The following is a 144,179-nucleotide window of genomic DNA, read 5'->3' on the forward strand; positions in this document are numbered from 1 at the left end:
TGGCAAATCATATGTAAATCAAATTGTCAATGTCTTAGCAAAAGACATATTAGAGTTCCATCAAGATTTGAACCCTGTATTTTGTATTCTGCAGTCTCGAGAAGTATCGACAAAATTTTCAACTTATATGAGTTAGGTGTGCTAGAAACTTATTGCAATACATGTATCTTAAAATTGATAATAGAAAGGCCATAGGAGAGAGCACTGTCAGTGAGGTATGGTATCAGAGTCTGAAATGGAGTGATTTAAGATGTTAAACTTAATTTGGATTTAAAGTGAATCCATAGTTTGACTAGTTACCATTGACAGTTGATCTGGATCAATTTCAATTTTCTGCAATTTAGAGATAAGATCTTAACTTGTTTCCTTTCCTGTGTTCAAACCTGTCTCTTTTTCCTGTGTTCAAACTTGTCTCCAGTATGAACACATCCTTAACTTTTTTAATCCAGCATTTATGATGGTATCATATAGCACCATCATTGATTTTACCAAGTTTACTTGCCGGACCCGCTGACCTACTAGAGTTGCATGGCATTTACTTGAGATGAATAAATGTTTTTTTGATGGATTTTCATGCCCATCAATTGTCAGCGGTGGCTGTGAATAAATGGACCAATTTTTCCTTCCGTTTTGATGTTGAAATTCAGTGTTTTCTTAGCACATTAATCTTCAGATTCCGTGTTTTGGTGTGAAGGGAATTCATGAATAACTTATGAAGTGAAAAGATGCACGAGGAATGAAATGGAAGTGTTTTAGTGACCTCTCACATTTAAGCATTATCCAGTCATTCCACTTGTGTATTGTGTCAAAAAGTCTGGATGTTTTTATTGAAGTTCTATTCCCTTTCCCCACTTTGTTAAAGATCTGAAGGAACTTGTCGATTTAAAAGGTAGGGTAATCTTTCAGTGTTTTATTTCAAATAGAAGAAAATGCCACATTACAACAAAAATCGGGTGGAAACATGGATAAAATATTCAAATGCAGTAATATATCTTCTGCTATCAGTACCCCCACTTTCTTGAATAATACTTTTCACTTTAAAATATTTTTCATAGTAGCTAGAGCTTTTAGTGTGAGTATATGCCTATCTCTTTACTCATGAATATAGTATATTATTTCAACAAAAAAATCTAATTAAACTGTCATTTTTTTACAGTAATGTCTTTTTAGATTGTAATAAGCTTATATTTTTCTTAGAGGTATTTCATTTAATGATAGCATGTTTATGTCACACAACAAATTTCTTAAAAGCACTGTAGATATTTTTTCATCATCGAGTTCTCCTTCTTTTCCAATATTTTTTTCCCAATATGTTTGTAAGGCTTTTTTAAAAGGGCAGCTTGGCAGTTGAGAATCGCAAGTGTTATATCCCTAATTATAATTGACAAAGATGAATAAAATATCCAATATTAGTCTGGAATAATAGTTGTGTTATCTTACTCTCATTTTGTTTCATTCATGCATTCAGGTCAATGAATGTACAACGTAAAGTTACCTACTTGAAAATTTCCCTAGCGATTCATCAAATATTGTCGATCTTGATCATTTATGGGATAAATTCATAGAATAAAGAAAATTAAGTTGATGTGGGAAAGTGGGAAGAACAATTGTTTAAGTGGTCATCGTCACCGTAGCCATTGGCAATGGAAATGAGATAGAGATTTATTGTTGGCTGTGTTATCATAGTTCCTTACTTTTTTAGATGTTGCAAATGGAATTTGAAATTATGTGCTTTAAGTGCATGGTATAAACTTTAAAAGCAAATTGTATTTCCGACAGTCAATGTACCATTTGTCTGTCTTCATCACTTTTCCAAACATAGTGTATTAACATGGCTGCTACTCCCAAAATACAATCAAAATAAAGTATTTAAAATTCAAGTTAAACACTGTTGAGTGAACATGACTACATTTCAAATGCAGAATCAATGCATCTACAAACCTTTACTCTTGCTAAATTCAAGGCAGATATTACATGTACTCTATCAATTTGAGTATTCATTGTTCTCATCATCACAAGCCTGAATGTATATTGATTGAATGGTTGAACTGAATGTAAAATGATGAGTAGACTGTTACTCTTATTAATGACAGTATGAATTAAGACAAATATTGTATGCAGAAGGGTTCTGGGGGGTGTTTCACAAAGATTTAAGTATGACTTAAGAGTCGCACTTAAATGCCTAGTTGCGCGCGGTATAAAAGACATGACCACTTTGGTCAGATCATGCCAAGATGACGCGGACTGTTGCGTATTGTTCAATTAGATTGCGTGTTGTATTCCAGATACGTGTCGGCATTTAAGTGTGACTTAAGTCATACTTATATCTTTGTGAAACACCCCCCCCCCATGGGACAGAGAGTAGAAAAATGAATGGTAATTTGAAGAGAAAAAAACCTTCCGATTGAAAGAAGATATTGGCATGTGTACGGTTGCCATATGTAGGACACATTGGTAGCATTTCTGACATTTTGAATAGACTTCCGATGTCAAGATTATCAATAAAGGCTGAGGTAACCTGTTGGTCAAGGCCAGGCAGGACTTGTTTTAAAATCTCTGCCCAAAGTATTGGGGCCTGAGTAATAATACCTTTGGGATTGTCTGTCGTGCCAATAATTTTCTTGTGTCTTGAAATTAACTTGCACTTTTTTAGATTTCAGATCCTTTATTTCAATTTTTCTGGAATAACTATTAACCTTGAACCTGAACTTTGTTCATGATCAAGGATAACTGAGATACCAAAAAATTGGGGTGATTTATTTCTTCTAATGACATTATATTTCATATTAAAATGACATTGGAACTTGATGGAAGCTTGTACATGTGTTTATTAGTAATGCATATTCTTTTTTTTTTCATTAAATAGTTCAAATCATTGCTCAAAATATCTGTAAAAATTAGAAATAAAAACTAATACTGGATTACAGCAATTGCACATTCACAATGGATATAGTATTTGAAGATAGTGTAGAGCTAGTTATTACATCACATTAGTTTCAATAAATTCATACAATATTCTGTCCATTGTAAGTTAAAAGTAAAAATGAATTCAAACAACATCTTGGACCAATGTACAGGCTTCTTAAGAGATAAAATAACCTCCTTTTTCTACAGGGTTAAAGGCTAATATGTAATTTGAATTTTGAATCTTAATCAGTGAAAAAAAATGAAATTAATGGCCCATAGTTGTCATGTTTTAGATTATCCTGTTTTATACATCTCATTACATTAAAATATACCACTTTTAATCATTGTGTAATGTATTTGCTACAACTTACGTCAAAGCACAAGCCTAATGAGAAGTTATATGACAAAAAAACCCATAAAATCTTGAATGATTTTGTTTTTCAAATTATTGATCAATCTCATCTATTTTCTTTCTCTTTTTTTCTTTTTGCCCGACTTGCAACAGGTTCATGAAACGTATGCCCAGGATGTCTATGATAGGCGGAACGATGATATTGATCCTGTCGCGGCGTCGGCTGAATATGAACTTGAGAAGAGAGTGGAGAAAATGGATGTTTTCCCTGTCGACCTTGAGAAAGGTAAGTTGACATGAGAGATAGGAAGGGAAAGGTGGTTAGAGAGAGAGAGAGACAGAGACAGACAGACAGAGAGAGAGAGACAGACAGAGAGGGAGACAGACAGAGAGGGAAGAGGGGGGAAGGGCGGTATATTCTCTACATTGCTGGGATTTAACGTTGATCTAGCTGTGATGTGTGACAGATCAAACTTTTCATTTAATTTGAATCCTACAGATTTTTTTTTACGATTATCGTATTTGAATTAAAATGTTTAATGTGAGGGATTAATTCTAAGGATTATATCTAAATCCAGTGATTGCCTTTTTACTATCCACTGCAAATGGTCATTCATTATGAATTTATAGAATATAGAATGTGATAGAAAATGATACAAAATTATGAAAATGAGTGACAGTAACAAAGATGCGTCAGATAAATAAAAAAATAATTATTTTTTTTTAGAGATCCTATGATATGATAATAACAATAGTATGTGGATTATTTTAGCCAGAGTTTGTAACAAACTTCAACTATCATTACCTATGCTTTGGCTTGTATAGTTAAAATGAATAAAAAATCAAACTGACTGATTGATCTAACTTTCTGATTAAGGCTTTTAAGAGGGCAACATTACAATTTTTAGGCCTAATATGGATAATTAAAATCTTGCTGAAGGAAAATACCCCCATCACTAGGTTTTGAATCCCTGACCCTCTTTTTGAAAGGCAAGAGTGACTGACTCAGAACCGCCAGACCATGACACGCCCACATGGGATATTATGGAAAAGGGAAAATAAGAAAAGGTGAACAGAGATGGAAACAACATTAAATAGTTAGGAGAAGAAAGTTTGAGAAAGTGGCTAGTTTGGAGTCTAGGATGTCGATGATTTAATGGGCTATTACCAAACACGATAGGGGGGGGGGTGAGGGACAGAGAAAAGATACATCTCGAAAGTAAACACGCAACATGATAGGAGCTAATGTAAGAACATCAAAATGCTGAAGTAAACCAATATGATTTAAGGATACCCAGAAGGGTAGAGGGTGGGAAAGAAAGAGGAAAAAAGAGAGAGAGAGAGAGAGAGGGGGGGGGGGGAATAGTCTATGTGAACAATTTTCGATGTAGAAAAATGGGAGCCATGATATCCACCGATAAACAGGAATAAATGTGATTCCCAGTAGGGAATCACATTTGTGTTTTTTTTTAAGAGAGAGAGGGCGAGATAGAAAGGAAAAAACACAGAGAACAGAGAGAGAGACAAAAAGACAGAAAGAGAAGACTGAGGTGTTGTGTGTATTTCAAAATTAATATGTGGAAAATGTTATTAGACAATGTAAAAAGCCAAAGCAACCACTTCACTACATTTTAGAAATGTTAGAACCAAGAACTTTAAAGTCAAACTAAATACATAAAATCATTTTGCAAAGTTATTACTGTGATTTCAGTGGTGTGATTATTTCAGAAATGATTGGGAATAAACTTTAAAAAAAAAAGAAAACAATTTGGTGTATGTTGTTTTAGCTTATACGGTGCATATCATTCAGCAGTGAATGTATGTGCCTATATCTGGTGTGTTCATATCTACTGCTGATGTAACCGTAAAGGGATTATAAACATTGTGTACTTATAATATGTATTAGCCAAAAGATGTGATGCCATCACCCTTTATATGCTATTGAGTGTTAAAGTAGGGATTAGGGTTCCAAATAGGATTGCTTAAGATAGGAAGTGGCTTGCTTGATCGATCTCTTCCCTATAAGATTCTATAAAACTATCTATAATTGGATTAGGTTACTATTTATCCATTCATGTTTCATTTTAAAAACAATTTCAATTTTTGCTGAATTTCCAGATGGGCTTTAAGAAACTTTCTCTTCCTGTTCTGTTTTATTCTCATAAATCCTTTAAAATAGCAGTAGATTTGAGATGTCACTAGGCGGTTTCAAACCGCCTCGATCACAAGAATCCCTGTTAAATTACGAGAACTTTTTAAGGCTAAAAAATACCCGTTAATTATTCCTGCATTCACACCGCCCCGAAACACATCCTTCGGGATAAGTTCCCGAAGTTACGAGCATGCGCAGTGTGGTCTGATAAGCAGGCAAGGCGGGAGATTCAAAATCACTAGCCCAGCAGCCACCCACGCCGCCGCGCCCAACGACACGCTGGGATAAAAGTTCCCGTAATTTGCTTTCACATCGCCAAAATACCTGCGACCTTGGAAAAATCCCCACGAAAGTTCTCGTAATTTCGCCAAGTACCTACTATTTAGCGGGTATTTTTTTTCGGAGAAATTACGCGTAGTTTGCTTTCACATTACCAAAATACCTGGTATTTTCTGATCGGGGTAAATTTCCCGATCAGAGAATACCTGGAACTGGCGAACTTCGAGGCGGTCTGAAACCGCCTACTTTGAATTTGATTAGTGGTGACTGAGGTGATACCATGGGTGGAAATCCGGGGGGGGGGGGAACGCGTCCCCCCTAATCAAAGTAGTAGGGGGGACACAATATCAAATGTCCCCCCTACTATATTTGGTCTTGTATGATGAAAAGAAAAAAAAATACATCACTCAAAATCGAAATAAAACATCTATTTTGGACGAGATGACCTTACTTTTTGGGTGATAACTTTTTTTTTTCTTTTGCTTGTCAAATTTTCCAGCCCCTGGTCCCCCCTACTTTTGGGGAGAGATTTCCCGCTTGGGTGATACTCTTCAAAAGATGAGAGACTGTAGACAGGAAAAATTGTGGTGTTGATTGGTTTACCCCGATGCCCAAGCCTGTTATTTGTACTCCATTGTTAGATTTTTTGTGTGTGTGTTGGTTCAATACCTACATGTTATTAGCTAGGATCTGTGCATGTAGAGAACCAGGGCCCCCGTCTTACAAAGAGTTGTGATTGATCCGATCAACCACAACTATGGACGGCCGGCAACGTCAACATCTAAAATGCGAGATTGTTCAAATTTTTTTCCAGATATGATGTATATTCGCACATTCATCGTTCTCTTGAAGATTCAGTGTGATTCTTTTTGTCTAGTAAGGGGATGCACGTGTACACATTTCCTGTAGAAAAAAATTATGGTATGGATGGATTTCCATACAGTTGAGATTGATTGGATCTTTGTAAGACAGGGCCCTGCTTTGACTGACTAATATACAATTTTTTTGTATGAACAGGGCTGTTTGAATGCTAGAACAACCAGCCAGCTGTAAAGATTAATTAAGTTCACTCAAATCGTAGAGTTTAGGATATAGGCCTTTTCCTTGTTATATCCTCTTTTCTTTTCTTTTCTTGAGGCCTTGTTCTGTTTTCTTTTTCGTGAGATCTGTGAGGGTTATTCTACATTAATTGTTCGCCATGGGCTACCATCTCTAACATCTTTTCTGAAATAAAAAAAAAACATGACTCTAGAAGATAATAGTAACATGGATGTATGTATATCCCGGGGGCCATTTCATAAAGCTGTAAGTTAACAGCGACTTTACGAGGGAGGTTAAGAACGACTTGTGAACCTTTCTTCCATGCTTCACCATCCCCAATGAATTTACCACTCACCACAAAAAAGGATCACCAGTCATTCTTAAAGTCACTCTTAACTTACGAACAGCTTTATTAAACACCCACCTGATGATATTCCTGTTTAATTTTTTCTCCACATTTTATTGCTTTCTAATAACTTGTTGGAATCCAAATTTCTTGAAAAGATAGACCTGACATAACTTTCATATTTGTGGCTCAATTTATTGATTTGATTAATTTTCATTGGAGGTGATGCTTTCTTTCTAAACATTTTCCCCATCATCCCCTTTTCCTTCCGCTATGCCGTTTTCCAGTGGTCCCATGTGCTTTGATTTCTCTATTTTCACATTTATGCCATTCTCCCAGCATTGGCGTCGTTATCGCCCACACTTTCTAAAAGCTACCCTTTTCTTCATGTTTTATAATATTTCAGAGTATTCAAAAATGAAATAAAGGTTATCAATGCTTAACAGATTCCATGTACCAAATGCAATGGGGGAGTAACCTCTTGTATGCCATTAGTATGTCCATTGAAAGTCACATTCTCTTCTGAAATGTGCTCATGCTGTGTTTTGCTGACATCGCCCATTAAAGCTCAATGGGATTTCTATTGCATTCCACTTCTTCTTCTCCTTTTCCCCCTTGGTGACAATGTGCATTAGAGATTTAATAGGGTTCATTCAGACTTCTGCAAGTATTTGTATAACCAAGAATACTCTTGTTAATACCTATATTTTTATTCATATTTTGACAGTTGAGCTATGGAGGCATGATTTCATTGGTTGGACACACAAAATAATATTTTTTATAGCAAGGATTTCATTAAAACAAGGAAACAATGTCATCCCTTGTTTAAAGGCAAAATCTATTTTTATTTTTTTTATCAGAGGAGTATCTTATTGAAATAGATGAACTTATAATTCCTACCAAAAAGGGTTTTCAACTTTTGATTCGGAAGTAATTACTATCGCTATGGGGGTTAGGTCCATTTTCTTTCATTTACTGTCACAATTTTCCAAAGGCTGATGGAAATAGATAAATTTTCTCATGCTTTAATTGCTTGAATAATAGTTGCTTGATTTGTTCACTGTAATTTTCATAATTGCCCCATCTGTGCATTTATGAAAAGACATTCAATTTTCCTTCACACTTTGCCTTTACTTATTTGATATCCCGCAAGGATTCCTTTTAATTAAGTAATTGTCTGGATTTCTGGTTGTTTTATACCATTTAAAATACCAGTAATGTACATTTTTGTTATACTTGATCTTACATCAATGAATTTTCTTTCTCAAATTTTTCTCTTCATTGTTCCTGGTTCTTTCAGTTTATAATCAACATCTTTAGAAATTGCATATGCAAAAAACGTTGTTGAAGGTACTTAATGAAATTTTGTTTCAAAATTAGCTGATTGAAAAAAAAATGTTTTACAACTTAAGCATTTTAATTTAAGTTACTTGTATTTTTATGGCACCTTAACACATCTGAATTAAGTTAGATCAACTTTAAAGATTCAATGTACTAAATTTAAGTAAATATTGACTGTTTGTGTTTTTTTTTTTTCAAGGGGGATGTTTAAGTATGAAAGTCTTCTCATACACATCTACTGATATTATTTCAATAAATGTACTTTTTAAGGTAATGACAGTTAATTAATCAGTGCATCTTAACAAATGAAACAGTTTGAAAATTTACTTTGAGATAAGTGTCTGTTGAATGTTGCTCTTTCCTATTTTCCCAAGGAAAACACAAACTTTTCATGGATCCTTTCCAAAGTTTATTTGGGCATCAGGCTGAATTGGTTAAAACTGAAAAATCATATAGGCTTCTGGATATCTTTTGATTGTTCCTCAATTTGGAGCAAAAATGAAATATCTTTTACTTAAATGTATCTGTATTGTTTTTTTTTATTCTGCATCTTAAAGGACAAGTCCACCCCAACAAAACGCTGATTTGAATAAAAAGAGAAAAATCCATAAAGCATAACACTGAAAATTTCATCAAAATCGGATGTAAAATAAGAAACTTATGACATTTTAAAGTTTTGCTTAATTTTGCAAAACAGTTATATGCACATCCTGGTCAGTATGCAAATAAGGAGACTGATGATGTCATCCACTTCTATTTCTTTTGTATTTTATTATTTGAAATATAAAATACTCTAATTTTTCTCCTCATTGTCAAGTGAAACAGGTATTTCCTCCATGAACATGTGGAATTAGTATTGCTTAATATACTATATGGTTCAGTCAAGTTGGTCATTATTGTCATATCTGTAAAAAAATGAAATATTGTTTAATTCAAACAATAGAAAACAAGAGAAATAGTAAGTGAGGGACATCATCGTCTGTTTCGTTTGCATGTCACTGAGTTGAACATATCTCTGTTTTGTGAAAAATAATTGAAAATTTAAAATGTCATAACTGTCTTGTTTTACATCCGATTTTGATGAAATTTTCAGCGTTATGCTAGTTTGATTTTTCTCTATTTATTCAAATCAACATTTTTCTGGTGTGGACTTTACCTTTATATCAAAGATGGTAACACGACTATTTGGAATGTCTGGCAAGATTTAGATTTGATTATTAGGATATAACCAAGTCGTATAGATCACAAATTATCTCCCTTTTTTACTATTACCATTGTTGTTTAGATCACAGGCAATGTGTCAATCACTAAACAAAAAGATTTAAAAAAAGAATATAGATTTGTCGGAACTTCATAAAGAATTTGCTACCCCCGGGAAGCTAGCTAATGAAGTGAAAGCTTTTTGGGTTGATTTTTCACATCTTCCGAGGTTCACTGACTGACTGATGCTCACATTGTAAAACCGCTGACACGATCATATTACTCTATGGACTAAGGGAATGTTCAATATCACTCATAATTGTCTAGCTATTGTCAGACATTGAACCAAGCAAGGAGTACCAAGTGGAAACATTATTTCATTAGTTTCCACTTCAAATAAATCAGTTTTTACTATACGCGAGAAACATTTACTGCAGTCTTCTGTTTATCCTGAAAATGTAAAAGATGCCTAAACTTATACTTTGTATAAATTCAATCTTGTTCAGATATTTTGTATGGAAATTGATTATGTATGTGTGATAGTTCAAAGATTGGCAAAAGCTTTGGTATTGTAAATCTGACTATCATGTTGGTATATTTTCGTAAGAGCACACAATGAGAGAGATATTGATATAGATTATAGAGATTCAGCCCTAGAGGGCAGTGATAACTTCTAGCCGAGCATGTAATAGAATCTGCTTTCCTCATCCGAATGCAGATCCATAAGTTTTAGTTTCTCCTGAAAGCCAATAGGGATAGACATCTATAAGTATATGATCAATTCAGGAGAGAGGATTAGGTGAAGTATTAGCCAAGAGGATCACCGTCTTATACTCTGGTGGTGCTATCGATTTTCTAAGCGATGTGAAAGATACACTGGAAAACTATGGAGTTTAAACTACACCATTAGTGTCATAGAGAACCACTACACCAGTGTATTTGGAATATGGAAGATACACTTAAAAAAAGAAATGTATACACTGCACCATCATTTTCACAGAAGACCAAACACCAGTGTTTAACACCCATTAGTGTTTTTTTACTATAACAATTTTTTTATTTATATGAATTTGAATTGTCCCTGAAAAAAAATGGTGTTTTAACTACACCACCAGTGTCACCAAGGATCAGTTACACTGGTGATAGTTTAACACCCATTGGTGTTATAACACATTCCGTTTGTTATTTGAATTTGGAGTGTGGAAGATACACTGTATAAACTATTATTAAACTACACCACCAGTGTCACAGCAGACTGTTACACCAGTGATAGTGTAACACCATTTGGTTGATGTGTCAAAAGTCCATCCATGGTGTATTTCAACACCTGGGGCATGGTCCTCTCAATAACACCAACTTATATTATTTAAGCATCAACAACAAACCCCTCTATATTTGGACAAAGCGGCTCTTGTTTGTTGGTTTACATATGATGGATTTTCTGTCCGTCTCCTGAGATGGTGAAGTATAAGAGATGGCAGAATTTGTAAACATCTCCAAAAATTCACAAAAGTGCAGAATATTTTCTATTTCTATTCAGGTTTTTCTTGATTGAAATAACCCTTATATGTGTGTTTTAGAAAGCCAGATTAGTTAGATCAGCAGTGAGAGTGAACGTTGCAGCAAATGCATGTTTAACACATTGGCCTAAATTTAAATTTCCCAAACTGCATTAAAACACACATGTAAAGAAATAATGACATTTTTTGTTTCAAGACATAGACACCGTTCTCTCTACCTTTCTAAAACTAGTTTACTGGAAACTAGTTTATTGGAAACTAGTTTAACCTGTAGTGAGAATGGATGAAGTAATCTTCTAAACTGGTTCAGAAAACCACCTTGCGATGTAGTTTTCAAGATCGCTTTGCCTCGATAAACTGGTTTTAGCCTAAGTGAGGGCACAACTGTTCTTCGGGAAGCAATCTTCGCACATTTCGAGCACGCTACTCCACACGACAGGTGTTGAATGCCTGCGCTGCAGTTTTAAATTTTGCGCGAAACGTTGTACCCCACTGAGAGTGTTATAGCAACAAGATCGCTTTACGTGAAGTGATTTTGAAAATTCTTTCCTGCGATCAAATGGGATCGCTAGCAAAGCAATCTTCCAAACTGGTTTCCTGAATCGGTTTCCAGTAAACTAGCTTTAGAAAGCGTAATGTGAACGGCCTCATAGGAGACATGTAAGAGGAAAGGTGAAGGGAGAGAGGGCGAAAGAGCAGTTTATGTCTCCCTTTATTCCAAACTCTTGATTTCTCAATTGCTCCTGTCTTCAGTTGCACGGTTATTTGCGGAAATGTAAGAGCATTTCAACAACCCCGATTCAAAAATATCAATGTGCTTCCACTTAACACCGTCGTCGATATTTTCTCCTAGCCTCGCTTCGTCTGCCTATTTTGCCACCTATTCCCATTCCTCATTTCGCATGGTGTACTTTTGACTTTACATTTTCCCCTTCTGACTGTATTTTTCCAAAAGATTGTTTATATTCTGTCATATTATGTCAATGCCACAAAAATGGTTAAAATGTGTGTGTGTTTATGATTAAAGATAAATTCCAGTTTTGGTAATGATCTCAAAATGACTTTTTACAGAATCTAATATAATGACCACCCAAGTGTCTGTTTGTATGAATAAAAAATATGTGCCAAAGGATTCTGAAAGAAATTGTGTAATTGCTGAGAAATAAGCAAAATAAGCGCGGATTCGGTCACTTCCGTCGGGTCTTTATTCCAGCAATATTAATACACTGTCCCACGTGTGCCTATCTGTGTTGGTGATCTTCAGTGTGATCATTTTTCAGTGTAGATTTCACAAAGTTCAGTTTATGTAATTGTACCAGATCTAGATCCTCTATGATATACTGACGATTAAGCCTGGTTTTACAGACTTTCTCATGAAATCAGTGTTTACTGCAACTACTGGCATTTCTCTTTAATTATGGGCCTTGATTTGCTGCTGTGTAAGTTTTTCATCTGTATGCATTTAGCACATCCATTTCTTTTTTAACCGAAGCATTCTCATCAATTTATTTCACAGTCTTATCCAGATGGATTTTTTTCCTGAACAAAATGCATCTCAAGCTATTTTATCTGAAGACATTCAAGTTTGAATAATTTGTTCAACCTGATTAAATGTCCTTGCATAAACATATGAACACATATTTTCAATACAGTATAACCCTAATTGAAATAATCATCTATATTTTTGCAAAATGTGTGGGCATTCTTTTTCCAAAATGGATTAAACTTCTTTTTTTGAGGGGGTGGGGGATGGGGGGGGGGGCAGGGAGACCTGCCGATTCTCCGGGGACAATTGCTCTGCTCTATATTCTACACACTAATCAATGGACCAACTTCAACCTGGATTTAACACTATACACTGTTAAAAAAACCCTGATTTTACAGAAAAATAAAAGAAGATTTTGCAGAAAGCAATACCAGAATCATTCTTTAAATTCATGAAACAGGAATTTTTCTGCAATTTAACAGAACAGGTCTGTTAGAAAAAGGGGAAAAGAGTGTTTTATTTTATTAAGGAAATTTGTAAGATTACACACACCAAATACCAATTTCCTGTAAGATTACGCAATCTGGTAAGATTACAGGTGTTCTCGAGACTCTGCTGCAGGAACTTCTTTTAGTTTAAGGATAAATTTTCTAACAGTGTACCCGGCCTACCCTAAGCTTAACACTAAACCTAACATAAAACCCTATTGCAACCCTAACCCCAACCCTACATCTTAGACGAAATTAAGCCCAAGCAATTGTCGTAGGAACAAATGTTGTGTCACCGACTTGCCATTTGTTGCCTTAAAGAAATAGCTAGCCAACCAGTTTATTCAACATTACCGAGTAAATTTCATCAATCGTCTATCTCTTCTGTAATACCGATCATAGGTTAGATACCCAACACTTTAATTTTAAATCAACAATATTCACGTAGAGTGCCCTTTCATAGTTATCTATATAATTTCTTTTTATAGTATGTTGATTCAGCTGAGAAGGCCAGACACCAAGTGTTGTTTAATAGCACCATGCTTGATTGGCTAGGCCTCACTTTGGTGCCATAAGACTTCCAAAGTGCCAAGTGGCTATTATAAAAGTGATTACAGCCAAGATTTTTTTGACCCTTTATTCTCTAACATGTTATTTTTTTTTAAACCAAGCTTATTGAAATTATGAATTGATAGATGAACAGTTTTCATTTATTCTGTATCATCATAATTGTTTGATAAGTGATTAAAAGTAATAAATGATTGATATTCAGTGGGGGGGGGGGAAGAAAGAAGGCTGCAAGTAAAATGTAGTTACAGTCACAATCACTGGTGGATCCAGGGGGGGGGCAAAGAAGTGTGCCCCGCCCATTTTGAAAGTGAAGACCTTTTTTTTTGCTTGTCAAATTTATCCTCAGAAAATGTGCCCCCCCCCCTTTTTTGTAAAATCCTTGATCTGCCCCTGGTCACAATTATTACCCATACTCAAGCTGATCAGCTTTAAGAACTGTTGCAAAAAGCCTGTTAGCACTCTGTGTTTCATCTAGTAGAGACCTTTTGGGACATCATTTGCTTCACCTGGGGTTGAGTGCAGCACATGAATATATTGAAATTAATGCTGTGAAGTTGGATACATACTTTGTAACCATTTGAACAAAAATAAGTCAGAAACATGCCACCATAATACTTCCTAACTATAAATTGAAGTTGGGATAATCCTAGAATGGTGTGATTTGCATACCTGCCTTCTAATTCTTACATTATTTTTTTGTTTTATATTTTCAGGATCTGATGGTCTTGGTTTGAGCATTATTGGTATGGGAGTAGGAGCAGATGCAGGCTTGGAGAAACTGGGTATCTTCATCAAGACTATTACCCCTAATGGAGCTGCACAGAGAGATGGGAGGTGAGAATTAGTTTGTACTATCATAGTAATAGCTCCATCGGAGTCTTTCATTAAACATACCTGTCATATGTTTTATCCCATAAAGTCTTGTTTCTTGTGACAGTTACCATAGAAACAGTCTGACCACTGTGCTTCTATACAAAGTTGTCAGATCTGATGAAATGCTTCAAAGATTTCGAAGCCCCCACTGTGACTGTGTGAGATCATGCTGTCTTGGTGTCCACCAGGGCGAACTGCTAGCACCCTTCTTGTTTCAGTACCAAGAGATAGCTCTATGTGTGCTAGTAATTCATTTTGCTGTGGTCCTTTTTCCAAGTATACTAACGCTAAAACGTATAAATTCAGTCCATGTCCATGTTAAATAAACATGACAGTGGTAAACTTGTGATATGATGAATAGGATATTTGTGGTTGCTTCATACTTTAACTATGCTTGTAATCATTGGGTTCAGACTGTAAGGCTGGTAAATAGACAGTGAGAACACTATCGCTACCAACATGTAGACTCTGTTTTAAGGAGACATGCTCCTTGTATATTTTCATCCCATATTTTGCAATGGCTTTGTTCGTTTGGTACCATAGATGGAGACAAAGTTGCTCCTATTGTTTCCCTGAGTTCACATTTTAATTCATCAACCTATAATTAGTGTGGTAGTTTCTTGAAACAATGTATCGGTCTTCATATTCATCAAGTTATGCGATATTGCAGTCAGGAATGGACTTGGAGATTCATTCTGGACAAAACTCTCAAAGTTTGTCAAGAATCAGATATTACCTGTAGATAATTACGAAGGTGAAACTGTTCTTGAACTATTTTTTTTTCTCCATCTGAAGCAAGGTATATAGTTAAGTGATTTGTAAGTGATTTGTACGTGCTTTTCACTGCCAAATAGCGATAAGATTTTACTTTCCTTGCATCTGATTGGCTTACAGCAAATTTCTTGGTAAAAATAATGCCAAGATTCTTCAGAAAATAATCCTGGGTCCCAGTCTGACCAAGAGTCGTAGTGGATTCGAATCAAACCTCGATTGCAATCAATCTAAAATTCCTATCTCTTGATTTGAATCCATCGCTATTTGCGTTTGATTTGAATCTTTTCAACTCTTTATAAAAAGTGGGGTGGGGTGGGGGGATGGTCTGTGTTGTATCCATGCACCACTGATATTCAAGTATAAAACAAAATATAGATTTATCGAGCTTGTATTTCTGAGTTCTACTTGAGAACTGTGAGCCGTGCTCGTAAACTGACGACCTGCTAATATCAGATGGACCGATCCAAATGAATTCTATGGTGGTAAAAAGCTAAATTGCCCTGGGGTTTTGGACAAATTGCTGCACATAATGATGTCAGTATCCTTCAAAGTAGGGCATGTTTGGTTCCTGATATAATCTTACCTTTGTCTTTGTATCGAAAGCTGCTTTTAGACCCATCTTAAAAATAAAAATACTTTGGCTCATATTCTGAAGTCATGATTAAAGGACAAGTCCACCCCAACAAAAACTTGATTTGAATAAAAAGAGAAAAATTCAACAAGCATAACACTGAAAATTTCATCAAAATCGGATGTAAAATAAGAAAGTTATGGCATTTTAAAGTTTCGCTTATTTTCAACAAAGTAGTTATATGAACGAGCCAGTTACATCCAAATGAGAGAGTTGATGACATCACTCACTCACTATTTCCTTTGTATTATATTACATGAAATATGAAATATTTTTATTTTCTCGACATTGTCATGTTAAATGAAGTTTCATTCCTCCCTGAACACGTGGAATTCCATTATTTTAACATTTTGTGCTTCAGGCAATGAGGTCCTAATCATCAAATTCGTAAAAATTGAAATATTGTATAATTCAAACAATAAAAAACAAAAATAGTGAGCGAGTGACGTCATCGACTCTTTCATTTGGATGTAACTGGGTCGTTCATATAACTATTTTGTTTAAAATAGGCGAAACTTTGAAATGTCATAACTTTCTTATTTTACATCCAATTTTGATGAAATTTTCAGCATTGTGCTTGTCTGATTTTTCTCTATTGATTTAAATCAACATTTTTCTGAGGTGGACTTGACCTTTAACTTAAACTCAGGTTTAAAGTTGTTGTTCAAGTATGGATAGCTAGTTGTTACATAAATCACTAATAGTGGAGATATAATATTTCAGCTTATTTTGCTCTCAAATCATTTATAATTGTGTAGGAAGTATAAATAGATTATTGTCTGCACCATCGATGAATCAGGAAAGAGCAAAGTGAACATAAGAAGCATGCAACTTAATAAAAAATTTTGACACTTTTGGCTTCCCATAATTTTAGCACAGAGTTAGATCATTGTCGAAGTTAAACCTGACTTCAGAATACGGGCCTTTGTATTTTTCCTGTTTGAGGGAGAAATTACTGTATTATCTCGTAAATAAAATAGGCTCTACTTGTTAACACTTGTTAATTAGAACTTTAATAGTGTTTTTTTTTAATATATGAGAAATTTTGTTGGGATTTTTCCTATTAGCGTTAAATCTTGCAGTGTGAAAGCAAATTGCAAGTACTTCTTACTATCCCTGTGGGTACTTCTATCTAATCCCAGTGGGTACATCTCCCCCCCCCCCTCTCCCCGGGCACGATAGGGCCCTTGAATCGCTAGCTATATTAAGAGAAAGAAAGAATTCATCTCATCTTCTACTCGGGACCCCTATTGCGCATACTGTCAATAGGTTTGAGAAATCACCCCCAAAAGGGTCTGGTTCATATGTCCATGAATGCAGAGAATAATTAATCTGGTATTTTAAGGCCTGGTTAAGTATATCTTATATCAATGGGTATTTTGATGATTGAGTTGGTCTGAAAGCATATAACAGTTGTGCAATAATGCCTGTCTGTGCATCAGTTCACCTTAATATTTCAATTGAAACTGAGAAACCCTGAGCAAATCGATCATATGGGGCCATATAGGAAGAGAAAAATGCTGATTTTCTTTAGATTATTGTTTTAGTGTCGTACAAAGGGATGATTTTATGGGTGTCATTCTCCTACCAAACAGAGCGTCTATATTGCTAAGGTAGCATATTTCAAAATGCTATTTTTATTTTGGCAATATTTCTTGTTACCCAGTACATCAAAACTCTGCATGAAGAAGGATCCCGTATGAATTGCTTTCATATTGTCCACGAGCAAAGTACTTGTTTTTTTTTTCACTATTCACTGCCTTGCATCAAATACCAATTGCATCTTTGCCCTACATTTTGTTTGTTCAGTTCAAGTCTAGCAATTGGCTTATAAAACTTTGACCCCTAGTCAATAACCTGGGGACTCCTTCCATATTTTCTCATTATGGTTTGATGAAAGTCTGTTCATAATGTGTTGATGCCTTCCACCTTCATCCACTTGTCCTAGGTATAACTGACCTACATCTCCTGTTGTAGACACATTTGGTCCTGTGACAATTGCTCCGGTCTTGATATCTCAAGAGGACATAGGGTTAGAGTTAAGATTGTAAAGGGAAGTTCCATGAAATATGTACGTCCGACCCCCTATGTTTGGGACCTTAATGAAACTTTCTGTCTCTGACTTCTACTTTTATAACACTCTCTAATGTTCTCAAAGGTCCGTGACCTGGTCATTTTATGAAGTAGAGTAAGACTTGAGAAAAATGGGGTCGAATGTACAAAAAGGTTGATCATTTTTATGGAATTGCCCTTAAATAGCTTTTGGCGCAAAAATTAGTGTAAAGGTAAGAATTATGGTTTATGAAGTTTTGGAGGTTAAGTTTAAGGTTTCGCTTAGTAAGCAGATTTTCTATTGGAGCAATTGTCGCCGGAGCAAATGTCATGGAACACTCATGCCCACTATGTCTAGAGAACCCAAAGCTTTTTGCCTCCAAAAATCTGTGTTTTTGTATTTTTCTTGAAATATACGGCCTAAACTGTATTAACCAAGACTTTACAAAATAATACAGGTATGCAAAACTCTCTGCTCCACGTCTTTCAATCTTCATTCATGCCTCATAAAATCATGTGATGAAATTGGTATAATTACACCAGAAATGAGAATCAAGCTTCTCTACCGAAAGATACCTAATGTACATTCTGATTGCCTCGAAAATAAAGCTCATCCCATCAATGTCGCCATTGTAATTATTTGCTTATTGTATTTCAAATGATACCAGATGAATGTAATTTGAACTTGATCTTCCAAGACACATCTCAGGGGGGCAATATAACCGATGGTACAGTCAAAACTATTGCTCTTGGAATAGTAAATGAGGCATATATATTGGCTTGGAGTATTGGGGATGTAGATATTAAAGGACTGCGTTTATGCGACCTCATATACTAGAACCACAAACCTGAATCGTGATTCAAACACAAACATAAATCACAGTAACTGCAGAATCAAGGTTCAGTCGACCCTCTCTCCAACGCCGTTTTCCCCTCAATTCAGGCCTAGCCAGTGCGCAACGTACTGCGCAATTTGACCCAGGAGTTATTGGTCAATGTTCATGTGAGTTTAATTAAAAAAATACACAACATTAATATACAATTCATGTGTACGCCTACTGTGTGAAGCAAACCACTGACATTGCGCAGTATGGCATGAACACGGAAGTAGGTCGACACAATGATGTCAGAATCATGATTCAAATCACTGCTGCGTTTATTTGACAGTTTTTGAACGTGACTGCAGAAAAGTCTTTCCAAACACTCCTTTTTTTTGTGTTTTACATTTGTGATTTTAAACTTGTTACTTTTACTTTCGAAACACGTTTCAAATCATGATTCTAGGGAAAGAAAGAAGGTAAGAAAGTGGTGCATAAATGCACCCTCAGTAACGTCATAGGGAACATTGCAAGGAAATATCAATGTGAAAGTTTGGGTGAAGGTTTGAGGAATACAGAAAAGAAGGTCAAAGTTGTTTGTCCATTAGACTAAGTCGCCTCTTAGCTCCAAATGTATAAACCGATCGGCATGCGTAAAGAAAATATTCCATTAGCTTGAATCAAGTAATCCCTGCTCACTCAAGAAATTAGATACAGTCTACAAAGAGTTTGACATGCTCTCATCCTTATCAAGTTGCTACTTTTATCAGGTTGATTTATTAGTGAGCACCGGACCCTTCATCAGCTGACCCGTCCATTGTTACCCAACTTCAGTTACCTTAAAATATCACAATTTTTTTTAGCCCAGATGCATGGCTGACAGTATGAAAATGTGTTTTTATTCATGCAATTTTTCACTCCTAAATTCTATAATGCAGAAAAAAAACACTCTGAAATGGTCTTCTACCAGAAGCAGTATTACTTTTAAAAAGCACAGCAAAGATTTAAAAAATGATTGAAAAACAATGTCAATCTATTGGAAAAGATGCAAATGTTGGTCCCATATAAGGCAGTGTCGCAACATGTGCATTTTAAAAATTGTTTATAAAAGCGAAGAGTGTTCATGTGGTCTGCTGCACCTGCTGGACAACAGTTTTATGATACTGTAATGCCCTTTTTACACAGGATTTTCTTAACCCCGGACTATCGCTAACCCCTTACTATCCTTAACCCCGTACTTTTTTTTTTCCTTTTCACACATGCCAAATTGTTATTGCTAACCCGGATAAGGAATGCTTGCTTTTTACACACGAAACTCGCTAACCCCGGACTAGTGGTTTTTGTCGATCATTCGTAGTACAAGTGCTTCACTCGTACACTTTTTACACACGCTACAATTTCCTTATCCCCGTACTATAGGTAGGGCCAAATTGCCATTTAGCCCCACCTATAGTACGGGGTTAAGCTTAGCCCACTTTCGTTTTACACATGCGATCTTAACCCCGTACTATTGCTCTTAGCACCGCAATTGGTGGGATAACCCTGCTTTTTTGCAGGGCCAAATAATCCCGTACTATAGGTGGGGTTAGCCCACTTTGCAAAAACGCTGTGTAAAACGAAAGTGGGCTAAGCTTAACCCCGTACTATAGGTGGGGCTAAATTGCCATTTAGCCCCACCAATAGTACGGGGTTAAGGAAATTTTAGCCTGTCTAAAAAGGGTATAAGTATTTTAAAAAAGGAATGATGTTGTGTACTTTTGTACTCGAAGAAGGAGATGAACAACCCCAGGATTTATAATATCACTGGCGATTGACATGAGAAAAAGAAAGGACAAATGAAGATAAAGACACCTTTCTCATTTTACTTTCTTAAACTAGCTTACAAGAAACCAGTTTGAAAGATCGCTTTGCTGGCCTTCCCATTTGATCAGCAAAAAGTGGTTTTCAAAACCACTTCACGTTAGTGATTTTGTTGCTATGGTAACGCTCGGGGGGGTGACATTTTTCATATAGACATCTATACACAGTGTGTGGAGTAGCGCCCTTGCAATGTGCGAAGATCACTTCCCGAAGAACTGTTGTGTCCTTACTTCCGCTAAAACCAGTTAGCGAGGCAAAGCGATCTTCAAAACTACATCACGAGGCAGTTTTATGAACCCGGTAAGGGTGGTCGCTTCCAAGACCGCTTTAAACGTTCTCATTACACGTAAACTAGTTTTAGGATGGTAGTAAGAACGGTATCATAAGGTGGTTTCAAACCGCCTCGATCACAAGAATCCCCGTTAAATTACGATAACATTTTTAGGCTGAAAAATACCCATTAATTAATCCTGCATTCACACCACCCTAAAACATACCCTTCGGGATAAGTTCCTGAAGTTACGAGCATGCTCAGTATGGTCTGATAAGCAGGCAAGGCACGAGATTCAAATTCACTAGCCCAGCAGCCACCCACAGCGTCGCACCCAACGACACGCTGGGCTAAGAGTCCCCATAATTTGCTTTCACATCGCCAAAATACCTGCAACCTTGGAAAAATCCCCGCGAAAGTTCTTTGAATTTTGCCAAGTACCTACTATTTAGCTGGTATTTTCTTTCGGGGAAATTACGCGTAATTTGCTTTCACATGCATTACCAAAATACCTGGTATTTTCTGATCGGGGTAAATTTCCCGATCAGAGAATACCTGGAACTGACGAACTTCGAGGCGGTCTGAAACCACCTATATTTTAGAGTCCTTTGAGTATGGTGGTCTCATGGTCCTGCCAATCACATGTCATTCAGAGAAACATGGGTTCAAATCCCAGCCCTAGCATTGATTTCCTTCATAGTCAGGTCCAGGGGAGCGTTTCATGAAAGGAATTGTCGGACGTTTTATCCGACAAGTCCCATTTTATCCGACAATTACTATAGTAACAGTGCCTCTCAGCCAATCAGAACCAAGGAAAGATGTCAGATCTGACAACTTGTCAGACAAAAATGTTGATGAAACGGTCCCCTGATTTGAGAAAAGTAGACTGCAATAGGCAAATTGTGTTAATGTTAAATTAAGAAGTGTAATAACATAATGCAAGGGCGCTGAATCCAAATATGTTGTTTACCAACCTTGAATTTAATGTTGAAATCCTCAAAATGGCAAAAAACAATATGGCTGCCATTCTGAACCCTTTTCTGCTCTATTTTGACCAACAAAATTTGCAACAATAATGTTTTTCAATTGTTTTTTGTACTATTTGATGTCTGGAATAACATGCTAAAAGTCTATCAAAATCCGCATCGGGGAAAGTGGTTATTTTCAAAATGGCATTTAAAGTGGCCTTTAAAATGGCCGCCAGAGAGGTTGAATGGGACCTGGAGAATTTGCTCCTTGCAATGCTTGCTGTCGGGCAAAAGCCAGGGTGGTAATATCCAATTCTTTTGGAAGTTTATCAAGACGTTATATCGTATGATGTGATGAAATCTATACGAGAACTTAATATCATTATGAATGCATTTATAGAGGTTGTCATTCATATGAAAACAAGTCATTCATAAAAGGATTTACCATTTGATTTTAGAAATTTTTTGTCAAATAACTTCTCTCAACCAACTTGAAATTGCACTGTTGATCTTTTAGGCCTCCCGATTCCCCCTTGGGAACGAATGCTTTCATTAGCATTCATGAATGATCAATCTCTTTTTTTTTTCATTCTATCATCTTTCGAATCTGTGGAAAAACGTAATGATACGAGGGACTTTATGTACTTTTGAAAGTGAATGAAATTCGGTATAACATTAGAAAGGCAAGGTAGGAGGAGGGGAGCTAGATTTTAGAAGAGCTTTATTCCGGTGTCATAAATCAAATGAACTTCATGCCTGTCATCCCTGTCTCCTTACGCAATGCTGTGAATCCCATGACATTCTTCAACGCTTTTCCTGATTACAGTACAAGCATTAGGAGTGAATGTTATTTCCAACAGCTGTTGTATTTCAAACAACTGGTGAGAAACCCAACAAAGTGTATCTTGGCAGTCAGATATCCATATTTTTAAAGGACAAGTCAACCCCAACAAAAACGTGATTTGAATAAAAAGAGAAAAACTCAACAAGCATAACACTGAAAATTTCATCAAAATCGGATGTAAAATAAGGAAGTTATGGCATTTTAAAGTTTCGCTTCATTTCACAAAACAGTTATATGCACATCTCGGTCGGTATGCAAATGAGGAACTGATGACACCCTTCACTCTCTATTTCTTTTGTATTTTATTATATGAAATATGAAATATTTTTATTTTCTCGTCATTGTCATGTGAAATGAAGTTTCATTCCTCCCTGAACACATGGAATTCCATTATTTTAACATTTTGTGCTTCAGGCAAGGAGGTCCTAATCGTCAAATTCGTAAAAATTGAAATATTGTATAATTCAAACAATAAAAAAACAAAAATAGTCAGTGAATGACATCATCAACTCTCTCATTTGGATGTAACTGGCTCGTTCATATAACTATTTTGTTGAAAATAAGCGAAACTTTGAAATGTCATAACTTTCTTACTTTACATCCGATTTTGATGAAATTTTCAGCATTGTGCTTGTCTGATTTTTCTCTATTGATTCAAATCAACATTTTCCTGAGGTGGACTTGACCTTTAAAGGAATGCTCCAGGCTAATGATAGTTATACTTCAATAAATATGGTAAAATTCACTTTGCAAAATGCTGAAAATTTGATCAAAATCGGATAATGACAAAGTTATGAATTTGGAAGATTTGCATTATTCCGGTGAAACAGTTCTAGTCATGTCTTCATGAATATTCATTAGGTAGGCTGATGATGCCATATGCCCACTTGTTTGTTTGTTTTATGTTAATATATATGAAATTAGGTTTATTAAAAAAAATTCTACCAAGAACTTAAACAATTGAGGATTAAAGATAAATTCCAGTTTTGGTAACGATCTCAAAATGACTTTTGACAGAATCTAATATAATGACCACCCAAGTGTCTGTTTGTATGAATAAAAAATATGTGCCAAAGGATTCTGGAAGAAATTGTGTAATTGCTGAGAAATAAGCAAAATAAGCGCGGATTCTGTCACTTCCGTCGGGTCTTTATTCCAGCAATATTAATACACTGTCCCACGTGTGCCTATCTGTGTTGGTGATCTTCAGTGTGAACGTTTTTCAGCGTAGATTTCAAGATTTCACAATGTTCAGTTTATGTAACTGTACCAGATCTAGATCCTCGATAATATTCTGACAATTAAGCCTGATTTTACAGACTTTCTCATGAAATCAGTGTTTACTGCAACTACTGGCATTTCTCTTTAAGCGCATTAGTTCTTTCTTGCTGCGACTTATTTCATCACAATGGAGATACATCATTTACGCATGTATGAAAAATTAAACAATTATGTATTCATGTAATAACATAAGATAAAAGAATGTAGGGATGTGACATCATCAGCCCACCTAATGAATGTTCATGATAACTTGCATATATTAAACTGTTTTCACAAAATATTGCTAAACTTTAAAATTCAATAACTATGTCAGTTGTTATCTGATTTGATAAAATTTTCAGCAGTTTGCTCTGTAAATTTTACTCTATTTATTCAGGTATAGATATTCTCAGCCTGGAGCATCCCTTTAATAAGAAAGAGCAATACTGGTGTTAGTAAGTTCCCTGGTTGGAATTGAATGCTATGGTGTGACATATACTTCTGAGTTCAACTCAAATGTTTTAATGCAAAAAGGTTGTATGTTCAGTTGATTGCTAGTAATTGGTGTTTCCACCCTCAGTCTGTTGAAAAGGCTCTATCTTCTTGTACATGTGCCCTGATACATGACGGGTGCAATTAAGGTCATTTGAATTCGAAAAAGATACAAATTGTGTTGTATCTATTGAAAACTATTCAACTGGACAGGTAGTGTAATGCAGTATTCCATTGCTTTCATTATGACAGTTTCAGAGAATTTAGGATATGTTTCACATTGTAAAATGAAATAAAAAAAACAACATTTTTTTTTACAAATTTCATGTTTCAGTATTGGTTAATGCGATTGCGAAAAAACATGAAAACCTCTCGTGGCTTGGTATTAAAAGAGTCAGTTACAGTTATGTGTAATTTGCAAATGGCTTTATGAAACATCCTTGGGGAGTTATGGCTATTCGATCCTCGGCATGGTAACAAGTTCATGACCCTCCTATGCCCTCATCTAGATTACATTAGGAACATTTTGCTCCCCTATGCGGGTACCCACAAGCCTCCTGAGGCATGAGAGGGGCGAGGCAGGGGTGCACCCCCAGATAGGGATGTAGAGATGTCTCGTCAAGGTTAATAATTCTACTGACTGACTAAAGAATGATCCGCTGATGTCGTATCAAGTTGTGAACCCCGTGTCTGCGAGGGTGTCATATTAAATGGATCTGTGTGCTTTATATAAGTTGGCCGCAGGGTGTATTGGTCTGCACGCAGTACATAATCGACGATGACGAACTAGAGATGAAATGAAAGAATAACGACCCTTAGTAACCTCAATATTTTGTTGTGAGTGCAATGAGAGAATAAGGAAAATGTACCCGGTTGTTTGATGTCTGGATAGGTTTAACAGCAAATAAGTGGTTGGAGTCTGTAGTTTGAAAACAATAATCACTGCATTAATGAGTCCATTGATTAATTAATAAAAACAGTGGACTCAGTAATTCAAAACATTGGGCTGACAAATGCTCTAACTTTAGTAACAAGTTTTAATTTAGCATGCTGTGAAAAAAGGGTGTATTATTTTTGGATACTTTCTCAACGCATATCCTGAATTAAGCGCAGTTGATGAATGGAAGCTACATAATCCATGGTTTCAAAGCAGGGATTTAAAACCACCTTTTCTAATTTGGTTCATTTGAGTTTTAGATAATATTCAGTCAGTCTTAATCCCCATTCCAAATACAGACATTTTTTTTTCATCTAAATTTCCATATATCAATAACCTGTTGCTACTCTTCAGAAGTGTGGGTATTTTGAGATTGATTGACAGTCAGTATGCCTGATTAAGTGAAAATTTTAATTATCAATCAGATCAAAATGAAATTGCAGATGAATCCTTTTTTTAATGTTAATTTCTGAAAGTGCATGCTTTGCTCTATAGAAATGTAATTATATTGTGATCTGTTATGGAAGACATTAGAATTAAATTAAATTCAATTGGGGATCTGTAAAGCACATGGACCTTGCCACAGAGGATTATCTATTATTGTTAGGGGGTGTAACTATGCTCAGCACCCCCCCCCCCTCCGTAACAATAATAATCCTCCATGGACGGTGCCCTGGTAAAGTTTTTTTTTAATATAATTTGAACACGAAAGTGGTAACATCTTGTTTTCAAGATTTCACTAACCCTGTAGAGAATTTTTTTTTCTGAAGTTGGGACAAAATTGATAAAATTTTCCCAAAATAATGATTTGAAATTATATTCCTGAAATATTTGTAACTGCGGCAACATAGCTATAAATGAAAGATTTCTTGGCTCTGCTTTATTTGTATCGGACACACATAAAACTAATTCAGATCGGCTGGTAGTGTTGACCAACCAAATATTGGATTCATGTTTAATCTCAAGGATTATTTTTGAAATTTCAAAAGATCTAATTCAAACCTTAGATTTATAATTAAATCCTCTATGTTTAAATCTGAATCTAATATTCGGCTGTTTGCTATTCACGGCAGATTTGGATTTAGTTTAAATCCTGGGAATTTAGGGTGTCGACCTACACACACACCCACAAATTTGCCACAATTCCCCCAGTCTGTAAACTAAATGAAATGACTATCGATTACATCATTGTAATCAAATACAATTTTTTCATTTCACATGGTGTTTGATGTTTTCTTGCAATTATTGTCACGTCAAACACTTTTAAACTTGAGTGGAAACTCTGTGAATTTCCTTGAAGCCTTCAGAAGAGATTGGGATATATTTCATTTGATGAAAGTGATGTTGGAGGATCCTCCAAATGGTTTGAGGATGATTTGTCAATTGTCTCTTCTCTCTGGTGCTTAGAGTTTATTGACATTGTTATATTGATTGCTGCTTCACTACTGGCTTAGTATTTCCACTTCCCAATAGCTTCCACAGCAATGAAGGTGGTTGAAAGTCATTGTCCTTTATATTTTTTTCTTTGAAAATTCATTCAATTTTAAGAGTAAGGAATCTCAAGGTTTTTTAAAAAATAATGCAAATATGTAAAAAATGTGTGATGTGACTTTATAGACTAATAAGATATCATTTGTTATCTCTTGAAAATAAATGTGAGAAATATATAAGATACTGTCCCTTTTGTCTTTGCAGGTTGCATTATTGACATCTCCTGCTATATTGCTTTCTATTTTGATGAGCTTTTTTTTATGTTACTTCGTTATTTTATGTTACACGTGTATGATATGTTGAAAAAATTGTAATTTGTATATTTGTTTTATTGACTTATTAAATTGTTGATATTCAATCTAGATTAAATCTCATCACACCTATATGTCCCTTCACACTACAGGTTTTTGAATAGCTATTTTTCAAGGGTCATTATATTTAATGACTTGAGTTTATTTCCAATTTAATGGATGCCCTTTTTTAAAGGAAGCTTAAGGGGCATTGATAGCTGAGGCACTAATAATTTGAAATAGACCATAGAAAGGTATATATCCTGGTTGCAAATTTCAGTGACAGACAAGAAGATACCCTGGGCAGGTATCATCTGGAGTTGATATGTTGTTAAAGAATAGATTAGAATGATTGACAATGTGACAGAATATCAAGGTTAGATAGCCTTAAGGTTCAATCAATATGTGCTTCAAAACAGACACCACGAAATGAAGAGAGGCGTCCAAGAATGATTTTCTATATAGTATGGCTCCCTCTGGTGTTTGGAACTAGACAATGATATTGGAGGCAGAGTCACCCTCCTGGCCCGAGTTGGATCTACTTTGGGAGCGTTTCATCAACATTTTTCATCTGAAAAGTTGTCAGATCTGACAATTTCCTTGATTTTTGATTGGATAAGAAGCACTGTTACCATGGTAACTGTCGGATAAAACGTCAAACAAGTCTTTTCATGAAATGCTCCCCTGGATGAAATATGTTTTTTAACTGAAAAGTTGAATGATAGCCATACAGGCAATGATCAGGGAGCCTGAAAAATATATATATACACAGAGGGTCTGAAGTGTAGGGTATGCAATTAAAAGGTAGTTGCATACTTAAACAGGTCCTAGGATTTTACTAAATTTGATTTCATAATTATTGATAATTTTTTCCCCTCTTTTTCTTCTAGGATTAAGGTGAATGACCAGATCATCGAAGTCGATGGCAAGAGTCTTGTTGGTGTCAGTCAGTCCTATGCAGCCATGGTTCTGAAGAACACCAAGGGTCAAGTCAGGTATGATTACCAATATCTGTAGGATGGGGAGGGGGGGTCAACTTAATTGCTGTTTTAATGCTGAACCAGGAGATAAAAGGTAGTTTAAGATGGTTGAAAACTAAAATTGTAGGGATATGTTAGTGGTATGATAAATAACCTCAAATCTGTAAAATGGGTACCTTTTCTGAGTTTGCCAGCCAGATATCAGACTCTAGGGTATGCCCCCCCCCCCCCGTCCCCATAAATGCACAATTAGTTTATTTCTCAAAATGAAGCGACAGACACTTATCTAGCTAATATTGAATTCAAAGAAGATTCCTGATTTTATTTTGATGATTATTCTGGGGATAACTACAGAATTAGGGTTCCAGGACATTTGCTCTGCTAAAAATTTCCAAACACAAACGGAATGACCAACTTCAACCATGGATTTAACACTATCCTAAACCTAACATGACACCCTATTGCAACCCTAACCCTATTTCGTAGACGAAATAAAGCCCCGAGCCATTGTCGCCAGAGAAAATGTTGTGTCGTCAAAAATATGCCCGTGCTACACCACACATGTCAGCTACAGGCAAGGTATCATTAACTGATTCTTGGAAATAATCAATTTTACTCTGAACTTTTTGCAGTCCATGACAATATATTTGAAAAAGTCGAAATATTCCAACAATGCAGTTCATTCTACAATTCAATTCAATCTTTATTTCGCAAAATAGGATAAAAATACAAAGAAACATCAAATAATGTGATTAGATAATAAAATAAATTGCGTGGCTTTCCATGAAGGTTATAAGAAACCTGTAAGGCTGGATCGCCAAAAACATAGTCAAAAGACAACAATATTGAACAAAAAAACAAACAAAAAACAGAATGTCATATCATTATAGTAAATTCAACGTAGGAAAAAGGAGAAAAAAACAACAAAGAATACAAACAGACACGAATCGAAGGGGGGGGGGGGGGGGTAGATTCGGTACAAGTAATGCATTGATATCAACTGCAAAAAATTAATAATTATTTACTAGAAAATTTTTGTTTTGTTTTCTAAAGGAAGATATAAATTGTGATTTAGTTATTATTTGGGGAATCTCATTCCATTGTTTTGGACCTACATAACTCAATGATAAGTGATTCTTGGAAATAATCAATTTTACTCTGAACTTTTTGCAGTCCATGACAATATATTTGAAAAATATGTTCTTCGCTGTTAAGGAGATAAGTGATCTTGCGCTGCGGATGAAGCATCACCATAGCTACATTGATACATAACAGAGGAAACACAAAATAAAAAATTCCCTCTCATCTTTCCATTTCTGCACTTACTCCTGTCAAACTTCTCGAGTAAAGAGTGTTGTGTTTTTACAATTTTTCGGGGTGAAAAATTTGTAAAAGGAATTAACCGTGACTGGAGCCCGGTGTAAACAGAGATGCCTTTGCGTATTTATAAAGCAGAAGAGACAGTCACGCTTGTTGATTCTGTATTTCGAGGATATGTCATCCTCGAGATACTTATTGATGTTTAGATATTTATATGCCACGGGAAGCTGTCGTAACATTTATGGATCTTGTACAGGAGTCGGAGATACCTTTAACTATTGGATTCCTGGAACTTCGCATGGATAGAGGTTTTCTGCGACACACAACAATTTTCCATTTTCACTTAACATTATCATTCCTCTGTGGTATCCCTTCAGGGGCTTTCACAATTGCTCTTGCGATCATTTGGTCACAATATGTGTTGCACACAATTGCATCGGTTGTAAGCAGTCGCACCACCAATTGTGAAAGGGGCTTTACTTGCATTAATGACTTGGTCTGGGTGCATACTAAAAGTAGGCCCAACGAGTTAAAAATGCCTTTTTAGGTGTTATGTTGAAAATTAATATGTACTCTGCAATATACATGTACTCTACATGCTAGATTTTCTTTTGTTTGAACAGACCGATGCATCAAATTATATTTAGTTTTATAGATATATATATGTGCTCATGTTTAGAATCTGATAGGAAAGCATTACATTGCATTATTTACTGTGCTCATCTTTCCAATTACACTCGAGTCCTTACTCTGTATAGATTAAAGGTAAATGCTAGTTTTGGTAACGATATCAAAATGAGTTCGTACAGAATCCAATGAAATGACCACCAAAGTGTCTGTTTGTATGAATAAAACGCATGTGCCAAAGGATTCTGGAAGAAATTGTGTAATTGCTGAGAAATCAGCAAATAAGCACAGGATTCGGGTAGAGCGTCGGGCCGGGCGCTCTAAGCAATAATTGTACATTGTCCCACGTGCGCTTATCTGTGTTGGGGATCTTCGGTGTGAACATTTTTCAGCGTAGATTTCAAGATTTCACAACGTTCTGTTAATGTAACTGTACCAGATCTAGATCCTCGATGATATACTGACAATCAAGTCTTGTTTTACAGACTTTCTCATGAAATCAGTGTTTACTGCAACTACTGGAATTTCTCTTTAACATTTTCCCCTTCATTTGTAGCCATGGTTAATGTTTTTTCCTGGAATGGCCTGAAATCTATTGAGTAACCCAATCAGTATGTTTAAATTAGTGCCTGTAGAACAAGATTCAAACCTATACACAACCTTTTGACCCTCACCTCATCTTTGGATGGGTGTGTGCCGTCAGCTCAGTTCTTGCAAGTAGCCGTGCCCAGCGGCCGGTCTTAATTGCTTCAATTGGGGAAATTGTTGATTAGCGCAAGACTGCTCGAAATAGCCTATCCGTGATCATCGTCAGCCAACTCATTACTGACGAGTTTGGAGGGCTAGCGATGTTGATTATCACAATCCAGTAAGGTAATTAATACCCAAGATTTTCTTCCTTTCAGAGTCATTATTAAGATGATTCTGAGGGTACAGGTTTGGTGTAGATCTCTGCACTTTTGGGTTTTTTTTTGTTTCTGTTAGTGTTTGGGTTAGAGTTTAGGTAGGGTCCAAATTCTGCAAATAATATTTTTATTTTTTATTGTAATAAGTAAAGGTTGATTTTGTTTTGCACTGTCTTTCCTTATATATTTCGTATCCTACTTCAAGTAGTAGACACTAAAAGGGTGTGATAGGTTTCATTTGATATAGACGGTTCAAAATTGTTTTTTTATATTATTTTTGTTATGGTGAAAAAAATGTTTGATGCTTTATTCTACATACTGTAAGTTACAAAATAAATTTTCAAACATGACATATTTCTTGAAGATTGACAATTGCATTAACTTTAACAAGCCCCCCCCCCCAAAAAAAAAAAAAAATGAAATGAAATTTTAACTTATGACAGATGACCCATTGATTTCAAATTGTAGAACTGAAAGAAACTCTCTATCTTTAAAAGCAAACAAATAGGAGGAGATTGTGAAATCTTGAAATATTGTTTGTCAGGTGGTTTCCCCCAAAGGTCTGGGGGAAAACATTTGAGTGTTTTCCAATCTTTCACTCCCTATTTTGATTCTAGTTTAGGGCACTTCCAGTTCAGTGACGTTAGATTGTTTCCAATAGCATCCAAAGTTTGGATGGGTGGATACTCTTAAGTGTTTTGCTCTTACTATTGAATCCAAACTGAAAAAAGAGAATCTATACTGTATTGTAGCAAAGAAATATCAAATATCTTTTTGACCAGGGTTTTGGTATACTGTTATATTTTTCTTCCTGTAAGGAGTCGATAGGCATGTCAGGATAAGATTTTAGACTTGAGTAGGAAATTCATTGAAAGAAGGTGAAATTACAAAAGCAAAATGTTGTTTTTTGGAGGATAGTTTTTCAAAATGCTAAAATATGTAGGAAAGTTAACTTAAAGTTGCTAGAGTCACACCCATGAAATTAACTCCAAACTGACTGATGGAATGTCATTTGAGTAATGTTTAAAGTTTTTGTTTGTCTCGAGTTAGAATTGCCTCTGTGACTGGACAATCTTTTGGTAACTCATCCAATTAAAACGAGGAATTCATGAAAGACCAATATAGTTACATAATCAAAGGCAAGATGAGACTAGTTATAGAAACTAAAAAGAAAAGTATATTTCGTCTTAGTCCAAAAGGGAAAAACAGTGACTGCAAGCAATCATAAATACATATTCTTTAGTTTAGTTATAAAAATGCATAAAAAGCTTGATAACAATAAAAAAAGAGCAATCTGTGAGTATTCCTAGTTACATTTCCTGGCAAAAAAAAAAATTCTGACATTTACATCCCACTCCTAACTTTAATCTTTGTCATGCATGATCAATCTATGTTGTGCATGATTAATCTTTGGTGCACTTATAAACTTAATGCAGTTCACTAAGGAAATTGGATATGTTGTTTAATTTACATCATGTGCATAGTGAAGGTGAGGCTTTCAGTGTTGTTGATTTTGATGCCATAACTCTTACATCTTTAAAGGGGAAGTTCACCCTGAAGAAAACTTTGTTGTGAAAATAGCAGAAAAAATAGTAAAAAATATTGGTGAAGGTTTGAGGAAAATCCGTTAAAGAGTAAGAAAGTTATTAGAGTTCAAAATTTTGGATTTGTGACGTCATAAACGAGCAGCTGCCCCATGTGTTATGTAATATAAAATGTATGAATTTCAAATTTTGTATGGTTCCTGATGACTTCATTTTGTTTTCTTTTCATGATCGGGTATGAAATGATTTGTCTATTGATATACAAAAGTTACAGTGAAAACCATTTTCAATTTTCTGAGAAAATGACATTTCATTGATTTTTACCATTCGCTATGTAGGAATGCTGCTCGCATATGACGTCACAAATCTTTGGTGCACTTATAAACTTAATGCAGTTCACTAAGGAAATTGGATATGTTGTTTAATTTACATCATGTGCATAGTGAAGGTGAGGCTTTCAGTGTTGTTGATTTTGATGCCATAATTCTTACATCTTTAAAGGGGAAGTTCACCCTGAAGAAAACTTTGTTGTGAAAATAGCAGAAAAAATAGTAAAAAATATTGGTGAAGGTTTGAGGAAAATCCGTTAAAGAGTAAGAAAGTTATTAGAGTTCAAAATTTTGGATTTGTGACGTCATAAACGAGCAGCTGCCCCATGTGTTATGTAATATAAAATGTATGAATTTCAAATTTTGTATGGTTCCTGATGACTTCATTTTGTTTTCTTTTCATGATCGGGTATGAAATGATTTGTCTATTGATATACAAAAGTTACAGTGAAAACCATTTTCAATTTTCTGAGAAAATGACATTTCATTGATTTTTACCATTCGCTATGTAGGAATGCTGCTCGCATATGACGTCACAAATCAAATAATTGAAATTCTAATAACTTTTTAATTATTTGATGAATTTTTCTCAAACCTTCGGCAATATTTTTTATTATTTTTTGTGCTATTTTTACAATAAACTTTTTGTCAGGGTGAACTTCCCCTTTAAGAGAAATTCCAGTAGTTGCAGTAAACACTGATTTCATGAGAAAGTCTGTAAAACAAGGCTTAATTGTCAGTATATCATCGAGGGTCTATATCTGGTACAGTTACATATAAAACTGAACTTTGTGAAATCTTGAAATCTACGCTGAAAAATGTTCAGACTGAAGATCCCCAACACAGATAAGCGCACGTGGGACAGTGTATAATTATTGCTTTGAATGTCGGGCCCGACGCTCTACCCGAATCCTGTGCTTATTTGTTGATTTCTCAGCAATTACACAATTTCTTCCAGAATCCTTTGGCACATAAGTTTTATTTATACAAACAGACACTTTGGTGGTCATTATTGGATTCTGTACGAACTCATTTTGATATCGTTACCAAAACTAGCATTTACCTTTAAACTTGGATCCCAAATATACTAATGTTTGCTCACTCCTGATAAGCTCGTCATATTTCATGCAATCACTCAAGTGAAAGTTTTGCCTTAGGGGATTGGATATATAGGATATATGGCAGCCTGTTAAATACATAATTTTCCAACAGGATTTAGTGGGAAAAAGATGAAATTGAAAACTTTGAAGTTTGAACTCACTGTTCCAATATCATTTAAATTGCATGTGTAATTGTCTTACAAATTGTTCATGTTTTTGTAATAAATCGTGTCCTAATTTCATTACTTACAAACAGTCAAAAATTGCTGGGAGCTGTCCCATAACTTTTAACTGTTTAAATTCAGGAATGACTTTATGCACGACTGGTGATTCTCTATTGTGCTAAATGATATGCAGCTGACCTAGTACATAGTCTGCTGTGCAAACACTTCACTTAAGTTAAGGGTCTGAATGTGCAACCTACAATGCCTTGTGTACTAAAGGCCCTCTCAGTCTCGGCAAGTTTTGTGTGTGCTAGTCTTTGCATGGAGGCCCACTTGTTGATCATTGTTTCAATCAGGGTCTGTCCCTGCAGACTACCTACGACCTAAGAACATGTTCCAATCGTACGTAAAGTTGTGCATAAAACTGTGCATGACTTTACTAACAGTTTTAGGAATCATTTCCCTGATATGAACCTGATCAAACCAATCTTACTTTGAATCATAATAATAATAATATAGGTATATTTACCCAGGAAAGCCACTTCAGTTCGGGAACTGATCTCCCAGCGGGCCCTGCTATTGTTATTACCCCGGCTTTAGCTAGGCTGCCTAGGCGCTCAAGCATTCAAGAAATTTCTTCCTACCAGGTACCCATTCACTTCACCTGGGTTGAGTGCAACACATTGAGGATAGTTTTCTTGCTGAAGGAAATCACGCCATGGCTGGGATTCGAACCCACGACCCCCTGTTTCAAAGTCAGAAGACCAATCCACTGGGCCACAATGCTCCGCATCTCATGGATCATGTTTTGATAAATCTCATTTGATTGATTCTCCATCACCTATCTCATATCGTCTTCTGTGTGTCTGTATGGTATTGGAGAACAACCTTTCTTATTTTGACCCTTGTGAATCAAAATGTTTGTCTGTTTATCTCTCATGATGCCCTTTTACGTCCCTTTTGTTTGTCATCTCCCATTACATCTCGATCCTCATTTCATGTGATATCATCTTTCTTGCAGATATTGAAGAAAAACAAACCTCAATTTGAATTTGAAGTGAGAAGGCCTGTGGTATCGAATGTCAGAAATATTAATGTGTTGTTCTTTTTTCTGGTTGGAGCTGAAATGGCATTAGACTTTGTGTCACTGAGCTTTGAGAACTTTTCTTGCTTAAAATGGACAGCGTCACATTAATTCTTGGTCGTTTGCACTATTTTGTTGCCCTCAAAAACAATTTGATGAAAGATACCAAAAACTCATTTGGCAGGGGTATCTGAATTTCAAAAAGAAAATCACATGCCTAAAAAGTACAATATCTGCTCTTTTATTTGATACCTTAATCACAAAAAATGGTCAAAAAGTAAAAAAGTTATGTTCCCTCGAAACAATGCTTGTATTTTCATAATTTCATTGAATTAACATGTTTTCACCGGTTTTCACAGAAGCTATCGCATGGTAACAAAAGACTTAATGCATGGCTGATCGTCAACAAAATGGAGTGTCAAGTGAGTTTGAACGCTAGCCTGTGAAACCTCTTAATTTTATGAAATTATTGAAATTCAAGCCTTCATTAAAAACAACCAGATCTTTCTTGACCATTTTCTGTAATTGAGGTATCAAATTAAAGTACAGATATGGTACTTTTTAAAAAATGTGGTTTTCTTTTTGAAACCCAGATACAGCCCGCCAATAACTTTCTGATATCCCCTCTTCAAATTGTTTTTGCTCACTCATACATGAATGAGAAATAGTATAAGTAATTTCAGATGAAAGAGGAGATTCTAAGCTTTACAATGGTAGGTCATTTGTCTATTCTATTTGTGATTACGTTATGATAAATCATTGATAAATCTCGGTTTCGTTTTTTGTTGGATGCACCGTATTTTTCCAACAATCGATATAAAATGAAAATACATGCACACATGAATGTAGGAAATGCTCTTGGGAATATAGCCTACTTTCTGGAATGTTGAAATATGGTTTCAGAATCCAAGTACTTCTCATGATGATTTTCTTTTAATTTACAGGGAATTATGATTTATTGAGGTCTTATTTGTTGAATAAACTTCAAGATGTAAAAGCAAAAAAAAAAAAGAAATGAGGCATGCCTGCCCATATTTTGATCAGAATAAAAGGAAATCCATTACTTACAGTCGGCCATTATATTTGTATCTCTCTATAAACCAGAATATATGACCAGCTAATGTTAGCCCCTGCAACTCTAAAAATCATGCACAACTTGATTTTCAACCAATCAACGGCGTGCATTTGGGACTCGCGATTGATTGTTTGACTTGCGTTTAAACGCAACTCTTTCTGCAACGGGCCCCAGGGGCTAACATTAGCTGGCAGTATACTCCTAACATCTTACCAATTTAGCTATTACTGTTTTCCATTTCAAGAGTTCCCTCAAATTCTGTACATATTTCTGCCATCTACATTTCTTTGAAATGATTATATCCTAAATTAAAATTGACATAAATCTGAGATTGTGACTGACATTTTAAGTGTCAGAAGCATCTCCAAACCATGTAATATTCAATTTCAAGTTTATGTCACTTTTTGAATCGAAATATGTTTGGTTATATATTAGGAAGTAAATGGCTAATGTGTACTTGAATTTGATGCAGAGTAGACTCTTCTAATATTTCCCGCTAAAGGCATTTGAATAATTGCAATGTTGTAATATAATGATTGATTTTTGTTTGAATGAAATATGAAATGTAGGGCAGGTCATGTCTTACTTTTCTCAATGTCTTACTTCTCTCACTGTAATCTAACTAATTTTTAGGATATACAGTGGTGAATAAAAGTTAGTGACCCAGAAAGTGAATGTATTTAAAGTGTTCAAATTCTGCCAAGTTTTAGATAGGTGATTGTGAAGTCAGGGGATTAAATAAATAAAGTTTGTTTCTCTGAGCTCGCAGAACATTGTAGTGTTGTTGTCTCTGTTCAACACTCTGTAGGCCGTGCTGCACCATCCCAAGTTTGCTCACCCTCTTCGCGATTAATCTTGTGATTCAAGAAACCCCGTCTCCACCATCGCAAGAAGAGCTATTCCTTCTCAAGCGAGGTATCGATGCATTATGGTCTGACGCCGTGAATAAATAATCCCGAGTGCGTCTGCACCTACGAATTAGCGTGATAATTTGTAAAATAGCTCGCTATTTTGCAAATAATCCCAAGTTGACTTGGGATTGCAATCTCGAGATTAATCCTATGAACTAGCGCGATTATTGTGTCTCCATTTTAAAAAATCTCGAGATTGTTCAGATTGTGATAATTTGCCGGATCAGAAATTAAAAACTCAGGATGGTGCAGACGGCCCTAGTATGATCTAAGGAGTGCATGCATTTTGTGGTGGGATAACTAAATTTTTAGCACAACTGTACATCTATATCCCCCCCCGTTGCAACCAAGTAATGATCTTTTTTAGCCAAGAATCATCATGTTGAAAGATTCAAGTTGAAACAAGTCATGCCATACTTTATTTATTCATGTTTGGGAATGAATATCCCATAGAAATACATTGTAAAATATAATTCTATCTGGGGGAATTACACAAAAAGAAACGATCGATATATACAATCGATTGTAACTTTATGTGCATGGCTTGCCATAGATTTACACTTACGTTGCACTGTACAGTCGATTTTAATATTTTATGTTGCAGGGCCCAGCTCCTACATTATAGTAGTATATCATATTTTGCAACCATGTTTACAATGTCCAATCGATTTCCATTTTATTGGTCCCCATTAAAATATATACTTATGAGATTAAACTGCAGTGTTATTTAAAAACAGAAACTAGAACTTGATGAAAAATCAACATTTATCAAAATTCATACCCTTTTCATAAACCTATCCTCCAATTAGCCGCCTAAGAGTAATGCGGATAATTCAATAAAAATTGCGTTCATAAACTCCGAAAATAAGCCGCATTATTTTTACGAGCGCCCGTCCTGAAAAAGGCGGATAATCGCCATGACAACTGGACACGCCCCCTCCGATGCGGTTGTGTTGGAAAAGGGTGACCTTGTGACCGCACCATGGCAATTATCCGCATTATTTGGAAATGCGTTCATAAACTCAAAATCTTATCCCTATGCCGCTATTATGCGGATAATAGCAGCATCAGAGTAATGCAGATAACTCTTGTCCTCCTCCAATTTTACGACCAAATTATGCTGCTATTAGCCGCCTAATTCATTTTAATTGGGTTTATGAAAGGGGTATCAATTTGATTATTAAAGTTTGATGATCCATGGTTCTGTATCACAAAGGTTAGTTATTGATTGTACACATGATTTTCACGATTGATTGCACATTGTAGTCAGTGTAATCAATCGTAAAAGAATGCTCTGCCATGAATGCAAAGTTTTGTGTTACAGGCCCCTGGTTTCATATCAGAAGACTCTTGAAGAGTTCTGAAACCATTAATACCATAGGTTTATGTATGAGAAGCTTTAAATTCTTGTGAAGTATCTTTCCCACGGAAAAAGTTGGTTTCACAAGTACTTTAAGGCATCACATGACTCCCGGAGCCCTCAGAGTGTTGAAAGCAATCAAAAATATATCCCGGGAGATATCAAACTTATGTATTTTCTGTCTTTCGAGAGGTGGTTTCATATCAAAGGAGGCAATTGGTTTCATCTCTATCAAATGTCCATTTCCTCTGGAGTACAGTTTTCGCACACGCTGGAATCAGCAAGAGACTGATGTGGCTCTTCAAGTTTGGCGGACGTCCCCAAAACATGGAGCAAGAAAAACAGGAGTTAGTTCATCACCTAATTATCTCCTATAACTTGTCAACTCGGTTCTTCCTGCTCTGAAGGGAGTTCATTTACAGGGGCGATCTTAATAAGTACTTGGAAGAGAAATTAACTGATTATTTTGTTGTCCAGTTCCCTCCACCCCTTGTAGAACATGAGTCAGTGATTCATAATTTGGGTTTAGTCACTATTGACGAAACCGCCTCTCTTTTCAGCTAGGAGTCCATTTTAAGGGTGCCATCTGTAAAGCGGGACAGTCTAATGTCGTCGGGAGTGACTAGGCCTAATGGTGACCTTTAGTGCTTGATCCGGCAAGGCTTAGTTTGGATGTCGCCTAATAGGACAGTTTTCATTTCTTCTGGATGGGCTGGGATTTGGAAACGATCGTGATGTAGGCAGAATATAGCTTGTGGACATTGCAATTTTGTGAGCCTACATTGCCTTTTGTCTCGCGACATAGCGGTAGGCATGTATGGAATGAGCACTGTAATTCTTTGAAAGTGGCTGCAGGATATGGATAACAGTTTGCTATTACCTGTTCTTTCAGACGCAGGATCAGACGATTATCAAGGGTATTTGCATTGCCCTCATTCAAAGTGCTGTTAGCTGTATTTCAAATCTTTTTATTAGAATTAATATCAGATGACTGATGAGTGTTATATCACATCTTAAAGCAGGAAGTTACACTCTACTCTATACTTGAGTGAAGTAGATGTATCAGGTATCACCTCGTAAGAAGAAAATATTTTATCGGCTGCTGCATCCATTGGACATGGACTAACCGAATGTTTACTTTGGATGGCTCTGTCATTTCCTCAATTAAACAGTCTTCGAATCAACAAATAGGTTTAACATTCCCATGACAAGCAGGGTATAGATGGTAAACACTGTAGCTTAGTGGAAGATAGCGATTGTCTTTGATGCATTTCCAGACAACAGAGAGTAGCATTGGCTCACCAAGCTCTTCTTTCAACTTGAGACAATCCCTGTTGGTATAGATCATGTGGCAAGCTTCTGGTGAATACCGGGAATTCATTTAACAAGACCGTCAACGTGAGCTTTAAGACTCTATCACAAGACACGTGATCTCCATCAGCATCTTGCGGGACTTCTTTGCTTGCGATTTGTTTTGGGGGGTGTTCAGCGGGGGGGTTATAACGTTATCTGGTTCGAGGAAGCTGAAAACTAAGAATGGCGGAAGTCATCCACAGGTCCACCTTTACCAGTAAACGGTAATCAGAATCTCTCTCTCTCTTCATGATTAATTTATGGGTTGATTGGATATCTTATGACACGGTGGTAGTTGTGGAACACGCATTGTTAACCCAGTGGCTCCAAAGAAACTGTTGGTTACAGACAATTCCGTAACTGTTTACTGGTCTGTAACTGTTAATATGTATATAAATGATGCATTTTAGGCACTGTAGGAATGACATGGAGCCCTTATTACTAAGCTCAGTGATCAATTGTACAATTTTACAATTGATTGCTAATAGTAATCAATGCCTTCATTGGTAACAAAAACCTAGATCATAAGATCAAATGTGCTTTGTCTTCTCGATATCATGTAGAGAGAAGACTTTTTTGGTTGTGTGTTCTGTACTTTTACATGTTTGCATGGAAGTGTTAATTGGGGAAATAAGTAGGAGGGTAGCTAGTTGGAATTCAAACCAGATGGCCTCCTTGATCTGTCAATGTAATTATCAAAATATCAAATCTCTTCTGATTATTTCATGATGTTTTTCATTAATTTCATGGGATTGGAACATTCACTTATGAGTCATTCACTTTCTATATACTTGATATGTTTCTGGATTGTTGCTCTATAGGAAAGTCGGTGGTCGTAAAATCCAGATGAGCTAATAAAGATATAAAAAAAGTAAACTGAAATGAAATGAGAATGAAAATAAAGCAATATGTAGCCCTTTTTCAGATAATAATGGCAAGAATAATTTGTATTTCTTGTAGGATTGGGGTGAAATTGTTATTTCAGTTGATGTTTGTGTATTACACATTTTTAGATGAATTTGTGAAAGAAATGCACTGGAGGTTTTTTGTTGTTGTGAATTATAGTGTTATAGGGAGAAATAACAACATTTAGTCACTTTTCAAATATAGAAAATAAAAAGATGGAGAGCTACAAATTAGAATTTTGGAACATTCAGATGGGGGGGGGGTAGGGTTGAAACAAAATGAAACTGAAGTCATTTTCTAGAACATCATTCTGTATTATGATGACCTATTGATTTTAATTCTTTACTTTTTTCTGGAATGGATTATTAAGGAACCGCTTAAAGACATGAAGAATGTTTTCACGTAAGTCGATAGGAAGTAAGCCTGCATTGCAACAGATCTCAGGATGGGGTTTCAGTTGAATCCTTTAGTCCCAGTAACTGTCACCCGATGGATGTATGTCATGATACCTTGTCATGATACGTCTGGCAATGTTGATGATCTGACACCATTAAGCTCACGTGTCACAAGAATGAACATGTCTGTCCTCGTTTTATCTTTCGTTGTAAAAACATGAGATTTGAGACAATACATACAGGTCATGTGACAGCGGATGTGCAAAGGCATCATCGAAGACTTCCAGCTTGGATCGCTTCTGACCTTTAAATGAGTTTCATTCCACAAAAAGTTATCTTCTGTCCTCGGAGATTGTGTGTCGTTTGAATCTAATGAAGACAAATCCACATCAAAGGAGGTCCCTGGATGTGGTGAAATAAAAATGTGTAAAGTAATGGTGGTAACAAACTTTTCTTCTGTGGGTGTTAAGAAAATATTGATTATTAGTGATTACTAATGTACTAGAAATGACTTTACTTCTCGCAAGTGGATACTGGTAACCTAATTGATATTCATGTCTCCCCCCCCGCCTTCATCCAAACTCCCTAGTGACATCAAGGTATCAGGGCATTTTGAATGGGGTGGGGTGGGGGCATAATTAGATATCATTTTTGTTCTCAATTGAAAGTAGGAGTTACATTACCCATAGATTTTTTTGTATATATTCTTTCTGCCCTTTTCTGCCTCTTTTTTTTGTGGGGGGGGGGCTACTTGGAGGGGTGCCCCTACTGATATAGCACTGCCCATGTTCATATTTACCTGACAGCCCAGTGCACTTGATAAAAATAACAACGAAATACCACGGGTCTGTACTTGATATCAATTTCCCTCTGTCACTTTATAGTTTTGAATCAAACTATTTACCTTTTAAAACAAAAAAGGAATGATTTGAAAAATATGTGAGTGAGTCATATCTTGATCATTGATGCGTTGAGTTGAGTTTTATTACTTCATCTTCTCTTAGCTGCCAAATTAAATGAGATATGGCATGATAATGTGAAAGATTATTTTGTTGCCATTGAATATCCTTAATGGACTGCTGTTTATGATACAGGTGATTAGTATAGTATCAATCTTATGGTAGTGTGAAAGAGTTAATGGAATAGCTCCAGGGAGTATTTCCATAGCTTTGAATTTTTCATTCACTTTTCCGAAGAAGCTTTTTTTTTCCATTCATAAACAGTTTTGGCTTGTTTCTCATACAAATTCATGTATGAGTGTATTGATAATATTTTTTATTGTTTGTAATGAAGCCACTTATTATTCAGAGTCTCAGTCTCAGTCACCCAAGAAAATCAACATTTGCCCCCACCCCCCCCCCCAAAAAAAAAAAAAAAATCAGCAACTAGTATTTTATCATGCTTTTATCCTCATCAAATAATGATGATGATGATGATGATAATAATAATGCTAATAATGACAATGATGGTGATAAAAATAATAATAATATCATTATTATTATCAATAGTAATGGGATTTGAACTCTCTCTGGACCTTGTGGTTCAAAGTCAAGAGATTTCTCCACTCCACTGAGCTACAATACCTCCACAAAATTAATGATAGGTTTTACCATGTCCATGGTTTTACTAAGTGCTTTAATTATTCAATGTTTATTGACCAGATTGATTGTCCAGTGGGTACAGGCCTGATTGACAGGGATGCTTTAATTGCTTCCAGGGCTTATCTCATTTGCATATATGCACCTGTCATTCTCTTGTCCGTATAGAGGATAGGGTGGATGCCACAAACATTGAATGATTCATTCCTATGTCGCGTTGAATATTGATACAACACTTGAATGGCTGCCGGCAGCACTACCTTAAACTTGCTAAGTTGAAAGTTTATGTCGTCAACTCCAGGTTCTCAGTAAGTCCTGTCACTTTTACTTATTGGTGGAGAGTGCGTTGAGACGAGAGATGATGGTGATTGAAGTCTTCTTTGAAAAGTTTATAGATGATTTTCCATGTGTACCATTAGACTAGTATGTAGTATGATGTTGATATAGCATGATATAGCACACAATGTTATTGCATTGTCAAGGGGGGTATTTCATGAAGTTGTTAGCACTGATAATATTAGTGAAATCCTTTTGTTTGATTTCTGAAATCAGATTAAAAATATACAATATACAGAGCTGCCAAGTAGTACGATTTTTCCGTATTTCATACGGAAATCAATTTAAAATACGGCAGTACGCTTTTTCATGATAAAATACGGGAAAAACAAATGAGAGAAGAAAAGGTATTCCGTGTGTTGCTGCCCTCTACGTTCAATGAGTTATGCTTTCATCAAGGCTTTCCGATTAGAATTTTCGATATCGTGGCGAATCAATGCGGGTGACAAGTTCCGAGCGCACGCATGTAGTTTACGTTTACAAGCGCAAAGCAGCGGCTCAAATCGCGATATTTTGCGACTGGTAAATACGTCTGTAAGGATGATGACGTCATCCAAGATGGCAACTTACGTTGACCGACGGAAGGATCGAAGATGACGATGTTTCGATCATAATTTGAAACGAATTAGCCGTAACTGCGGTCTAAGGTACGATATTTCTGAATTTCATACATTTTTCCGTAAATATGGATACAATTTCTTTTTCATAATGTGATATTTTATGGTTTTATGTGCAAAAAAACGATCGAAAAAAAAACAGGTTTCCGTCGAATGTTAGATCTAACGTTACTGCTAATACGTTGTCTGTACGTACGGGCCTCCAATTTCTTCAGTCTATGTATGGGTGAGTCAGCCAACGCAGTTCAGCGGAACAACCAAATCTAGACTGAAGCTTTCGGTCTCGTGTGCGACGATGTGGGGCGCAAAATAATGTAAGAAGTGATCGAACTTTGCCATTATGCATGCATATTTATCTCATGGTAAAAATACGGATTTTTGGGTCAAAATACTGATTTTGGGGGATAAGAATACTGAAAATGCAAAATACAACTTGGCAGCTCTGAATATACAAGAGAGATACATACAATAACAGAGGATCACCCAATTCAGCTGTATTTGCATAATACTGCTGTTCTTCCTTGGGGTCCTACATGTTGAGCGGCTAGGAATCACGAGACCGCAACTGTTACTATGGTAACTACCAGAGATAGGCAACTTGTCAGTGCTGACAACTTTCATGAAACCCTCCCCCGTGTCAGCTGAGAGATTTTACTTTCTGCATTCAGTCTGAAATAGATAGATACTTCCTTTTCGCTCTCATCTGGTTGTGCACTGGTTGTTGTGAGTTGAAATCAACAAAAGTTACTCCCTTTTAGCTCTAAGCAAATGCCATCACTGCCTTTAGCATGAAAGAGATACTTTCTTATGGTTCTCGAGTCTCTACCAGACAGTATGATTGATGTATCGGAGTTGGAGATTTAATGTCCTCCTAGCTCTCAACCATTTGTGTGGAAAGGAATGCGTTGATGTTGACAATGTCGCTTCAATTTGATTGACTTTTTTCAACCTTGCAATGATGTCTTGTCAACTGCAATTAAGAAATGCTTGTTGAAAAATTGAAAGACGAATTTGCATAACCGTCTAGATTGAAATTTGATTGTAATTGAAGGTAGATCAAGATATGAACAGCTTTCTTATTATTAGCACTTTGATTTAAGATATTGTTACATCATTATTTCATCATACTGCATGTATGTAGGCCTGCTTACACAGGTTTTTTTTGTGTGTTTGTACGTATCTGTAAAACAAAGTAATATTAATCGACACGCGGCTGGTGTGTTATTATCATTAGATTATTCTTGACATGCTTGCTGTGTTTTCCTTTGGCCCTGCTTTTACTGTAATTTTCAAATGTGGACTTATATCGATGTATATTCAGGGCCGTAGTCTTTCTCGAGGGGCGTCCTTTTTCAAGCCTTTGTGCTTATGACTGCCCCCTCCCATGCAATGATTGTTTATTGTTATTGTACTGTGAAGTATTGTCAATATATTTTATGTTGTATGATCAGTTTTTTGCATGGAAAAAAAGAATCAATCAATCCTTTTTTTATATGCCCCTCCCATGCTCACATTGCCGGCAACTTCCTGGCTGAAACTGCGCAGTAGGTGGGCTTGAAATGCGAGAGAAACACGAAAAAAAAAATGGAGTTGGGGAAGTTCCACCTCAAGAATTACGTCCTTGTTGCACTCATCGAAATGTTGTAATTGCCAGAGTGAGTTGATTGAGGGTTGTAACCGACTATGGTGTGATGGAATTGACCCATTGAATTGTTTTACAGACAGGTGATACACCTCTCAGGTGTGCAACCCGATGCATCACGATTCAATTAGATTGTTTAATAGGAGATAGTATGGCCATATTTATTTACCAGAGACAGTAGATACTTTCGGACCATCGGATATGGGTAGTTAGCAATTGGCATTCGATGAAAGAGATGAAAGAAAATTTGATTTCTTGGAAACGCTGCAATGATTAATGGACATAGGAGCCTAGTAACTATGCTTTTTTTATGGCTTTATTTTAGCTTGGGAGAGGTGAACATTCTCCTAACCTTATTTTTCTTTTTCTTCTTTTACCGATATGCATTTTTTCAAAGTCACAAACTATTTCATTATCAGAAAATTGCAATATAAATTCCTTTTAGTTGCATCATCTGCTTAACTTGAAAAATAGTTATTTTTGACCTTTAAGTGTATGTTATTTTATTCAGTATAAAATAGAGAAAACCAATAAATAAATGAATAAATAAATAAATAGATAAATAAATGGAATTAATGAATGAATATCAATTAAGTAATTGATTGATAAATAAATATTGTGATTTAACGTACATATTCCTTTTTTCAGAGAAAAATAAAATGAATGAAGAAATAGTAGGCCATCAATTTTAGAAAATACCATTAAAAAAAACATAAATTTTATTTTCATATGTATAGGGAAACAATTATTACAAAATCTGGATCGTATGATAGTCCTTCATGGAAAAATGATACTTCGTTCTGCAAATTTTTATATAGAGACTGAATTTTTACCCCTTTCATAAACCCATCCTCCAATTAGCCGCCTTAGAGTAATGCGGATAATTCAATAAAAATTGCTTTCACAAACTCCGAAAATAATCCGCACTATTTTCACGAGCACCCGTCCTGAAAAAGGCGGATAATCGTCATGACAACTGCACACGCCCCCTCCGATGCGGTTGTGTTGGAAAAGGGTGACCTTGTGACTGCACCATGGCAGTTATCCGCATTATTTGGAAATGCGTTCATAAAGTCAAAATCTGGTCCCGATGCCGCTATTATGCGGATAATTGCAGCATCAAAATAATGCGGATAACTCTGGTCCTCCTCCGATTTTACGTCCAAATGATGCTGCTATTAGCCGCATAATTGCTTTTATGAAAGGGGTATAAATAGTTAAATCCTCATAAACCTTTCGTTGAGCCATTTGTTTCTAAAATAGAATGCGTTTGGCAGAGTCCATTCATTCAGTAGAGTATAACGGATGTTGATTTATCACATGATCATCTAGGGCCGTATTAACCTCAATTCTTAATATAGGAGATTTAAGGCATCAAAAGATATAGAGTTTGATGAGATTATTAGAGTTCAAGTGATAGAATCAGATGCAGGGGGTTTTGAATATTGGTTCTACAATATATATTTTTTAATCAGTTTAAGTTGCATTGTATGATTATATAAAGTATCAATCAATTGTCATCATGACGAGTTTACATCTGTTAGATACATCTGTTTGATATTTTTGCAATTTAGGAATTGCCATCTCATTTATTTGAATAACAATTTGTTTATTTGTTTCTCTAACACATTGGGAGTTCTTACAATTCTGTTGGGTATGTAATTGATTTTGAATGACTTTCTTTATTATTACTTTATTTTCATTAAAAATAGTACATGAATTATTTTAGAGAAAAAAAATTCTGGAGATTATGTACTCCAAATTTAAACATTGTTTGCAACTCTGTTTCATCTTAACTTAAAACCTATGCACATTTTACTTTATGAAACAAGTTTATATCATGTATTTCATGATATGAGTAGTGATTGGTGGTAAAAGATGGGCCACAGACCTTTGCCAAGTAGCTTCAATAACTAGCTCTCTATAACCTTTTTTATTTATTTTTCTTCCTTAAAAGCACATTTGAAATAAAAGTGTGTCCAATAATAGAGGTTGAGACCAAATAAAATGTCTTTACCATCAGTTGTGATTTTCGTCGTTATCACTTTCAGGGACCGAGTACACACTACAGCAATAAACCACCCACGTATACTGAAAGAAAGAAAAACGATGAAATGAAATGAAAGTGGCCTATTACTGTGTTGTTTCCTTGGATGCAGAATACCAGCTCTCCAGCATCTTATTTCATATCAAAATGTAGAGCACGCTCAAAAGAGTTTTATATATACAAAGGCTTTCTCATTGAAAAGACTCTTTCACTTGGTTCTTTTTATCAGCTTTAACTGAAACGTTTTCTCTCTTTAATAAACATGGCTACCCCCTCACATCCTTGGAACGTATAGAGGAAGGGAAATGATTTGTTCAAATGAAGAAGGAGAAGATACACCTACTTTTTTCCTTTTTCATAATTCTTGTAGTTTGGTTGGAGTTTCTGCCCCTGGTGATCAAAATCCTCAGCCCGACTCTTGTTGTGTTTCATCTTGCCTCTCTCTCTCTTGCTCGCTCACTTGAATTTTTGTCCTCTTGTCTTTTCGCTCTTCGTCTCTATCCTCACTCCCTTCTTTCTCTATCTCTCTCTTGCTTGATTTTGTTTCCTCTTATCATTTCTCTCCTGCATCTCTACTGTCACTCCCCTTTCACTCTCTTCTGTTTTTCTCTTTTTTCTTTCTCTCTCACTCGCTTAACTTTTTCCTCCCTTCTTTTCTCTCTTTCTCTCTCACTCGCTTAACTTTTTCCTCTTATCTTTTCTCTCCTTCATCTCTACTCTCACTCCCCTTTCACTCTCTTATTTTTATTTCATTTTTTTTCTTTCTCGTTCTCCCCCCCCCTTCTCTCTTGGTCTGTGATGAAAAGAAACTCCAATCTTTTCATTCCTTCATTGATAACCTGTCCCAATTTTCTCCCGACTCCCTCTCCCTCCTCCATCTCGGAAGGCATTCTTCATCCTATCGCCATGGAAACCATCTTCATCCAAGGCATCATATCTTATTAATCCCTGTTATTGGTCCTCTAAGCAATCGTGAAAAGCGAGCCGACTCCTTAAAGATTATTAGCCTTAAACGTGGGTGTTTTGTGACGACTCCTAATGTCCTTTCCATCTTTTGATGTTGTATTAAATGATGGCGTACGCCTACTGACAGAGTTTTAAAAGCATCACATCAAGATAAGCCTTTGTTTCCTTTATGTATCCAGGGAACATTTTATCATCTAATAAATCTAAGAGCCACTCCCATATTCATCTAAATGTAGGTGAAAGATCTAAACATGTTTGTACATTTTACGATGTAAAATACCAATTATTGGATCTTAATATTGAGGTAATATTCCTTATCTTGTTAGCAAAAACAACTTTTCATAAATCACCCATCTTTAAGTTTATCCTTTGGTTAAGGCTGCACCCACCCCTTATGAAACAGGAAGGGAAGTCAATCACAAAATAAATATATATATATAGTTTCATTTCTGTTAATATTAATAGAAAGATATTACTTTGTATTTTATTTCATTACCTTTATCAATCCATACAGTAGAAAATAATGTACTTAAAGCAGTCAGTACAAAATGAGTATAAGACCATATCACATGAAAAAAAAAATTCTACAGGAGTACAGGCTGAAAACAAATCATCATGTAGTTGAACGTGTCATAATAATAGGCATTGGTTGCTTTTTTTTTCTTCAATTCATTTCCAGATTTGTTTTATTTCATTTTGTGAATTCTACTACTTAAAGCTTTATATCCATGACCCAGTCATTCATAGGGTCAATTTTTTTTCTTTAAATATAACCTTTGGTGAATAGTGTAAATTCAGAAAGACAATATAACTTGGATGACTCATACATTGTAATTCTTTAGGATATGATATACCATTCAGGAACCATTGTGTATTAATTCCTTCAAAAATCAATGTGTTTGCATTCATTGACTTGAAATATTACACTAATGGCCTGTAAATAGTAGCCTATAGATTCATCTGTAATATGTGTTCATATGGGTTCTGCTTCTTGTTTTGACTCCATACCAGTTTTTTTTTTCGTGAGAGCGTCATATCGGGGATGATAATTATGTATGAAGTTGATCTAAGGACAAATAATCCTTTCTTTGTTGTTGTTTTAAGTAAATCTTGATTGAAGTCTGTCCTTAAAGAGAAATGCTAGTAGTGGCACTAAACACTGATCTCATGAGAAAGTCTGTAAAACCAGGCTTAATTGTCAGTATATCATCGAGGATCTAGATCTGGTACAGTTACATAAACTGAACTTTGTGAAATCTTGAAATCTACGCTGAAAAATGTTCACACTGAAGATCACCAACACAGATAGGCACACGTGGGACAGTGTATTATTATTGCTGGAATAAAGACCCGACGGAAGTGACCGAATCCGCGCTTATTTCTCAGCAATTACACAATTTCTTCCAGAATCCTTTGGCACATATTTTTTATTCATACAAACAGACACTTGGGTGGACATTATATTGGATTCTGTAAAAAGTCATTTTGAGATCATTACCAGAACTGGAATTTATCTTTAAGCACTTTCAGAAGTCAGAGAAGCGTCTTTTCATCACCAATCTCCACATTCATCATAGACAAAACAATGCTGTAAAAGATGCTTCCATTTAAAGCAGGATTGGGGGACTTTCCCTGCATTCCACAGTGTTGATGTCTGTGATGAGTGTGTTAATTAAAGGGGAAGTTCACCCTGAAGAAAACTTTGTTGTAAAAATAGCAGAAAAAATAGTAAAAAATATCGGTGAAGGTTTGAGGTAAATCCGTTAAAGAGTAAGAAAGTTATTGGAGTTCAAAGTTTTGGATTTGTGACGTCATAAACGAGCAGCTGCCCCATGTGTTATGTAATATAAAATGCATGAATCTCAAATTTTGTATGGTTCCTGATGTCTTAATTTTGTTTTCTTTTCATGATCGGGTGTGAAATGATTTGTCTATTGATATACAAAAGGTACAGTGAAAACTATTTTCAATTTTCTGAGAAAATGACATTTCATTGATTTTTTACCATTCGCTATGTAGGAATGCTGCTCGCATATGACGTCACAAATCAAATAATTGAAATTCTAATAACTTTTTAATTATTTGATGAATTTTTCTCAAACCTTCGGCAATATTTTTTATTATTTTTTCTGCTATTTTTACAATAAACTTTTTGTCAGGGTGAACTTCCCCTTTAAGGAGTCCTGCAAGCGTCTTTTCATCACTAATTCTCAGATCCATCGTAGACAAAATATTGGGAAATGGGAGAAAGCAGATGTAAAAGATGCTTAGTACCTTCATTACAGGCTCCAGGGACTTCCCCTTCATTCCATATCGTTAATGTCTATGATGAATGTGTGAATTTAGTGGTGAAAAGACGCTTGCCGGAATCCACCATGAACTTCAGACTCGTCTCTTTGACTTTTTTTGTAAAACCTGTACCTTATAATAGTTTTTATGATGTATCTCTGTATGTAGATATCAGTTATTGATAAAAATATGATGTTTATTTTCGAATCTTTCCATGCAGGTTTCTGATTGGTCGAGAGAAGGACAGTGAGAACAGTGAGGTGGCAGCTCTCATCAATCAATCTCTCAACCGGGATCGCATCAGTGCTCCTCCATCTCATCCGGCTCCTCCTCCTCCTCCTCCTCCTGTTAATAAACAACCAGTGGTATGATACTCATTTCAATTCAAATTTAAGATATACATGTATACAGTTGTGCTCAAAAGTTATATGCATTTCACACTGCATTTCCTTAACCCCATCCTATCTTATTTTGGTTTCACACCGTCTTTCTTAACCCCATACTACTTGCTTAGCCGGGGTTAACGCCTTAATCCCCGACTATCGCACAGCTAATGAATATTGATGATTTTGCCACACAGAGCGTGATCAATGGCAATTTCGACCACTGTGATGGGCTAATGCTTAGCCCCACTTTTCTTTAACGCGGTTTCGTTTCACACTGCATCTCTTGCACCGCAATTGTGGTGCTAGCACCGCAATATACCGGCTAACCCTGTTTTTTGCAGGGCCAGATAGTACCGTACTATTTACTGTGCTAGCCCACTTTGCTAAAACGTGCGGAAACAAAGAGGGCTAAGCTTAACCCCAGGAAATTGGTGGGGCTGGGGGGAGGGGGGGTCTTAGCCCCACCAATGTCCAGGGGTTAAGGAAAATATGTGAAGTGTGAAAAGCATATTAGTGAACCCCACCACAAAATTCATTCCTTCATGCTGAGTGTTGAATGTAGACAACAACACTACCCAGAGAAACAAACTTCATTAGAAGTAATATTTCATTACCTGAGTTCAAAATTAAATATCTAAAACATGGCAGACCTTGTACACTTAAAATATGTTCATTTTCTGGTGGGCTCACTAACTAAGCTCAATGACAATTAAAGTACCCTGTAAATTGGAAATGAATGTACATAAGAAATTGTTACTATGACAACATACCCTTTTTACATAGTCGGGTTACAAATTAGCTTTCAACCGATCCAAGGTATTGCAAAAGTGCAATGTCATAAGGTTGTCTGTATAACATTCAATGACATTTTTTTTTCAATTTGAGAATTTCTACACAATATGAACGTTCCTGATACAAGGTAGACAATTATTTTGATGTTGAAGACATTTGTTGTGCTGTGTTTAAACAAGGTTTTAACTAGTTTGGTAATTGAAATGAAGAAAAATCTTATTTATCCATTTAACTAACAAAATTTTACATGCATGCTATGAGTGTAGTTTGAAAGTTCGATGAAAGTTGATTTTTTTTTACCCTCAAAACTATGATGTAGAACTTTGTTCGGATATATTATCAAAAACAAAAAGTGAAAAACAATTCTGCCTGAGACAAATTAATATATTTATAAGTAAGTTGATACTTGTAATATCCTCCGTTTCTCGAGACGGCATTATTTTTCTCTTAATTATTATTTACTCTGCTGGTTTTTTTTCTTCTCTTCCAATTTCCTGTCTTCTCTTACCGTATTTACGTCATTTTCTTTGAATTTGCCCCTATATTTCATACACCTTTGTGCATCTTTCCCATGACTTGTCGTCAACAGCCATTTTCTTTATTGTCTACGGATGGTGAAAAAAGGAGATCATTGCCATCGTCGTTTCTTTTTTTAGGAGATGGCAGAGTTTGTGTAGTTATAACTCGAATTCAGGTCAATAGATTGAATGAAATAAACGAGGCTTGAATTCCTTTTTATTTTTTGTATGTATAAAATGTTACAAAAATTAAACCTACACCCACATCTTATTCTTTTACTTGGTTAATTCAAGCGTCCTGTACTTCTCCTATTTTAATGGCATAGAATTAATGCATCATTCATTTTATTAACTTCTCTATTATTCAACACTGGGAGAGTCTTTACATGCTTGTTTTTACTTTACACTGTAAACGTGCTGGTGGAGTAGAGTTCCGTAATTTTTGCTAGTGACCTTTTTGATGTCATGATCAAGTCGAACGATGCCTCATCACAACTTAAAACATTTCTTTTTAATGAAGCATTCAAATAGGCCTTTCCCAATACTTATGCCATACATGTATGTAACCGATTAATGTTGATGTTGTTAACTGTTATTCTAAGTAATTCCTTATGTTGTATAATTTTTATTTTTGTAAAGTGCATTGAGAGTCCTTCAGGTCTGAAATGCGCTATATAAGAACTGTATTATTATCATTATTAACCTCATCCCTGTAAAATTTACAATTAATTGTAAAATTAATGTACAAAAAGTTAAAAGCAATGGTAAAGTTCAGTGTTCTTGTCACATTTCATAGATTCTTTCTTTTTTGTTCTCTTCACCAGCCTTCACCTGAAGAGGATACACCATCGGTAGAGATGCCTGGGGAATCCCCCGATGACAATCAGCTGATCCAGGGTACCTTTGACCTTGACGACACCCTGAGCAGTGGCGGTGGAAGCTCGGTGGTCTCTCCGTCGGAAGCTACGGCTGAAGACTACTCCAACCTCAGGATCAAACTCAAGGAGACTCAGTACAAACTTGCCATGGCCGAGGCTGAAATACCAAATCTTAAGATCCAGGTAGGTAGCCTTCAAACCCAATGGGTGATTTCAAGTTCAGTGTTGACCTTTTGGTGTTGGTGTAAGGTCAATTTTTACACGATTATAACACCAAACATAAAATGAAGATGGTCCCGAAAAGTCACTCAATAGTCGTTGAGATGTCGATAATGTGATCTGGATCGTTCTGCAAACTCTGAATAAGTTTTGGAGCTAGGGGAAGCAATCTAAATTTCAACGCCAACACCAACACCAAGGCTTTACAACACCGGACTTGAAATCACCTAATGACTTTTCCCACCCAGGTAATATCAAGACATATTCAGTCATGACTCACCCAGCCAAATCTTGCACCAGATTGTGATCCCTGAGGCTAAATCTTCTCAAGCATTTTTAAGTGATGAAATGAAAAAAAAAGAGAACTTGACCCTGATAATGATAGTAGTTATGATGATGATGATGATGATGATGATGATGATGGTGGTGGTGGTGGTGGTGGTGGTGGTGGTGGTGGTGGTGGTGGTGTGGTGGTGGTGGTGATGGTGATGGTGATGGTGATGGTGATGGTGGTCGTGGTGGTGGTGATGATGATAATAATGATATACCGTAGTGTATTTGTATAGCACTTAATACATGGTGTTTCTAAGCGCTTTACAAAGTGATTAAGTAGCATACATTAATATAATTGAACATTTAACAAGAGAAGGAAATGTACTGAGTAAATTATTATCATATCACAAATTACAAATTACAAGAGTTGGAATTACTAAATAATGATAATAAAAAAAGCAATAGAATTTATTAATCCAACAGCTAGAATACTTAACATAATGAATTACTATACATACAATGATATATATATTCAAGTAATAAAGCAATACAATTGCTACACATGCACAAATAAAAAATAAAGGAATATACGTTTGATATTGACAAGATTAAAATTAAAGACCATAAGACAAATAACCCTGGGCCGAAAAGCTACATGTAATTTGCTGTGCACAATTATCTCTTGACACAGCTACAGATATCATGGACCTGATACAAGATTATGTGGTATATACCGAATGTGCATACAAATGTTTGTGCCTGTTACCAATTGAAACTCCTCTTTTTCTGAGAAAAGGTATTTCCTCACTAGTTTTTATTTGATTAGAGATTCCTAGGGCTCCTGTAGTTAGGTTTCAGGATTGACTTCTGAAGAAGAATGCAATGGGAGCCAGTATTAGTGCTTATATCATTGAATACAGTGCATCCCAGAAAAAAAGGAAACCGGAATTTCCATGTCTTTTTTTCTTTAAAGGCAAATAAATTATATTTCATTTACATAGTAATACAATTTATACATTTATTCCTCCGTATTTTGATACCTAACATGGGATGAACACTTCACGCATCAATAGACGAGTTAACTTTCAAATTTTAATGTCAAAACCAGATTGCACAGAAAAATTTCACAAGCTTGATTCAAGATACGATGACTGCTAATTTGACATTTGACTCAATAGTATATCTTTTTGTATTCTTCGTTAAGATTCTCCATGGATTCAGATTCAAACGTGAGTTTCTGCGCAAATTGTTTCTGATATGACTGAATATTTATTGTTTGTAAATCTGCCATGCATGAACGATTTGCCTAGCTGTTGGTTTCAAATTGGAGATGAGATTCCAGTCTTGCCATGAGTATCAAATTTATAGTAGAAACATGTTTAATAATTGTGATATTTATCTCTGTAAACGGGTTTCCTTTTTTTGTGGGATGCAATGTATATTTCAGTTTTCCTGTCAATGGCCTGAATCTAGAAAACTTAAATTTTGTTTTTGTTTGTAGGCTCTGCAGGCACAGGGCTGGGAGGCGGAGGAGAAGCGTTTAAAGAACCACATAGAAGCTCAGGATCGACGGATGGCCGTCCTGGAGTCGGGGTTGGAGAAGATACAGACGGAGATTGACAGCATGAAGAACGCACTCAACGATTCAAGAGAACAACATGCCGGTTTGGAAAAGAAATATCACAAAGCCAAGAAACTCATCAAGGACCTTCAAGCGAGGTAGGTCAAAGGATTTGTGAAGATTTCACCCTCCAGGTATGTGGGCGCATCGTGGTCTTGTGGTTCCAACTCCCGCCTTTCAAGCAGAGGGTCGTAGGTTCGAATCCCAGCCATGACGTGTTTTCCTTCAGCAAGAAATTTATCCACACTGTGCTGCACTCGACCCAGGTGAGGTGAATGGGTACCCGACAGGATTAATTCCTTGAATGCACGAGTGCTGAAAGGCAGCTCGAGCTAAAGCCGGGGTAATGATAATAACAATGCGCCTCGAAATAGATTGTGTTTAGATAGAAAGCGCAATACAAATGCCTATTATTATTATGCTTGAGTTTCACGATTGATTGTACTATAGTCAATGCAATCAAGCTTTAAAAAAATGTTCTATAAATGATATGAGTACGGCTGTAGCTGAGCTGCCATATAGGCCAAATAAACGTTCATGGAATAAATCCTAGCAGATACCCATTCAGCTCACCTAGGTCGAGCGCAGCACAGTGTAGATCGATTTCTTCCTGAAGGAAGGCACGCCATGCTGGGATTTGAACCCATGTCCTTCTTCTGACTGAATGAGAGTGGTAACCACTAGACCACGCCGCCTGCATGACACCGCGGTTTACAGTCACTTGCTAAAGAGTGTTGTTCATTTACCATATTCTGCTCTTAGCCAATTAGATACAATGATTTCAGTAGCTTATAACATTTTTTCAATGAAGTCACTGACAAATCACTTCATGAAACAGTTTCCCCATCTGAAAATATTGCTTAACTGTAGTGAAAAGTACAAAGTGAGTGATTTTTTTTTACAGAACCTTGAGAACTCCATTTTGCACCTCAAGGGGATAACTTTATTCTCTACTTCCTGCTGTAAATTCTGTCAGATGATACAAAATATGGGTTGACTTTTAATGTAAAAATCATTAAACATTAAAGTTGCACAAAGTTTCTTTGTCCCAGGTGGCTTTTTTTGTCTCTTCATTTCCTCTCTTATTGATACTGTCTGATTAATTTATGCATTTATTCCTTTTCCTGTTTGTCCTGTGATTCCCACCATCCTGTCACTGATTGAAATGAAGTAGTATTCCTGTGGGCAGAACAATGACGCTGTCAATGTCAGTGTGTTATTCAAGAGAAAGGAAAGCTTTCAAGAGATGTTGTTCTTAGGAATCCAAGCTGTCCTTGTTTGGGGCAAGGTTGGGCCTTGGTAGTCTTCAAGGAGATGGAGGAGAAGATGAAAAAACACCTTGCAGCATTCTCGTCATGGAGGAGAAAAGGATTAACCCACAAAGGGTCGGCTAACTAGGAACTCCTCAGTCAGGATTGAGGCTAAGCCGCCTTTCTTTCACAGCAATGTTGACATCAACACCACGCTGCGTCATGTTCCCAGAAGAAGGCCTTTGATCCCCTTTGCAATAGATATAGGAACCTTCTTGCGGTCAGCTGTAAACATGCTATCAATGTAACTTTGTTTTCGAGGAATAAATGTTAAGTGATGTAGAATCTTTGGTTGGATATTGATTCTAAAGTCTGGTGGTTTAGGTTACATTATTTATCCCACTGGCCGACAAATTCATAACGGATACAGTGGACAAGCAGAATTTCGGGGTGGCTCCATCCATTTTCAGCCGCTCCAGACAATGGACGAAATGGGCGAAACAATGAAATCACAGTGGACGGACGCTTGATGGATATAGAGCGTATGAAACACGTATGCAAAGAGTACACAACAGATACATAAGAAGAAGAAGAAGAGGAGGAGGAGAAGAAGACGAAGAGAAAGAAGAAGAAATATTTTTAACCATTCTAAAATGACATAAAAAGGGGAAAATTAAAATGTAATTAATCATCCCCTCAACGTCATGTGATAACAAGGGTTTTAAAACGACCTAAAAAGGGTAACCTTACCTAGAATGCCTAGAGTACTTTGCCAACACTTGTACAATCAAGTAGTAGGGTTCATGGTTGATTGCTAATTTGACGCATCGCCGATACGTCAGGGAGGTTACAGGCATAGCTCAAGAGCACTCATGACTTCTATGATGTCACATCCTTACATGCTGATGGAGGAGAAGAGAGAGGGAATCATCAAGAGAGGGCAAGAGAAAAAAAAAGGCTGGTTAGACTGACAGACTGATCAGGATGGGGTAAAGAGTGAGAGAGAGATTGTAAGAAATAGGTAGGAAAAATAGAGGAAAACGGAAAGGAGGGCTGGTCAGAGTCAGACTGATAGACAGATCGGGATGGGGTAAAGAGAGAGAGAGAGATTGTAAGAAATAGATAGGAAAAATAGAGGAAAACAGAAAGAAGGGCTGGTCAGAGTCAGACTGACAGACAGATCGGGATGGGGTAAAGAGAGAGAGAGAGATTGTAAGAAATAGATAGGAAAAATAGAGGAAAACGGAAAGGAGGGCTGGTCAGAGTCAGACTGACAGACAGATCGGGATGGGGTAAAGAGAGAGAGAGAGATTGTAAGTAATAGATAGGAAAAATAGAGGAAAATAGAAAGAATGGCTGGTTAGAGTCAGACTGACAGACAGATCGGGATGGGGTAAAGAGTGAGAGAGAGAGATTGTAAGAAATAGATAGGAAAAATAGAGGAAAACGGAAAGGAGGGCTGGTCAGAGTCAGACTGACAGACAGATCGGGATGGGGTAAAGAGAGAGAGAGAGATTGTAAGAAATAGATAGGAAAAATAGAGGAAAACAGAAAGGAGGAGAGAAATGACAGGAAAGAAAAAAAAGAAGAAAATTTGGGAGGGATAAAGGATTGATACAAGGGAAATAAGAGAAGTAGAAATGAGATGAAAAAGGATTTACAGTTGTCGATCTCATGTCTGAGTGCACAGGCAAATTCATGCTCAAATTTTCATGTGATCAAGTTTGCCGTCTTATGATCAAGTTTACCTGCTTCAGGCATTTTGAAAATTCATCCAAATAACACTAACAAGTGATAATATTCAAGCAGTTATTAGTCAGACTTGTGAAACTTTGAAAGACATTAGTTTACATTACAAAGATCTTGTTGAAAATATCCTTAACATATGTATGTGTATTGTACTTCATACTGTTCATGTAGATAAAAAGCACCCAGGAAGAAAAAAAAACAATTTTCAGACATTGTAAGACATGATTGATGGAAGATCATTTAATTTTGTTGTTGGAGATTCTAATTGTAACGCATGCAGTGTACAGAATAAATTTGAACTATGTTTCTTATATAATTTTTGGCCTTTTAAAAGCACTAAATATTGACTTACAGGTGCAATTTTTTCAGGGCAGCAGTCTTACAGCATATTACAAAAACAAGTAACAAAAAGACCTCACAGTAAAAAGTCAGATCAATTTTAAACAATGCCTTTAACTGGATCGGGAGATTGTTAAGATTCTCTTTCCTTCTGATGTGATAGATTAAGGTCTCATTTCAAATGACATCCACTCTAAACCTCAGGGTACCTGGCCAGTGTACCTACTGCAGCTAATTGTTTGGATTGCCATTTTAGAAACACATTATAAAAAGGAACCTCGGTTAATTCAAAGCTGTCAAGAGACATCAGCTATGGCTTGGGGGATACAATAGGATGGAGATAGAGTTTGGCATGGTTCAATGATAGCAGATATTGAGATGCTGCTAACAAATGATTAAATGTTTGTAAAAAAAAAATTGTGAATTTTTGTTTTATTTCACTTGTGATGGTTAAGATGGTAAAAGCAGCATCACTCACAGGTAATGTTTCTGAATAAGAGGAAATATGAGACTCGTTAAAGTATGAGATTAATTAGACAACTACAAAAATCCCAATTATTTTTCTTTAAAAAAAGATTGGGTGTCCCTTTTTAGGACCAACATATGCCCACAAAAAGATTATGTGGTGTACCATGAAACTCACTACACCTTCTTCTTCTTCTTCGCCATGGAAACCTTCAGAAGTTACAAGTTCAATATGATATTGATTAGAGTGTGTTCTTACTGTATATAGCACACATGTCTGTCAGATATGGCACTCCTGGGCCCTGTCTTACAAAGAGTTATGATCGATCCAATCAATCACAACTATGGATGGCCAAAAACGTCAATCTTTAAAATAAAAATGCAAATTCGTTCAAAATATTTTCTAGATGTGATGTATTTTCATACATTTATCTTTCTCTTGAAGATTCAGTATGATTCTTTTTGTTTTAACCCTATCTAGGCCGGGGTATTTTGGGAATTCATAAGGCGGGGGGGGGGCCTCCCAGGCCCCCCCTTAAGATCTCAGCCGTCGACCGCGCGATCGCGCCGAAAATTGGCACGCAGTTTGCCTGGGACATAACCTACAAGATTGTATAGTAATTTATTTCATGCGAATTGCTATTGAGTGATTATGCTAATTTATGCGTAATTAGTATGCGAAATCATACTTTTACCTCTAACTCCCTGAATAAAGCTCCAAATGTACTAATTTTTGGTATACAAATTCTTTGTGGTGTTTTTAGCAAGTGTAGATGAAAAAAATTGCGATATCAAATCATTTTCTTATGTATTATATTGTTTTTTGCAATTTCTTATGTATTTCTTTGTTTTTTGACCTTTTGTTTTTCATTGTTTTTTCAATGAAATTTGTTGGGGACTCTTCTGTGATCATAAAAAGCATAAAATAAATATATTTAGACCAACAAAACTAAAAATAATCATACATTTATGAATTTTGGTTGAAAACGCAATTTGCATTGACTTTGTACACGAAATCACGTTTTGAGCAATTTTTGGTCCGACATGCACTTACATAATGTTGCGTAATTTCGGAACCACGTACCCGGGTGACGCCAAATTGGTCTCAAAAGTTGCGCAAGACTTGAAAGTAAAAAGTCAGCGAGCGGCGCGGTCAAAAAATTTCGCATGGCGAAATTATCGCGCGATTCGTTGAGGGGGGGGGCCTCTGAGGCCCCCCCCCCCGGCCTAGATAGGGTTAAGGAGATTGTGTGAATTCCCTGTAGAAAAAAATTATGACACTGATGGATTTCCATAGTTATGATCAATTGGATCTATCGTAACTCTTTGTAAGGCGGGGTCCTGTTGCTGCAAAGGTATAAACCCAGCATTAGCATAGTTTCTTAGAAGGTGCTTTAGTATTTCAAGGATCAAACTAATGTCTGGTGGCCATTTACCAAACCTGGGTTGTGTGTGGCAAAATGCAGGTCAAGGCCTTGCCATCGAATGTTGGTGCCGTGGGAGGATTAGAACCCGGGACCTTGTGATCTATAGCCTGGAGACATATCCACTAGACCACAACACATATTAGATTTGATGAATCAATAATGCTACCATATGATGGTAAAACTTCCAGTGGGTTCATTACATTTAATAAGAAAAATCCCCCAAATTGACAAGATACCTGCATATATTGGTGATATCTAGCCCTATAGATATCCACAAGACATTTAGAGAAGATAATGTACATGTATGTCACAAATCATCCACTAAATTGAAATTTGTATTGATTCAGTGACCTTGTGTATCAAATATTGAAAAAGAAAGGGTTATTATCCCATTTCTTAAATTATTTTGTACCTGTTGATTTTCTCCTGGCATACAAAATGAGGTTCCCAAGGCCAAATTGAATTTGAAGGCTGACTGTGGTAATGTGAAGAACATTTTGATGAGATTCATTTCATTAGCCAATAGGTTGTATGGTATGGTCCTTGAGAGGGGGGTGCTTGTGAGATGGGTGGCCAGTGAAGACGTCATCTTATGTTGATCAGTCTACAGTCTAGGATGACAGGATGTGTTTGAGATGGCTAGTCAGTCAAGACGTCATGTTATGTTCATTGGTATAGAGTCTCGGCTGACAAGAAGTGTTTGAGATGTGAGATGGGTAACCAGTCATCCTGTGTTCATTGGTCTACAGTCTCGGGTGACAAGAAGTGTTTGAGGTGGGTCGCCAGGCAAGACGTCATCCTATGTTGATCGGTCTACAGTCTAGGTTGACAGGAAGTGATTGAGATGGGTAGCCAGTCAAGACGTCATCCTGTGTTGACCAGTCTAGAGTCTGGTGTGACAACAAGTGTTTGAGATCGGGATGGGACTAAAGTGAGTCACAGCTGGGTCTTCTTCTATGTTCACTTAAGCATACTTCAGACTCACCAGGGTCATGCATGCTTCATTGGGGGAAATGGTCTCGCAGACATAGGCAAGCCAGTCGCCTGTTACGTCATACACAATCGCTCTCTTCCCAGAAGACGAACTTTGGTAGGAATGTGTGAGTCTTGGAATGTTAAGTGTTTTTTTAATATCCCTCTTGACTGCTGAATTGTTGAACTCTCAGAGGGTTTAATTTAGATAACATCTTAGGAGCATATTTCATGAAGCAGATAGTCACAGATATTTCACTGATAACTTTTATAAGCTACTGAAATCCTTGCATCTGATTGGCTGAGAGCAACCACTGTCAAGATGCCTGAGGAAACAGTATTGTATAATCCGTGCATTTTGTTATTTTATAGAAAAAAAATTGTAGTTCTGATACATTTTATTCAATTATAGCAACTTTTCAAAAGATATAAAGCACAATGATAAAAGAAAGAAGAGAGAGAAAAACAAATACATGTTGGGGGTGTAAAAATAGAAAATAAATAAAAAAAATAATGAATTATGAAGCTTTGATAGGCCATCTAATCAATGGTGCATTACACATTACATGAGGTGTTAACTTGACATCAGATACCCTGGACTGCAATTGATTTAAAGTAAGGTGTTAACCTATTGGTGTTGACTTCTTGATTTTTCACTCCGTTTGTTTAGCATCATTAGCCTAGGAAATCATCAAGAAGGGATGAACTTTGGTTGTTGAAGCAATGATGGGTTTGGAATAGAAAAATTTCTTCACATCAGACGTATGGTCTTTCCATCAAGGGTCATCTCTCCGGGTACATTAAATCACCCCTTTATGTTTCATAGATAGATTTAAGAATTGATTACAAACAATGACATTCATTTTAATAATGAAAACACTGTGTTCTGGTGTCTTGGGGATGTTTTGCAATACCTTTCACAATAGAGGCACTTCTGGCATTGCAGACGTCATCAGCATCAAGCAAGGGGAACTTTCCACTTTGGAAATAACGCTTTATGTCATTTATTGGCAATCTCATTATGCTTCAATCGACTTATAAATAGATATTTTAAACCGTAACACTGCAAGTGATGTTCATTTTGTTTTGATCATCACCAAATGCTTCTCTAAGAGAACAGTTGGGACGATTGGCCCTTGAGGTAGACAGTTCCATATAAAGATGGCGGAAGTGCTTTACTTTGTTTTGACTGGAAGGTTGGCTCATGTGTCAATCTGGAGATGTAGTTTAATTGATGTAAGGCGGCGTGAGTGATTGGTTTAATAAGATGTCTGCTAGCTCTGGGCTTCCTGGCTGGTTTGCTCTTTAGAAACCATTTTGGAGATTGCAGTTTTGATTTGTTCCTGATGTATGCACTGTCCGTTGAGACATTGTTATTTACAGACTGCTGAAGTCATGAATTAGTGGGTCATGACATTAAGTTTTAGCGTTTAATTATTCAAGAAATGCTGCTTGAGAGAAAGGAGATGTGTCGTTCGATTGTTAAGACAGATTGATCTTACTGTACAACAGTAGTGAAAGACACTGTGATGTGTTTTCCCCTCTCTGTGAATCCTCTGGTTATTTTTGTGAAGAAGTTCCAGATGAAAAAGTGTGTAAATGTCTAACAAAGAGTTACAATTGATCCAATCAGTTGTAACTCTATGGAAATCCACCAGTGTCATAATTTTTTGTACTGGAAATTTGCACGTCCTTTGTAATCAAAGAGAAGCACAGTGAATTTTTGAAGAAAACTATGAATGCATGAATATACATCAGAGTTAGAAAATATTTTGAACAAACATGCATAATAGATATTGACGTTGCTGACCTTCCATAGTTGTGATTGATCAGATCACTCACAACTCATGATGTGAATTAGAGATCTAGGCCGAAGTTCTGAACACCTTCTAGATATTTGAGGCATTAGGTATAGAGCTGGCATTAGAATTATCTTTCTTAACCATGTTTCATTACAGTTTATTTTTGTGCATTTTCCATTAATTGTTACAATTCTGAGTTTTGAAGATGAGCTTGAGGACAAGATCACAAGTTTTCCCAGTGGATGTCGTATTTATGATCGTTGCTCCGGTACTTGAAGCTCAGCGATCGACCGTGGTGGTGGTTATGATGCTTTATCATACAGAGTAGTCAATGCAATCGATTGTAGAAAGGAACCACGCGATCAATCGCTAACCGTTGTGAAACAGGGGTCAGGTTTGATTGAGATGAATTCTGATGGGACATATAGCTGCCCACAACAGAACAGAAGTCTTTACTGCACAATTAGTCTAGATATATAGGTCACTAAATCGTGCTCATTATTCGCCTCGCTTGAAACGGAGGATGGATTGTTCGGAGATCGGATGAATTAAAAACTGAGAGGCGAGAGAAGGTGTTTCTGTGAATCAATCTGAATTGGTGAAGAATCGGCTGAAATAGGAGCAATAGTTTGCAGGCAAATGAAATTATAGGTCTTCGGATTGAGGCCCTTGTAATACATCCCCCTTCTTGTTGTCTCCAAGTTGGTGTGATCACCTTCCATCTATTCTTCATCTGTCATTCGTCTCCCTCCCTTCTCCCTGCCTTGTTCTCTTTCTCCCTCCCTATCTCTCTCGTTCTCTCACCCCCTTTTTTCTCGCTCTCTCACCCCTCTCTCTCCCTCTCACACACACACACACACACACCTTGACTCTTTCTCCCTTCTCTTCTTTTCTTAGACCTTGATTCTCTTTGTTTTTCATGGAACAATCAATATCCCATCTTTTTTTCCATCTGAATTTCTCTCCTTGTAACTTTCTGTCATTCCTACTGTGTCATATCAGACTGAAATATAGGCCATTTGCCACTCACTTAAGCTAAGGATTGATATGTCGGTATGTTATTCAAAACAAGAGAAAGTATAACTATATATATAAAGAAAAAAAAACAGATGTTTTTTGTGTTGTTATACAGTGATGTTTTTATTTCTTGTTTCCCCTGGTATTTCTATCAATATATATGCATAATCTGTCAAAGTTCATGTTTCATTATTTTTAATCGATTAAAAATTCCTTATTATACCTAACGAATTCAGGTTTCCATTTCAAAATGATTTGAGTTCCTTGGAATATGTTTCAATATATGTTTCAATACTATGTCAAATCAATGCATTCTGTGCTTGCTTTGTTTGATTTCATTGATAAACTTGAGTTTTCAGGTAATCGTTCATAATGTCTATTCTTGCATGAATTCTTCTATTGTACAATTTCATAATTTCATTGCAAACGCTAAAGTATGTTTCTTAAACTTTCTGAAAGTTTATTTTGGACAATTGCTTGAAAAGGAATGGCATAGATACATTTGAATACAGGGTTGTGCACCCCCTCTTTATTTTATAATTATCATATTTGTGTTATTGTATTATTATCGTATTTCTTCACCATAACACAGGCCAAATAGGATTTTTTTTTAATTCATGCCTCCATAAGTAACTTCATAAATTTGTTGAGAGATTAGATTGTGGAAGTAAATCAAATTAATCCAGCTATATTTTGTTTAACGTCTATTTTGCATTACAGGGAAGAGGAATTAGAGGAAAAAGAACGTCTTCAGAAACAGATTGAGATGGATAAGGATGAGAGGCATGCAAAGGAGGTGGAACACCTCCAAGCAAGGGTAAGTAAGGAATATAGGAGGACATTTCTTGATAAGAAATAATATAAAAAAAGCATGAAGACCAAGAGAGTCCTTGATCATACAGATAATGATCGTATATGAGGGCTCCGTCACATGTTATCCTCTCATGATCTGTTTTATGAGAGCAGGTGTTATTTGTTGATTCTCAATTAAAAAAAACTTAAGGAAATATATAAGATAGGCAGTCAGAAAAAAACTGATGAATTTTTAATTTAAAAGGTGAGCTAATGACTATGGAGAGGAAGGAAATTGATTTTAAAACTCAAGTTTTTCCTGGGAAGCCTTGATAGATAGAGATATTACCTGCCATTTATCAATATTAATAGAAAAACCGTCAAGCAGGAAGTTTTTTTATTTTATTATGATAAGGAATACACCAAAGATCATCAAGTAACTTTGATTCAATGTTATTAAGTTATAGGAAAATTACAACCCATGATAAATAGAAATTTGAAAAAAATATATATATATAATGAACTGTTTGATTTGCATCTCAAAGTAGTTTGCATTTAACTACATGAATTTTGTGAAAATAAGCAAAATGTTCAAATGTAAAGGTGAGTGAATGAATTATTATTGTTATTACTGGTATTTTATTTGGCAGAAAATCAAACAAGTCAAATACAATGATTAAAAAATAATTGTTACAATAATACAAGGTAATACAGTAACACAAAAAATAGTTGAACACTGGATTCACCTGGATGAGCTGCCAGGCGTTAGGCAAAGTTACCAAATAACTATAGTCTATGGACCACCCTAACCCATATGAAATGAATGTAACATAACTTCATAATCTCGAATCCAGTTTTGATGATTTTTTATTTTCTCTTTATTCACATCAAGTCTTTTATGGGGTGGACTTAACCTTTCTTGAGCAATATTTTAATCATTATATTGATTTTTATTCTATTGGAAAGTACTTTTAGATACCAATGACCTTCTGGAGAATTCAAAATATAACATAGGAACATATTTTCTGGAAAGCGTGTTGAATTATTGCAATAAAACTATCAAAATACTATCTCAAGCAGTCCAAAGACCAAAATATGTGACTGTTTACATGTACAAGGTTCTTATTAAGTTACTAGCAATTTCGTCCATTGAAAATTTTTGAGGGGATGAGACAGAAGAAAGGACGGTTTCGGTTGCATAAATGAGATGAGAATGAGACGAAGAGACAAACAAAGACAAGTGGACAATGGGATCGGACCGGAAAGACACTGACAAGAATGGAGATGGGGGTTGTGATGTCAAGCAAGCATCAAGTTTATGTAGGTCAAGGAAAGATGGATGGAGTGACAGATAAGCTTCCAAAATAGATCATTAGGGAGAAAAACATGTCAAACCCTGTTCACAATTTGAAATTAGAGCTTTACTCCCACGTAACATATAACACGGGAGGTTTATCATTGCTGTGGTTCTATTTAATCATTGTCCCCATTGCATAAATAATTACAATGCGTTTGTGGTAAATTTTCCATTTTAGTGTAACTGCCATGGTAAAAGGGCACAGTATCAAAACAAAGTCAAGGTTTCCATGGTAAATACAATATTCAGTATTAAAGTCTTTTATGCAACAGGCGCCCTGTCAAGTCTGTCCAAATTTAACTCATGTTTGGGAAAATTGATTGAAAATACCACCCCTCTAAGAAAAAGATGCATGTTAATTATTATTAATTGATAAGTTAATCAGTCATTAATAAGGCCATTGGAACTCTGGCACAAGGATGCTGGACATTTCCACACCATTTCTAATGATGCCGATTAAAATGTCCTTACCTTTCGAGTGTAAGTAGGGTATCATATTGAGGATGAATTTGATTGAACTAGAATAATTCTGTCAACTGCTTGAGTAGATTGGTTTTATATTACACGGTTGTCGTTTTGACATAATGAATGCAAAACTGGTTCTTATGTCAGTTTTGTGTGCTTACTTCGATATTAGGTCAAACTCTCGAGGCTCTCTCCCTCTTTTTAGATTAGTATAGTTTTTCATACAAACGTCGGGATAACCTTGAATAAAAGTCCACAGAGAGCTAGATATTTGCTGCGCTGCTATCTTACATGTAACCATCTCCCACAGGGAAACTGCCCACTGATGTCAGTGTAAATTCTAATCTTCTAATTTGTTCAGCTTTCCTTATGGCCTCTTCCAGTTTTTCTTTGGGGTGAAATTGAAAATTGTGTCAAATAGTTTCAGAGGGAATGTATATGTTCATATTTTGTCACAGACACCATGTATCCTTGTTTACACCAGGATTTCAAATGAACAAATATTATTTACAGTTTTTCTGTTTTATACTTCACCTCTTTTAATTTAACTTAATTTAAACAAATGTGAATGGGCTTACACTATTATTACCATACTGTATTTTCATATTTTACAATAGTTTGTCTGATAGTTTAAGCGATAACAGGGTGATATTTTTTATTTCATTTGTTTAATTATCATTTTTTTATTTATTTTGTTTTTGTTGTTTTTCATTCTTTCTTTTTTTCTTTTTTTTCTTTATTTATTTATGTATTTATTTATTCATTCATTCATTCAATCATTAATTTTTTAATTTATTTATTTATTCATTTATTTATCTATTTTTTTTTTTTGGGGGGTCATATGTCAGTAAAGTAGTTACAGCCCTATAAAGTCACTATCTTTCATAGCAATAGCTAGCATGGGTGAAGAAGGACTACAGATAGCTCATATCCGAACAGACACATGAAATGACATTAGAAAAAGAAAACAATTCTGCATTTGTGATTGATTGTGAAGGGCATCTTTCACACAATTTGCAGAACGCAAAACAACTATGAACACTTTAGATCCACTCGTCCAGATGAAGAAAAAATGGTGAGGCATATCGTCTTGATGGTTTAATGGGAAAAAAAAGACATTGCTCCCGGCTCTAACATATAATTTGATTGGATGGAGGCTCCTCAGTCCATGGTCAGATATGAGCGAGGGATAGGGACAGATATTAGGTGGTTTCGAACCGCCTCGATCATAAGAATCCCTGTTATATTACAAAGACATTTTTAGGCTAAAAAATACCCATTAATTATTCCTGCATTCACACCGCCCCGAAACATATACTTCGGGATAAGTTCCTGAAGTTACAAGCATGCGCAGTATGGTCTGATAAGCAGGCAAGGCGCTAGATTCAAAATCACTAGCCCAGCAGCCACCCACGGCGCCCCTGCACCCCTGCACCCAACGACACGCTTGGCTAAAAATTCCCGTAAATTGCTTTCACATTGCCAAAATACCTGTGACCTTGGAAAAATCCCAGCAAAAGTTCTTGTAATTTTGACAAGTACCTTCTACATGTATGTAGTGGGTATTTCCTTTCGAGGAGATTACGCATAATTTGCTTTGACATTGCCAATATTACCTAGTTATTTCTGATCGGGGTAAATTTCCTGATTAGAAAATACCTGGAACTGACGAACTTCGAGGCGGTCCGAAACCACCTAGAGAGAGTGAGGATGGGAGAGAGGGAGAGAAATGGGAGCAGTGGATAGATCGATAGAAAAAAAAATGAGTTATTGGTTGAATTGAGAAGTTGATACCAATACCTGGCCATTTATCCTCGGTCAGTGACCAGCGAAGGATTGTGCTTCCAGCCATCTATCATTGATATTGTCTCTTGTCCCTTTGGCATGTCTTTGAAGGTATAACTGCAGCCTCTTTTTTTAATAAACAAGAATTAATGGTTGTTTTTGTTCTCAGTTTCTCAAATCAAGATATTGTCCTTTCCTGTGTCTCTTTTCTCTCTCATCTGTTCTACTCCTTGGCCCCGTCTTACAAAGAATTGTGATTGATCCGTTCAATCGCAACTATGGAAAGCCAGCAAAGTCAACATTTAAAATGCATGTTTGTTACAAAAAAAAGAGATATGAATGTATGTCCATAAATTCATTGATTTTTTGACAATTTGGTGTGATCTCCTTTGTTTACAAAGGACATTTTGCAAATTTCCTGTAGAAAAAAATTATGACACTGATGGATTTCCAGAGTTACGATTGATTGGATCAATCGTAACTCTTTGTAAGACGGGGCCAAGGTCCATGTTATTTTTTTTTTCTCTCATTTTCATTTTTTTAAAATCTTGGTTCCCCAGAAAACTTGTAGTAGAAGTAATTACATTAATAATCATTTTCAGTTATTTGAAGATAATTTTCTCTCTCTATCTTTCTCATATGCCATATCTCTCTTTTTTTAATGGTGTAAACATCTTTTAATGTCATCTCATATGCTCTGCTAATTCCATCTCTACTCCCATTTTCTTTCCGTCGTTCATACTCTCATTGTATCCATGCTGCAGCCAACAGCTATTGTTTGACTCGCTCGGAATCAAAACATCTCTATCCCGTTGTTTACAGTTTAATGACTGTCACATGATAACATTAAACCAGTAATCAATGGCAATTAGTCCCCCATTATTACATTGAAGTCAGAACATGAGTACAATGTCCTTCCTTGATGAGAAGTATATCACATAATTAGAAGAAAGCAAAACAAAACAAAACAAAAAACAGAAACAACTTTTTACATTGTCATGTTCGACTTGTGGAAAAAAACATCTATGAATGTATTTCCTGTCTCTATGCTTCTGGATAAGAGTATTAAAAATACTACATTTCAGATAATGCTTGGAATTCTCTTATTTGTAAACTTGCAATTTGGTATCTGCTTTCTATATACACACACAATCATGCCTTTTTCATAAACACTTAGGTATTTACATACAGCTTTCCTTTCTCTTCTTGCCATACAAACTGTCATTTCATATTTGATTGCCCTGCTTATGTTTTCATCAATTTTTATAGGTGTCTCAGTTGAGTCAAACGTTTGGTTTTTATTTGTGTTTTCTCTTCAGATACAACAGTTAGAATCGTCCGTCAGTGGTCAAAACAAATTAACCAATGGTTGGACAGCATCCGCATCACATGGGGAAATAGTTGGGGATTCCCCATCTAGTTCACCGGACAATGGTGGTAAGTTACAGGTGGTGGAGGTATAACAATGCATCGTTCTCTGGTTTTGGTGTCATGACATTCACTCCAGCGATAATTGCTCAAAGGTCACAGCTAATTATATATGCGAGTTGGTTCAAAGGTCTAAATTTGTTGCATATTGGTGTCTGCACAATATTAAGTTCAATCATATGGAATGAATTTCTGATCACGTTAAGCGAGGGCCTGTGTGTCCTTTGGACACGTTAAATTTATAGTCATTATTCTGAACAAAAAAATCTATTATAATCCAAACTCTAACCCTATGCCCTCTAAGTTACTAAGACCTGAGCAAATGTAGCAGGATCCAGCAGATGTCGTGCCACCCTGGTTTTTTCTATGCTTAATTGTCAATTATGATTTTTGAAGAACAGTTTTGCATATCATTTTTCTCATTAGTGTGTCACGAAACATCGCAGCAATAGCCTTTTGCTTTTTTTTAAATAATGCACGAACATCGAGGGTGGGTGGGGGGGCTCCTAGGCCCCGGAGGGTTGCGGTTAAAGAACGGAGAGTGTTATAGACACCTGGAATATTCACAAGTTATTTTTATAAATAGTATTATTAGTCCATTGCACTCATGTTTGATATGCATATTCAAATATATTTTGTCACAGAAGTTTAGAATAGTGTTTACTTGATTTATTAGATTCAATTTAGATTTTAACCACTTGAAGTAAAAAATTATTGCAAAATGTGTTTTTAGTTGAAACATTGTTGCAAACCATGTAAGCGCGTTCTCAATTATGGAAGATACTTGTTTGAAGAGTTAAAATGATACATGCTTCCATGTGAGTTCTTTCTATTTGTTGATATTTCACCAATGTATTTTATTATCCTGCATTTGTGTTCCATATTCTGTACCCAGTTGTACCACATGATTACTTTGACTATTCCCACGCATGGATCAAGAATGCCTGATGTAAAATACAGTTGTAAATAATTTATTTCTGTTTAAATACTTGTAACTTTCTTTCAGTAATGCTTCAAACAAATTCGTTCACAGAAACCTAGTTATACAATGTGGATTAGAGTGTCGTTAGGTGGATGCACATACTTTGCGTACCAATGAATTTTCTCTTTGTTGTTTGTTGGTTTTGCGCGAATGAAATTGTGCCATGTTTTCTTCTTCATAACTGTAATTATGTGCTATTGATTTCCACAAGGTATCATTTCGTAATTTTTTTATATCATTCCCTCCCTTAGTTATTGTTATCAATTTTTTTTATAGCTGTATCAATTTGTTGTCATTGTCCGGATCACCATCATTATAGTCATCAAATCATCATCGTGATCGTTATCATCACCATTGTCATAATCCTCTCCATTTTCATCGCTGCTACCATCATCATTGCCATCATCACCTCCATCATTATCATCATCACCATCTCCATCATCATCTTCTTCAATTTCATCATCTTCATTATCTTCAGCATTAGCATCGTTTTCATTTTTATCATCATCATTTTCATCGTCTTCATTGTCATCATTATCATCATCGTCATCATTATCATCCTCTTCATCTTCTTCATTTTCCTCATCATCGTCATTATCATCATCATGATCAACAGCACTCGCATCATCATCATTCTCTTCATTTTTATCATCGTCATCATCATCATCATCATTGTCATGGTCACCATCAAGTATTCATTTGTTTAGGTCGTTGGATCCCGCTTTTCCAGACGATGAATAATTCACCAGAGTCACTCATAGTTATGACATCTCCAAATCAGAATCTCTAAATCTTGGGTCTATGTCAGAAGTCTAAGCCAAGCATTCCTTCCTTGAAACCCTCTTGCATCTTTCTCTCTGTCTGTCTGGTGTGGTATTAATCTCCAAACTGCAAATTGCCTCTTTCCCTCCATTCAATCTAGATGAAGATGTAGTACTTCTAAGGCAGGCGCAGGTCCCATCTTTCGAAGCTATTCTGGAAGCCCAGGGGAAAGAATTGGTAGTAGACGAAACATCCGAAGGTATGCCAAACAAAATCTTTCAGCCAAGCCTCTTCATTTCAGATTCTAACCATTCACTAACCCGACTCCGAATCTAACATGGAATATCTGGCTGTATTTTCACATATCTTGTCTGATGTGTTCCGGCTAAGAATTCTAGTAAAAAATCATTGGGCATGGGATTAGATGAGCCAAGAGGATTGAGGAATTGCAGACCAACTATTGCATTCAATCAACTTTCTTTTAGCTAGAATCATACATTTATAAAATGAAAAAAAAAAACAACAAAAAAAAACATGGTAACCGTGGGCTTTGTGCGTCAGTGTCAGAGCCATTGGCTATAATTGAACAAGGCGATCAAAATCTTAAGAAACTACAGACATCATACAGACAACATAAAGATAGTTGGTTTGGCTTAAACGTAAGAAAAAAGTTCTTGTCTTGTAGCCATGAAAAAATTTAAAGAACAGATTTAAAAAGGAATGATCTTTTAATCAAATGTGAATCAGCCAGATTATTCTTACTAACTGCTACTGAGCTCTTTGCCAACTTTTAATCAAAACGCATCTTTCTCTAATCTCGCTTCCTAATTTACTAACCTCTTTCAAAGGGAATTCTTGCTGTCAAAAGTTTCCATTATCTCATAACAAACTTATATATCTGCAAAATGTTTGATAGTTCAGATACACCAGTCAATAAAAACAAGATTTTTTTCTCTAAGATTTGCAAGATATAAATATTGTCCAATTAAAGTGATTTAAAAAGCCCAACCATGCAAAGATGGAGCTTTTTAAGACTATTCTAACAAATATTAATTTGAAACAACAGCAAAAGAAAAATCAAATTGATTTGTTTGTTGCACAATATATAAATGTTTTACTTTTGAAATAGTTGCTCAAATTCTCAATCAGTAGATAAAGGCTTTAGGGAAAATATTGAGATGCTACAGTATATTTATAAACTTGAAAATTTATTACAGATAATGGAGTTTCTTGCAATACGCATCTTAAAAAGAGTCAATCTCCCCCCCCCTGCATCAGCATTTTCACTTATTTAGCCTGATGCAGTAAAGATTTTTTTATTGCACTCTCTCCTTTGCTTGACTAATACTCTTCTTGCTCTTTTGACTCTTAATGACCATTATATCATCCTGAGATTAAGTTCATATTTTTCATGACCTTATGCAAGAATTGCGAACTGCCCTTTTAGAGCAACTAGTCTTGCAGGAACTCATACAAAAATCAAATTGATGTGGCAGAAAATGAATCTAATTGCAGTATCTTAGCATGACTGATTTTGATGATAAAAGTGTGATAAATATACTTATTATTTAGTAGGGATTATGATTGTGATACTGATGATCTTTGCCATCAACCACATCATAATCATAATAATAATTATATAATAATAATAAATAACAATAGTGAGATAGGGATTATAATATTAAATTGAACTATAGATTTAGTAATATTAATACTCAATAATGAAGGAATAATTTAAAAAATAAACTTTGAAAATAAAAATAAATTTTAAAAAATGAATGGGAAATCATTAAAGAAATTTTAAGTTTGCACTTCCTTTCACTGAAAACTATTCCAAACTCTCTTTGTTTTAATGAACATGTGTTTCTTTGAGAGAAAAAATATGGAGGTTGGTTCAAGTCAACTTCACAAAACTTTGAAGGAAAATCCCTTTTCTTCCCCTGTCTTGTCTAATATGACATTGATATCAGATGATATTTGTTCAACGACATTCAGCATAATAGCTAGAGGCTCTTTCCAGAAATAAAAACATTTCTCAGGGTTAGAAAAATGAAACATTCCAGATAAACATTCAAAGGATTTTCAAGAAACAAAACACAAAAGCAATAGAAAGGGACTACAACTCCCCCCTTTCAACTAACATTGTCATGTTATGACACCTTAACAAAAGTCAGAAACACATCTTCTGCTGGGATTTACACTAAGCGTCTTTTCCTTATTTCTGCTCTGGAAAAATTATGGGGAATGTGAGAAAGCCACTGTGAATAACGTTGAGTAGGATTCTTTCAGTATCTTTTTCCCATTCCCCTAAACAAAGCAATGGGGGAAATTAAAGAAAACTACTGTAAAAGACTTTGAGTTGGATTCTTTCACATCTTTTCTCAACACACCCTAAACAAAGCAATGGGGGAAATTAAAGAAAACTACTGTAAAAGACTTTGAGTTGGATTCTTTCACATCTTTTCTCTATTCACCCTAAACAAAGCAATGGGGAAATTAAAGAAAACTACTGTAAAAGACTTTGAGTTGGATTCTTTCACATCTTTTCTCTATTCACCCTAAACAAAGCAATGGGGGAAATTAAAGAAAACTACTGTAAAAGACTTTGAGTTGGATTCTTTCACATCTTTTCTCTATTCACCCTAAACAAAGCAATGGGGGAAATTAAAGAAAACTACTGTAAAAGACTTTGAGTTGGATTCTTTCACATCTTTGCTCTATTCACCCTAAACAAAGCAATGGGGGAAATTAAAGAAAACTACTGTAAAAGACTTTGAGTTGGATTCTTTCACATCTTTTCTCTATTCACCCTAAACAAAGCAATGGGGGAAATTAAAGAATACTACTGTAAAAGACTTTGAGTTGGATTCTTTCACATCTTTTCTCTATTCACCCTAAACAAAGCAATGGGGGAAATTAAAGAAAACTACTGTAAAAGACTTTGAGTTGGATTCTTTCACATCTTTTCTCTATTCACCCTAAACAAAGCAATGGGGGAAATTAAAGAAAACTACTGTAAAAGACTTTGAGTTGGATTCTTTCACATCTTTTGTCTATTCACCCTAAACAAAGCAATGGGGGAAATTAAAGAAAACTACTGTAAAAGACTTTGAGTTGGATTCTTTCACATCTTTTCTCTATTCACCCTAAACAAAGCAATGGGGGAAATTAAAGAAAACTACTGTAAAAGACTTTGAGTTGGATTCTTTCACATCTTTTCTCTATTCACCCTAAACAAAGCAATGGGGGAAATTAAAGAAAACTACTGTAAAAGACTTTGAGTTGGGTTCTGTCAGCATCTTTTCCCCCACACACCCTAAACAAAGCAATGGGGGAAATACAAGAAAACTGCTGTAAAAGACACTGAGTTTGGTTCTTTTGGCATCTTTTTCCCATTCAATCTAAACAAAGCAATGGGGGAAATACAAGAAAACTGCCGTAAAAGACGCTGAGTTGGGTTCTGTCTGCATCTTTTCCCCATTCAACCTAAAGAAAGCAATGGGGAAATTAAAGAAAACTGCTGTAAAAGACACTGAGCTGGATTCCTGCCTAACACGATGGCACAGACTTATGTTAAGACGCCTGCGATCAACTGATTGCATTCTTTTCATTTACATCATTCAACTTTCTGTCAAAATATTCACCCTTCTTCTAGCTTTGCTGTGCTTCTTTTCTAGTTGCTTTGAATTCATTTTATGAAATTATTAATTTTTTTGTAGTATGAGGTTTGTTAGTGCCATGTGCCACTGTTACTAAATAAAAATGTTGAGTCTTTTTTTTCCATGTATCCTGTCAAATGTTGAATGTATCACATTAAATGTCATATTATCCACCTTTCATTCAAACTCATTTTCCTTCACATGGTGTACATGATATTCAATCACTTTTTTTTTTCATGTGAGGAAAAACAAAATGATTAATTTAAGCAAATATCTACATTTCATCAAACCTTACCAAACTTTGAAGGATTGTGTATTCATCTTCCACTTGTACTGTGATATTTCAAAGAATTACAAGAACTATAGCCATGTCCTTATTTAGATGTAATGAATTTTGGAGATTGAATTGTCAACAGCTGAAGTTAAGTAAAGAATACATAATTTATTGTTACATTCATATAATCGTGATTAATTTGTGTTATGAATGTTTAAATTCACATATTCTTCATCTGTTTACAATTCTCTTGTGTCCACTCTATCTTGCTACGACATCATTGCTTATTGCTATTTCCCGTACTTCCCTTTTCATTTTGAATTTGTTTTTAGTCCATTATTCTGTGTAAAATAACTTTTAATAATTCATGATATTACTGCTAGTACTACTACTGCTGTGATACAATTCTGATACATTTGTTCACTATTGTGAACATATAATACTGCATAGTATTTCTTTTACATTTATCAATATCAGACATTTTCACTCCATTATTTTCTACACATAACTTCTTATAAAACATTTTGTTCAACAAAGTTGCAAAATGAGAAAAAAAGTCCTTTATTGACACACTAATTCAACTTGGTACATGCATGATTCTGTATCTTCATAAATTGATTTCATGTCACATTATTCATCTGTTTCTTCATATTATTTTATCCTTTCATTTTCTTTGTTTTTTTCTTTCAGTTCTATGATGATTTATTATTTTCACTGTATTTCATTCTTATTTTTTCTTTGAAAAATACATGTACCTTCATCTTGCTTTGAAATAATTTTTTTTTCTACTCCTGCTCATTGATTTACAGCACATGAATATTCACCCTTTTTTTCTTTCTTTCTTTCTTTCTATTCCATTTCCTCACCTCTGTCATTTCTTTTCATCCTTCCTCCCTTCATTTCTCTTTCCTTATTCTCTCCCCCTTTCTCTCTCTCCATACTCCCTCTCTGCACGTCTCTCCCTCTTCCTGTCTCTTTCCTTCCTTTCTCCTTCTGTCCTCCCTCCTCCTCCACCACTCTATATTCTGAAGTCGGGTTTAATTCAAACTCTGGTTTAAAGGTGTGTTTTAACTATGGACAGCCAATAGTTGCATAAATCTCCAACAATATGATATAAATGTATCAGCTCACGTTTCGCTCAAATCATTCTTAACTGTTTCGAAAAGATAAACAGGATGATTTTTCTTCACCATTCACGAGTTATGAAAGAGCACAGTAAGCATAAGAAATATGCAATGTGAGGAAAATTTTGACATGTTTGGCTTTCCATAATTTTAGCACAGACTTAGACCGGGGTCTAAGTTAAATCTGACTTCAGAAAAACGGGTCTTAGAGTATTCCTCCTCCTCCTTTCTCTTTTCTCCTCCCTTCTCCCTCCCTTTCTACTCCCTCTATCCCCCCCCTCTCTCCATTCTATCTTGATCATGATATAAACACCATCATCATCGTCATTCTCATCTTGATTAACACTTGTTATGTAATTCATAAATGAACAGACTTTGAATGGGACTTCGACATGGGCCATCTTATATGTGGTAAGAAGACAGTGTGATAGAAGAGTCAAAATGACTAACCTATTGACTCCAAACAGATCAAAAGCATGGCATGTGTCTTGGTTTGGACTTGTGACAATGAAATGATGGTGGAATGACTTGACTTTGTTTGATATGATAGCCTGCATGTCTGTATAAACCATTCCATTATTGCTGTACATGATCTCATTTCAATATATCATAACTGTCTTTTTTACCAAATTTCATTAAAACTCCCTTATTCTCCCTAAATATAGGGAAGAAAGTGGAATATAATTTTATTTGTACACAACCTTTGTAAGCCATCAGGGGGGGACTACTTTCATATATCACAAAACTTAAACTTCAGAAATCTGTTATTGTATTTTTTTCCCAGAAATCTATTATTAATTTTTCATCTGTCCTTTTTAAATGTTTTTTTTTCTCCACCTTGTCTGCTTAAATTGAAAATAACTTAACAACATTCCTTTTTTTTAAAGAAGATTTTGTTGTATTATAAGGGAGCCATTGAAGGGTTTAGAAAGATATCTTGAAGTACATCTTATCATTTATGTTTTTTTTGTCAATCAACCATCAATATATTCTGCCAAAAAAGCGGGGAAAGTGATAATCTCATTTTACCACAACATTCTAATTCTTATGATCCCATCTATATACATGTGCCCTGATTGGTTTTATATTTTATCATTTTATTTGTCATGTATTCATGGTATTATCAGTTGTCATCTTGTTACATGTAGCATGTTGTAAATTATTCATACATGTATGTGTTATCTCTTGAGTTGATCAAGTATTTCTTCACATAATTCACAGCTTTTTTTTATTTTGTTCATTGTAAGTCATATACAGGGCTGTTCAAGGATATTTTCCCACTGTGCTTCATTTGTTTTGCTTTTTTACATTTCATTTTTTTCAAAAGCAAAGTAAATATTGGGCTGTCTTGTACATATTTTATCAATTGCTACTGCTAAGCTGTTATGTGGGAGTTCCCCTATTGATATAGACTTCCAATTATAATGATACTACAAAATAAATCACACATTAAAGATATTTAGACTATATGTGCATTACATATACTAGGGATTCGATGGTATATTATACTAATCTATGTGGATTGTGAAATTAACATACACATTGTAAAAGACAAGTATTTTCGTCATGATAATTTTACAATTTAGGTTTGAGTTATATTGTAGTACTTTCTAGGCCTTTGTTGTTTGATGGTGTGTTTCCAACACAAATTGTAGAAAAGATGGAAATACTGTATTTTAGCCACCAAAAGTACTTATTATTTAACAGCCTCAAAATAATCAAGTATTGCATACTAATGGGAATTTGCAAGAAAATTTTGGTTCCCCAAATCAGTCATATATCTTGCAACTGATTGCCGATCTGCCTCTTGCAACAAGAAGTGTAAAGTAATTGCTACAACTGAATTTAATTTGTAATTGATTGCAAAATTTTCTTGCAACATCCCTGTCTGTTCCCTCATTGTCAAGCAGTAATGCAGTTGAATTATAACATATCACGATATTGGACTAGAGTGATATAGTCATCATTACATTGGTTTGATAAAAAAAGATAATTATCATTTATTTTGTGAATCTTACTGACATAGCCATAAGGGGAAATGGGTTTGTTTATTTTATTTATATTATTGTTTATAAATCTTCTAGCTACAGGAGCTGATTAGACCCTGATCAAGCCCTACACCCCACACCCTGATCAAGCCCTATTCCACACCGTGATCAAGCCTTACCCCACACCCTGCTCAAGCCCAACCAACCCCCACACCCTGCTCAAGCCCAACCAACCCCACACCCTGATCAAGCCCAACCAACCCTTACACCCTGATCAAGCCCAACCAACCCTTACACCCTGATCAAGCCCAACTAACCCCACACCCTGATCAAGCCCAACCAACCCCACACCCTGATCAAGCCCAACCCCCCCCCCCCAACACACCCTGATTAAGCCCAACCACCATTCCCTGATTAAGCCCCACCCCATACCCTGATTGATTCTTACCCCCAAACCTGATTAAGCCCAACTTGCACAACCTGATCAAGGCTAACTAACATACCCTAATTAATCCCATCCATCATGCCTTGAACAAGCCCAACCACTATTTTCTTTTCAAGCCCAACTACACACCCTGATCTAGCCCAACCCCACACCTAATGAAGCCCAACCACCGCACCCTGATTAAGCCCAACCCCACACCCTGATCAAGCCCTGCCCCAAACCGTGATCAAACCCGATCCCCTCACCCGATCTAGCCCAACTCCCACACCCTGAACAAGCCCAATCCTTACACCCTAATCTAGCCCAATTACCAATCAAGCCCAGCCAACCACCACACCCTGATCAAGTTTAGTTCTGTTCTTGCCTTTTTCCAGCGCCCCTGCGGTCAGCACCACCATCTCATATAGAGGACCAAGAAGAAGAAGATGACCAATCAGTGAATGATTCGGACAGCGACCTATCAGGGACGGAGGGAACGTACCATATCTCAGGGTTACCAGATGAGGATGAAGATGAGGAAGAGGAGGAGAAAGAGCAGCAAGAAGTTGGCAGTGACTTGGTGAATGATGTTAGTCCCTGTTTCCACATTCTTAAACAAATATAGAATGTTCGATTTTATTTAAGGAAATGAGCAAGGGAAATAGTGAAAGGGTAGATGGTGGACTAGTGGGTGCAACTGCATTAAGATGTGAACACTGGAACAACACCATTTTCATTTTTAAAAGGGATTTGGCATCTTTTTTCATGTGGAATTTTATATCAAGAGCATGCTTATTCATAAATGGGTATTCACAATGCAATAGACAAGAATTTAATTATATGACAAACAGACACACCCAAACCCGTGTTAGTTGTCACCTGTTTCCCTGGGGGATGTTTAAAAAAGATTTAAGTATGACTTAAGTCTTACTTAAATGCCGATGCGTACACGATATGCAACGCGCTATCTTATTGATAGATACGCAGTAGTGCGCGTCCTCATGACACGATCTGACCAATGCTGTCAAGCCTTTCATACTGTACGCAACTCGGTATTTAATTGCGACTCTTAAGTCATTCTTAAATCTTTGTGAAACACCCCCTGATATTATAAGTGATAGGGATGTGCAGGTGGACCACTACATCAGGGTTTTACTCTGATACAAAAAGTGCAAATGTTTCTTGACTTGTATGAATAAAGTGCTGCCTACAAGATGAGATTAAACAACAACAAAAAATTAAGTAAATCTTATTTGATACTTTCATGATGTTTTAATTTCTTTTTGAACTCCCAGGTGTTTAGTGCCTTGATGCCGGAGACATCGCGTCTTGATACGAGCGTAGAGAGATCAAAGATTGCCTTGGTTACCGGCCCTGACAGCAAAATGGGAAGGAGAAGTAGACCTTCACTTTCTCATCTAAGAGAGAGGGCACAATCTAGTACTGAGGTGGGTAATCATTCAGAAGGAGATAATTACCATGGTTACAGGGTACTACATTAGGAGTCTTCCGAATGATAAATCAGCAAATAATAATAACCATCGTTGAAGGTACAAGGATAATCTTAAAGAGTGATTTTGATGTAACGGTCCTTCCGATGCAAAGACGAGGAAAAGTGCATGTACATTCATATTGCCTAGGAATGATGGTATGATTTATTGCTGAAAAACCAATAGGTGCTTATTTGTTTTAAAATTCATTTGGGTAAAGAAAGTAAAGTGTTTATACTATTACCCCTGCAAAAGAAACAATAAAAACTAGGCAAAAATTCATATTTGGTATTCATTGGTTACAATCTCTCCTGAATATACACATGCATGATTCATCCAGTAAGTGTATAGATTACAATCATACATATGGCATTATTCCAATCATCAACATCGTGAAAGTTGTTTTAGTTTAATCAGTTTAAGTCCAAATAATGAGAATATCTTGAATTTTGGCCAGAAACAATGTTTGTAATATATTTCATTCGTACATGAAATTGTATTTTTAGAATTTTTGGTCTGATATGATGTTGCAGACTTTTGGAACTGCATATCTAGTCTCAAATTCAGTCTCAATCGTGCGAGTCTGAAAAGGAACAAGTCATGAAACAATCATATGCAATTTTGTTGTTGTTGCAGATTCATCTCAAACTATGTTAGGGTTTGAAGCAGACCCCCGCATTTTAGCTTAGTAGGATATTATGTTTGCCGCTAATTGATATCATTAGAAAATATTCATATTAATATGTGCCAATGTTGATTTTTATTGTTACTGATAAATAGCTTAGACTTATAGAAAATGTTACTGATATGACTGCAGAATTAAAGGGGTCTTATGAATACATTTTGATATCTCAAGTTAAGTTCTGACTTATTCAAGATCAACAAATTCAAGGGTGAATGGCATTGGAGCCCTGGTTGGTGTTTCATAAAGCTTTTTGTAAGATACAAATGACTTTACGCATGACTGGTAACCCCTTCTTGTGCTAGATAATACATTCCTATGTCATTCATTTAGGACCTAAGAACATGTTCCAGTCGTGCGTAACTTTACGAACAGCCTCATGAAACACCCCGCTTTGATAAATAACTACGGTACATGTTGTGAATACAAATATCTGATTTTCCAATTAGCTCATGGATGAATTAGTACCCACCAAAGAGGGCAGCAGTCCACCAATCGTAGCCAAGAAACCTCAACCAATGGAACGTACTCAGATGGTACGCGTCTTACCCACGATGCCCCCTGGTACTACCAAACCCAGCGAGGTATTACGCAACCAACCAGCCTCTCCTAAACTCGGCAGGTTCAGGGAAGAAGGTCAGAGTTCGCCTCCAAGGTCACCAAAGCTGGGGCGCCCACTTGTGACGGAAAAGTGAGTCCATTTTCATGAATTTTCCAAGCTTCTTTCATGGCCCTATTACATAAAGAGTTGCCATGGTAGCAACTCTTGCTGGAATGTCAACTACCATGACAACAGTGGAAATTCTGCTTTTTGATTGGCTATTCCACCGAACGTTGATATTAGAGCAAGAATTGTTATACTTTGCAACTTTTTATGAAATGTAGCCCAGATTCCATCCAGGAAATGATTTGTTTGTATCAGATTGAAAGGATATATTTCAGTCTCCTTTTTCTCACTTTAAATTCCAGATTCTTTCTTTAACTTGTCGTCATTGTAATGTGTTTCATGGACTAATACTGTGGTTATTTCATTGTACTTGTGTTTACATCCCTGTCAAGCTATTTCTTTGCAATATCATTAATTTCCATAATTATTCATTTCAAACATTTTGAATGATTTAAAGATATTTTACCTTACTGATCAAGGAATCATAGAATAAACATTGTAAGCTGAATGTCATAAATGATTTCTGATTATTTCATTCACACTGCCATAACCACTCACAGTTTCTTATTTATTTAGCCAATATATATCCTTTTGCTCGTTCATTTCTTATCCGTTTTTGTAAGAAACTTTTTCTTTCGATAAACAAAATGATGCTCCTATGAAATTAATAAGCATCCAGCTCTTGTAAGTTCTGTCCATGGGTATGTTTCATGAAGCAGCTCATCAGTGATTTTTACTGACAAATAAGCTCTCAGCCAATCAGATGCAAGGATTTCAGTAGCTTATAACATTTTTCAGTGAAAATCACTGATAAAACAGTTCATGAAACACCCCCCATGTCTCCCGCTGTTGTTTGTTAAATGCTCTTTGTATCTGTGTATTTCTTTGAATCCTGTATTTAATGATCTATACAGAATCTACTACAACCCGTGGATAAGAAGGTAAAAACACGTCAGTAAAACATGGATGTGCGCACTTTTTGTCTTGTGAAAGCTGATAAAAAAAATACTTTAGAAATAAAGAATTGTCACCAAGAAAATTCCTTGCTCTAATGATTGTAAATGGTTTGGAATATCATGGACCAGATTTTTTATTCAGTTAACCGAAAATGAAATAAGTAAATGAAAAGCTGATGTACTCATATCATTAATCAAATTATTGATTTCACTTGATGTAATATCGGAAAAATTTAAATTTGATGAACAGTCACAGAAAGTATGTGAAATGAATATGATACAGTGGTATGAAATATTAAATAAAACTTTTCTTTATGTTGAATTGGTTGAAGTGTCTCTAAATTTGCTTCCGGAGAAGACATACAATGGAAAAAATTACCATTAAATCTGAATTTTATTGAAATTTGCAATATCTGTAATTATTACATTATTATGAATATATCATTCACAAAATCTTGCAAATGTTTTTCAATTATTTTCAATTATGAACCGTGTGGATGTATATTAGAGCAAGGTTTTAATGGTAAATAAACCAAACTGATTTACCCGAAAAATCGACCGTAATGAAGGGAGACATGCAGTTGCAGAGTGTCCAAATGTGAATTTAAATGTTGTGTATATTTAAGATTTCAGTATTACAGGAATGCATGCTATTTATTGTGTTCAGTGTAGTTGTATTCATTGTAGTGCAGTAAACTACTTTCGCCATTTATGGTGCTGTATAAGCCTAAAACAATAACAATATATGAACGATTATTACATGTAGTAGAAGGATTTGAAATCCTGCTTTAGGGTGTAGTCAACAACATTACCAAATAGATAGTGTAAGATTTATCAGGAAAAATAAAAGTAATATAACAAGATTTAAGATCAGGTATTTGTATAGTTGCAGTAATTAACATTAATTATTGATATTCTTAATATTATCAAATTAGTTACAGTAGTAATTGTCATTGATGAAGAAGGGGTAGCAGTAAAAGTGATAGTAATAGTAGTAGTGGTCTAAGTAAATGTAGTAGTAGAAGTTGTAGTCATAGAAGTAGTAGTAATAGTAGAAGCAGTAGTAGCAGTAGTAGTAGTAGTAGTAGTAGTAGTAGTAGTAGTAGTAGTAGCAGTAGTAGTAGTAGTAGTAGTAGTAGTAGTAGTAGTAGTAGTAGTAGTAGTAGTAGTAGCAGCAGCAGCAGCAGCAGCAGCAGCAGCAGCAGCAGTAGCAGCAGTAGTAGTAGTAGTAGTAATATCTTACAAATAGACTTTTCTTCCTTAACAATTGTTTCTCAGTTAGCTAACTAAGTGAATGTTCTTCAAATATGCACAACAATAGGAAGACACAAATTCAAATGGTTAAAATGTTTTAAATAGATATATATTGTGTGATTTGTGTGTATGTACTCTTGTTTGTCTGTCTGTTACATGTATGTATGTATGTCTGTCTGTCTCTGTGTATTGTGTAACTTTGATTTTGTGCAAAAGTTTTATATGTATATACAGTACTTGCCTTTTATATGAATTTCAATATGAAATACTAAAGTCTGTCTCATTCTATGAAATTAAAAAAAGATGTCTAAATCACACTTGAAGATTAGTTAATAACAATTCTTTCCTTTTCTTATGACATGAATATGTGTGTATAATAAAAAGCCCAGTTAAATTAATTTCTATTTTGATAATGAATGAAAAATATATACTTATTTATTTGCATGGCCTGGGTATTATGTTTTATGATATCAATAAGGAAGAGTGAAATCAGATAGCTTATTGATAAACTGTTATTTTTCTTCTGCAAGGACATTTTTCCAACTCATTAAAAGTCATTTAAAGCACCATAAAAGTCACATCTAGTGCTGTAATTATCTATTTCTGTAGTAAATAAATGAAAATGATAATCATAATAAATGATTAATAATCATAATAATGACTAAATTTACATAATACCTGTTTTGAAAGGTTATAAGGCACTATCACATTATAAGATAAAAACATTCATTCTCGTATGGTTTCAAGTATTACATATTGGACTGTAGACTATAGATAATTGTGCAGGTTGTCCATTTACTGCTTGAAGTCAATTCCAGTGTGATATTCATATCAGTAGGTCATACTAACAACCAGAGTTTATTTCATAAAATCGCTGCTATTATCTTCACAATTCCTTTGATTCATTTAATAGGTGTCATATACGTTTTAAAATCATCCAGGATATTTGTTATCACACAATAATATTTGCATCCCTTGTTCATTTCCACCCTGAATTTAGCCGACACTATTTCCCGTAAGTTTGTAGACCTCTCTTAAAAATCAGTGTATATATTTTGCAGCTATTCCACATTGCTTTGCCAACTTTGCGTATTTATTCCCTCAAGATGCTGAAGATGTTTTTGATATATTACTAATGCATGACTGCTGTGAATATAAGTTTCCTCAACAATGAGAGGATTTGTCATCAGTTATTATGTAAAGTATTAAAAATATATACTGTTTTGATGTCAAAACGTAGTAGCTTCTAAGGTCCTATTTAAATCCACCTCCCTATTCTTGTTTGCTCTTTTACATAGTTGAATGCTTATGATATCAAGTCTGTACATCCATCATATCTCCAATACAGAAACGCTACGTTTCGCTTATAACCCTCCCCCTTTTCAGCTGCTATTTGCAATGAGCTTAATTTTTTCTCTCCTTTTTTGGTAACAGAATCGTAAGAATCATTGTCAATCAGTAACAGGTATCAAGTAGTTTTTTCAGATGAATATTCCTCAAATGTTTGTAATATCTTTTGTACCTTCACATTTTTATCAATGAAGTAGTCGTATATTGTTATTTTGCTTCAGACATATTCTAGTCTTGTTGGCTGTATATAGACATTCTGGAAGAATTTCTAAAAGAATTTTTCATACCTAATATTATTCCCCATAATGAATTTAGATGGAGTTTACTAGACTTTAAATTGCAGTCAAAATGTGTCTCTCTGCTTCTTGATAGAAACCTCCATGTTGTGCCTTACTATTTTAACCCATTAGAATATACTTTGATGATATTCTATTTTTCATCATTTATTTCCCTGTCCCTCTGTTGTTGTTTTTTATTCTGCCCCAAATTGCGTTTTTTTTTATGCCACAGACACCCTGTACTGCCATCCAATTTGTGTCGATACTTATTTTCATTCCTTTATGTTTTTTTTCCCAAATATTTTCATGCAACATCTATATAGTGCTTAATACAAAGTTTCTGAGCGATGCATACTATTACCCCGCCTTTAGCATGGCTTCCCTGATTGGGCGCTCAAACTTAAAGGAATTCCTGGAATTTAGTCATATTTAGGTATCAAATAAATGTGAGAACTTGTCTTTAAAGTTAGAACTTCGTTATCATTCATAGTAGAGCATTGCTCTGTTTTATTTGACCTTGGGGGTGTTTCACAAAGATTTAAGTATGACTCAGAGTCGCACTTAGACGCCAACGTGTACACGATATGAAACGCGCAATCTTATTGATCAATACGCATTAGTGCGCATCCTCTTTGTACTGCAACAAACTGGGAATTTAAGTTTCATTTTTGCTCATGCTAAAGTGTTTGTGAAACACCACCCAAGTCTTAACTTATTGCTTCAAACATAGCTCCATTTGTTCCACAGGTGTTTGTGTGCTCATGTTATACAAGCCTATCACTCTCAGCATCTATATAATCAGACCATTTGGGATGTCCTAATTTCATGTTTGAACCCTTCTCATTGACTGTATACAGAGAACCCGATACAAGTACGGATCATATAGCCACAGGGTACCAAAGCCCACCATCTCCAGTTCCGGCTCCCGTCGTTACGGCAACGACGTCATCGTCAGGCCTTCCACCGGCAATGCCTATTCTAAGGTAAGTTATCATCCGTGTTCTAATTACGTGGGTTGATTTGTTACTATGAATAGTAAAGCCTCGGGTAAAGACTATAGTCTGTAAAATATATTTAATAATTCATTATATGATATTTCCTCATTTAAAGGACCTGTAAAAAAAATATGTATATGTATATTTCACTTCCGATCACAATATTTTGCCAGATTTTATAGGCTGTCATGTCAGATTTTGTTGTGTTCAGTTTGTCCTGTTTTTGAAAGATGGAAGTGAAACCAAGAAGACTTGGTCATATTTTTTGGGTTGTGCTATACCCCGGCAATGCCACCAGGATGACAGTGATACGAGGGGTATTACCGTACCCCTTTTTCTTTTTCGGTTTAATGGATCGTCCTCTCGGCAGGACTAGGGTACAAGTTATTGGTAAATTTTTCTGAGTACACAATTTTTTTTAGGATATGTTGTATGTACTTATACACAGTTTGTATCAATGTTCTGTTTGATTGAATTGCAACCATATATGTTTTGTATACTTTGATTGTTTTTGTGATAAATAAAATCTGCAAAGATAAAAAAAAAAGAAGACTTGAAATTTGATCTCAAGTTTGATAACATAGTAATGGTAACAAGATTTAGTGTTGGACAGTCCCAGTAGTTATAGGACAAGTCCACCCTGACAAAAAGTTGATTTGAACAAACAGAAATCCAAGAAGCATAACACTGAAAATTTCATCAAAATTTTGATGTAAAATGGGAAAGTTATGACATCTTAAAGTTTTGCTAAATTTCACAAAGCAGTTTATATGCATTTTCTGGTCGGTATGCAAACGAGGGGACTGATGACGTCATTCACTCACTATTTCTTTTGTATTCTATTATATGAAATATGAAATATCTTAATTTTCTCCTCATTAAAAGGTGAAATAAGTTTTCTTCCCCCATGATCAAGGGGAATTACAATTGTTCTAACATTTTATGGTTCAGTAAAACTGGTCCTTATTGTCAAATCTACAAAAATTGAAATATTGTATAATTCAAACAATAAAAAAACAAAAGAAATAGTGAGTGGAGGACATCGCTGACGCTCTCATTTGCATGTTGCTGAGTTGTGCATATAACTGTTTGGTGAAATATAAGCGAAAGTTTAAAATGTCATAACTTTCTTATTTTACATCCGATTTTTATGAAATTTTCAACGTTATTCTTGTTTTATTTTTCTCTATTAATTCAAATCAACATTTTTTCTGGGCTGGACTTGATCTTGAATGTGTTTCATGAAAATAATGCTCAGTGATTTTTCGCTGACTGACTTTCTTCTGAGCCAATCAGATGGAAGGATTTGAGTAGCTTATAACACGTGTCAGTGAAAATCGCCAACTGTTAGTTCCATGAAATGCTTACCTGGTCGTCACATGTTAAACCAAGTTGTAAGGTTGTGTTTACGTGAAAGTAAACAGAAAAAGAGTCGGAAGTGATGGGATGCAGGGTTCCTAGCTTATCAAATTTATGAAAGGTGGATATAAGTGTGACTATGATTCTGCCAGTTTTCAGTATATCCGAGGGTGTGTTCAGTGTCAATTTTCATATATGAACGACAACATGAGTCATGATTCAAAGCACAATTACAAAAATGCAGATATAAAGAGAAACAAAGGGTTTATTAAATGTGCTCTCGCAGTGGAAGCCTACACAAATTGACGTTTCTAGTGATGGGTCAAACTGCTCATTAAGCTGTGCTGATGAGAGCGGGGGAATTTATAAACGATTGATGTATAATCCGCTTAAATCACCACATACTTGGGCGTTGTGGCGTGCGCCTGTATTCCAAGCTGTGGGGATGTTATAAAATGATGCAGAGGTTTGATCCCATGTCACGTCTTTCGGATGGTGACGTTAAAGGTCAGTCCCAGACGTAAATAATCATATCTGATTGATACACGTCTGACAAAACTCAAATACACACACTTTGCTATGCAATGCATTCATTTTTCTCATTTTGTTATCGTTACCGCATCTGCAATTAACGTTTAATCAGAGAATAACATCCAAAACCCTATATCCTCATATTTCTCCAGGTTACAGCAACCAAACACGAGTGCCCATATAGAATCCTCCCCTTCATCTTCTTCACCGGAGGGAGTAGGGGTAAGCCTAGTCTCATCTCACCCCCACCACCGGCATAAACACCAGGAGAGGGCGGTAGACGTACCCTTCGATCATCAGCTAAGTCCGGAATTATCTAGTCAAGGTAGTCGTAGCTCCGATGACCCTCCTATGTTTCCTCAAGGTAGCTATCAAGGCAGCGTAGCTAATTCTGATGCTTTCCACCCAGGATTGGGTCTCAATCTTTGTTTCTGGCATTAAAATAAAAAAAAAAAAAAAAAATTATCCTGATTTGGTTTTCTATCAGGTTTTCTGTCATTTCCATTTTTTGTTAACTTGTGAATATTCTCGCAAGTTAGATCAAATTTCTGGTACTTTTGCATTACATTGTGTGCTCTTTGGATTTGTTCAAACCCTGCTTTTTTCGTTATTTAGTTTCTTCAGGCCTTCTCCCCCCCCCCCTCTCTTTCTCTTCCTCTCCTGAATTCTATGAATAAAAATCTTTTTTCAGATGCTCCTTTCTCTCACAAAAAGCCATTCTGAAAGTACAAAAGCTTAATGTGTTTACTTTTCCTCTTCTTTGGCCCATATGTAAAGAGATATTCTCACTTAAAAAAAAGGCATGTTTGATTAGAAGAGAGAACATCTTATAAGTAGCTGAAGAGCCTCTCCACATGTTCTGGAAACCTAGATTTTATGTAAATAATTATTTCAAAATCAGTTTGCATACTTATTTCTTGCTTTCTGTGTTGACTTTACTGTCAAACTTTTGTGGGCTTTAAGTGCATGAATGCTCTGAGCAATGCCTAATGGTGTTAAATTACATAATGCATGTAGTTTAAAAATAATTTTTTTGTGATAAGTTGTGCAAATAAAGACCCTTCCTAGCGTTCTCATTATTTTGCATGTTTCTGTTAACCCTCTTCTCTCCTAATTTGAATTTACAGAGTCATTTATAGTTAGGTATGAAGGTGTCTTTAAAAAAGAAATCCTCTTTTAATGTAATGAAAATAAAACAAAAACTTACGGTTTTCTTTAAAAAAATATAATTACAGAAAAAAAGATTGAAGCTTTACAAAAGACTACATTAGATTATGCTGATTGTCTTTGAAAAATAAATGGTACAATTTATTCATTATGAATTGAAAAATGGCAAATCAGTGCTACAATTTCTAATTAAATGGCCCTGTAAAATACTTTTTTTTTTAATCGCTTTATTGTAGTCCTTTCTGTGTGTGTGTCTGTCTATTTTTTTTGTTCTGCTAACCTTTCTGTCAAACCCCCCAAAAGGTGGTGGTGTGCGTGTTCTGTCTCGCTCTGCTCCAAAACTTTCCTCGTCATCTTCACTTTCCTCATCAACGTGGTCATCATCATCCTCTTCATCCCTGTCATCATTTCCATCCGATGATGAGGGAGAGCAAGGTATGAAGCTCCCTCCAGGGGAGTGTTTCATCAATATTTTCGTCTGACAAGTTGTCGGATCTGACACCTTTCCTAGATTTTGATTGGGTGAGAGGCACTGTTACTATGGTAACTGTCAGACAAAACAGGATTTGTCTGATGAGAAGGTCCGACAAGTCCTTTCATGAAACGCTCCCTGGAAGACTATAGGGGGGACTGTGTTAGGGTTGTGATGGGGGGGGGGGAGGTGTTTCATGAAAGATTTCTGCAGACAGCACTGACTAAATGATTAGCCCTGACATTATCAGTGATATTCTTGCTTTTGATTAGCGGGGGAGCATCACTTCAACACTTTTCATCCAACATCGTTACTGTGGTAACTGTCAGACTGAAAACTAATTTCTCGCATAAAGCATCTGACAAGTTCTGTCAGGAATTGCTGAATGTTGTCAGCACTGACAAGGGAGATGCGTTTCATGAAAGTTGTCAACACTGAGGAAATTATCATCTCTGATGAAATCCTTTGTTTTAATACTCCGAGGAGCATTTCACAACAGGACTTCTTGGACGTTGTATCTGACAAGTCCTGTTTTATCCTACAGGTACCATAGTAACAGGGCTATTTGGCCAATCAAAACCAAGGACAGTTGCCAGACCTGAAAACTCGTGAGACAAAAAATGTAGATGAAACACTTCCCTGACAACTTCCTTGATTTTGATTGGCTGAGAAGCACTGTTACTATGGCAACTCTTTGCTGAAGTAGACTTTGTTGAAACGTTTTATTAATCCTTTCATGAAATGCTTCCATGATTTCATGAAAGGAATTGTCTGATGTTTTATCAAACTAAAGTATGCATTATCCGAGAGTTCCCGTATTAAGAGAATTTCTCAGCCAATCGAAATCAAGGAAATTTGTCAGGTCTTACTACGTGTTGGTGCAACACACTCCTTGCCTCCTTTTCAGTAATATTATAAATACAAGCATACATGCATATCCATCATGAGCTGATGCTTATAGTGCAGTATCAAAAGAGACGTATGTGTAACATAAATAAAAGAAAAGGTCATTTCATTGTCTATTGAAAACTGACTTTATTTTTAGTTAGATATTGAAGCTAACTTCAGCAATAGCATTGGTTTTTTCTTGCTGACTACATTTCTACTAAAACAACGCCTTGTTTTACTGAAAGAATGTACATTTGATAATTAACTTTCAATTTTTTTTCTTCTATATAACAAATTTTGATCAAAAATCAAAATCTTCAGGTCATTCTAATCTTAGATATTATGCGTCTGCAAATTTTTGTCGGGTAGATATATTGGTTGAGCCCATTCTTTCATGTACTCAGCTTTTCATCCATACCATTATCATCTATCACAGCATTTGTCTGATCCATGCATGTCATCTTGTGTGTTACATTTTTGTATTGATGTATCCATGGAAAGTATCATGCTTATGTGTCACTGTCAATATCTTTGCCATTCATGTCATCTCTCCTTCTTTCTATTCCAATGTTCTCTTTGTTATTAACATGATCCTTTCAAATTGCCACTATGCTTTAGTACTCAATGCTTAAAAAATGATGTTTGAAATTATCAGAGCCCTTTATCACAAAACATAGTGCATGGTCTTAGGACTGATTGTTATGATGTCATTGATAGTTATGTGTAATCAAGTGTAAAATCAATCGTACAATCAATTGCTAATCTTGTGATAAGGACCTATCATCAGTCATTATCTTGTTAACATAATCACCTTGCCCTGTTGACCATGTACCTTGAACACAAGGGTAGTGGAAGACACATTATTCATATGCCATAGTGGAAATTGATGTACCTGAAATGTTTTATCATTCATATGCTGTAATGGATCTCGGTGTACCTACATGTGAAACCATTATAATTCATATATGCATATTGATGTACCAGAAATGTTATATCATTCATATTCCGTTATATACGCTGGTTTGGACAAGATTTTTTCATTCATAAACAGAAATGGACAAGTTATCCGTCATCAAGGTTTATCATTTCATATGCTATTAAGGGAATTAGTATATTTTGCAATCACTCTTATGTTATAATGGTAATTGGTGTATTGGCAAGGTTTACATGTCTTATGCCAAAATGGTGCAGGGTGTACTACAAGGTTTATCATTCATATGCCATAATGGAAATACCCTGGGTTTGAATGCTTTTAATCTTCTTTTCTATTTATCAATCCTTAATGTTGTTTTCTCAATGAATGATAACCCAGAACACTAAATATATGCAAGTTTCTCAATAGTAAAGGTAAACTTCATGCAAGCCAACTTTTTTTCAATCATAAAAATATATCGCTTTGAAAATACTTTTTTTAATTGGGTAAAATCCAGTTCAGAATCATTCATTTATTTATTGCAAATTCTTACCTTTCTACCAAGTGGAAATGTCCTTATCTTGATGGAATTAAATTTGTTTTGACATCGAAAAAAAAAACTATATTTGTTGAACAGATTATAAATGCATTCATAATTCAGTGGAAATCTCCAGGGCTGGATCCAGGAATTGTTTGAAGGGAGGGCGGAAGGCCCCGTAACATGCACCAAAGGTGTGTCCTGACGGGTCTGGAATAAAAAATTGGAAAAATAAACCCCTTAATGTGCAATTTCAGCGTTTCTGAGGTCATCCACTCTGTCAAAAATTGTCAATTTCATAATTTATTATTATTATTTCATAATTTCGACCCCTGATCTTCCTCTGTTTGGCATTACAATGGCATGTGAAGGATGATCCATAAGTTGGGAATTCTAATACAGGTGTATTTTAGTATTTCTTGCAACATGGCAGTGTAAAAAAAATTGTCATATGTCAATTGAGTTGATACATGCTGTACTATCATATTTATTTTCTTAGAAGAAAAGAGGCATATGTTCTCAGCATCATCAACAGACTACCTTGCTTCCATGCCAGCGAGTGAGCTTGGAGGAGGGAAGAAGAAGAAGAAGGGCAAATACAGTATATCAGGTCCGACACAAGTGAGTATTATCCCAGCGGAAGGGGTGTTTCCCTAAGACTTTAGTCTGACTTGACTTTAAAAATTTCATTCGCATACGTTGAATGACCTTTGATCATATCAGATTATTGTATCAGGGGCCCGTGTTACAAAGAGTTGTGATTGATCTAATCAATCGCAACTATGGAAAGCCAGCAAAGTCAACATATAAAATGCATGTTTGTTAAAACAAATTTCAAGATATGAATGTATATCCATAAATTCATTGATTTCTTGACAATTTGGTGTGTTCTCCTTTGTTTACAAAGGACATTTTGCAAATTTCCTTTAGAAAAAATTATGACACTGATGGATTTTCATAGAGTTACGATTAATTGGATCAATCGTACCTCTTTGACAGACGGGGCCCACATCATGGTTTATCAGTGATGAGATTTCCTATTAGATTACCTATTGAATATAATGTTGCGCGATAAGATTACAGGTTTGATGTTATTTAATAACATTTTAAACAGGTAGGCTTGAGGTTTCAATGCTGTAGGCTTGGCCTTTGCCTTGGTCTTGGTGGGTTTATGCCTTGACTACAACACTAGTAGATATCTGCAATTTCATCAGAAATCATCATTGAAAAGTTCATGTCAAAGTTGACCATTTTACATTTAAAAGTAGAGATCATGCTTTGATTATATCCAGGAATCGCTGTTTATTCCTATTTTATTTGGTCAAATGTAGATCACAGAAAAGGGAAAAGAAATATTCCGTGAAATACAAGGAATAAAGGATGGTGACCATATATATTAGGAAAGGTATATGAAAAAAGATAAATGATCATAGTGTCAGTTTAAGATATTTTCTGTGCCTGCTATCTCTAACCAAAATTTATCCCTTGATTCCTCAGGATGAACCGGTTCAGAAGCCGCATCATATAGACGATCGTCCAGTATGGGACTGGAATACTACCCACGTCTCGCAATGGCTAATGGCCAACAACCTCGCACAGTACATCAACGATTTCTCTGCTAACTCTATCAACGGACATGCTCTGCTACAACTGGATGGGGCCAAGTTAAAGGTCAGTGCACTTAGGGTCAGAGGTCAATATGATGCAGTGCCTTAGTCTGCTGTGCAGACCCTTCTCCCGATATAAGTGGACTGAATATGCAGCTTAGAGACCCTGCCAATGACTTTTGTATAGTAGGCCCCTCTTATTCAGGGGGAACAAAATTGGAACAGCAAATTGTATTTGTGCTAGTCTTGTGTGAAGACTCGCTTGTTGATCGAAGTTTTAATCAGGGTCTGTGCTTGCAGACGGGGGGGGGGGGGGGGGGGGGACTGATCCCCTTATCAGGTGTGGGTTTTAATCTTCCTTCAGCAAGAAATTTATCCTCATTGGCTGCAATTGACCAAGATGACATGAATGGCTACTACAGTTATTTGTTTATTTATTTTTTTAATAAATCACCTTTTATTGATAAAAAGGGAAATAATTACAATAAGCCCAGGTTATCTGTTATAGACAAACAGTATACAGGGCAACATAAAATAAATATACATGTACATAAACCAACATAAAGCAAGAAATGATATGCACATGGATTATAATGAGTCAATTCAATTCATATCAAAATTCATAGTAAAGTAATGAGAAGGGGAAGGAGAGGATTTGCTAAAGCATGGTTTAATTTAAGTTCTTATATTTATTTTACATGAATTCATATTTGAATGCTTGTGATACAGCGGCTCAGCTACAGCTGAGTAAATAATATGTCAACTATTCGGTGCAGTGATTGCATATAATGATAATGATACCAACATGTTTATATAGTACATATCACTGCCAAATGCATCCCTGTGTGCTCAAAAATGGTAGCTGTATTATACTAAAGCTAGGGTAATAATATCCAATTAAGCGCATAGGGACTCTTTTGGCAGTGATATGCGCTATATAAGCATGTTGGTATTATTATAATTATTAAATGGACCTATTATGATATCTTAACAATTTTCTATTTTCTCTTTCTTGCCCTCAGACGTTAGGTGTGACTAATTCCAATGATAAGAACACGTTCAAGAAGAAGGTCAAAGAACTCAAGGCTTGCGTGGAAAAGGAGAAGAAGGCTCAACAAAAGGAACAAAAAGCAAGAGAAAAATTACAAAAGAAAGCAGCCAAGAAAATGTTTGCTACAAGCCCATAGATTTATTCTTATAGTGCACATCCCATAGTATTTATTACAGATTACTATCAATGTTTATATATAATCATTATACCACATTAATTTTGGGTTACGTTGCATGAAACATACTATTGATGGGAATGCTGACGTCAATGTTAACTACCATGGATAGGTTGATTTTGATTGGCTGTTGGGCCTCGATTCCATGGTATTTACCATTGACATTCAGAGTTACCATTGATAGTAAATTTAACCGTAGGACAACACTTTTCTTTCTCCCTTTTTGTAGAAAAATATACTGCGTTGGACCTAAAGATAAATGTAGTACTATGATATAAAAATACATGGTATCATTTTGTATTCAGATTTACAGGGGAAAGCGCGTTCACACAACACTGATATTCTAGAGCTCATGTAGATCATGGGATCTTATTTGATACGTGTGAACATTGCAGGGGTTGTTGGATATGATTTTCATGCCAGGAACTAACTCTTTTTGCAGAAATCAGTTGAGATGTTACAGCACTTTGTACACCTATACGAGTTTAGTAGCATGCATGCATCCAGTGTTTTGCCTTGATTATTTTGTCACATAGTACTTTGTACTTTAGGATTCTCAGAAATCTTCAGCGGTTAAAGAGACTCTGTTGCTCTGAAGTAGAATGTGATCTAATGATCTCCATCTTCCAGAACAAAGTGATAAGAGACATAAGGACTTATGTCACCTTTCAAAGTATCCCACATTTCCTTATGGAAGTGTTCTATGAAAATTTTAAACTAGTGAGCTGAAATACTGATATTTTTAAGGAGTTTGAAATGATGCTCTTATGACAGAAGTTGCCATTATACTGAAAGTCAATATGGGGAATTTTATTGAAGAAATGAATATATTCTTATGTTTCTTATCTCTGCGTAATGTTTGTATACCAGTTTCTATGGTGATGGAATGAGGGGTCTCCTACATAAATAAAATGTAAGTTTGCTTCCAGATTTTGTATAGCATTATTAAAGAGAAAAAAAATCTATAAATGTGTATTTAAACAGATTACTCGGACCCATGGTTTTTTATATATTTTGACATGTATGTAAATGAAAAATCACAGGAATATATATACCTCGAATACTAATTTGATCATTGTATTCCTTGTCAGTGAAAATAATAGATAAAAACTATATTTTGTATAAAGCACCCATTTATCTATTCCGTCACCAAAAAGTAATGCGAATTCACAATATTATTACTCCAAATTTTATAATCTGCTGTATTGTGAAGCTCGAAATGCAGTAAAGAAACCATGCCTTTATTATGGGCAGGAATGGGTATAATTGTAGTGATTTTTTCCTGGAAATTGTGTGTAAAATCTCTTTTCTTCTCATTTACATTTACACCATAGTTCTTGTAGCCTACATATAAACCTAGTGCCAATGATGAAGGTGATAATTTCAGTACTTAAAACATTATTTACAGGTAATTAATAATCATGCATTTAAAGATAAAAAAAATGTTTGTATACTTTTTCTGTTGTCAAGAAATGAAATGAAAAACAAATACTTTGTAGTGAATATGATCAAGGAACATTTTATCCATGATTTTAGTGCTCATTCAAAAAAGCATTTAACTTAATTTTTAGAAAAAATATTAAATTTATGAATTTTATAGTTGTATTTTTCATTTTGCTCCTTTTACTGCTATGTCATATTAATGGTATATTAATTGTGATTGTTTTGCGGATCACTGTATGTATATTTTTGTTGATCTTAAGTTGGATAAGAATTAATGATGGGGAACGAATTGTATTTAATATCTTGGATTGAATCATTTTGCCTATCGACATTCCCAAAATGAATTGATATTCCTTATGTAAATGAATACAGGTTGACCAGTAATTTATACAATTCCAATAATAACACAAAATGATTTACTTATTCTCTAATATGTAATAATGAATGCAAATCGGCATGAAATGCCAATAGAATTAGATGTGTGTTAATGTTTCACCTATTCATGTCTTTCACATGTTATGATTCTAGATCTTGCATTTTCTTGAAGAGAAGACTTCTCATATATGCAACCTTGTTATATTCACCTGTTGTCATCTGAATAATGATATCATAATTCCTTGTCTACCTTTTATGTTGAAACGATACGACTACTTTGAAACTAAATTTTCACTAGCAAATCAAAATTGAAGAAGAAAAGTTTCTATCCATCTCATATTAATCCTTTTTCTGTCTTGTTTCTTCTTTTTCCCCTATTCTTTTTATGCTTAAATTTTAATCTGTACCAATTATTTCTTCACTAGGAGTAATTTTGAGGCTGATAATAAGACAAGTCTATGCATACAAATTCAATCCGTTTTAATCTGGTAAAGACAATCAATTTTTTATATATTTGATGGCAAAATTATTGATGCATTTTTTTAATGTAGCTAATTTTCAGTCTCTTTCAACTTCTGTAAACCATACAACCACTGTCTAATAGTTTTGGGGTATTATTTGCAAAATACTTAGTTGAAATTTGAACAGTAATAAGTGTAGAAAGTGACACATGGTAAACATTTCTAACTGATTGTAACTGGAATTCTCCGAAAATTCGAGTTGTGAGGGGTTTTATTTCATGATGAATTGTCTTGTGGCAGTCACTCATTGTTTTCGTGAAAGTAGTCGTCTGGAAAGCATTTAATGCAGCATCTTATCAGGGATTTTCTTTTAGAGCTGTTATAAGCTACTGAAATCCTTGAATCTGATTGGTCAGTAGCAAATTTTGGGATGAAAATCACTGACAAGGTGCTTTGTGAAACACACCCCAGAGTCCTGCAACACAACACTTAGTGATTAATTGTACAGTAGTTGATTTGTAGTATTGATTGCACATAGTGACCAATGTAATTGATCATAAAAATCAACTTTACAATCAATCTTTAAGTAAGTGTTACCCGACCCTGAAGTTTGCTTGGACTAGTTACGATATCTGTACATTTTTATGTCATGGAAACGATACCAATCAACGAAAGAGGCCTTGGTTTTTTACTCATCTTTGTATTAAAGACCGTTTTTTGCAATTATTGTGGACGTTTGCGTAGCAACTTTGAAGTCAAATCAAATTTGAAAATGCATTGCTTATAGCTTTTTAGTACATTGACAGACTAATAATGACTGTTGCAAACCTTTGCCAGTGATGATTGCCCTCATACCTATCAGAAATCGCCCGTGCAAGTAGAAAAGCTATAGGTCTTAATCTGTAACCCTAACATTGCAGAGCTAGCTTTGATCAATGAAACAAGAGTATATTTTTACAAACATGCCAACATTTATGTCACTCTCTGAAAAAACTGAGAAACGTTTCATCAACATTTTTTGTCTAACAAATATGCAGATCTGACAGCTTTCCTTAATTGGCCGAGGACAGTTGCTATGGTAACTTATGGATAAAACATACTTTGTCAGATGAAACATCTGATAATTTCCTTTCATGAAATGCTCCCTGGGGCTTGACCCACAATCATTCAAACAGTAATTACTTCCATGTGAAGTGGATAGAAGGGCATGAGTGGGTGTTAAGCCTGCGCTTGTAGAGCGGAGCGAGAGATAGGAGGGCACTATCATTTTTGAGGTTATATATTCCACATCCACCATTAAATAATTATGTGTGGATTTTTAAAAGATATTTTCATTCCTGATATTTTTTAAACAAAGTTGAGAAAATCAGTGTCACATGCATTATTGTCCCATTGGTTTGTTTTCTTTTCTTGAAATAATCTACAGTGGTGGTAAAAAGTTAGTGACCCCAACGGAAAATGAAAAGTGTTCAAGTTCTACCATGTTATAGATATTTAATTGTGAAGCCAGGTGATGAAATATTATTACATTCAATTCGCCAAACATTGCAGCGTTGTTGTCTACATTCAACACTCGGCATGAAAGTGCATTTTGTGGTGGGGTTTACTAACTTTTAAGCACCACTACTTTTGGATCATAAACACAAAAAGAACAATATACCTCAATTTCAAATACCTGGAGACAAAGAAGAATATTCTCCTTTCTGCTTGTAGTTTTAGATGTGTTTTATTCCGTATCAGTCACTGTTTAATTGTTTAATACACTCTTCTTATCTGCTTTTGCCGTTCTCTGTAGTTTGTTTTCAACTGTTGTATTAGTCTGTGTGTGTTTATCTGCTGCATAGTGCAAAAACAAAAAAAAATTATATATGTTCTTATAATTTATGTAATCTTGTTTTTATTTGTTAAAATTTGTAGATATGGAACGTTGGTGTTATTAACAATAATGCCTTTTGTATTATCAAAGAATCAAAAGATTTATCATGCATCTGTGTATATATAATGGTTAGTAGATGATAATGTAATATATAAAGAAACACACTTTGAAATAAATGGTGTCGGAATGGGAATAAATTAAGTGTATGACTGGTTTGTTCATTGATTCCAAGGGGCCCATTTTCAAAAAACTTGTTATATTTAAAAAAAATTGCAATGACTGTTTAAAGCTACTGAAATCCTTCAATCTGGTTGGCTGATAGTGCATATGTTATTATAGCAAGTGTTTATGAAACAGGACCCATAGCTCTAAAATATGTTTATTATTTTCCAATGCTGATCAGATATATATGAATTTTCCCATCCTGACGTGTCCTGTCACCTCAGGGCCTCTGTGATTTATCCCTTGGTTATGGTATGAAAATGTTTCATAAATACTTCGAACCCGATAGGCCTGAATACTGGCCTACCAGTGAACACACAAATACCTGATAGGCCAGAATACCGGCCTACAGCCACGTGACTTAAAATGTCAGGTGGTCTTTTACAATGACATCATCTCTCTAGTACGTGTACGTAGCAAAACGTGTAGGAATATTTAGTCGATAATTTCAGTCAAGGGCGGCAATGGTTTCGGAAGGTTTCGCAAAAAATGGCCAAAATATGCCACTTTTTTGTGGTTGCATGTGTCGTATGTGCGGTAACACACTGTAATACGCGGCGAGTCACATGCTTACTATGGGGAAGCAACTGATGTATCTGACTTTGGTAAAAACAGTGATTTTGACCCCAAAACAGACACTAAAGTTGATATTTCTGTTTGTAGACTAGGTCACGGGAAGGTAAACAACTGCAGTCGGCTCGGTCCGGGTACTAGCGGGGGAAGATGCCGTTGGGTCTCATATCATGGGAATTTGTGAATGTGGCCAATATGTGCAAATAATTTAGGGTAAAGGTCACCACCGCCCCTAATAATTTAGGGTTCAAAGGGTTAAGAAAAAAACTGGACAAGTACCAATTTTATTTCACGAAGTTTCACAAGTGGACATCCTGGTCGTCCATTAATAAATTTGAAAAAAGATGACCAGTGTCATCAATTTCTGATCGACATATCCCCATAATATGCAGATAAATTCTTTTGCAAAAATTAGAGATTCAATTAATCCAGTATTCTTGTCTGATTCTTCTTTTTGAGTGGACTCTTTCAAATTTCAACCATTATGATAAAAAAAAACTCTTTATGACAAAATTATGTATAAATATGAGAAATAAGTAATACAGGACCAGATAGATATTCAGCATATTGGAATGGTTTTAGATTTAATTTATTTGATATACATAGAAGATAATCTTGGCATATCTTCTCTAGGCACGTGCTAAAACCATTACACTTTTTAAGTAGATATAAATGATAGAAAACTGAATTACATATAGCAGCCATACTTTCATAATACTTCCAAATAATGAATATAATTCCAATGAAACAAATGAATATTTATTTTTTCTGCAGAATTGGCAATGAGACTCTTCATCAAATCACATTAAATTACAATAATGGCAATTCCACATTTTGCCTTACATTATAAAGAGGAGAAATTGAGATATTTCACAAAATAAAGTTTAAAAAAAAATAATGATGGGTGACATAATTGGTTCACTCAATTACATACTGACTGGGATGTGAAGATAACTGTTTTATGAAATTAAACAAAACTCTGAAATGTCATTAGTTTCTCATTTTTGCATCTGATTTTGATAAAATTTACCGTGTTAAGCTCATAATTTGATGTTTCTCTTGGTATTAAACAAAAATCAACTTTTTATTTGGGTAGACTTGCCCTTTGATTCTCATGAAGCCTACGCATCACAGTACAATAATTTAATCCTTGAAACGCAGCACGCGTAACAGCTGCACTGCTAAAGCCAGGGTAATTATGCAGCATATACTGTAGAGCGCTTAAAGACTTCTGACAAAGTAAGTATTAAGCGCTATATAAGCAAGTATAATTATTATTATTATTGCAAATAATTTCCAATTTTATGCATAAATAAATAATAGTTATGATTCTTTACAACCTACCACGACATACAGAAATAACAAATCAGATATTTTGACCTGTCTGCAAGGAGATAATACCTTGGACCTGCTCCTTGGAGCTACACAAAAGACATCATAAAAATACAGATCTGGAATGCATCAGACAGGCTCGCATGTATTGTATATTACATAATTCAAATATGATTATGCAATCCGCCAGCACAAACCTGGTAAAGCTAGTGGGGCTGTTTTTGATTCAATTTCAAGTAACATTAGGCTGGTGTTCTGTGCGTTTCATTATGCGTGCAAATTAAGCCATTACTGTGAATTCCTACACAGTTGTGCTACGGGATTGGTCAACCACAGTGTGTACAAACACTGCACACTTGTTACTCTGGTACTTGTTATAACTTGACAGTTTTCCCGGAATCTCTATCACTTGATTAATCTTTATTCTTATCTCGGCTCTGGGTATGACCAATAAAATATATCTTTAATTTTTCAACTTCCACTTCTGGCCCATTTAACAATCATGCTTTTCAAATTTTTTGTTAAAATACCAATTTTTTTTTCAAACTATATAAAATGGAAGAAAATTCAAATAGAAAGGTGTTGCCAATTTACACATACCACATGACATATCATAAATATTTAGCCTAGAAGAGAATGAAAGACTTCCTGCATCAAGCATTACTTGCATCTTACATGCACATTACTACTACTAAAAATGCCCTATTATATTTTTGTGCACTTCATATTAAATACCTAAGTAGTTTTATCATTACTCATCATGCTGTCTGCATTTAAAAAAAAATAATAAATTGCATGCAAAGATAAGTGCTCCTAACATCATACTGAGAACAAATATACATATTGCAAATTTGGCAAACAGGATGTTTTCATGGCTCAGTGAACATTTTGCAGCGAATAAAAGTAAAAGTTTTTATTTAAAAACAAATGCAAATCCAAATTCACAATTAGTGTATTTAAAATTCATCAAATTTGTACATAAGCTTACAAGCATTATTGATTGTAAATAAAATGCAGAATTAATTCACAAATTATCCAAGACATCCTTGAAATCCCGCCAAACCAAACCATAACAAATGGAACAACTGCTACACACAAACATCTGTGCAAGTTTCATGAACATTTGGAGGATAAAATGCACATGTGGGATTTTAAAATAACATTGGAATTCTTCACAGAGCACTTTTCCCTTAAAGGCACGATTGATAATGCATTGAAATTCCTAGTGAGTTAATTTCATCTAGAATACAATCACAGTAAATGTAATACAAAATACATCAGTATTATGAAGGAAACCTTCAGAAGTTACAATATCATGAAGATAAAAACATAGAAAAGGTATGATAATAAATAACAATATCTGAGTTTCTGATATAAACCTATTCATTCTATCTCAGCCATGAACTGCAGTGGATGAAAGGAAATACTGACCAAATTTGGCCAACATCATAGCTCATCTTTCGCATGACCAGTGCCCTGAATTTGGAAAGAAATAAGATAACAATAGACATTCATAAAAACGTATTAAATGAGTTTATTATACAAGTAATGCAATCCAAAGTATTGGTCAGAATTACATGCGAGAGATCCTTTGAAAGTTTTAACATGTCCGAGTCATAGCAGGGGGCATTTGGACGGTTTTTAAAGGGGAATCCAGCCTTGGCCATAAAATGTTGTGTTGGGAAGGAGAAAAATATATGAAACAGAATGGTGAAAGTTTGAAAGAAATCGGACAAGCAATAAGAAAGTTATAGATGCTTTAAAATTGAGATCACTAAGACTATGTAGATTTAAAATTGGCAACTGGGTAAGAAAATTATGACATGGGGCAAGGACAACTTTTCCATAGGCCATGTACTTAATTATCAGGGATTTGTGGTTTTCTCCTAGGTAACCATTCCCTGGGGTAGTAATCTAAATATAACCCAGGTAGTATATAATTTGAAATAAAACTTTTGGGAAAAATTACTTTTTAGCCATTTCATGAATTGTAGTAGATGGGAGAGTGAGTCGTCCTTGCCTTACATCACTATGACATCACAAATGCGACCAATTTGAAGTCTCCATGGGTATAATGATTACCAATATTTACAACTTTTAGAAATTCATAACTTTCTTATTCTTTGTCCGTTATTGTTCAAACTTTCACCTATCAACTTGTTTGATTTTTCTTTTTCCTATGAAAACAGGTTTTTGTCTCACCTGCGAAGCAAAGTGAGACTATAGGCGCCGCTTTTCCGACGGCGACGGCGGCGTCAACATCAAATCTTAACCTGAGGTTAAGTTTTTGAAATGACGTCATAACTTAGAAAGTATATGGACCTAGTTAATAAAACTTGGCCATAAGGTTGATCAAGTATTACTGAACATCCTACTAGAGTTTCATGTCACATGACCAAGGTCAAAGGTCATTTAGGGTCAATGAACTTAGACCATGTTGGAGGAATCAACATCGAAATCTTAACCTGAGGTTAAGTTTTTGAAATGTCATCATAACTTAGAAAATATATGGACCTAGTTCATGAAACTTGGACATAAGGTTAATCAAGTATCACTGAACATCCTGCATGAGTTTCACATCACATGACCAAGGTCAAAGGTCATTTAGGGTCAATGAACTTTGGCCGAATTGGGGATATCTGTTGAATTCCCATCATAACTTTGAAAGTTTATGGATCTGATTCATGAAACTTGGACATAATAGTAATCAAGCATCACTGAAAATTTTGTGCAAGTTTCAGGTCTCATGATTAAGGTCAAAGGTCATTTAGGGTCAATGAACTTTGGCCGAATCGGGAGTATCTGTTGAATTACCATCATAACTTTGAAAGTTTATTGGTCTAGTTCATTAAACTTGGACATTAGAGTAATCAAGTATCACTGAACATCCTGTGCGCGTTTCAGGTCACATGACCAAGGTCAAAGAACTTTGGCCGAATTGGGTTATCTGTTGAATTACCATCATAACTTTGAAAGTTTATGGATCTGATTCATGAAACTTGTACATAAGAGTAATCAAGTATCACTGAACATCCTGTTTGAGTTTCAGGTCACATGATCAAGGTCAAAGGTCATGTAAGGTCAATGAACTTTGGCCATGTTGGGGTTTTTTGTTGAATAACCATCATATCTCTGTAAGTTTATTGGTCTAGTTCATAAAAAGTGGACATAAGAGTAACCATGTATCACTGAACATCTTGTGCGAGTTAGAGTAGTATTCAAAGTCAGCACTGCTGCTATATTGAACCGCGTGATGCAGGTGAGACGGCCAGAGGCATTCCACTTGTTATTTGGGTAAGATTCCCCTTAAGGTAAGTGTGGGTAATTACTCACATGCCCAATCAAAATGATGTGTATTGCAAATTTTTATGAGATAGTGAGCTGGGTCCTGGTTATTTGATAAGCCAACCTCACCTCATAACCATGACCTGGGCCCCGTCTTACCAAGAGTTACGATTGATCTAATCAATCGTAACTCTATGGAAATCCATCAGTGTCATAATTTTTTCTACAGGAAATTTGCACAAAGTCCTTTGTAAACAGAGAAACACAGTGAATTTTCCAGGAAACAATGAGTGCTTGAATATACATCATAGTTAGAAAATATTTTGAACCAACATGCATAATAGATGTTGACATTGCTGGCAGTCCATAGTTGTGATTGATCGATCAATCGCAAATCTTTTGTAAGACAGGCCGTCAGCTGTAAGACTAGAACTAGTCCTTACTACCGGTCATTAGCGACTATTCCTGCTACATATCATAATTTTTCTTGGCGATTTTACAAGACAACATTTGCAATGTCAAGGAAGGTTGTTCCAAATTTGCACACAAATTTGTGCCTGCACATTAAACAGACCAAACATTGCTCTAAATGTGATTTAATTTCATCTAGGTTTTAACCGATTTACCTGTTTTCATTGAAAAAAAAGTAAATTCAAACATTTATAAGCCGTCATCCAACATTAACAAACCATCATGTTTAATCTACCACTATAGAGTTCATTATTTGGGGGGCAGAAGCAACTCTCTACCCAAACAACACACAGAACCGAGTGCCCGAGTGGAATTGCAGCATACACAAACATTTCTTTGGATAGGTGCAGTACTGCACTTATTTTCACACAAAACAGTGCATTATTTGTTTTATTTGATTCTTTTATTGCTCTCCTACTCTGTCATAATAGTGCTCACTTTTGCCCAATGCAATTTTCTATGGGAACCTTTTTGCACTACAATGCCACGTGCAACAAAGGTTGAATATCACAGGACACATTTTAACCAATTGCGATCCTTGAAATTATTTGTTTTATAATATCTATTTACTGGTTTGATTATACTTACATCTAACTTTTTAGTATATCTTTGTTTGAGGAATGGGATAAGATACTGTGGTTCCTTTTGATAAACTTGCTCACCAAACCAATTCTGTGAATAAAAGATAAGATAGTGAAATAAAAACATGTTATTCCTAAGAACACAACTAAAAAATAAGTGATAAACAGTGTATAGTCCTACATATAAAATTGAATGTTACAGATATCTTGACCCATATTGTAACACTACAACAATATGTTGAAAGGGAAAATTACAAGTGAATGGTTTCCTTCGATTATATCATCAATAATCACAAGAATAATAGCATGAGTCATTCATAGTCTCATTTTAAATACTCCCCACTCCAAGCAAAAAAAGAGAGAAAACTCAACATTAATTAAGAATAATGACTGACATGATAAATTGCTTTCAGAAAAATCATATCATTATTGTCACAAAAAATGAATGCCATTTATTACAAAACAAAACAAAATGTATTTTTATTAATTTTAAAAAATAAATTCATACAATTGATTTATCCAATATTGTTCATATTCAAAGTAAACAACACAATAAATAACATAATAATAACAACAATAATACAACTACTACTACTACTACTACTACTACTACTACTACTACTTCTGCTGCTGCTACCAGACAATTTTAGGAGCAGTGAACGACGTAGCAGTCATCTTATCATTCGAGTAAACGTCGTCCTCTGCCCTTGTTCACTACAGATGCGAATACTTTAGATTTCACTCGACTTGTACGTGTACGTACGTCAACATGAAACACCAAGATAGCCAGCGGGTCATGCACGCTCCCAACCCGGAAGATCTGGCGCACCATCGCCTGGCAACCCGGTCGGGTGATGCGAAGGTGCAACTTGTGCACATGTGCCCTTTCACTTGCTTTGATTCATTTTCAATGTATATTTTGAAGATCAGAAAGCAATTTCAAATATGATAAACATATTGCATCGTACAACTTACATTAATTTTGTGAAAAGTCACTGAAAACTGTCTTTTAAAAGGGAAAGGTTGATCTTCATGCTGGACTTGAACGGTTAAAATGACGTCACTCACGAGCACGTCGTCTGTGATTTAGAACAGCAAAATGGATGTGGCAAGGTTCTCGATTTCGATAGTGGACGTGTGTGAGGACCTAAGGCATATAGCAGGCCAAAAAATGACGTCATCTCGTTCCAGTCCTCTAAGTCGACATGCATTTCTAAAAGTGCTCTATACTTCTACTATTACTACTACTACTAATACTACTACTAATAATAATAATAAATATTCACACGATCTACAATTACAAATAAAAAACAAATTGTCTGATACTTACTTGTGAGTGTCCTTTAGTTTCTGTTCCTTTGTATATTCTAAGAGAAGGATAGGCTTGTATAGATGCCTGCATACAGGTCGATTGGTAAGATTGACAGTCAATTTTACCAAACCGTACATAACCTTTCAAAGCCTACAAATGAGAACAAAATGAGATACTTTCATCAATATTTTTGTCTTATAACTCAAAAATCTCTTTCTTTCATCAAGAAGATTCTATGACTAGAGATCCAACAGGCAAAAAATTTATTCAAGCATCTGATCATTTCTAAAGAAGCACAAAAGAAAGAACGGCAGTAAGGACCTTTTTGATGTCCGCCTTGATTCGAAGCCGCCACTTTCAGCAAAGAATTCAAAGGAGTGAAATTTAAAGAATATCCATTTGTGTCAATTTTCCATCTTTCATATCAATAAACAAACTGAAATTGGAACGCATTACAAGACATCAATAACCAATCATCATTACGCCAAGATATTTGCCCAGATTATATCAATTAAACTTTTAGTGAAAAAAGTAAGAATTTGACCTTTACTGAAAAAAGATTATAACACTTTTCCTGATTGTTTGCAGCGATTGAAAATTTCAAATGTGGTCGGTGGATTATTGTTATTCAGTATTGTATATGCCAGATGAGTACGCGCACATGCCCAGCCGAGTAAATTTGAGTCATATTTCAGAGTTTATTTTTGCATGCCTCCAAATTATGTACTACACATATAACCAGACCAAGATGGAGAAAAAAGTTATTATCATCAAAATAGCATATTTCCCTTTATATATGACCTATAGCTGCAGAGTCATGCAGGAATCATTTTGTCTACACAATTGCAAGAGATCACAAGCAAAGTGCATGCCTGACATATACTTTCTGCTGGCAGTTTTTAACCTTGTTTAAAGGGATTTCATTTGCTGTTACTCCATCTCATTTGAAACCTCCTTGCGTTCACTTCATAATCACCACAGAAGTTCTTAACTACTAATAATGATATAATTTTTCATGATAACAAATTTGCAATAACAGTTATAAGCTATCAAAATCATTCAATCTGATCGGTCGATAGTGAACTTGCTATAGCTATTGTGCAATTGTTATTGTCACTAGATTTTATGAAACAGCACTCGGATGTTAGTCATGAATATTGTTCCATACCTTTGCAATTTCTTCCAACGAAGGCATATATGACATACAAGGCCCGCACCAGGGCGCGTAGAAGTCTATAACCCAAGGTTCAGTGCTCCGTAGTACTCTATCTCTGAAGTTATGTTGGGTGATTACCTCAACGGATGATGGGAGAAAGTTATGAACCCATCCCATGAGAGACATTACATCACGGTTCCAGCCGTTGTATGCACTAGGGTACAAGACAGGGTAGAATAGATTTTATAAAAAAACACAAATTCTTGGAGACTTAACATATTTCGGCAATTAAATATAATCATGAATAATTCCATTGAATGATGATTTCAAAATAAAAGGTTTAATGGCAATTTATTACCAGATCATCATAATGATAGATCTTTTCAATTCAGACACAAGAAACTTGAGTTGCAATTGAATGCAAATCACTGTAGAATTGCATATGATCATAAGACTTGCCCTTGCTTTCGGGGACTTATGTTTAAGTTGATTTGGAATTGAATGTATTTTCTTGTAACACTTCCAATAATTTATGTCAAATTCAACACTGAAATAATTGAATCTATTCATATTTGTATCACTTCAGGTACCAAAGTTTTCAACAAGTCTCTCTCTTAACTGTACACGTTTGAACATATGGAGCATTGTGCCCAGTGGATTAGTCTTCTGAATTCGAAACAGAGGGTCATGGGTTCGAATCCCAGCCATGGCGTAATTTCCTTCAGCAAGAAATTTATCCACATTGTGCTGCACTCAACCCAGGTGAAGTGAATGGGTACCCGTTAGGAAGTAATTCCTTGAAAAAAATTCCTTGAATGCTTGAGCGCCTAGGCAGCCCAGCTAAAGCCGGGGTAATAATAATTAATAGCAGGGCCTGCTGGGAGAACAGTTTTCAGTACTTCCCTGGGTAGATATACCTATATTATTATTATCATAACTGCTTCTACTCCTTTGATGATCAATATTTCAGTGCAATAAATTTTTGGGTTTTATACTATACATCGTACCCCACCTTAGTCTGCTGTGCAAACCCTTCACTCGAGTTAAGGGTCTGAATGTGCAGCCTACAGTGACTGTGTATAAAAAAAAAACCTTGCAGAGCAAGCTTTACATGTGATATTCTTGTGTGAAGGCCCACTTGTTGATCAAAGGTTCAATCAGGGTCTGTGTCTGCAGACTACCCCCGCCCTGGCAAAATAATATATTCAAATTACCATCAGTGGTCACTACTTATTACCATGGTAACTGTCACTGATGGTAGGTGAAGTTGCCACCAAATATACTTTCCATGCTACGGTTCCCTGGGGGATGTTTCATAAAGCTTTTCATAAGTTACCCTGGACCTTACGCATGACTGGTGATCCCGTCTTGTGTGTTAAATCACGGACCCTCAACCCTGCTGATCCTCATCAGATTAATTTGAAATAATACCTTCGAAGTAAATCTATTGAAAATGCCTATCAAATGACAATATACAGCGGGGAGGCCTTTGTCGAAAAACTGGTGAACCGGAGCGGCAGTTCCGTCCTACCTTTCGGAGCTAACAAAAAATTGCAAATATGTTGTTTGACCAGAGTCTAAGACGAGACTGCTATCTTGATTCACCAATTTTCGACAAAGACCACTTGGTTGGTCATTGTCATCAGGGCATCTGACAATACATTTTCTATGTCCTTAAAAGCGCAATGCGTAGCAGTGCGAACACTCCCTACTATCGATGTCACTTACCTGAATCTAGCAGTGCCTGTATGTCCCATAGGATAAGCTCTTATGGTAGGATAACTGTTTACACTAAGCTGTTGACATAGGGATGCATGCTCTACACAGTCTACAGAACCTACATGAGCGGTGCCATTCAATTTCTGAAAAGAAAGTCACAAGTAACATTTTCAATATCTGGAGTAAAATGAAAATTTGTCATACTATGTACCAGTAGTGAAAATTTTGTTGGCCAAACGAATCCAACAAAACTAGATATCCATGTGTGCTAACTTTCTCATCCTCTGATGCATGCACTCAAGTGCAAACAAGCAAGAATTACCAATTCACATGACTAAATTAATCATGTGCACATTAACATCAAACAAAGAGATTAAACTTTTTCACTTAGCCTGAATTTATCCATATATCGGTTTAGGTAGCAGTTTTGAAATAAAAACAAGCTTCTTTTTGTCTCTAATCAAATCATTTCCGATCTGAAATATAAAGCAAATAATCACCTTTTGATTCCAATGGATTATCCTTTCCTTGGTAATATGAATGTATGTTATATTTCTTCAGAATTGCTTTGGAATGATTGCTACATCTTAATCGCCTCAGAAATGATGGTATGTCCCAAATTTGGACATATTTGATGCAATATCATACCATGAAAAATTACAGGTAACTCTGCCTAAGTCGACCTTCCATAAGTCCTTCCATAAGCAATGTTTTAGACCATATTATTCAAAGGCATGTTTTATATACCTCTTCTAAGTCTAATTTCTCTGAAGTCAAACAGATTTCTATGGTCTCACAAGATTGGACTTAGGCAGAGTTACCTGCAGGGGAAGGCAGGGTAAGTTGAGCATAGGGGCAAGTTGAGCCACCAGCCCCAGGCCAATTATATGAGCCTAGGTTAAGTCAAACTGAAGTTATCGCGTTTACAAGGAAAAGTTAACAGACAGACGGATGGACACAGAGTGTGATACCATAATACATCCCGTCCTAGGACGAGCGAATAAAAATTGACGTGCTGGTTCTTCCCCCATACATTTGTACATAGTTTTTGTAGCTCAACTTACCTCAGAAGGTGGCTCAACCTACCCCACAGATGGGGCAAGTTGAGCCATTTGACATCTCTTTTTTCAAAGGTGACAATTACTTTCCTTATGGGGTTAGAAAATTATATATCAGTGAAAAATATTTCAGAAGAATTAAATCTTAAGGCAATGTACTTATTCATACAAGCTTATCAATCATATCAATTCTAAAATTCAAAAAGCAAAAAGTGTCACAACTTACCCTGCCTACCCCTTTATGGTAAATTGAGCCCCCATTATGATATATGAGAAGAAATCATAAGCTAATCATAAAATGAACTCACTTTGGCAAATTTTCTCCATTCTGGCATAAGAGCTTGACAAGGGCCGCACCAAGGAGCATAGAAGTCTACAAGCCAAAGGTCTTCTTTTGCTCTATTCTTCACCAAACTATCAAACAAGCTTTGGGAAAGGGATACCACTTTCGGGTTGATGGTATCCTGGAAAGAAATAGAATGGAATTATAGAATAATATATACTCCCCGTCTACCATCCAAAGGTCTTCTTTCACTCTATTCTTCACAAAGCTATTAAACAGGCTTGAGAAAGACATACTACATTGGGGTTTATGATATCCTGAAAGAGAAAAATTAATTATGAAATGATAGATTACTCCCCAGTGAGAGTATGATAGGCACATAAATCTACCAGCCATAAAAAACATGCACAATAAAAACACATGGAGTATCATGAAGCCTCAAAGACTTTTCCAATCTCCTACCGGTAATTTGATGAAAAAAATTATAACTCATAGGGACAAATCTCTTCTTTTTTCTCAAAAGCACATAACCTCTGAGGAGTGATCAAACTAAAACACAGATAGCATATCGTCAAATGTCCTCTTAAACAAAAAAATATTTTCAGTTATATTAATCAACTTCCCATTTTTTATTGGATACCAGGTTAGAGTATATCAGTTCATACGTGACACTAACCTCTATGAATTCTTGAATAGCATGTTGTCAAATGTTCTCTTAAACAAAAATATTTTCAGTTATATTTATGAAAAGATATTTTAGTCTTTTGTATTGAATGGATTGATAGAGGAGTTACATCTTTAATGAAATCACATAAGCAGCCAATTTGAAATATGTGTAGTGATTACAACTTTTAAAAATAGCAAAACTTTACTGTTTGCTTGATTCTGTTCAACCGCTCTGATTATTCCTTCTTTTTTTTGTAGTTTCTTAAAATCGACTTGCCATTTTTTATTGGATACCAGGTTAAAGTACCTGCATATCATTTCATAAGTGACACTTACCTCAATGAATTCTTGAATAGCATGTGAATTAGAGAATCCCACGTTGACGTGGGGCTTGGAGATGTTGAAGAAGACCGTGGTAGGATAGGACCTGATATTCTGCTGGCTGCACAGTGTCTGATGCGTGGTGCAGTCCACGGTGCCAAAGTTGACGTATGGCACCCGAGACGCTGCTTTACGGATCTCCGGTAATAACTGTCTGCAGGGAGGGCAATGCTGAAATAAGAATATGATTGAACGATAACGTTAACCAAAGATGAATTTTCACTGCGAGGAACGAGCAATTGAGAAAATTATGTTGCCCCAATTGGGATTTGAAGCCGGGAACCTGGCTAGCATTACCAGAGCTCTACCAACTACCCAGGCGATGACAGGACATTTACTCCAGCAACAATTGCTCTGGGCGTTATTTTGTCTAAGATATTGGGTTAGAGTTGCATAAGAGATAGGTATATTGTTAGGTTTAGGATAGGGTATAGTGTTAAATCCAAGGTTGAAGTTATATTAGTAATATCATTAGAGTGCAGAATTCACGGCAGAGCAATTGTCGCCAGAGCAAATGTCATGGTACCATCCAGGCACCTATTAAGGCAATGCAGCATTCTTGCATTAAACAAATCCATTCGCGAAAGGCCCAAACTCGAGACAGGGCATCCCATAACAGCCAAAAAGAAAAACTCAAGGGGGGGGGGAATATTTGACTTTACATGAATCTGTCCTTAATATTCCTTTGAAGGCTGTTAAATTGCTACTTTCCAAAGAATTTTCCTGGGTCTTTCTATTCTTACTTGGATGTAATTATGCAACATGAAGCAATATCCCATATTTTTTATAGTAGGGCATATTTTTTCCTTAGAGAGAATAATCTGTGGCTTATCTTCAAGAATTTTAGGGTAAAAACCCTTCAAGACTTTTGGAGTTGTAAAAAAAATGAGTGTGCTATATTGCTCCTTTCAATGCACTTTGCTGTCCCTTTCTACGCTGACTTGGTAATATTTACACGGCACAAAGCAATATTCTAAAATCTATGAGAAAAGGTCACATGTCTCCTCCAAGAGAAAAAATCTAGGGCTCACCGGTGAGAAGAAGTCCACAAACCAAGGCTCTCCGCTGCTAATGACAGGATTAGGGAAGTCATTAGGACCAAGAACCCTCAGACGAGAGTTTAGACCACTCCTGGCGAAGGCTGCTATATCTTGGGCAAACAAACGTCCTGCAATAGGCAAATACATCATGTTGAAAGACTTAATGAATAACGCTAAAACAACGAAAATGATGGTATAAAAATGCAGTACTATATGGGTTGGTCCCAATGGGACGACATAGGATCATACAGATTAAGTACAGTAATAGAATGATTTCTTGGAAAAGATATAAGTCCACATTTGTCACTAGAAACACACATGTTTTTCACAGGTCACCTCATAAAACCATGAGTGCCTCATTTACTGGAAAATCTACAGTAGCGTGACATCAGGCGCAGTTTAAAAGAATTAATATCACTATTGAAAATGGGTAAATATCTCATGCAAAAAATTAAATAAAATCACAGTCCTTTTTGTTTTTGACAGTCAGTTTGAAACAAGAAATAACCAGTGGTGCCATTCCTAAATCAAATTTTCAAATCAATTACAAATGCTACAATTCTATGACAAATTTGCTCTCGACCAATCAAATGCCATGATATCAATGGCTTATAACAAGCAGAATGTACATCAAACAGGGTCGCGAGTCACAACGCGGTTGCCCTACCGTGATGAAATTCATGACCTCCTCCTTTCCTGAAGAGCGCCACCTTTGGTAGATGAGTGCCAAGGTAGAGATCATCACAGAGAGCTTGGTCGGTGCTGCAATTAAACTTCCTCACCTAGAATGATAACAAAGAAATGAAAAAACATATTTTAATGTTCGCAATAAAAATTTGAAATAGAGATACTCAGAAAATTAATTTTGCCCGTTTGATCTTGGGCCTGGCAGCCACTGTGCATCGCCAGATCGACGTAGCTCTATTCCTTGCATTGTTGAGCGCCAAACAGGGTAGCAGCAACTTCCATCTCTTAACGTCTTTGGTCTGACGCGGCCGGGGTTTGAACTCTTGACCTCCCGGTTGTGAGACGGACGCTCTACCAACTGAGTGAACACACTGGTTATACGTACTGAACAATGAAACTATTCAAACATAAACATGTTTAAAAGTACTCTTGATAAATGCTTTAGCCAGGGACTATACTTTGGACATTTATATGTAAAAAAAAAATGAAATCACATGCTCTTTTATTAAAAAAATATTGATATTACCTTCATATCTGTAAGGAGGTGAGGAAGTTTCTTAAGTTCCAGGTCATCATCTCCGGCTTTCTTCATGAAGTAGGTCACCACCGGAGGGGCGTCACCTTTGACCTCAAGGTCATGCCTGGCTTCCTGTACAATGATCAAAGAGTTTGCAGCTTAGCAAGTTTTCGCTTCCGCAAAAGTGAAAGAAGATGGAGATGGACTGGGAAACGATAAATGATCAAAGAGGGGGCCTGTCCTACAAAGACAAAGAGTTGCATTTGATTCAATCAACCACAACTATGGAAAGCCAGCAACACCAACATCTCAAATGCACGTCTTGTCAAAACATTTTTCTATATACATGTTGTACATTCATGCATGCATCATTGACTTGGCAATTCAGTGTGCTCCTATAGAAGGAACAGATGATAGCCTTTCATTTTTAAACATATACGAATGATACATGAAGTTTGCTTGGGTTTAAAGATAAATGCCAGTAGTTGCAGTATACACTGATTTCATGAGAAAGTCTGGAATAAAAACAGGCTTAATTGTCAGTATATTATCGAGGATCTAGATCTGGTACAGTTACATAAACTGAACTTTGTGAAATCTTGAAATCTACGCTGAAAAATGTTCACACTGAAGATCACCAACACAGATGGGCACACGTGGGACAGTGTATTATTATTGCTGGAATAAAGACCTGACAGAAGTGACCGAATCCACGCTTATTTTGCTTATTCCTCAGCAATTACACAATTTCTTCCAGAATCCTTTGGCACATATTTTTTATTCATACAAACAGACACTTAGGTGGTCATTGTATTAGATTCTGTAAAAAGTCATTTTGAGATCGTTACCAGAACTGGAATTTATCTTTAACAACCATGAGACCTGGGGCCTATAACACAAAGCTTAGCAATCATCATAGAACATTGTCTACGATTGATTGCATTGACTACAATGTACAATCAATCATGAAAATCAAGGGTATGATCAATCGCTAACCTATGTGTTACAGGACCCTGTCAAGAGTCGAGGACTTTGGATTGTTGAGAACTTCGGCAACCTGAAGTACATAGCGATCTTGAGTCCATTCTAATTTGTGATTGACCGACTTTCTTTTATCAAATTAGAAGACGGCCACAAATATTTTTAGAGTATCGGTAGGATCATGTAAATAAAAATAAGCCTTTTGCAAATTGTGTATGATTCAATTTCCCAATAAATAAATGGTTATTTTTTCCTTTATATACTTATTGGAGAGACACAGAACTTGCATCACCTCAATAGGTATGGACACCCCTGTACTGGTTGCCTGAAACGCAAAATGATAAACACATACCTGTAATTGAGAGCTGGTGAATGTGGAAAGATCTGGCAGCTGTTTAAGAATCTCATCACCAATCTGTTTTGGCTGCTCAAGCTCCAATTCCTATTAAAATAAGAAAAAACATTTTCAGTAAATAGAAACAGAAAAAAACAATGATCAGGGTTCCAACAGATATTTGAAAACAGAATTCCATGACTTCTTCATGACTAAATTGCTGCTTTCCATCACTTCCCGTGACATCCCGGGAGTTATGCAGAATTTTGGGATGTCACAAAACTGGGAAAAATGGACATCAAGGACATCAATTATAATAGCAGAGTATGATCACAGAGTATGAGAGTTGCGAGACACGACAAACTGGAAAGCTGCCATATCCACGAGGTACATTTAAATGCAATACCATGACTTTTTCATGACTTTTCACAAATTTTCCTAATTCCCTGACTTTCCATGATCTCAAATTTTTCCAGGATTTTCCATAACTGTGTGGGAACCCTGATGATAGTGTTAAGCAGAATCACCACAGAATATATTTCCTGCCAGGTATATCACCTGTGACCCCTGTGACCTTTGACCTTATGATCAAAACACCTCCTTTATTGATTGTCCAATCAATATGCATCCATGAATCCAAGTTTTGAACTTGGTCTGTCAAACCATGCAAAGTTATCAGAAGATAATAGCCTGTATTAATGAAAAAAGGTTTCACTTGGTACAAAACCATGGAATATGCAGATTTTTTTCATACATAATTACACTTATTTCATTGTCACATTAAGAAAATCCAATTGATCAAAACTGCTCTATGCTCTTATAAAAATCTCCAATATCAAAACACTACAACAACAAAAAGAAATGTTCGCTAGAGGGTATTCATTTGTCTCGCAATCTACTATGGTCAACAAGGAAATTCGTGATCACTCTCGCAAAAAGTGTTCACTGGCTTTCTAGGAAATTTGTGATCACTCTCGCAAAAAGTGTTCACTAGCTTACAAGTTCACGAGCTTTCGAGTGCCGCTGCAACTCTTTATCAAGTGACGAAAAATTGTCCGATATCGTACTCTATTTATACTAATCTCCAAGACCGTACGCACAAATGCGAGAACAATAGGTGGGCACTGATCCGTTGTGTGATTGGTCAGGAGTTATGCAAATAAGCCGGGGGTATATGCAAATACGCCGTGGGTCGGCAATATGCAAATGAGACCAAAATTGGCGGGCTCGCTAGTTTCCCGTGGGCGGGGGTTGACTAGCTGAGCGGTCCCTCGATCGGGGCCGGGAACGATCGGGTCGGCGTGCACTGCCAGGTAAGGGGGTATTGTGCTGTCGGATGGTTCGCATCCAGAAATCGGGGATGTCGATCCCGCTGTCTCTGTTGAAGTTGTTAGGACAAAGACGTATACTAATAGCCTCCTTAATCCTGCGTGTATACCAATGTCTTTCTTTGGCAATGCAATGTACACCCTCCCAATCTGGGTGGTGTTGCTTCTCCCAAGCATGTTCTGCCACCGGGGATGTGTCGATTCTCTGTAACCGAACATCGCGCTTGTGTTCAGAAATGCATTCAACTATCGGTCGGGCTGTCTCTCCGATGTAAGACCCGTCACATCCCTGGCAAGGAATGTTGTATACTACGCCATCACGTCTGTGATCAGGGATAGGGTCTTTGGGGTGTACAAGCTGTTTGTGTAAGGTGGTGTCCGAGCGGAAAACCGTTCGGATACCGTGACCTTCTAATCGGCGTTTAAGTTGTTGTGAAAGGCCATCTATGTATGGCAAGACTGTACAAGTCTTGAAAACCTTCTGATCCCTTGGTGGTTGTTTTTTCTTGAAAGTGTTCTTGATAAAACGGCGTGGGTAGCCGTTGCTGTATAAGGCGCCACGTATGTGTGCTCTTTCTTTCGGGAGTTCAGGCGGGTGAGTTATAATACGTGCTGCTCTGTCGAACAGGCATTTAACAAGACCCTTCTTGACCGATTTGTCGTGATGAGAATCATATGGTATGTATTGGTCTGTATGAGTGGGCTTGCGGTAGACAGAGGTGGAAAGTTTCCCGCCCTTGTGTCTTTGGACTAGCGTGTCAAGGAATGCTAATTTCCCTCCTTGTTCAGTCTCCAGAGTGAACTGAATGGACGGTTGCTAGCTGTTCATGTATGCGAGTAGGCTGTCTGCTTCGGAATTATTTACAATTATGAAAGTGTCATTGACGTATCTCTTCCACACCCGTGGGCGGCATGTGGAAGGACATTTGGGCAAAGCGTTCTGTTCAAAACCTTCCATATATAGGTAAGCCACAACCGCTGAGATTGGGCTACCCATTGCTGCTCCTTCTGTTTGCTCATAGAAAGAGCCTCTGTACAGAAAATATGTGGATCTGAGGACGAACTCGAGGAGTTCGGCTATTTGTTCAGGCATAAGTGTGGTACGTTCTGATAATGTGGGGTCGGATTGCATGCGTTGCAGGGCCGTACTGCATGCGCCCTCTATCGGTACGTTTTTGCGAGAGTGATTACGAATTTCCTTGTTGACCATAGTAGATTGCGAGACAAATGAATACCCTCTAGTGATTATTTCAATCAGCAATAATGAACCTATTTAGTAAAAAGAAATGTCTTTAAAATTCTCTTAAACGATTCCACTGATGACATGCAGACGTGCTGGCAAACTATTCCATAGTTCGGAACAATCATTCAGAGGTAATCATTAAGTACATACCTTTCCTCCTTTGGTGATTTCCTTTGCTCTCTCGTAAAAGCGTATCGTAGATTCATCAATCTTTAACTTGGTACAGAGCTGTGATGAGGCTACGCAGTCCACCGAGCCAATATTCACAACCTTATTCTATATAAAAAATAAAATCAAATGGAATTAATTTTTTTATAGACAGACATTAATTTAAATTCAATTTTTTATTCATTTCCACCATAAAAAGGCAAGGAAAATATAATACAAGACAGCAAAATGGTTTAATAGGAAACAATTTAAAGGCATAGGGTTGCGATACGGGACATTGGAGAAATAGAAATGCAGATAAAGGGACAGACAAACACAGATATGAGACAGAAAGAGACAAAAAGACAGAGACATACACAGACTTAAACAACAGAAGTACCGAGACAGAAAGCCAGACAGAAAAGTCCAAAATCGCAACAGGGACAAAAATGAGGACAAAAAAGAAACAGAGAGAAATAAAGACAAAGAGAGAGACAGACATAAACAACAACAGTAAAAAAATTCTGAGACAGAGATATGCAATAGAGATATGGTAAATACAAGTAGGAACTCAATTTAATATCAGTTTTAATTCCATACACCAAACAAAAGCAGTAATTTCCTACCCTAAATGCTCCAATGATATATACTGTATATATATATACATTTACTTCAAATAATTCTATAAAAATTTAAATCTCACATTAACATATGTAGAACATCACATGCAAATTACAAATATTTGTCTTCCGCAAAATCTGATATTTATACACCATTTATCATGTTCACAAACTGCTATGTCGGATAAGTTTTGTCATGGTTTTTAAAAGGATGAACTTACCAAAATGGCTGCTAATTTGCGTTGGTCATCTCTATCTAAGCAACCTACACTGGCAACATCACTTGTTTCTCCTTCAGTTCCTGAGTAAAACAAAAATATTTGACAAATATTTCTAACAATTACGGTATAAATGCTAATGGCAGGCTTGCATTGTGAAAAATTTGAGCAAAATTGGACTAGTGAAAATTGCATCTTAATGGAGAATGACATCATTGGAGTAAGTTACCTTATGTGAAAAACAGAGAAATCAAAGAATAAAATCAACAAAAGTTTGAGAAAAATTGTGCAAATCTTCGAGAATTATGAGCATTTGAATACTGCAAAATGTGTGAAGTACATGTAACACCAGGAAAAAAGAAGGAAAGAAGAGTTCTTACCTGTCGGGGAACCACAGTACGAGATCACCCAAGGCTGATTCTTAGATTCATCAGAAAACAATACCTTCTTGAAATTACCTGAAACAAGGTGACACAATAATAATAATAAAATAGCTGGATTTATAACGCGCTTTTTGCCAGAGGATACAAAGCGCTGCTATTATTACCCCAGCTTCAGCTCGAGCTAAGTCAAGAAGAATTACATATAATGATATAGCTGTCGTAATAACACACATACCTATTAGAGACAGGAAACTAAGGGAACTTTTTATTAACAATACAACAACAAAATGGGAGAGAAAAAATGATCAATGAGCTATAAAAAAATATTTGTGACATTTGGGAAAAAAACATATTTTGAAATAATGATCTACAGCAAAGGAATAGTGGGGATATGACATAAATTCCCTCATTGAATATTCATGAAAACATGCATAGAACTGTTTCACCAAAATAATGCAAAGCTTTAAAATGTCATAATTGTGTTATTCCTTGTCCGTTCTTCATCAGATTTTCATTGATTCATTTGTCTTATATTTCTTTATCTGTTCAAACCATATCTTTTTCATCCTGGAGTACCTCTTCAATAAAATACAAAGTCCTTTTCAGAATACTCAACTATAAAACAATCTCCTTTTATGTTTTTAAAATATTCAGGCAGTTTCAGCTCCCATAATTTCACAATAACATAGATAGAAAGCAAATACAAAGAGTGTATTCATTTCCCGCTGACAGACTGTTTGTCATGTCTATTTACAATTCTCTAGTTTCAAATGTCAAAGGTGTTTGAATTCCCACATTCCACAAAATGAAGTACTAACAAAAGCCAGCTTCCTTTCAACACATTAATGGACTGCTTGGAAGATCAGATTGGAATCTGAAAACATTTACAGTAATAAATTATAACAAGCAAAGAATTTGATGAGCAGAATCAGATAGGTTTCCAATTGACCAGGGGCCCGTTGCAGAAAGAGTTGCAATCAATCGCAACTCTAAAAAATCATGCGCAACTTGATTTTCAACCAATCAACAGCGCGCATTTAGGACTTAGGACTTTTTACTTGCGTTTAAACGCATCTCTTTCTGCAACGGACCCCATGTCTTATAGAGTATTTATGTGAACATTGAAAGGTACATGACTATTTAGGTAGGTAAAATAAAGATAATTTCTTATAAGCAAAGTGAGAGTTGAAAATAATTTTCACATCAGGGCACAATTCAGTAAAATACTCAATTTTTCTGTCATGTCCACCCCCACTCTTTTCCATTCTTTCTTCGCTTCAAGAACTTCTCAAGCCGGGATTATATGAGAAAAGTACAGCCCTCATAAACTTAGATAAATGATTTCAGGAAGGTAGCTCATAGAGGGGGCAGACATGCATCCTTTTCATACCTGCCAACATTGCAGGTCCACAGACAGGGACAAATTATTTTTCTTTAAATAACCAGCACGTCAATGATGTGGAGCTCATTCGGCATCTTGCTAGAAAATATAACAATATTAATTTCAGCCCAGTTGACACTGTAGTGAATTATACTGGTGATGTAAATTAAGGAAACAGAATTGAAATTGATGAAGAAATGACAGGGAAGAAGTATCTTTGTAAACTATATAAATAATTTTCGTATGAATTAGCATTGTGCTGCACTCGACTCTGGTGAGGTGAATAGGTACCCGGTAGGATTTATTCCTTGAACGCTTTAGCGCCAATATATGGCAGCTCAGCTACAGCCGGGGTAATAATAATATACCAAAGTATATTTTCAGCGCCTTGAGCACATAATCAGTGTGGATTTGGCGCTTTATAAATACTCTATATTATTATTATTATAAATAATTTTCTAGTCAAAATTTCTAAATTCTGTGTAGAACCTTGAACCTCATGTACATGTAGCTCTCAGATGGAACAAAAAAAATCAAAATCAGTCAACAAATAAATACGAAGCAGTTTGAAGAGTTTTCAAAAATATGCATCGATTATCATATTTAATGAGTTTCAAAATTCTGTGTAGAAATTTCGGGCTAGATGAGCAAAAAATAGGACATTGCTAACTTTCCTACATAATCCTATGGACAAACAGTCCCTAAAAATAGGGAGAGTTGGCAAGCTTTATGGGATTGTCCATCTAATAGATTAGGACTGGTCAATGGTCACTCACCTGTCCACAGTGGATGAATGGTCACATCAATCAGATTGAGGGCAAACTTGACCAGTGGTTCCAATGTCCTCGTCCCTGTGTACTCCTCGTGCTAAACACATAAGACAAATTTTTCATTTTCCACAAATTAAAGTAAAAACAACATACAAATATCAATACAATCAAAATACATGTATACATAGTTACAATACAAATAATAAAATGGACAGAAAAGAATTATCAAATGATGAGCTCAGCTGGTCACTTCACTGGACTGACTAACAGCCGAATTGCTTTGGCCAAACATTTATGTGTAGTCCCATGTATGCATTTTTGTGGGCAGGGAATATGATTCTCATGAAAATAGAGTTAATTAATTATTTGGGTGATTCCAGAATATTACAGAATGTATACAATGATTCTTCTATGCATAATAATCATATTATGCCAGTTTGTCACTTTGTAAAATTAAAAGTTGGTTTATAAACAAGTCATCTGATCATCTATACTAATTAATAGACCAAGTGGATGATAGACAATGCAGGTACAGTCCAACCTCTCTTATCCGGCCTCCCCTTATCCGGATCTCTCTATTATCCAGACACACACTTGCCGAGATTTTTTTATTTTTTATTCAATCTAGTACGTCAGGAAATGAGATTTCAATCTAAACTCAATCCCATACGTAATCTCACTTTGATTACATATATTTCCCAATATAGTCAACCTACAAAAAAATTATTTTCATGAAATTATCTCACCCAAATCACCAAAAGAACTTAGGCATGATTATTTCCAGTAAATCAGGGTGCAGCGCAAACATTTCATCACGTTTCTCTTTTTGCTTCGCGGGAAAAACAACACATGTCTCGTTAGCTAACGTTTGGCCTCAATACGGACAGCACCATCTATCATGTTTGAGCCAACAGTCAGTGTAAGTGTAAGAATGGCTGACATTGCGAAGCTGCAATACCCGCCGATAATTGTAAAACTTGGTTTCATCGAGTCATTCTCTTTCTTTCCTGGTATGCTCTATGTATACCTCAGTCATTTTAGCAGGTAAATTATCTAAGAGTTTGGCCATCGATCGATTTCATTTCCGTAAAAACACTGCCTATAATTTGCAATGATACTGCAGTGAATACTGTCTGTACGCCCACTACAATAGTGCAGCTACTGCCGTTGTCCTGGGGAGGCAACCGGCAGCGCAGCTGCGTGTATTTGATATTTGGTCTCCCAGATCCGGATAAATCCCTTATCCGGATTGGTGCTGGTCCCAACGTGTCCGGATAAGAGAGGTCGGACTGTATAACCTAACAGGAAATCTAATTAATTGATAAATGGGCTAATTGAAAATTATTAATTACTTATTAATAAACCAACTACATGTAGGTTTACATGTAGATAAACTATAAATAGACAGTGTGAGATAAGACCAAATTTAAAGAAGATAAAGATGGAGTAGACCAGGGTTCTGTTTCATAAAGACTTGTTAGAGTAAGAAATGCACAATTTCTATGACAAGTTTAAAATCGGCCAATCAAATTGAAGGATTTCACTAGCTTTTAACTATTATTGCAAATTTGTTATCATAACAAGTTTTATGAATTGGGCCACAGGTGGCAATTGACCAATGTGCTAATTTTCATAAATAGACAAGCGTGTAGCGTATCTCTTAACACCTTACCTTTGGATAGACAAAGAGTGTAGGGTATCTCTTAACACCTTACCTCTGGATCTCTTAACACCTTACCTTTGGATAGACAAAGAGTGTAGGGTATCTCTTAACACCTTACCTTTGGATAGACAAAGAGTGTAGGGTATCTCTTAACACCTTACCTTTGGATAGACAAAGAGTGTAGGTTATCTCTTAACACCTTACCTTTGGATAGACAAAGAGTGTAGGGAATCTCTTAACACCTTGAGCTGTACACAGGGGGCGGTCATCCCAACAATTCACTGCTCCGACACGGATTACCCCTTCTACCTCCTTTGCAAACTCTCTCCACTAGATTTTTAAAAATACAACATAGGAATCAAATCAATACCACACATGGTTTTTTCCTCAAAATAAATGAATATGAACATTATAAAAAGCCTGAAAATAAAAGGATCTACTCAAAATTAAGTAAACAAATGTAAATATCTTGCTTTATCTTCTTTCATTCACTAGCCATTTAAACATATTCGCAATCTGAACAAAACATTTTGTTAAAATGAGCAACCAAACTACATAGGATCAACTTGAATTGAAACCAGGGGTGTGAGTGGTCACAAAAAATAAAAAGATCTGAAAAAAGCTGAAGATTATTGTAAAAATCTGAAATAGAAAGAGCTCCCATACTTTTTGTAGAGGAAAGCCAAATATAAGCTGAAATTCAGCTGAAAATCGAAACAAAAAAAATCTGAAATCAGATAAAAATCTTAACTCTCACACCCTTGATTGAAACTAAACTTTCATTGTCTCTAATGATGGCTTGTAACTTACAGTAATTGGCCCGTATTCTGATTTTGAGTTTATCATTAAATCTGGTTTAAAGTTGTGGTTTAGCTATGGAAAGCCAATTGTGACATAAAACATTACAGGCTCAATTTATCTGCTCATTTGACATTTAAATCATTAAATACCGTATGAAAATTACAACTGACATAGTGTTTTTCTCCATAAAAGCATGAAGAAAGAGCAAATTAAACATAAAAAGAAACAATGTAATAAGAATTTGACATATCTGGCTTCCCATAGATTTAGTACAAAGTTAGACCATGGTCTAAGTTCAAATGGATATCAGAAATCTGGCTAATGAGTCTTGAACTTACAGTTGGAGCTAGATCATGACAATGATGACATCTTGGTGAGTAGAAATTCACAATCCAGATATCCTGTCCAAACACAGATTGCTCTGAAGGAGAAAAATAAAATCATCTCTCAAATAAAAAAAAACATATATAAATATATATACTCAATTTGCACCTGAGTGTAGGGTTTTCCAAAAATCTTTTATTTTGCAAACATGATGCAAGAGAAAAGAACACCAGTTTGAGAATCATTTCACTGATATCGCATCATGATTTGCTCTACATTTTTTTCAAAGACTGCGCCACAAAATATTTTGTGTAGCAGATTTTTACACAGCCCTGTATAGAACTAGTTGAGTTTATCTCTTATGCCCGAATCAAATTTTGTGATTAAAATTATTCCCTGCCAGACAGCCTATAAAGATTATAAAAGGGCATATTATTACTACTAACATTGGTAATGAAACTCTCTAGCTCCCATAGTTATTCAGAATCAAGTATAAACATTACTTGTAACTCACCAAAATCAGACTTGCTGAGTGTCACAATCTCAGGATCCTCATCATATAAACCTGTAGAAAAAATGTATAAGTAACATTAGAAAACATGATATTGACTGTTGTAGTGTTGAAATCCAAATATGGCTTATATTACATACGCATAATTTGGTTTAACCCTATCTAGGCCGGGGGGGGGGGGGCCTCGGAGGCCCCCCTCAACAAATCGCGCAATATTTTCACCGCGCTAAATTTTTTGACCGCGCCACTCGCTGACTTTTTACTTTCAAGTCTTGCGCAACTTTTCCTCCTCCGGGTACGTGGTTCTGAAATTACGCAACATTATGTAAGTGCATGTCAGACCGAAAATTGCTCAAAAACGTGACTTCGTGTACAAAGTCAATGCAAATTGTGTTTTCAACCAAAATTCATAAATGTATGATTATTTTTAGTTTTGCTGCTCTAAATGTATTTATTTTATGCTTTTTATGATCACAGAAGAGTCCCCAACAAATTTCATTGAAAAAACAATGAAAAACAAAAGGTCAAAAAACAAAGAAATACATAAGAAATTGCAAAAAACAATAAAATACATAAGAAAATGATTTGATATCGCAATTTTTTTCATGTACACTTGCTAAGAACACCACAAAGAGTTTCTATACCAAAAATTAGTACATTTGGAGCTTTATTTAGGGAGTTAGAGGAAAAAGTATGATTTCGCATACTAATTACGCATAAATTAGCATAATCACTTAATAGCGACTCGCACGAAAAAAATTACTATACAATCTTGGAGATTATGTCCCAGGCAACCAGCATGCCAGTTTTCGGCGCGATCGCGCGGTCAACGGCCGAGATCTTGGGGGGGGCCTGGGAGGCCCCCCCCCCCCCGGCCATATGAACTCCCAAAATACCCCGGCCTAGATAGGGTTAAAAGAAATAGCACACATGAACCAACCATGCTCTATTTACTACCAAAATAACAGCTGATGCTTTTTCAATATACATCATGAACATATACAGGTGTTATTTAGTCTAGTGGTTTGAGCATTGGCTCACAATTGTGTGGTTGCGAGTTCCAATTCCAACTCGGCCATTATCTCCACTTTAACAAAAATGCCCCAGGGTAATTTTTGCTGTCCATAAGGTCAGCCACTATGATTGATTAAATCTATGTAAAAGGTTTCCAACTTTTTCTAAGTAATTGGTTATACCAGCTGAGTATTAATGCAGCAGAAAGTTGTGGTGCTGAAGTTCCCACGGGAGTTACTTCAACGGAAACAGAAAATAAGGTTAGTGAGAAAGAACTTAGAAGACAACTTTTACCCCAAATCATGATGCATACAGGGTAACATTTGAGGCATAATAATAACACAATGGTTATATTCCTTAAATGAAATCAGCTCACTTACCAAATTCTGTCTTGTAGAACTGCCAGCTCTCGTATCTATTCCATTGGTTTTTCTGTTCTTTCAGGCCTTCCTCACCGAATCGATCATACTTCTTTCTCAGTTCGTCATCTTTCAAAACCTCATACGCTCGATTTATGCGAACAAATTTGTCATGAGCCTTGGGATCATCCTATAAGAAAAAGACAGATTTTCATCTACTCTCAAAATAAATAAAGAATCCTTTTTTCATCACATAGTTTAACAGAAACAACTAAGTTACTACTGGGCCCCGTCTTTACAAAGAGTTACTATTGATCCAATCAATCGTTACTCTATGGAAATCTAACAGTGTCATTTTTTTTCTACAGGAAATTTGCAAAATGTCCTTTGTAAACAAAGGAGAACACACCAAATTGTCAAAAATCAATGCATTTATAAATATACATTCATATGTAGACCTTTTTTTGAAGAAACATGCATTTTATATGTTGACTTTGCTGGCTTTCCATAGTTGCGATTGATCCGATCAACTGCAATTCTTTGTAAGACGGCCCCCAGATATATTTTTAAAATTTGTTTCCATGTGTATTTGTAGTTTTTCTGCATCTAAAGGAAGTGTTGCTGGGCTAGCGTCATGAGTGTCTTCGAATGGAGTGTGTGCTTTATAAGGCATCACCCTTGTTATCATTATTATTTGTAGAGATGCTTCTACATAAACATTTACTTAATAAAGTACGGATATTTAAGATTTTACTGCTAAGTTTCCATCATTAGTTCACAATTGGAATGTGATTTAAAACTTTGTGTTAGACAGTGAAGTATGCATTCCTTTTCCTGACCAATTTTACATTTAATTTCTAATTCTAGTATACAAATATCATCATACACAGGACATACATACAATTTGGTATGAATGCAATTGGCATGGGGAATGGAAGGAACAGAGAAATGTTAAAGATAAATTCCAGTATTGGTAACGATCTCAAAATGACTTTTTACAGAATCTTATATAATGACCACCCAAGTGTCTGTTTGTATGAATAAAAAATATGTGCCAAAGGATTTTGGAAGAAATTGTGTAATTGCTGAGAAATAAGCAAAATAAGCACGGATTCGGTCACTTCCGTCTGGTCTTTATTCCAGCAATAATAATACACTGTCCCACGTGTGCCTTTCTGTGTTGGTTATCTTCAGTGTGAACATTTTTCAGCGTAGATTTCAAGATTTCACAAAGTTCAGTTTATGTAACTGTACCAGATCTAGATCCTCGATGATATACTGACAATTAAGCCTGGTTTACAGACTTTCTCATGAAATCAGTGTTTACTGCAACTACTGGCATTTCTCTTTAAACAAATAACTGATGAACAAAACTGTTAATAGAGAAATCACGAATCAGGGATAGCAAGATTTTTATCCAAAAAGACCAAAGTGAGACAAATGGCGATGGTGGGTGATATGTGGGCAGCAAGTGGAAACAACTGCAGGGACAGTTGATTTGATTCTTATACTTTTCATGTCAAAATTGATGGAATTCACCTTTGCAAAATGGAATTCAGGTTTTTGCTGCGTACATTTTCAAGTGACAAAACAGAATTTCCATTTTTAGATCAAGTTGTAAGTCTTGTAATAATGCTGTAACCGATTTTTATTCCAATTCCCGATCCGATCCGATTTTCCCCTTTTTTCTACATTTTTCCGAACTCCGATTTTTGACCAGTGGGGAAAAAATCGGATCGGAAAAACCAAAACATAACAAGACAAAAAAAAAAAAACACGTGGCGACATGTTTGCCGTCAAAATGCGCTGGTGATTTGTTTAGATCTCAGACAAAAGCGGTGGAAGGAAAAGAAGATAAAGGGGAAGAAAATTATGATTTGTTTTTATCTCCGATATTAGCGGAAAGGCAGGTGGAGAAGAAGATTATGATTTGTTTTGATCTCCGACATAATCGGGGAAGAACAAAACGATAATGATGATAATTGGTGATAATTTGTTTTGATCTCCGACAAAAATGGAGGAAGAAAAACAACGAAAAGACGACATGTTTTGATCTTAAGCGGAGGCAAATAAGATTTAGTTGAACACGCTGACATGCGCGGTAATATTTACGACTATCTGACTATACGTCCTCTAAGAGTTTACGATTACCTCCGCTATCACTACGATGTTGTAGAGAAGGTAAATATCATGGTGAACAACTCTGGATAATAATGCGTCTTTTTCGGGAGGTCATGCGACCTTTATGAGATTACGATTACCTCACGATGTTGTAGAGAAGGTGAATATCATGGTTAACCAATCTGGATAATAATGCGTCTTTTTCGGGAGGTCATGCGACCTTTAAGAGTTTACGATTACCTCCGCCATCAAAAATACGATGTTGTAGAGAAGGTGAATATCACGGTAAACAACTCTTGATAATAATGCGTCTTTTTCGGGAGGTCATGCGACCTTTAAGAGTTTACGATTACCTCCGCCATCACTACGATGTTGTAGAGAAGGTGAATATCATGGTAAACAACTCTGGATAATAATGCGTTTACCGTGATATTCACCTTCTCTACAACATCGTAGTGATGGCGGAGGTAATCGTAATCTCATAAAGGTCGCATGACCTCCCGAAAAAGACGCATTATTATCAAGAGTTGTTTACCGTGATATTCACCTTCTCTACAACATCGTAGTGATGGCGGAGGTAAGCTAATCTCAAAAAGGTCGCATGACCTCCCGAAAAAGACGTCGCATTATTATCAAGAGTTGTTTACCGTGATATTCACCTTCTCTATACAACATCGAAGTGATATGTTGTAGAGAAGGTGAATATCATGGTAAACAACTCTGGATAATAATGCGTCTTTTTCGGGAGGTCATGCGACCTTTAAGAGTTTACGATTACCTCCGCCATCACTACGATGTTGTAGAGAAGGTGAATATCACGGTAAACAACTCTTGATAATAATGCGTCTTTTTCGGGAGGTCCTGCGACCTTTATGAGATTACGATTACCTCCGCCATCACTATGATGTTGTAGAGAAGGTGAATATCATGGTAAACAACTCTTGATAATAATGCGTCTTTTTCGGGAGGTCATGCGACCTTTAAGAGTTTACGATTACCTCCGCCATCACCACGATGTTGTAGAGAAGAGGCCTATCGTTGATCGGCGGTAGTGTCGCGCGCTGGAACGTCATTATCTTATTTTCCTTCCTCCGATTATGTCGGAGATCAAAACAATTCATCATCTTCTTCCTCCGCTTTTGTCAGAGATCAAAACAAATTCTGCCATCAGTGTAGCGTGCCGCATTTGTCCACGCGCCGGCCACATACAGATTTTAATGTATTTTTTTGTTTTTGAATATCTTCCGATCCGATATCCGAACCGATTCCGATTTTAGGAGCAAAACTTCCGAACCGAACTCCGATCCCGTAATTGCTCTAACTTACAACATTATCTTGTAACAGAATTGCAGATTTTCAGAACCACAAAAGACTATTTTTTTAAATGGGAAATCACTGTCTCTACAACTGGCCAGAAAGTGAAAATAAATAGAATAGAGCGAAGAAAAAATTAATCACCTTATTCTTATCAGGATGCATGGTGAGAGCAAGCCGTTTGAAGGCTCGTCGGATATCCTTAGCATCAGCATCTCTCTCGATACCAAGTAACTCATAGAAATCTTCAGAGTGAACAATCCCAACCAAGGTTACCAGAATAAGAGCAATCAGTATGGCGGCTTTCCATGGCATCCTGGAGCTTGTCGGGCTCCCCATGATAGTGGATAAGAGCAATGATCTGCTCTCAAATGGCAAAGCTCTATAATGAAAAAAAAGTGGTTACGAATACGGAATAGAATCTGATCATCTGGACTTATACTGGTTTGAAACGGAGAACAGTTTCACGCCTGATCCAGGACGCTTCTTCAGCTCGTCTGAACTGGGGGGAAACTTTGTTGCCGCTTGGTGGCGATGGACAATAGATGTAATTGTCCGGCAAGACGTTAAGCTAGCATTTTTAAATTTTTTTTTACATATGATTAATCTATGAAGCATATAATTTAAAAAAAAATTTTAAGATGAAAAACAATAAAAGAGTTATAATGAAGAACACAAAATATTTTTTGCATTGATATAGTTCTGTAACTGATTACAAAATACAGGCTGACTACAAAAACATGTCAGCTTTGTAACAGCAAACTCCCGCGAGCTGACGAACTCGAACTTCGTCGGGAAGTCGATGAGGAGCCTAGCGGGGAGCGGCCGGGGTAGCGGCGAGCCGATCTCCGCCTCCGCCTCCATGCTCCAGTACCGGCAATCACTGATGATCAATTAAATCCAAAAGATATCGGAGGCTACACTGATGTCAATATCTTATTTAGTATTTCCATGAATTAAAAATTCATTCTTCATATAATTAACATCAAAATTCATAAAATTTCAATTATTGAATAAATAGCAACGAATAAATAAGTGTTTTTCTCACCAAAAAGCCTCTCGGTCTTCAAGTCCGAATGCGATATTCGGCAAGTACAAGCGCTCAGGTAGTAAACGTGTACGTAACATTAACTTATGGTGTTCTTGAAGGGAAAAAAGGTTGAGGAATCTTAGATTTGAGAAGACATTTAAGTTCATGTTCGTTATTTGTCTAACGTTGCCATGGACGTCACCGGAACACTTTTTTTGTATTTGTTTATTTCTTTCTTTTATTCATTTTTATTTTTGAGGGGTATCGGCGCCGGGGGGGGAGGTTGTGTCAAATAGCTCCATACCGACAGCAGCACTGCCTGTCATCATGGTCATAGGAATTTTTTTTTTTAATCTCTTTTTCTAAAAACAAAAAACTGTTGACTGCACCGGATGCAGCGAATAAAAATAATGACATGCAGTACATAACAGATACAAAATACAAAACAAAGTACCAACAAGACTGGTACAAAATGCATACAAAATAAGAATAAAGACATCGAGAGTCTTGTTCGCACATGCATGTGCAAATACCCCTTTTGAAGACAAACCACTGGAGGAGGAGAAAAAGAAGAAGAAAAAGAAGAAGAAGAAGAAGAAAAAAAAAAAGAAGAAAAAAAAAGAAGAAAAAGAAGAGGAAGAAGAAGAAGAAGGAGGAGGAGGAGGAGGAGAAGAAGAAGAAGAGGGAGTTATACCTAATATGATGAGAATTGGGAAAGGAGTGCAAGGGTCTGAGCAATTAAAAGGAGGGGGAAGTAAAGTCTACAATATGAAGAAGTATACAATTGTTGTAAAACAAGTAAACAACAGAAATATTGAAAATATTTGATTAAACCTTTTAATAACTGTATTTATCAGTTTTACGTCTTCCTTATTTGGTGGCAAGCAGCTGCAGGTAATTATTTTTTTTAAGTCACTCCCACGTGAAAATGTCACGGTTCATTTATCACAAGCTGTGCTTTCTGAGTCGATACCTCCATTGTTTTGTTCAGGTTCTTAAAAAATGTATTAATGCTTTTATCGTTGGAAATATACTTTCAATCATTCGTTCATGCCTAAGGGAACTGTGGATAAACAAGTATGGCAAGAATTATAATAATATAAGGGAGCGCGCAAAGCGCGCTCAGTTGCCAGGTATAGGGGAAGGCGGGGTAAGTTGAGCCACGGCAGCCCCAGGCCAATGATGAATGAGTCAGACATTGTGGTGGTGTCATGTATTGATGACCCATAGCATAACCCCTAACCCCACCACATTATTTCCAACTTTGAAACAAAAAGTAGTTTTTTAGAGGGAAAAATATGAATTTCAGCCAAAAAAGTAAAAAAGAGTGTGAAATAGATAAGTGCTTTATAAACACACACGTCTTTAAATATAATAAAGACATGATAACAACATTATTAGTCCAGGTATGGATCTTCATTCTTGTCATAGTCTTTTATATGATGGATGCATAATAAATGTGTGGATACAAAATTATCGCACTAAGTTCGGACTGGGGTAAGTTTAGCCAAACAGCATGGGGCAAGTTGAGCCATGGTAATTCCTATGGTAATGTATCTTAAAAAACAAACAAACCATAAAAATCGATTGAAATGCAGGCTGAAAGGAGCAAATTTACATGACTGCTCTTTTCCTTTTACAGGATGTTAGTATTTATAGAGAATTAGCAAGTGAAAAGTCTTTAAACAAAAAAAATGACATGGTTCTCCCCCCATACAATTTGTACATAGTTTTTGTGGCTCAACTTACCCCAGAAGGTGGCTCAAACTTACCCCATATAATGGGGCAAGTTGAGCCATTTGACATCGTTTTTATCAAAGGTCACGATGACTTTCAGTGTGGGGATAGAAAGTTATATATAGGTGGAAAATATTTCAGAAGAATTAAATTTCAAGGCAAGGTATACTTATTTCGACAAGATTATTAATCATATCAATTCTAACATGCAAAAAGCAAAAACTGTCACAACTTACCCCGCCTTCCCCTACTGACCTAATAGATACATTTTACGGACGCTGCCATTAAACGGATATGTATCTTACTGATCAAATAATGTGAGCGCGAAGAGTGAGCTGAACATTTTTTATATGCAGACCTAAAAAGGGACATTATAAGCAAAATGTAGTTTTATGATACGTACCTGTCTCGCTGATTAAACAATACGAGCCAGAAGCGCGGGCTGAAATTTTGTATATATTGACCCCAAACAGAGACATTTTAAGGACAATATATTTTAGGAATCAATTTAGAGTATACATATCTCACCAAAGTCATCTAATGCGAATGCAAAGCGCTTGCTGATTAGAATTGCATCAAAGCACACGAAGCACTTGTCATTGTAATCATGATTAATTAACATACGCATCTCACTAATCCAATATTACGAGCTCGAAGCGCGGGCTGAAAATTTAAGATATTCAGACCTGAAGAGGGGTATTTTAAGACTTGTATGTATATATGAATTCACGAAGACCGTACGTATTTCACAGGGGCCGCGATTTTCAAAGTTACCGCGGCCACTGATTCACTAACCAAATGATGTGAGCGCGAAGCGCGAGCTGAAAAATTTTTATATTCAGATCAGAAAAAAGTACATTTTAAGGACTGGTTTTAGGAATTAATGAAGAGCAGACATATCTCACTAAGACACTAATGCCAACGGACAGGAAATATTTTGTATCAAGACCTTAATGGGGCAATGAAAAAGAAGCATATGTCACTCCATAAAACAATAAAATCTCTATATATTTGTTGTATATTTATTTGATTTGACAACGTCAGGTCTCTCAAATAAACTTGAAAACTATAATGTTCCGAAAAACGTTTTCTCTATTATATCTAGTTAAACAGTCAATGCGAACACCAGGAACAATGCACGAAGACACAGGCCCTGAGAAAGTTCATAAAGTTATGAAAAAAAAAATGTTTCTTATGTAATATACAGTAAACATAGTCATAATATACGTTTCTCTTCCTTTCTTCCTCTTTTACTCCTTTTCCCGTTTTTCCCCTTTTTTGACCAGCCGATGGGGGGGGGCGTGCCCCAATGCCCCCCCCCGCCCCGTAGTTACGTCACTGGTAATCACTCTTAAAAGCTTACGATTCTGTAAAAAAAAAAAGACTTTCATCTGGACGATGAAAACAAAACCTCAAGATTATCCCCATGTTGTATCTTTTCAAGTCGGGGCTCTTTCAAGTATATATATATTTCATCAATACGCAGTGTGAAGAGTATTGATGCATGATTTGATGTTTTTATTGTGGTGTGACCCCCCCCCAAAAAAAAAAAACGTCTTCGGCTAAATTTTATGTTAAGTCTGTTCATGTTTTATGATTTCCTACTACTTAGAACCACATTTCACTGATATATTCCGGTATTAGCCATGAACATCCTAGCATCCTACGCATGATTCAAAATTTGTAGCGAACATCATTCTTCAAGATTTTTTCGAATATATGGGTGTCTGCCCTCACTGACACATAGGAGGCCATATTTCAGATCAATTGTGGTCGAAACCACGTCCTTTAATGGTCGAAACCTGAAGGTCATTACCTCAAAAAATATAATTGGGCAATTTGAAAGATACAGCTAGATCTCAGGTAATGGCTCATGCGGAAGGTGACGAACTGGGGTGACGAATCCGTTGTTCTCATCTAACAAAAAAATTATCGAGTCCCTTGTTGAGAATACATGGGTGAACAAAACGCAAAAAGGAAAACCTTTTGTATTACCAAACTTTTCACCGTTCTCCGCTTGGCTACACCTCTTTTCAAATCGACCGCTTATTGTCTGTTCTGTTTGATTTAGGAATAAACTTTTGTAGGCAAAACATGGAGCAAAAGAGCAAAGTCTACACGAAAACAGTCAGTAAGAAAAGAAACGGTTCCAAGTGGTCTACAATTCCAGACCTAATTCTGTTGTCAAGTGTTTCTGATATTAAATTCTAAGGATCTTCAACCTTTCCAAGTAAATGTAACAAAGATGAAAGGAATTATTTAAAGAAATTTCCTGAGAGTTTGAATATGGTGGACGCCGAGGGTGGATGATTGTGCATCCGAGTCTCGCTCAGATTCGTTTGACCCCACAAACCTATTCAAGGCAGTGCCTTGTTATTGGTAAAGCCTTTTTATGCATTGGTATGCAATCTTTGTTGGCTTCAGTTATCCCACCGCTGCCGTTGTTTGAGTTAGCCTCTCTGCAGTAGTTTTGAGGGTCACATCTTGGGCATGTAAATCATCGCCGCCTACCACATGCGTGTTTTATTCAAATTCACTCTTATTTTGAGAACCGTTCGTGTTTGAGGAGTCTGGCTGGGAGCTTAACTGTTTAAACTTGACGTTTGGAAATTGAATTGGTCGCGGGTATTTGTGTGAGTGTGAGGTGAACAAATCTTCAAACGTATATACACGCATGCCTTGCGGTTTTTAGATGAGGGGATAATGAGGACTTGAGACCAGACAGCAAATCAATTTTCAACAGGTAAGATTTACAGCATGTATTGTAATTTCATCATATTCGGACATCGTCATCGGTATTGCAATGGTTTGGACAGCGCAAATACGAGGATGTGGATGTTGTCGTAGGTTTATACAGGCCAGGTTTTAATGATTTTTCATTGCATTATATTGATATTGATAATGATGATGATCAGAAGATATTGCCGAGGACTGTAATGGTTCTGGGTATAATCTTTTTATTTTCTTGTCTTCGATCTCCCTTCTTCTTGTTTATTGTAATATATAAGTCTATTATTTATTCATTTAATTGCAACGCATTAATATACATGTATACATGATGTAAGATAATTGTTATGACGACATTATGAGTCGCGATTTATGTGATTGACGCAGTCGTTTGATTTCATAATGTTTGTGCACCTATGGATGATGATGATGGGGATGATGAGGAATTGTTGATGCATGGTGAAGGTGTTGGTATTGGTGATTGTAATGATGATTGTTACGATGATGACGAGTATGACGACGAAGGTGATGATGGTAATGATGAGGATGGCGATGGTGATGATGCATGAAGATGATGATGATGATGGCGATGGTGACGATCGTGGTGATGATGATTATGACGACGATAGCCATGATGATGTCATGATGACGACGTGCTGATGATGATTTAATGGTGATGATGACGACGATGATGATGACGACGATGATAATGATGACGGTGATGATGATGATGGTGATGATTGATGATGATGAATATGGTCCGACGATTCCTATTTTAGCTTAATTTTGCATTATCCTTGGCATATATGATAATACCCCTCCTTGTCCAAAATCCAATATGTTTCGTGGAGCTCGTCATTACTTTCCACTATTCTGAATTTATCTTTATTTCGTTTGCATGGTCTCTAAATAGTTTTATTCTTTATTCTCCCGTTTGTTCAAGAACAATTCATTAGGCCTAAAATTGAAAAAAAAATGACACGTTGAAATTCACTAAAATTCATTGCATTTAAAATCGCCGTCACAATTACGGTCGCCGGATTTTAATTTAGCCTAATGAATCATTATGTAGTTTGTACATGACGCTATGGCCTCAACAACAATGTGAATCAATCGACATCCACTGCGGATAGATAGCAACTGTATTCAATAGAGTATACCAAGCGTAATAAGAAACGGTGATTTCTTTAGAAATGGCCTTCTTCTTTGTGCCTTTGGAATTGTATTTTTTGTATTCGCACAACTCCTGCTTTATTTTGGTATTGATTTATCTTTGCTGAGCTCTCTATTCAAACGACCTCAATTTGTACATCATTGGCACGAGCGAGCGAATCGAACTTTGCCGTCTGCTCGCTACAGCATCTAATTTTGCTTATGTATTGTGATTTGTAAATAGTTAACAAGACATTTAAAAAACTTGATAACACCGTTGGGGGCGTTCAAGACCATCGTTATTCTAAACTATAATACAGTATTCATTTGTAGATCAATCCATTCATTTTCTATCTGAGGATAACCTTTATGATATTGTATTGTGCATTTCATGGTTTTACCGTGTGCCAATTCAACAGATCAACCTGTTGTCTCGATGAAGGTTAATGGAACAATGTTATAAAACAACCCCCCCCCCTAATTTCTAACCAGTTAATCATAAAAAATGTTTTGCAACACAATTCTTCCTTATAATATCACGTCAGTTTACTTATCCTTACTCTCTTCATAACAAACCTTAATAAATTAAGTTATAAAGTCATGAGAAAATATATAGGACGAAGGTGTTGGACCACGATTAAGGGTCGGTTACTCGGGAATTCTGTTTTATCTAACGCAAATGCCTTAAGATGTTGAGTAGACAATGCTATCAAAGTGCATCAGTAAACAGTATGATAGGCAGATAGGTGAAGTTGCAAAAGTTCATGATTACGATTTCGATAAAAATGAAAATATGAAATAAAAGTTAAGAACAAAAACCATTAATGAACTGAATATGGTCTCTTTCATTAAATTCCAGTTTCTTGCAGATGTAACCTTTGGTTTCGGAGTGTGGGATCTTAACCCCTTCATGATTTCCTTACTTACTCTATGGTGCTAGGAGAAGGGCCACTCGGAACAAGATGCCCATTTTGTGCCCCGGTGCGGGATCTCTTTGGAAACTTGGAAAACACACTCGTCATGGTAATTATCTCATTATTATGTTTCCTGTTGATATTTGTTTCTAAAAAAAGTATAAATGTTGCAATACCAATTGCCATTTTAATGACATAATATGTACAAACTTAACACTGGAGATCTGTGAAAATGCAAAGTCACCATCTTATACCAATAATTTGGCCAACTAAAATTAGGATTTCATTGGAATAAGAAAAAAAAATTTGGAACCATACATTCCTTCCAAAATTCCATGATAGTGATACATAATGAATTTCAAGGATTCAAAATAAATTCCGATCGGTTGCATATGAATAATGACCAGTCGAATGTTACATTTAGGGGATTCGAATTTAGAATTTAAGGCCAGAATGTTTGAATTCCGATTTTTTTTAAAGATTCCAAGGTAATCCTTAAAATTGAGCTTTAAGATAAATCCAATATTCGGATGGTCACTATTCACAGTCTGTGTTTTAAATCCTCTAAATGTAGAGTGTATGAGTGTTTATCTTTCTTCGCGTCAAGAAGCAAGTGGTGGGACCAGTTTGGATTGAGGACAATGCATCCATACCTGCAGTGCAGGTCCTAGAACTTTTACAGACCAAAACAAAACAATTAGATAATAGTATGTAATTTCCATTTACGCAAGCGTATGATATCCATGTCTTAAAATGCTCCAGAAGCCAGAATATCACTTCCTAATAAAAAAAAGTTTCGATCCTTAGGCTGCCTCCATGCATGACATGAAAAAAGTTTAAATCTTGGGAGAATTTGGGCACTGCCGCCCAGTTAGAATCCTTGGTTCCGTATAATTGCCCCCGTCCCTGTTTCCAAAATTTTGGAGCCACCCGGCTGCAGAGAGCATTGTACTTGATTGGATCACCCTATGGTATATATCAAGCTTTAACCGGCTTTAACTTTAGAGCTTTATCTCCAAAAGAGTTGTGGGATTAATAATGCGAGTTTCTGAATATAGCTAATGGGACTACAAAGGGTAATCCTTATCTTGGCTGTGCCTACAATGTTGTATGCTTGGTAAATGGGATACCTTTCATAAAGCTGCCTCAGACATATATCCTGTGCACGGATCATCTATGTGCAAACCAACGGTGACTAAAAAGAAAAGAAACTACGAAGATTAAATAGACACTTCAAAAAGGAGTCAGTCGGGTGCGCATTGTTACTTAAGTTTCATGATTAGTACCATTTGTAAAGTGCTTTAGTTGAGAAGTCAAAAATCTTTACTGTACTTTGGAAGCAAGGCGTACTTTGTCAAGAATATAGTTCTCGACAATTCAGTCGACGGACGCGTATTCTCATATATACGATGGGAAATTACATTTTATTTGAAAGTCTTAATTCTGTGTGGTTAATGTATATGTGTAATGACAACAGCTGGTACACTCCCGTCCTATTACAATATTCCGAATGCACAAATATCGATTTTTTTTTCTGAAATGATAGTCTTGAACTAAGTTGAACAAAAGGAGGATCATAAAGATTTGAAGTGTTGGTCATAAATGGATTCACCTTCTTATAATAATTAATCATTAATCACTGAACGATCATGTTGTACTTATATACGATAAATCATGTACATCACTATATTTTATCAATGTTGATAATCGTCTGAATGAATTGAACCGTTCATTGTTGAATGTCTTACAATTTTTCTCAGGAGGCCAACGGTCAAAGTCTCGTCATTCATCTGGTTCCCGCCCTGTCAAGGCGAAAGGTACGCTGGCGCACACCTTCACTCAAAAACAGGTAGATACCGGCCCTCCCATGTCCCCTGGCAGTGCAGGAGGCGTGTATCTCGGGCCGGAAAAGAAAGAAAGGATTTCGTCCACCACCACTACCACAACGCCAAAGATTTCCTCTGCCCAAGATAAGAAACTCGCTGAAATTCGCTCTCCCACCGACTACTATACCGATGGGAATGTCGTCATCGGCCAGGGTATGTAAACAATATTCGTAGGTGTGTGTGTGTGTATTTGAGTTTTGTCAGACGTGTATCAATCAGATATGATTATTTACGTCTGGGACCGACCTTTAACGTCACCATCCGAAAGACGTGACCAGGGCTCGAACCTCAGCATCAATTTGTAACTTCCCCAAAGCTTGGATTACAGGCGCACGCCACAACGCCCAGTTAGGAATCTGTATGGTCTTTAGAACGTAGAGGGCGCTGTTCAGAGCATTCTGCAATCATTGGTGTCTTCTGGCCTTCTGGGTGCCTCCTGTAGTAGGCAGATTTTCAAAGAATAAATAAGTACTGACTGGTCATCGTTGCGATCATTATTCTCTGAATACCTGTGAATGTATTGTTGATTTTGATTAAAATTGCCAAAGTTAACATGAGGAATCTCTATACGAAGTCTTCTGAAAATTTTTAGTCGAACCGATCCTGCTTTCAAGTATGTAGGCAACCCATTCTTTGTGTAAGTTTCCCATAATTAACCTTCCAACATCAGTGAAGGTGTTCAATTAATATCTTTGTTTGTCGTAAATAAATAAAATTTCACTGTAACTCAAAAATATTATTGTTTACGTTTTGATAGATGTTACCAAAGACGGAGAAGATACCAATCACTCGACAGAAGATGTCGACATCCTCCATCCAATGAGAGCGGAAAAGAGTTATAATGACACTCTAAATCCTGATGGAACGCTCGCATCTATCGTATTCTTCGAGGAGACTTTCATGAGTGCCAAGTTCTCTCACCTCACCACCAGTTCCCCGGGAGGAAAGTCAGCAAACAGGTCAAGGGTACTCGACACTACGACGGCATTACACGACTGGTCAGGGTTACAAAATAAGAGAAGTAAAGAAGTCACTGGTGTTATTCCGTCATGGGTGAGGCAAAGGAGATGTCTTCCAACACTTGATGAAGTAGACTTTGATCAGATTGACATCATCAGCCTACACAGTCTCCCGACGAATGAAAGTCCGCCACAGCCATTCTCACCTAACCGTTCGAATGACATGCGTCTTCAAAATGTCGATGACAAAAACGAAGAGAATGTTAGTAAGAACGTGAATTATAAAGTCGGTGTGACTCAACATCAATCACATGTCAAACATAGATTCACAGACGAGCACACGTCAAAGGATCAGAGATCCGTGCTTGGTGACCTTACGAACATTGATAGTTCTCCTGCAAAGAAACCTTCGTCTAAAATGCCCAATCATAGCGCATTCTACAAGATACCAAAGCGCGCATCTGCACGAGAGAGACGCTCCCGACGAAGTCGTCGAATATCGAACAGCCGTAAAACGAAACCTAATTCCTCTTCACGGGAAAGTCTGGTAAATGCACTGGACAAACCAAACGAACATACCTATGTGAATCTAGAATACATTGCTGGTATAATGACGAATAGTCCTCCAAAAGATGGGTCAAAGAAGATGAATGAAAGCATTCACGATTACGAAAGTATTTGGTCAAATTCACCTACTAAATCCACGGCTGAACAAAGAAGAATGAGGAGTATGTCAGAAGGTGGTAGTCGTCCAGGAATGTCTTCAGTCACTACCAGTGGCGCCAAGCAAAGTGATATAATTCATCAAGACGGACGAAGGTTAGACGGACAGAAAACAGTTTCCAAGCTGTCTTCAAAACCCGACCTCTTTGCTGATTTGCCCCAAGTGAGTCAATCTCCTCGGATGACGCCTCGCTCAACTCGTGATAAACAAAATGTCCAAGGTATTCTGAAAAGCTATATGTTGGGAATAAAAGAAACTGTTGAAAGAGATGCTGTTCATGAGAAAGAAACCAGGTCAAGTACATCCTCGTGGGAAAGCGCTACCAATAGTCATTCGACCGAGGGTGAAGAGTGTGCCGCCATTTTGTCGAGAGGTGCTCAAATCAATCCCTCCCATCAACACCCGACATCAAGAACTATTAAACAGAGCAAACCGGTTGAGAGGCAAGGTGGTAGTTCCAACGATTCCTTAGGCAGGAACGCTGGTGTTCGAAATATCAAGCGTCAGAATCGAAACGAGGGAATTTATTACGTTACTGAAGACTCGGAACGGAGATTGGTAGAATCTCCCTCTTTTGCAGACAATGCAGTCAGAAAAGCTCGAATTGTGAGGACAAGCAGCACAGAGGAAAGTTCAAGGGAAGTACCGGATGTTCCATCAATGCCGAAGACTCAAAGGAAGGACGTGGACTTTAAGTCGAAGAAGTCATCTCATATAGATTACAGACGTTCCCTGCCAGCCCCATCAGCAGTGGCTAGTCGGAGTCCCCCAAAGACACCACAACGTCGCTCCACTACGAATGTTCGCGCGGTCGAGACTAAGCTTTCCCAGAAGCAGAATCGTAAGATCCGCCGATCAGTAGAAGAAGATGATATCTTGGAGGCGATGTTGGTGCAAGATCAATGTGAGTCGCCGGCAAAGACAAATAGCATGGTAAAGGCAAAGGATAAGAGTTCTGAGTCTGGGAAAACTTTACCTGGTGACCCGTGTGTCAAGGATGAGATGAGCCGTGTTCAAAAGATCATTGAGGACTGGAATAAAAACTCGAAGAGCATTGCCCAAAGACACGGATCAACCCACTATGCAGGCGGTCACATTCACACAACTGCGAATGGCCCTCGAGAGCAGAAGATCTCTCAACAGCCTGTATCTTGGAATAAAGAACAAGTTGGCAACGCCGGAGTGAAGTGGATCAAAGGAGCCAGGAGGGCTGAACATGGTAAGAGTTTTCATTTTTGAAACTGTGGTCAGAAACTGTAGTCCCTACTGAAAGTAACATGGATTTTTTGTGACAGAGTCAGGGCCTTACAAACTAAAGGTTCGATTGAGAACACGCCCCTCCCTTGCTCTGATCACATTCTCCAAGAGATATTATGTCAATCCATGCTACCGTGGCCGACCGATTAAGGGAACAAGGTGAACCACCTTCAACAAGAATGCTTGTACGGACATGAGACATTGATTTTTCATTTGAAGTATATTTGATACATGTCAGAAATAGTTAAATAATTTTGTTACAAGACATAATTAAAGGGGATGATGGATCCTTGTCCCTTCAGATGTCTTTGTATTGTTTCTCTTTTCATTCAGAAGCAAAATTGGCTACTCCCTAGCCTTGGAACATTCTACAAATGCTCTAACAAACCATTTGGGGACGTAAATTGCTTTAAGAATATACTCTCTATCATTAAGTCAGGATGAAATATGGGTAAATAAGACTGACTTGTACTTGGATAGTTAATTCTTTGTTTTGGTCTGATTTACAGACATCCAGGCCGGAAGCTTCCCCCAGAATGACCCCAGAGCATTGCGAACTGAAGTGAATAAAAGTTCGGTTCGGCGAATCCCAACCGGGTATCCATCGCTTCCCAGGCCACACGGCCACAGAATGGTAAGTGATTTCATCCAACTTCAGAATTTTATTAATGTCAGCCCTACGTCATCAAAAAATATCTTTTTGGTGGGCATATTACTGGAATTTCATCAATATTTATTTGTAGATATCTATTAAGTTTTCCAACACGTGCAATTAATGACCTGTATTGTGTCTTTAAAATCAATTCAATGAAATGATTTAGCTCTCTCGGTATAGATTTTAAATTTTTTTCCTATTATTCCCATGGCAGTCATAATTTTCAAGATTTGCAGGGATGTATTCAATTTTTTTTTACTTTCATTCTGAAATATC

At 36.1% G+C, this 144,179-nt stretch overlaps 3 protein-coding genes across 14 annotated transcripts in view; 2 read left to right on the forward strand and 1 right to left on the reverse strand.

The window, feature by feature from the left end:
* Nucleotides 1-3,407: 3,407 nt before the first annotated feature.
* On the forward strand, nt 3,408-100,251 carry LOC121417485 (neurabin-1-like). 11 transcript variants are annotated; one of them, XM_041611208.1, is made up of 21 exons: nt 3,408-3,545; nt 14,396-14,516; nt 28,134-28,238; nt 51,012-51,156; nt 53,312-53,548; nt 55,359-55,576; nt 65,220-65,316; nt 70,218-70,335; nt 72,231-72,329; nt 77,500-77,538; nt 79,935-80,128; nt 80,835-80,987; nt 82,161-82,402; nt 83,293-83,319; nt 85,589-85,603; nt 87,074-87,199; nt 89,254-89,465; nt 90,572-90,703; nt 93,579-93,700; nt 94,577-94,750; nt 95,709-100,251. In XM_041611208.1, exons 1-21 carry the CDS (start codon nt 3,515-3,517, stop codon nt 95,871-95,873), a joined length of 2,772 nt encoding a protein of 923 aa, XP_041467142.1. In that variant the 5' UTR covers nt 3,408-3,514; the 3' UTR covers nt 95,874-100,251. The 11 variants fall into 11 exon arrangements, with proteins under 11 accessions (XP_041467142.1, XP_041467156.1, XP_041467168.1 ...); XM_041611222.1 differs by having other exon boundaries at nt 89,254-89,426; XM_041611234.1 differs by lacking the exon at nt 90,572-90,703.
* A 2,864-nt stretch (nt 100,252-103,115) lies between these two features.
* LOC121417547 (dnaJ homolog subfamily C member 10-like) lies at nt 103,116-131,961 on the reverse strand. The gene is made up of 21 exons (XM_041611288.1): nt 131,911-131,961; nt 131,007-131,244; nt 127,449-127,617; nt 126,058-126,108; nt 125,558-125,640; nt 124,623-124,748; nt 122,762-122,852; nt 120,602-120,679; nt 120,225-120,304; nt 119,387-119,512; nt 116,684-116,773; nt 115,360-115,482; nt 114,814-114,928; nt 114,138-114,274; nt 113,062-113,277; nt 112,085-112,240; nt 110,728-110,861; nt 109,012-109,213; nt 107,862-107,993; nt 106,539-106,622; nt 103,116-103,670 (listed from the first exon to the last, which is right to left on the reverse strand). The coding sequence occupies exons 2-21, from the start codon at nt 131,199-131,201 to the stop codon at nt 103,641-103,643; spliced, it is 2,418 nt and encodes an 805-aa protein (XP_041467222.1). The 5' UTR covers nt 131,202-131,244; nt 131,911-131,961; the 3' UTR covers nt 103,116-103,640.
* A 3,964-nt stretch (nt 131,962-135,925) lies between these two features.
* LOC121417557 overlaps nt 135,926-144,179 on the forward strand; it is an 11,004-nt gene continuing 2,750 nt past the window's right edge. The window contains exons 1-5 of one of the 2 annotated variants that reach the window (XM_041611297.1): nt 135,926-136,372; nt 138,368-138,531; nt 140,183-140,461; nt 141,066-143,210; nt 143,758-143,882. In XM_041611297.1, the coding sequence (XP_041467231.1) occupies nt 138,471-138,531; nt 140,183-140,461; nt 141,066-143,210; nt 143,758-143,882 (2,610 nt within the window). In that variant the 5' untranslated portion in view covers nt 135,926-136,372; nt 138,368-138,470. Of the gene's footprint in view, nt 136,373-136,447; nt 136,473-138,367; nt 138,532-140,182; nt 140,462-141,065; nt 143,211-143,757; nt 143,883-144,179 lie in introns of those variants that run through there. The other variant, XM_041611305.1, reaches the window with a different exon arrangement.

Source organism: Lytechinus variegatus, chromosome 1, assembly GCF_018143015.1.
Source record: "Lytechinus variegatus isolate NC3 chromosome 1, Lvar_3.0, whole genome shotgun sequence".
Classification (NCBI taxonomy): domain Eukaryota; kingdom Metazoa; phylum Echinodermata; class Echinoidea; order Temnopleuroida; family Toxopneustidae; genus Lytechinus; species Lytechinus variegatus.

What these genes read in the sequence shown, in the direction of transcription:
- LOC121417485 (XM_041611208.1), top strand. Translation starts at nt 3,515, where the DNA reads ATGGATGTTTTCCCTGTCGACCTTGAGAAAG. An exon ending in CGCCCACTTGTGACGGAAAA is followed by an intron (nt 82,403 to 83,292) that starts GTGAGTCCATTT and finishes TGATCTATACAG; the next exon opens with AATCTACTACAACCCGTGGA. An exon ending in CCGGCAATGCCTATTCTAAG is followed by an intron (nt 87,200 to 89,253) that starts GTAAGTTATCAT and finishes ATATTTCTCCAG; the next exon opens with GTTACAGCAACCAAACACGA.
- LOC121417547 (XM_041611288.1), bottom strand. Translation starts at nt 131,201, where the DNA reads ATGGGGAGCCCGACAAGCTCCAGGATGCCATGGAAAGCCGCCATACTG. An exon ending in TCACCAGCTCTCAATTACAG is followed by an intron (nt 115,483 to 116,683) that starts GTATGTGTTTAT and finishes ATCATTGTACAG; the next exon opens with GAAGCCAGGCATGACCTTGA. An exon ending in AATGGAGAAAATTTGCCAAA is followed by an intron (nt 110,862 to 112,084) that starts GTGAGTTCATTT and finishes CTTTCTTTTCAG; the next exon opens with AAATTGAATGGCACCGCTCA.